The sequence below is a fragment of the Pyricularia oryzae genome, chromosome 5 (assembly GCF_000002495.2).
Source record: "Pyricularia oryzae 70-15 chromosome 5, whole genome shotgun sequence".
Classification (NCBI taxonomy): Eukaryota; Fungi; Ascomycota; class Sordariomycetes; order Magnaporthales; family Pyriculariaceae; genus Pyricularia; species Pyricularia oryzae.
The window spans coordinates 2534388-2661065 of NC_017852.1; the positions used below are offsets into that span (position 1 = coordinate 2534388).

Here is a 126678-nt window from a genome sequence, read left to right on the forward strand (position 1 = left end):
AAAATGCTACACGAGGCCGTTGCGGTCAGAAATAAGGACGGTGGTCAGTGAGCAATAACTACCATTGTCATGATGGTTGAAAGGCGCATATTTGCTCTGGGACTTACGAGCTTTTTCTTGTCCAAAGTAATCCTTTCGCTGTTCTCTCACCGGCCACTCCGGGTACGTGAAAGAAACAAAACAGGTTTCCCATGTTTTGCTCCTTTAGCTGGTGCTCTGGCCGCACTCTCCTTTTCCACATCTCGTGCAATACTTGACGTTTCCTTCCACCATCTCCGTGCAGCCACAAGCCGTAGCATTGTGGTCGCAGATCTTTTTCGACATGACGTCCTTTTTTTGTCTTTGTTCTTTTTTTTTCCACGTGAAGTGGGTAAGGGTATGGGGCGCGGTTCAAAAGAAGAACAATCTAAAGACGAAAGAAGAAAAAGCTCTTATGATCTGTTCGTGCTAAATCTGTCACAGCTTCGTTTCTTTCGAGGCGACTTTTTGGCAGGTTGACGAATAAATACGAAACAAACAGGCCAAGCCGGCCTTTTTAATATGGGCTCAGGAAGAAAGAAAAAAAAAAAAAAAAAAAAAACAAAGCTGGGAATGAATACTTTGTGCCCCATCTGCATCTATTTTCCCTGCCCTGCCGGGAGCCGCCCGTGGTGGCGGCGGCACCCTGCTTGATATATAATAGTGAAGCCGGATGACCCCTATCTGCATGAGTGAAACCGAGTACACAAAGCGCCCAGGAGTGATGCTGAAGATTTTGGTTTTTTCTTTTTTTCCTTTCTCTTTTTTCTTCTCATTCCTATTGCACAACGAACGTTCATTGCCCCGGATTCTCCGCAGGGGTGGCGATTTACAAGAGGGGAAAAAAGGGAAAAAAGTGACAGCCTTGGAAACCGTATGTGTAGGATGTTTCTGTAGAGAAAAGAAATGACACTCTAGGCGTGCGATGCACATGCACGGTTGGAGACCTTGGCTGTTACAGGATTCCTGTGATCTCCTCCGCTTCATGTCGGGTCGTCCTTCCTGTTGGTTCAAGTCCCGTTGTCAAGGTCTTCTGTGTTTTTCTTCGCTGCTTTATTCTGTGCTGACACCCGTTGCCTGGACCGTTCCAAAAACCTGATCTCGTGGGTAAAACTCGGAACAAAAAGTCTGCAAAATACATGGAACGACTTTGTGAGACCGAGAATTCCATGCGGTTCTCGTGTGCCTCGTGCGACATGCAACGGCGCGCTCTTGTTGGATGCCGTCATTTGTAGATTGTCACTCAGCTTCAGCTAATAATTTACCGCCTGCGTACAGCTTAATTCCGTTCGGCCTGGTATGCATAGCTGTCGTCGACAACGTCCAGGCCATGGGGATGATCTTACTCTTGGCATCAAACCATCAGAATCACTGAGCGTGAATGAGACCCCTCACCGAGCATGGCGTCCCGTTCCCCGGTCAATCCTTTGAGAATCCGGATATCGCCATCCCGGGCTTCATGGGTCGGCTGCCCACATAAATTGCCGCCTTGTCCTGCCCCAGCAATCCAGGTTTGGCGGGACAATTGAGTGGATTATAGTGGTTGTCAGACGTAATATTCTCATAACAGGTGGTACATTAGCTGGGAACTTCAAATGAGAGGCCAAAAATGGTGAGCTTCTAGACTGTCACACTTTATTTTATCCGAACAAAGTCTTACAACAATCACTCCTCGGGGCCTGGACTGGGCCGTAATGCTTGCTGCCAAAACGCCACCATTCCAAGACCGCTGGTGTCGTGATCAATATGTATACAGTAATCCAAGAAAACCCCGCAACAGCCAAAGCCTGCCTAAGGCGGCGCCCCATCCATCACCGACCCGTAAGGACCCGGGTCGTACGAGCCAAAGCATGCATAATCAAACCTAGCACGAGCAGGCATCTTGTCCTGTGCAGACAGAAAGGCCCCAAGCTCGCACCAGCCATCTACCCGCGACACGTCGCACTCCGGAAGGCTCCAGCCCAACGGCAGGGTGCGCTGGTTGAGCACAAAGTGCACATATTTGGTCTCGCCGCCGTTGACCATATAGCCCGAACGGTCCGGCTTCACTGGCTTGGGTGTCTTGATAATCTCAATGTCAAGTCTTGCACCAAAGGGGGTGAGATTGGCCACGGTCAGGTTGTGCTCCCCAGGGTGTGTTGTTGGCTGCATAAGATGAGCAAACTGCCTCAGCCCAAAAGCAGTCAGGATCGCCATGATGTTTGTGTCGTGGGAGAAGTCAAAGTATAGGGTCTGGTTGAGAGGAAAGGTCTCGGTGTTGTTGTCCAGTGTAACGTTGATCTGGGAGCCTGAATATCCCAAGGTGTGGTTCTTCAGACGAGCGACCACCTCCTGCTGGTATCCAATGCCCAGGGCTCTCTTGAGGCATGTCAGCTGCAGCACAACACACTTCGAGTCGGAACAAGTATCGAGTATTGACTTACTCCTATGGGTGATTGGAAGCCACTGATGCCGGCGAACCACAGATCGATCGAGTAGCCAAACCCAATCCATTCTTCGTAGTTGAACAGGTCACAAAAGCGACTGAATCCATATGCCACCTTTGACACGAGTTTGAACCATGTCAGCAGCGGTAGCCAGGGGGGCATCGGTAGAGTTGATGCTTACCGTCTCGTACGGGCACATATTTTGTGCGGCGTAAGTGTCTTCTATAGTCCAATGATAACCCTCGATCATGGTTTGAATCCGCGCAGTAGCTGGACAGTTGAATAACGCAGTTAGTCTGCAGCACTCACAGAATCCTGGGGGGTTTAATGTTCTTACCATTCTGCAGATAGTTGCTGACCCAGATCTTGCGCGCGTCATCTCCGACGTGCTGCCCTGCACCGGACGGGCAGTTGAGATAACCGGCGAGAGAATTGTTGAAGCCCGCTTCCTCAATGATTACCTCGATTGTGGCGTTCCGAGGCCTGCGAAGGTCAATATCCAAGCGAAACCATATTCTTAGAACTTTTGGGGAGACCGAGTCTGACCGGTAGATGCATACCATTCTAGCCCAAAGAAACCGGCCATGAAGTACTCGGCAGACTTGAGCATTCGGTCCTGGGTTGTTGTGCGCACTATGATCTTGCTATTCGGATTGTAGAGCCTGCCATAGTTGTACGCATGTAGAATTCCTTGAGGGCGGGTTAGCAAAGCGGAACACACCCACAGTGAATGAGGACGGGTATGCGCCTACCAGAATCAAAGAGTTCCTGTCGGCCTCTTGGCACGAGAATCTCGTGTCCCAACTGATATTCCCAGTCGTTCAAAAAAGACAATGGCCCAGAAGCCTTGAAGGACTTGTCCTTCTTGGCATTACTGATATGTTTGCCCAATGCAGCTACGTCTGAGTTTGAAGTAGGGTAGCGGGACCCATGTCGAGAGAGCATCTTGTTAGGACAACGTTAGTTGAGTTTCAATTTTTATCCAGCATGCTAGGTGCGAGGATATTTTGCATTTAATTGAACCTCCCTTTCGAGAGAGGCAGGGATTCGAAGAAAGAGAAAAAAAAGTAGAAGAAACAACAGACCTGCACTTGGACAATCTCTGCACCGGCAGGGAGGGGATACTCTCGAACGCCGAATCCCGGCGAAGGTGAATATGGAGATAAATGGCCCATCATCTGAAATATGCTCTTGTTCCCCGACCCCATGCCCTGGATGGGTATGGCAGTCTGCAAGGGAGCATTGGGGACATAGGTAGCAGTGGGGTCAAAAGTGACGGTCTGCTGCAGAAAAGGTGCCTTGCCCGTAGCTGTCGGTCCAGCCCACAGCTCCGGCGACGTACGGAAGTACTGAGGCACATCGGGGTCGGGTTCGCAGGGGCAGCGGGACCCCGTGGAGGTTGTTGCAAACAAGAGCCGTTTGCTGGTGGCAAACCAAGCTAAGAAGCACACGGCTATGAATCCAACAACAGCGGCCGTGAGGGTTTTCCTGGATGTCCGGGGCGGAGCGGGGCCGACGGGGAGCATCTTCGGGCCAGGTGGGCCATCATAATCGTCCTCGGCATCGCCAGAATCGCCGAGCCGCTGGTACTCAGCGGCCGAGGCTGGCCTCGGGTTGTTGCCAGAGAACACAGCCATTGCAGCTGTCGGAAAACTGCCTGTCCAAACTACAGCCCAGTACAATACGCAATTGTGCCTAAACCTTCAAGACATTTATTCGCGTCGTTGAAAGGGATGCGGCGTCAAAAAACTTTGGTTGCCACGCCAAACAAAAACACGTTGAATTGAGCCGAAGCGCCAAGCCACCCATGTGCCTTGCTTAATCGTGGCGGTCATCCAAGCTTCGGTGCACGTGACTCGGGCGCTATGTTTAATGGGCAAGACGGCCTGTGAAACCGTACCTAACCAAAACCAAAAGACTGCATGGCGGCAAAGTATTGTGCCGTTTGCGCAGAACTAATTTAGCATGGAGGTTAGAGTAAGCAAAGTAGCTACACAGGTAAACCTAGTTCGTGCAAGCCTGGTATAGAGGGTATACACTTGCTGTTTTATTGTAAGGGCACTTTTTTATGTCCGCGGCGATTCATTGACATTGCCCTGCTTGCATCGAAGCACATGCTTCCATGTGGACTTCTTTTCTTTTTCGATGGCTCCAGCGATCGTGACAAGATCTTGGCAAACACTGACATGGAGGCTTGTTGCGCCTACAGTAGTGGGCCAGCCCGGTCCAACAGAAAAACCAACGCCATAAATAGAATAACTAGCAGGCAGCGATCTGCTAGAACGAGCTCCTATTTTAACTGGCAAAGAAGGTAAGCGATTGCAAGCCCAGGAATTCTACGGTTTACCTAGGTGTGTATAGCCAACAGGCACCAAGCGGCCAGTTTCAAAACCACAAAAATTCCATACAAAGCAGATGCACATTTCTGATGGTAATTATTGCACCAAAGTACGAAGGAGCGCTGCAGGCCCCAGGTTTGCGCAAGGTCTTGGCTCGCCTGGTGGTAGCATCCCGGGTGGACGCAAGCCACCAAGATAGGGAGAGAGCACGAAAACAGAACGCAGCAATCAGTTGGGCTAGACATGACTTGTGTTTTTTTTGTTACATTGGTTGTGATTGGCTGGACTCGCTCGAAAGATAAGAAGACAGTCGTTATCTCTTGGCGTAGAGATAGCAGAACCCCGGACTAGCCTTTCCGTCATCGGCTTGATCCACTTTAGATCAATGATGCTTGGAATTCCTGTTGGAGGCTGAAAGAAGTAAACAATCCGTGGGAGTCTTGACGAAACGAGTGAGGCTTTGCTTTGGCTTGCGCCCCAAAGAGATTCCCAATTGAGAAATAATGTGACAGTTATGAGGAGTGCCTTTAGATGCTTAATATGATGGATTACTCCGTATACGAAGCAATTAACTTTGTTGATGCATCGAGCTGTGTCTGTCGCGTGAGCAAAATAAAATGTCCGGCGATGGTTGTCGGTGCTAAGTAATGTACCTACCTCACCTCTACGAGTAGGTCCTGTTTTGCGTGCTGAGAGTTAATCATAATATTGATGGCACTCGGAAAGTAGAGTGATCGGCTGTCAACAGCAGCAGGCAGACATGACTGCTTTTAATGCTGCGCAATGAGTGAATGATTCTTGCACAAATAAAATTTCAACAGAGTTTTGCTAACAAAATTTGAATGGAAAGCGCGAACAAAGATGCCGAAAGGAAGTGTGGGCCCCGCTCCCCGCGTTTTCCCGGTAGTTTGCAGCTCGCAAGCCCTATCTCTACTATGACAAACTTTTGCTCGTTCCATCTGTCAGCTCTGCGTGTAACACTTTTTTACGTCTCAACAAATCCCACGACTCCAACACCGGCCGATAAGTCGACTAATCACCTAGGTTACAGGTAGCTCTGAGCGATCCATACCTTGCAGGGATCGACCCAGGTATGGATCGACGAGTGTTTATGCTTTTGATTGTGCCTACCTATCCGCGCACATAGCCTGCCCAGCCTTTGCCGAAAGCCTCAAAAATCCCAAGGCAGACTCATGACAGTCAGTCGTGTGGCAGCCCTCCATGTCTCAAGAGGCAGCTGAAAGGCTGAAGTACTTTTCTGTCCACATATACCGGTAAAGGGGAAAAAGGATCGAGCCAAGGCTCGGGATGCAGTGGGGGCAGTGGCATCTGAACGCCTCTATCGCCCTGTCTTGCTCTCGCATGCATCCGACGTGCCTAGTCTTGCAAGTCTTGCTAGCCTGTTAAGTATGGGTCTAGCAATATGTACCTATCTACGACTCCACTTGGCAGGAACCATTTACCGACCCTAGGGACAAAGATAGCTACCCGCACCACCGGTACGTCACGGTGCCTCCGCTGCGCCAGCATCTCGCTTCTGGTTGGGCACGCACCCAACCCAGCCCAAACACCCGCCTGTACCATTACCGGTACAGCACAGCTTGACAGGTCTCTTGGTTGCTATCGCAGATGTGAAGTGTGCATGCCTATCGGGACTAAGCTTTTCCAGACATGAGCAGAAGCCGTGGCATATCTTGAGAATGTTCTCAATAGGGCAAAGAAGCCATCAGCCAAGAGAAAGAATGTCTACAAGCACCGATTTCCGTCCGATTCTCCGATGCTGCAACTGCATGCAACCTTGAGGCATTCAAACCTTTATTGGAAAACCCTGTTGAGTTGATGGAGGTGGTCCAATTATGCTGCAGCCCACATCGTATTTTACTATCAAACTTGGGCCATACCGTGTCCAACTATGAGATGGAGTTTTTTGTCATTTCCACAGGTAATTACCGCGGAAAGGCACCCCCGTCATTGGGCATGTGCCTAAAAGCCAGCCTGCACCCCGCGAACCCGACCGTCCCTGATAAGGTGACTTGACCTAACTAACTCAGCCCAGGGTTTAACAACCACACAACCCACCGACCCCGGTGGCGCCACCTTAGTTCTAGCGCGGGATGCCTAGGGAGGCTGGAACCAACATGACAAGGATTCGCATAGCCTGTACGTCGTTTGCTACTTGCAAACTCGATTCTGCTGATGCCGAACCCGGCGGCCGCGACGACTTTCAGCCGTCGAACCAAGAATGGCAAAGCAAGGACCCTAGCACTGGGGTTCCCCAGTTGGTGACACCCCCTTCGGGGAATTCATTTGTTGATTGGCACCATGGCCCTGCTTTCCCGTCGTGGACTGCTTCTGCTGGCTTGGTCCTTTTTTTTTTTCTCCTCTCCCACGCGCTAGGTCTGCCCGCTGCATACACTTCATGATTTGGGCCACTTATCTGCAATAAGTCATAGACTGAGACCAGCCAGAGAGACAGGGGTTTTGCTTGTCCTTCTATTTGTAACCCCCATGCCTCCCCGGTCTGTCGCGTGAGTTGCGTCGAGCCACATATAAGTATATCGCGCATGCATCCTCCCTTCCGTCACGTCTTTGCCCTATTTAGTCCTTGACCTGTCCGCTACTTGACGTGTCGAGTTCCAATCGGAGCCACATCCTAGCACTTCCACAAGCCGATACTAGGGGAGAAAAACGTCATCCGAACCTCAGCAATTGGCGTGCACAAGATAGGCTCCTCCGGTCCAGCAGTCACAGAGCATTCCGCTCGACCCTTCTGCTGAAGTACACCATGTCGTACTCGTGGATAGGGGCCCCGGCCGAATTTGTGAGCTCACATTAGCTTCAGTCTTTTGGTGAACTGGAATGAGTGTTCGAGTGACTAACTGAAATAATCTTGAGCAGAACGGCACCAATGCCGAGACAGGTGGTAACTCCGGTTAGTCTCGCGAACTTCCCCGTGGAAATCGATCCTCGTACACACGTGTTATAGCCTCGATCAGCCAACTGACCAGCTGCCTGGGTCTTTAGCCACCGAAAATCTGAACCAATGGTACCAATCCGGAGACCAGGCCTTCATCCTGGTCTCCTCGTGTTTGGTCCTCATCATGATACCCGGGATCGCCTTCCTCTACTCGGGTTTGGCCAGGAGGAAGTCTGCTCTGTCTTTGATATGGGTGGTCATGATGTCCTTTAGCGTGGTCATTTTCCAGTGGTACTTTTGGGGTTATTCCCTGGCCTTCAGCACCTCGACGACAAACGGTTTCATCGGCGACCTCAGCAAATTCGGCCTCATGAACACCCTCGGAAAGCCCTCGCAAGGGTCGCCGCTTATCCCCGAGCTACTCTACTCGTTCTACCAGATGCAGTTCTGCGGTGTCACCGCAGCCCTGGTGATCGGAGCCACGGCTGAGCGCGGTCGTGTCGTCCCCGCCATGGTCTTCACTTTCTTTTGGGCCACCATTGTCTACTGCCCTCTGGCCCATTGGGTTTGGAATGCCAATGGCTGGGCCTTCAAGTACGGCGTGCTCGACTACGCCGGTGGTGGCCCCGTCGAGATCGGTTCCGGAATGTCTGCGCTGGCCTACTCGTGGGTCCTCGGACGCCGCAATGAGAAGATGATGCTGAACTTCCGCCCGCACAACATCTCGCTCATCACTCTCGGAACTATCCTCCTTTGGTTCGGCTGGTTGGGATTCAACGGCGGCTCCGCATTTGGAGCTAACCTTCGCGCCGCTATGGCCTGCTGGAACACTTGTTTGACCGCCATGTTTGCAGCCATGACCTGGACCCTTCTCGACTTCCGTCTGGCCAAGAAATGGTCACTTGTCGGTTGGTGTTCGGGAACCATTTCGGGACTCGTTGCAGCGACACCAGCTTCCGGCTTCATTCCTCCGTGGGCTAGTATTGTGCTGGGTGTTGTGACTGGTGTCTGCTGCAACTTTGGCACAAAGGGTAAGCCGCCATCCCTCCCACTACACCGCCATCTAATCATTGCATGGCATTGCGTGCACGTGCTGGATTCCACACTAGAGCCTCAAGCTGACTTGCATTGCTTTTTTTTTCTTAGTCAAATTCCTCCTCCGCATCGACGACTCCCTCGACGTGTTCGCCGAGCATTACATCGGTGGCGTTGTCGGCCTCTTCTTCAACGGCTTCTTCGCGGCCGACTACATCATTGGTCTCGACGGTGTCAACACCGGCCTCGTCACGGGTGGTTTCCTGAACCAGAACTACAAGCAGCTCTACATCCAGATTGCATTCATCGTCGCCGCCTCGGCCTACTCGTTTGTCGTCTCTGCGATCCTGGCCAAGATCATCGACATGATTCCTGGTCTCAAGCTCCGTGCCGACGAGAAGGCCGAACTGCTCGGCATGGATGACGATCAGCACGGAGAGTTCGCCTACGACTACGTCGAGGTCCGCCGGGACTACCTTGCCTGGACTCCTGCGGAGAGGGACCCCAAGGAGGATGGACATGCCGTCGTGCCACAACTGGGGATCGAGGGGCACCAGACCATTCACGACAACATCATCAATGGTGTTGGGAGTGTGAGGCACACACCGGCAGTTCCCAACGATGCTCATGCACAGCACGACTCGGAAAAGCCCAAGTCAGTTGACCGTTCCTCTGAATAAATTGAGGCGCCAGTCATGTTTCTTACTTCTTGTCTTTATTCACAGATAAACCACTGTCGATGTTTTCTTATTTGTCGAAGGGATAGATATTTCTCTTTTTAAAAACTGGATCGTACTGATTCGGTCGTCGTCGTCATCGCCATGACTGAATGGCGCTGTATTCTTGATATTCCTTGGGGGACAGTGATCCAGACGAGCTTTGGCAATTAATGACTATTGCCGAGCCAACACAAACCCTCAAGTCCAAGCTGGTCTATGTGAGCATTATTCGGCGATTAGCGCTCAATTTTCCCTTCTTGTTAGTGTAATAATACCCAAATGAGCGATTCGCACCGCCCAACGGTTTAACTCTTGTAGGAATTGCACGCAGGCAGGTCCTTGAATTGGATGAACAAAAAGGAGTCCAGTTCAGTCGAGCTTCTTTGTGAGGTTCGAGATGAATCAATATACAAGGGCCATCCCCGTGCCTCGAACCCAGTCAGCCAACGGATAGTTCGGGGCAATGGATGGGTTGAGTTGGTTTCAGCCCCGTTTGCACCCGCGCTTGTTTGACCACAGGACGCCCGTTGGCAAGGATGAGCTTGGCTGGCTTGTTGCCGGCATCAGGGTTATATACGCAGCGATAGGCTGAAATAAATTTGATGGGACGAGGCTATCTGGCAGTCGATATACGTGGCAGTTGCTGCCTCTGCCAAGTCAGCCAACCCATCTTTGCATCAAGGCTCAAAGTCAAGGCATCATCCAAGGCAGCCCTTGGCCATAGTTACCAGACCGGGAAAAATGGCATATACAGCCTACGGTTACTTCTTAAACGACCCCAGTCGTCGATAGGAGAGAGTTTGGGTTCGCAATCGCTGCAGTGGGTGTGCTTGGAGACCGTGGTCCAACTCTTGAGCCATTTTTAAAAGGGAGGGGCGACATGGAGTTTTGGAGTGCATCGAACGTGCGGCGCAGAGGGCAAAGATTTGGATGCATCGGCCAAGCACTGAGTTCCTCCTCTTGTGCTACAATCTCGCGAGCAGCATCTCCATAAAGGCTTGAGCCAATCCATTGGTATTTGCGGCATCTTGGGAGTATTCGTCCGGGAAGCCAATCCGACTTGGGTATGATCTGGATATCCAAACTTTGTTACGAGTCCCCTACATTGCCATGTGGGGAGTTGATGCCGGCCCTCTTCCAAGTTGGTCGACCGGTCGACCACCTTTCAGGGGTCGATATACTGAGCAGACACATGCAGAACCGGATGACTTGGCACGGGCTGGGACGGGCCAGAGATGATGACATATGGCGGCCCTGAGTATGAACACTTGCGAAGAAGCTGGGAAGAGCCAGGAAGGGTTTGTCATCCAGATGCTCTCATGAGTATCGTTATCCCTTGGCACTCAAGACCTTCGGTATGCAACAACATCTTGAGACTTGATGGACATCAATACTAGTAGTCTACCTGAGTGTATACTGTAATGAACGTGTACTGTACTGATGTCGTGACATGGCCTGGTCCGTGACTTGACAAAGAGCCAGCAAACAAGTCGGCCGGCAAAGTCACGAAGCTTCTTATCCAGGACAGATATGACCGATCAGAAAAACAAGGCAAAAAGCACTGGTAGCCCGCTAGTGCACACTTTGGTAACATCCTGACTCGACTATACTGCTTCGCAACATTGATTCGGAAGTTTCAGGAGGCGCGATAATATCACATTGAGTAAAACGGATTGCTGATTCATATCACGATTTAACACCCATGCTTCAAGCCCCATCAAAGACAGACAGCAGGCAGAAGGATCCTCTTCATGGCTGACGCAGCCATGGATGCGGTTCGCTCTCCACACATGAGGACACATGGCCACCAAGCCTACAGGTCTACTATGCGGTTGGGAACGGGGGGGACGTGGCTGATGCCTTGGCTTTGTCGGTCGTCTGTAGGAACAAGTCTCCTCGTCACCAACAATCGACTTCCAGACAGGTCGGCCAAAGAAATTCCCGGACACACCTAAATGGGTGGGACTGACCTCGCTGCGTCTACGTACTAGAACTAGTTCTAGAATACAAAAGTCACAAATTATTGGCATTGGGATTAAAATGATCCATCAGCCATAATAGTAAGTAGTATCTTGCTAACTGATGCGATATCAACGGCATATATACCCAGCTGCATAGTAATCACAAAATAAGAAATATAAACTAGGCTGCAATAAGAATCTCGATCTACTTGCGACAATATGCAGATCATTCCCTCTGAACGAGCAAGTCTTCCAGTTACGCCGCTTGACCGATAAGGCTATATGTGAGCCTTCATTGATACTATCTATCCCTTTCAAGCAAACCTTGCACAACAGTGACGATACCGGATTGACCTTTTTCAGGTCTCGCGACCGTGGTTTGTATGGACATGCAGCCGGCCGGAGCCTCTCTTCAGCTCCCAAGGACCGTCCTGAAGGGTTACACAGCATCATCACAGTCTTTTTCTTTTTCCTGCTTTCCTATAGGCAGAACCGCAACGACACTGATTGGAACCTGGCTAAACGCCCGTTCGAGGAATGATCTGACCGGTTTCGAGATATCACATCAAGACATACAAACCCTCAGAGATGGCCTTTTTTTTATTGTCTGGATCAGTAAGCCACCCGCACACGACCAAATGGAATAAATAGACAACCTCCATATCTGCAAGATAGCAACCAACCCCAACAGCGGCAGCCCTCTTCAAGCGCCGCTCCCCCACCCTCTCTTACGCAACAGAGACGGACCTTTTGCTCCCTCCTCAAGCGCCAAGACTATAATATTCTCGATACAGCGGCTGGCTCCCATCCCTACTCGCGTCCCTTTACCGTCCCAAATTTCTCCTGCGGCCCGGCGTGCAAGCGGCCACTGTCTGGTATGGATGGGCGGGCCAGTCAGGGAGCATTTTCTTCTCGCGGGGCGTGAAAGCGGTTTGCTGAATTACCGTATTGCGTCGAAATGCCATGCAAGCACCCGGGAAAAGACTAACCGGTTCGCGGAGTCGGACTTTTTGGCCCCCTCTAATTCAGTATCCTAGTTTTGCAAAAAAAAAAAAAAAACGAACTATACCAAATGCTATCTCGTCTTGTTATTTTTTTAGTGCAGTGGAATACAGTTTCGAGAAAGATTATGTTGTGGGAAAAAGAAAAAAAAAAGACATATTATCGCCAGAAACTCAAATGAATCATCACGGTCGTCATACCAGATTCACCATGAACAAATAATGAGACCCACCAATTGCATAGAGGGCAATATCCTGCTGTACTCCGTATGAGACGTGTCGGAGAAGCAAGCTTTTGACAGCGGTAAGGCTCCCTCCCATGTGATAGTGACGATAGTCGAGACCAGTCTTTTTTTTTTTTTTTCTCTCTTTCTTTCGCATGTTCAAAAGACCTTTTTTTCCTTCTTTCTCCCGAGTGCAAGGCCACGGGCCAAGACCGGCACGGACATGTCAGCAGCTCGACCAAAAAAAAGTCGCAGGGCCAAGCCATCATCCGTATATCGCTTCGCTGTTTACCCCCCTGGAAACGGGTAAAAAAACGCAAAAATTCCCCGGAACCGAACTCGGGACCGCAGCCACAAGGAAGAAAAATCCCTAAAGTAGCTTCCTCTAATGGAGATTACAGGGGCCCCATCGAGGAATGTGATCACATTTACCAACAGTGGGCTTTTCTGGACAAATAGAAAAAAGGGGGCAGAACGGTGACTGTCAACTGCAGGCAGCCTCGCCAGCCGCGGTTTTTTTCACTCGTTGCTACGAAGCATGTTCGTATTCTTGGCATCGTTTTTGACATGGCCACAGCCAACCAGAGGATAGCCATCCGAGGTGCGCCAGACGCGCTGTAACGTCGCTAGTACTCGGTGTACGTATATATCGTTTAGTATAGTTCAATATGCTGGCGTTTTTCTTCGACCTAGGATGGTTTCGGGCCCTCGGATCTCTGGATACTTCTCTTTTTTTCGGCGCTTGTAGCAAATCAAGGGGAAGGTTCGATTGCATTTTGCCAATGCCAGCCACAATGACCAAGAAAAAAGGACAAGAACAACCATGTTATTCTCTCATTAGCCCACTGCGGCTTCCTTCCACGTTGGGGAACGCAGAAAAAAAAAGGAAAAAAAGAAAAGTCCTCTAGGGAGGTTGCCTATCGACGTCCAATGGGATTTATGGCCGCTTTGCGTATTTGCGCACAAGAGTGTGTTGACAAGAGTATTGAACCATGTCAAATCCTAGGTCTAGACCCCTTTTGACCCAAGGGAAACGAAATATGCATAAGGCAAGTGCCCGCATCCCTTCCTTTGCCGATCTCTTGTTTTGAGCTGATTGGGCCGAGGAAAAAAAAGGAGGAGGGGTGGCTAAAATAATTCTGATGGCAGAATGCTGTGATACGTGAGATTGAGCCTTCTTAGAAGCAAAGAATTGGCACTCGTGGAATTTGTTTTCAACGTCGTGGAGAGTAAATTATAGTTTTGTTGAGAAAGGGTAACCCGGACAGATTGTCAATCATCACTCGTCCTTATTCATATGCGCCTACTTGCGCCTGCATATCACTGCCTCCAAAGAAAACGCCATCAGTAAAGCACCTCAGTGTGCCATGTGGAGCACAATGCTGCAGCCTGCTGCGTTGGTTATCTCAAGACGAAATGTTGATGCTTCTGGGTCGCGCAAGTCTCTCCCAAGAAGATACCAAAAAAAAGGAGATGTCAGTTGTTATCATGTGCGACTTGAGCATCAGGAACATACATCGGGCCGCCAGATGTACACCCGTCACAAAGCCCAATGCTACACAATCCAGAAAAAAAAAGGGTTGCATGTCATGTCATGTCATGTACTCCGTATGGCCACATGGATACTGTCCACATGCGTAGCATCATCAAGCCAAACATGACGTTTTGCCCGTGGATCTACAGTCGGGGTAGGTGGGACGGGTGCTATTCGGGGAGGAGAAGCGGCCCACATTTGAGGGCGGCTATTTTGCTCCGGATACTTGGTAAACGTATGTTTCTTTGATCCCCCACGGCTGACTGCATTTCCTTGTAGAGCCGAAGGGGTGGAGGGAACCAAAAACGTAAGAGAAGGCCTGCAAAGCCGGCATGTGCTATAGAAAAGAAAAACCCCAATCGCAATGCGCGCCATGGCGGGAGATAGTGAATACCGGGAAGCACTGCATGTCTTGAGAGTACGTGGCTGTCGCATGTTGTTGAGCCTAGCTTGAAGGTGTGTTGAAAAAAAAAAAAAAAAGCTCTGGAAGCTGATGGTCTTTTTTTGTCCCCGACGGAAATATGTTTGAAGGTCGCTTGCCTTGAACTTGTTCAAAGTCCCATAGCCGCTGGCAAGGAGGAGAAAACAGAAAAAAGAAGAAATGGACACGGTCAGCTTCCGGCGGGACAATGCCGTACGGCATCCCGGCTGGGGCTTGGCAACGGGGAATCAATCTATAGTCTATGATTTATACCAGAGAGGAAAGCGGTGGGTAATACATGCGCAGTCCCTATACTAGACTAGACTAGACTAGTCTAGATTAGAACCAGATTCGTCGTTTCGAAGGCCAAGTGGACAAGGCATGCGTGAAGGTAGGGGCACTTTCCGGATCTACCAGTCCTGATCAAGTAAAGGACATTATAGCGTAAAGTACGGAGCAGTCCTCGAGGGGGGGGGGGAAAAGGGGGAAAAAGAAACAAAGAAAAAAAGGAGATAAAGTGAAAGACCCCTTGGCCAAGCCTGGACGGTCCCGCAAGTCGCATTTGGGCCATGTGGGTGAGAGCTAGCAATGCGCCAGACAAAGACAATGCCAACATTGGATGAAAGATTGGCGACAGGGCTGTGTTTCCGTCTGACGATGGCAGCACGCACAAGCGGCGCAGGTCAGCAGCTGCAGCAACAACGACAACAGCGCCCAGATGTGAAAATCTGGACGGCGGTATATTGCCCACCGTCGAACAGAGAGACTCTGCCCATGTCGACGGTCTGTCTCATGGAGAACTGTGTTTTTATCCTCTCCTCGTCTGTAGCCAAGAAGCGGCACAACCTTGAAATCCCCCATTTGGCCAAGATATGCAGCAACATAGCACTCCGTACCGGTACTCAGCACCGCAATGCGCGCATAGAAAAACCGCAGTGCGTGATTGGCAAAACACATACCCTCGCGGCATCGAGCAGGGGGAGAACAAGGACAAGAGACATACCCGTACCATATACTGTACTGAACATGCGGGCTGCCCTGTGGTGTGATGTGGCCCACAAGGATCACGACGGCTTCGTGATCCGGCATATGCGCAGTCATAGCCGGGGCGGGGGCCATTGCAACCCTTGACGGTTGACCTCTTTTTTTGATGTCGATTTTCTTTTTCTTCTATCTTTTTTTTTACCTGCTTATTTCCGCCGCCATTAGCTTCTTTCTTCACCTATGCTCAATCTAGCAGTGAGCGACACTTAAAGATCAGAAGTTTATCTTGAGTTTTAACCGGGATCGCCGATTCGGTCTCACCGACGTTGATTTCTTTTTTGTTCTTTTTGTTCCGGTTCCTGGTGCACTGCGTGGCAAACAGGCATGTGATCAGGAAAAAAAAAAGAAAAAAAAAAAGCTCTTGGCCAAGATGGATGTTGGCAAGATATAATCCAATCAATCCAGAATTAAACACCTCGAATCATCCATTCGAATATGATGTAAAGCTAGTTCAGTGGCTCGGCCCGCAGCATAGAAACAAGGGATGTCGCTTACTTCTTGGTATCGAGCCATCTTCTTCTTTTCTTCAAGTCTCTTCTTTTTTCTTTTTATAATTCCCCGCCCATTCTATTTCCAGCATCTGCCATCTGATATGCGCCGATTTTTGTTTCCATGTTTGTTTCTTTCCTTCCTCGAAAGCATTTCACTAAAGGAGGTGGCCACCAGTTACATCTGCTTGCGCCGCATATGTGTGCGTATGTGGCTGTGGTACGTCTTGCATCCGGATAGGTGATTGAAATTCTTCAAGAAGAAAAAGAAAAACAAAGAGCGTATAGATAGATATTTCGGGATGCGACTCTGCATACAGTAGTGGGAATCGAGTTCCCACAACGATGCTGATGCATGCTGACTTGTCGACTGTTTTTTTCTGTCTCGTGCCTCTAACTTGCCGTACACCGTAGACCCACCTTGTTTTCTCCATCCCACCCACATTCCACAAGTCCACCTGCAGCAACCCCTGTCGACCTCAACCGCTCCGGTGGAGCTTTGTTGGAAAGGTTAGGTAAAGCCGGGGCAAGTTCGCAAGAATCAAAGAGATGGGGAAAAAGCAAAGAAACAAGGCAAAGTAAAAGAAATTAAAGAATCCAAGAATAAATTCACGGAAGCCCAAGAGAAGCATGCGCTTATATCACTTCTTGGTCATGCCATTCGACGAATGATTAGTGATGGAGAGATTGTCGAAAGTTGGGTGTTCTGCGACCGACAATTTGTTTTTTTTTTTTTTAAAAAAAAAAAATAGAATAAAAAATCCCACCACATCAAGTTTTGGTTTTCAGCCGCACCTGCGGGCAGGGCCCATCGTATCAGTCGTTTGGTTGATCCAAGCAAAGCAGAGCACAACTGCGCAAATATTTCGCCATTTTGCATGCCTTGGTATCAAAGTAGTACTACAGTGACTGCACGTAGCATCTACCAGACTCTAGGTAACTCCCCCACCTACCTAACGACCTTACGTATCCGTCAAGGTCGTTAGGTATGATTTTCTGTAGGGTTGGTTGGTTGATAGCGGTGGTAGCAAGCAGCAGCAACATCACTGCTTCTTCGGCCAAGGTCGTTTCGTACAAGCTGAACCACGGTGAAGCCGGGTGTGGCTAGCCCTTTAGGGACATTCATAGCTCCTCAACCCGGTTATCGGAACATGCTCAGCGGCAGGTAAACTTACTCAATCTTGAACAAGTTGCTTTTGTTTTCACCTGGGTTCTTTATTTCTCCTTTCCCACGTTGTCCGTTTTTTTTTTTTTTTTTTTTTTTTTCTGTCTCCTTCGCCTACTCCGGCTGCGTGCATCTACCCTGGTCATAAACCGCCGCCGATTTACGGATACTAGATATTTCGGCCCAACCATAGCGGAGAAAACAAGTAGAACACACCCGTCCGAAGCAAAAGGAAAACAATTCTACGCAAAAGCAGAAAACCACCTTAGACTCCATTGGGCAACCAGGAAGCCCCGCTGCACACCCATTCGTGAATACCAGTGTGTGCTTGCTTGACTTGGCTGTGCACCATGTATGGTACTTGGCAACTTGGTCCCACAAAACTAAATAAATCGTACCAAAGCTTCGCAATCGGTGTAACGTAGCTGTGGAGCTTTCAAGACGGGTTAGGTGTGTTTGGTTTGTGCTTTGCGTGGTGCAGAGACTAACGAGGCATACTGACTAGTCACACACTCACACACATGCTCACCATAGTTCCCAACTTTGTCGTAATCGTTTACATTTGCCTTTTTTTCCTGCTGCTAAGCTAACGAGAGACATGCTAAAGTATACTAAGTTTAATGTCATCAGAAAACCGTGAACACAGGGTATAGGTACATGTACTACCAACAGACTCCTTACCATTCATTCCCCACCGTGCGTGACCAAAAAAAAAGGGAGAAAAAAGAAACATTGCTTTTGTGAGCGGTACAAAATCTTAAGAAACCGTTGCAGATAAACCATTGCCGCAAAAGGAAAACACTAGACTTTTACTCCTCTCCCCAATGCCCCGGCCGTAGCGTGCGTGTACTGTACTTCAGCCAGGGGCCAGCATGGAGAAGTACATAAACATGAAACACGGCAAGCTACCAAAAAAATCTCTTCCAATCATCGTAACAAGATGTCGTAGGGATGAGCACTGAAGAGTAAATCTCAAGCCCAGAGGTGTGTCGGTCGCCAAGGTTGCGCGTCGCAAATGGCTTCGGGTTTTAGTTGGGGTTCTTCCTCAGGGGGAAGTACAGCTCCGACTTGGGCTCGAGGTTCCAAGACTCTCCGCGGCGCACGTCGATCGAAAAGGCGTTGTCCCACGCAGCCTCGAGATCCTTGGGGATGGCCCAGCCACGACGAGAGTCACGGCAGCGGACCCGGACGAGGTGGCGACGTCCGAATTGCGCTTGAGTGCCATCGTTGGTGAAAGCATCACGGCGGTGCAGAACGGCCATGTTGTTGATGAAGTGAATATCGCCCGGCTGAGTCTTGATGCGCAACTCGACTCGGTGAGCGATCTCCTCGACAAGATCGAGGGCCCTGAGCTGCTCATCCGTCGGGAGTGGCAGTTTCTGGTCGCGAGGGTGAGCCTCGCTGCCAATCAGAGGGGTGCGGCCAAAGTTGACAATAAGCCTTCCCTCATGGTAGAAAATTGCAGGGCGGCGCTCAATCTTGGGAATCGAGAAGGTGAAGGGCGATGCCAAGGCGTTGATCAGTTCCGGATGCTCCGATGCCAGGAGATTGTAAATAGCGTATGCGGAAGCGATGACGCTGCTACCACCTTGGGCAGCCTGGCCACGGGTCAGCCATCCAATGACGTCTCCGTCCTCATCGGTGTGGAATGTCTAATGCAGGTTCATTGTTAGCCATGACAAGGTTTGGTGGGCCTGCTGATCTGATGGGGAAAGCTTTGTTGTTTCATACGATGGCTTTGTTCGAGTGGCGGTGGTGGTTTGCGGCCATCTGGTTTGTCTGGTCCTGAATAACGTGCACTGCATCAAGGTTGTTCAGCATGCTGCTCAAGTAGGAGTGATGGTCCAAAACAAGGAGGCTCACCCAGCATATTTCCCTTGGCATCTTGACGGCCGCGTTGATCGGCAACGTAAGACTGGACACCCAGGTAAATAAGAGTCAGGTCCTCGGTTGTGTATTTCTGGGCATCAAGACCGCGGACGAGGCCGAAGCCTCTGCCTTCGTAGATCTCGGCCGAGACTCCATCGAGGATAGCACCGAGGGCCTTGAGCGGGAATGTGTCTCGGGTAACTTGGTTTCCCTTGAGATCCAAAGCTGTATCGGCAAGCACGGGTTAGCAAAACCAAAATCGCCTCTCCCATGGGCCCCCATGCTGGCAGGAAATGCTGAGGTTCAACTGACACTTGAAGTGCTTGACAGCATCATCGATTTCGGCAATGTCAGCGTCTGTGAGTTGATATGTATAGCTCTCGGCGTTCTTGAAGTCGGCGCCGATCCAGGCAAGGTTGCTGTCCAAGACAGCAGGGAAGCCAGCCGGGAGTTGTCCCTGCTCAGCGGCTGCAGGTGACAGGGTATGGGGAAGGGTAGTCTGAACTGAAGCCATTTTATGTCTTGTGTGTATGTATCGTGACGATCAAGAAAATAGTCCGACAAGAACAGAAGCAGGTGGACAGAGAGAGTCGTCACGGGACTGTATTCGTGTTGAACGAGAAAAGAAAGGTACTTCCGGTTTGATCAGAAGAACAGGAGAAAAGTTGCTAGCAACGATTTGTTGAAGATGGTGGAAAAACTTGACGATGGGAATAGACTGAATTGAGTTTGTTATGTTCTTGTCTTGAAGAAAATCAGAGGGGCCTTCAAAAGCAGCGAGACGCATGAGCTTTTATGTCCCGGTCATGAATTTGATCAAGCCAGGCCATCTATTTGGCCGTCGAAAAAAAACAGCAAAAGGATGGTCCGTCCCTGTTCGTCAACGCTCCTGCTGTGCTTCCGCTGCATGTGGCGGCCGGGGTGTTGAAAAGGCAGAAGTAAAGATGTAATTGTCCGAGAACCAGGAAGGTACGGAGAGTCCTACCCGCGAATGTGGCACGACCACGACAAGGGCCAAGGCAACTGGCAGGAGAGGCCTCTGTGTGTGCCTCCAAAAAAAGAAAGTAGGTAGACGAAAATTAGGCAGGTAGGTATTATCAAAGGGGGTGCACCTAAGAACACAACTTGCAGCAGTAGACGACGCAGTTTGTGGCGGTCGTCAGTTGTCTTGCTTCGCGTCCGTTTATCCTCAGACCTTGTCTGAACGAGGAGGGTTAGCAAATATTGTCGCGTACAACAGGATAACAGATGGACGTATGGATTGATTGATTGTAGATAGTCATGATGAAAGACATTGCTGTAACACCTCTTCATAGAAAAAAAGCGCCGTAACCCGTATGAAGCTATGACTCGACAGGTTTTCTTTCTTTTTTATTTGTCGGGAACGTGACGGATATGCAACTGTAACCCAAAAATCCTCAACACACATACCCGAAGGGAAGGACCGGCCCTCTCCGACACGATAATAAGCGGCTTTGCTACAGGTTTGCAGGCAGGCAGCCCTTTACCGGTCTGAGGGACGGCGGCTACTGCCAGCCGACGATGAAGCCTTGTCCTGGAAAGAGTGGACGAGAAAGAATCTAAGAAGATCGCAGTCCGTGACGAGACAAAATCGCCCCGGTGTGCCCGGTCGACAATGGACACGAGGTGATACTGGCGGTGCACCTTGCCGGACCGATGAGCGGCTCTCCCTCGAGGTGATCTGTGCAGGTACAACAGGTATGTGCTTAACTGGTCAATCGAATTTGGAAAGGCAGCCAAATTAAGGCAGGTAGGTAGGCCTAGTTAGAAGGTAAATATCGGCCGGGCGCATACAGGTACTTGTTGAGCTGCGATGAAGGTCACCCGTCGATGGTGAACGTTATTTGGATTGGAAAGCGTAGGTGGGTTTTAAAATTGTCTAAGGACCGACCCATGGAAGGGGACCCTGATATCGTGAGTGTAACGCAACACATGGAAGGAAAGCCTTTAAGCATCGAGATATATTGCTTTTTCTTCTCATTCTTTTTCATGGAACGGGATCCAACGACCCTCACTCAGCTAGGATTGTGCAGAGTGGAGCGAAAGAGCCCTTGACGGCCGGCTCCCCGGATCTGTGAACCGATCTGATGAGGACTGGCCGTGTCCTCGCTTGGCGATGTAACTGATCCACATAATAGAATATTTTAATACCAGCGAAAGCATGAATGGTCGAGATAGCCAAGACCTTTTTTTTCACTAAGAGGGGCTCAATGCAGGAAATAAAATAAAACGGTGCATGCATGGTGGGTTTTGGCCAGATGATTGTGTGATATGGAGACGAATTAAGAAAGTAGCCTAAAAAAGTTACGGGCGTTATTTCCCGAATGCAGTATAGTGAAGCTCAAGCTAAGAAAGCTATCGAATTTGGAGGGGAAGCAATGGCCGATCAGATAATGCGTCAACACCCAGGTGTTGTTGTGCTACCAGGATTACCGTGGAAGAAAAAAAAACCATAGATAGAAAAAAAAAACCAAAACCAAAAGAGCGCTTGCGATCAGAGGGGTTTCCGGGGTTTGGGGTATTTTTTTTCCCTTTCCCTTCTGCGAGGAGCCTCAGGTGTTCCATCAGACCCCACTATTCCCTTCCGCAAAGGTAACGGGAGCATGGGTTGAATAAGACAACACGACATAAGATAAATGATAATAACAACAGAGAAAAAAAAAAAAAAAGAAAAAAAAAAAGAAGGCTGGCCGAAAACCGGTGCGGTACTCTGTATTGCTTTCATGAAGCGGCTTGCGGTTGACCTCATCCGCCCCATCTCCTACCCCATCCTCTGAATTCTACATGGCTTGGCACGGTAACTAAGGTAAATACAATACCAAATATAAGCCGACTTCCACGGGCTAGATTGCAAGCTGCCGAGGTGGCTATCTTCAAGTCGCGGGTTCCCAGAACCGAATTATTCCCAGGATGTTTGGGGCCAAGCCTGCACAATGCTGGAAAGAGGACAAGAGTGTGGCCGTAGCTATCTGCGCTACTATGGAAGCGTCGATGCGCTGGGTTGCGATTCAAAAACTCGAGGCTCTAAGCTCAAGCTCCATCGAAGCTGATCGGTCGCGTGGCCGTTCATCCTTGCCTACCTGGGCTTGCTGGGTTATTCAGCTAAGTTAGGCGGATGGATAAACGATGGCGCGCTCTCGGCCAGGTGATTCCATTGTTGCAGGGATCAATGTCGTTACGCTGGGTGGCGACAGGTGGAGCAGTTGGCAGCATCCGGATTGCAGCTCGTCGCGACTGTGCGAATGACTGAATCAATCCAACTGTCTATGCGCTTCCCGCGTAATGGAATCATCCCGTCTGCAGCTTTCTTGCAGAGCGGAAGGGGGGAGATGATGACGCGCCGGAGTAACGCTCTCATCGCTGGGCTTTGTTTCATCGCCTTCAGAAGGGCCACTCTCGAGGCATCCAGTTCTGTTCGTACAATTGAGAAATGAAAAAGTATTCATCCTCAATGTCGCTGTTGTGCAGCATGTTCTTCCAATCGCACTCTATGTGGTGCCGCGAGAAACATCATGTTAGCCATTTGGTGCCAAGTCATGCCAAGGCCTCAAAAGCCACCCATGGCAGGAGGTCGCTTATGCCAGACTTACCAGAGTCCTTTGCGTATCTTCGCGTGTACGCAATTAGTGAGGCTCCATCTTCACCCGAGTGTAGGCGAAGATCGTCATCTCTGACATCGCTTGCAAAAATCTTGCTCCCGCCCCTATAATGAGAGTACGCCAGCAATGTGGTTGCTCCTAATCCCATCCAAAAGGTTGTCCTACGTTAGCCTACTCCAAGCATGTTGTGGATGTTGTCATCGAGGGCCAAGCCAAGCCTGACCTAAGCCCCGCCCGCTATGCGTCTCACTTACCCATATAGTACTCCCTGACTTTATCCTCTCTGGCGAACCGCCTCTGCATGCCATGCTTGCGAGCGTAGCCAGCGTCATGCCTGATGACGAGAGCAATGTTGTGCAACAAGATAAAGGTCACCAGGTATGTCGTCAACCACGTCCTGGCCTTGTTTTCTTGCGTCATCTTCTGCAGGAGCTCGAGAGTATCGTGTCGGAATTTGGCTTGGATTTGGTGAATCAGGATCGAGTCGAGCTGTGCGCCCAAAACCGGTGGTAACGGGATTTTGCCACAGAGGGGGCTCGTCTCGTCCATGATGTCTTGCGGCATTCCCAAGGTCTCCTCGCCCACAATCTCGAACGAGTTTGTTGTCAGGCGAATAGACATCCAAAGCTCCAGTGTGCTCTTTAGTAGTTCCTGCTCCTTCTTGTCTACCGCCGGGCTGTTTGCTCTTTTCAAAGCCAGAGCGTAAGTGTTCCAGATGAGAGCCTTGCTAGGCCCAATCACCTTCTTGCACATTTCCCATATCCCATTTCTGATGTACTTATCCAACACGGCCTTGGTTGCGTCCATATCAACCACGGCAAAATGCGGAATGTGGACGGAACGCTTGGTACCGTCAGGGCCGACCCAAGATCTCTCCAACGAATCGCCCGCCTGAGGGACGAATTGCCGCACACGGAGTGCAACTGAGCTTCCTGTAAAACCCTCTGTCACATGGATGGTCCTTGTTTCTAGGGATGCCCAGCTCGAAATATCATCGGCCACCGTGCTATCTTTCCATCTAGATGTCCACTCAAAGCCTCGAACTTGGCCTATCTTTGAGAGAACTATGTTGTTGATCTTGAGCCGTAGACAAGGAAGACGCCAGACTTTGCTCGTATTGGCGACCTTCTTGCACGTTAGACAACAGCCCTTTCTGTCGTTTATGTCGATGTTACACTGCGCAGCGCATTGTTAGCTTCAGGCATGCCACTTAGATGGAAGATGAAGGCGTCATCTCTCTGGGACGGCCTTGCTAAGGAAGGGAGGGTTAATTTATTTACTCTTATTCTCTGCATTCGACATCTAATGCAGCTGCCGACCTTCCTTGTCTCTGCAGTCAAGTCCCGCTCCCCACGATCTTTAAAAGGACCGCGCTTCGCAGGAGGAGCTCTGTGCGTGGTATATACCAACTCAAAGTCCTGGGGCCTGTTGTGAAACTCTATGGGCGCACCGCTACTGTCGACCAGATGTGCCTGGGGGACGTAGGCGGGGAACACATCATATCCCAGAGGCACGTCATCCGCGGCGCCAGTATGGCTGCTTGATGGGGACTGCGTCTCGGGGCTGTTTTGGTAAGCCCTGTAACTAGAAACGTTTTCCATGACATGCGCCGTCGGGTGGAACGGGACAACGGCCGCCGTGTGCTGGTCGTTTGGGGCTGGCCTGGAGTACATCGGATTGATTGCATTTCCCTGGTAGTACATGACTGGCTTGTTTCCGGTTTGCTGGTCGAAGGGTATATGTCGCGGAGATGGCAATGCCGCAAAGGATGCCATGTAATTATTATCAACCATAATAGGCGTGTCAGAAACAACCGGTCCAGCCTGGTTCAAGTGCGTAACAGGTGTGCCACTGTCATAGCCTGTGAGAGGTGTGTTCGGAAGATTGGCAGACGTTGGGGGTGTTCCCATAGAAGTAACTCGCGTTGCCCCGTAGTAGTGAGGTGCACTCGTCACAGGGACATGATGGTCTTCTAATGCATTTAGTTAGCCAAAAGTGTGATTCCCGACACTGGTCTAATGCGAAGCAATGCCATGAAAGTGAATTTCCAACCCACCCTGGCTGTTCTGGTAAGATTCGTTCGAGTCATATGTATGGAAGCCTGCAAAGGCATTAGCTATTCGAGGACCGCTCAGTCCTAGATAACTTGGTGGCTGAGAGGAAGCAGCCATTGCCGCCCAGGAGTAGTGCTCTGAACTGTCGTCTGAGCCCTGCCGGCTCCCCTGCATTGCTTTTACACCACCTCCTAGTCCTGCCCCCTTCTCCGCATACGTTGACGGAGTAGTGGGTTGCGTCTCTACACGTAAACGCTTGTGTCTATGCTTCTCTTGAAGCTCGAATAAGCTTGAGACAGGTACGTCAAGGGTAAGTGCAGCCTGGTTGACAATGCTTGGTGTCTCGGGTGATTCTCGGGTTTGGCCCAATTGTAATAGCTGTGGGACGGGTACTTGCAGAATCCTCGCGGCTTGCTCGAGTATGAATTGGTTGTTATGGGGGTTCATGGCAGGTGCCTGTGTGTTGGGCATCACTGGTGAGGAAGCCGAGCCTTGATAGACTGGCTCTGCAGGCGAGAGGACATGACCATAACCTCGACGTCTTTTGGGCGCAGGGGGACCGTCGTCGTTCTGTCATAGCAAAAGACATGGTTAGTTTCTGGCGGTGGATTTTGCTGCAGTATACCATAGCGATGAGGCAAGGGGCCGATGTGCGCGGATGGTTATCGGTACCATCGGATCAGACCGGTTGGATCCTGGGTGGCAAGATAGATAGTTCACCCAGAAGAAAGAGCAGAAGTATAAGGGCAGCTCCATGACATTCCCCAATCCTCACTTGAATGCATCTGAAGTTTGAGAAGGGAGGGGTAGGCGTATTTGCAGTGTCTGTCGGGTGTAGAGAGCACATGTGATTCCATAGATAGGTAGGCTCGCAACTGACCATTCTGGCTGGGCGCCAAGTATTCCTCGAGTTGAAAGGCATGTTCGGGTTGCTTTGCAGATCATGAGTAAACCTCGCTTCTTCTTCCCAGGGCATGCGCGTACAAGCATGGATAGACGTCGTTGATTCCAGTGTAGACTCGGGCATAAAGTTGCCAAACTCTTGCACCATTGTAGCCATCGGTCTTGGCAGTGCAGACAAAAGCAGAGGATGTCGATGATGACGAGAACGAGTCCTGAAGACCGCGGGAACTAGAAATAAAAGGTTTCGTCGTCGCCGAGAATCTCAGAACCTTGAGGGGTCGATATCCGAGTGGGGGTGGAAAAGTAGTCTCACAAAGTCCAGTCCATGAAGCATGGGGGGCAAGACCCCTTGAACCTAGTGGAGCGCAAACAAAGACCAAACACAAGGTCTGCCAAAGATCTAGTGAAGTCAGTGGCTGGGGGCAAGGACAAAAACTCCGAAGAGGCAGTGGGTATCGACGTGGGTGTTGAAGAGAGTTGGGGATCCTAAATATCGGAGTCGATCAGAGCAAGGAAGGGCACAGCCCACGGTGGATCAAGGCCGTCTTCTCGAAGGCATCAACTCGGCCAGTCCGGCCGGTGTCAGAATGAGAGAAGTGGGTGCCAATGCTTCCCTAGTGTCGTCTGCGTCGCTTCAGAAGTTCAGATCTTTCTGGAGGATGCCCCCTGTAGGGCGGCTAGTGTTTTGTGCGTTTGTCAAAACCAGGCGAGCTCCACTATGTGCTCGAGCCGTCTGCCGGAATGGAGCTGGCCCTTTTTCTTGTTTTTGTTTGTGTTTCGACCTGTTGGTTGTTAGTTCCCGGCTTCTTGTTGGTGCATTGCGACGACGTTGCAATCCCGGACATATCTGCAAGTCCACTTTGTCGCACGGCCCGGCCAAAAGTCTACGTAGACGGGCGGGCGGGCGGGCGGGTGTAGGTATGGATGGATGTGGGTAACGATGGCGGTCAGAAAGAAGATCTAGCCTACCTGGGTACCGTGGGCCTGTATGTAAATATCTGTGGCACAGCTAGAGCATAACGTAGACCGAGGCAGTGAGACGTCCTATAGGTTGTCGGTCGAGTTTGTGCCTTTTATCCCCAGGTTTGGAGAGGATGATCATGCGAGGCGCGATCTCAATTATGAATGAAAATGCGGGCGGTCTGGAAACGGGGACACACACGGCAGATGAGCAAAGCTGGAGATTTGCGGTAGATAAAAGATCGATCCGGCGCGTTGGTCGCGCGCGCCTTCGGTTGACAGAAGAAATATTTCCCTCTTGCTAGTTCTGGAGACAGGCGGGGAAGAAGAAGTAAATAAACAATCCGAGATGGATATGGAGAATAATTAAAAATGATAAGAACCAAAAGAAAAAAAGTATCGACCAGGGTTGCCGTGGAGGGCTGGGATGGATTTAACCTAGACTCAGTGAAAATGCTTCAGAAAAGGTAGAAGGCACATGACGCGCAAACAGCCAGACTGGGGAGCCGGGGGATGAGGATCTTGTACGGGTTGACAGGTCGTCGGACTTTGGAGTTGGGTGCAGGTAGTTTTGGGGCTGTCCCTCTGGATGTAAGGGTTTGGTTTGACCAGTCAGAGTGAGGCGGGCTCGAGGAAGGTGATACGATCAACCAACCTTATGGAACCAAAATGAGAATTTGCACCATCCATTGCCAGGCTGGCAGCATGATCGATGCCATCCATGGCCATGCGATTAAAGAGCACCACCATTTGGCCGGGCCAATTTAACTAACTACCTGCGTACCTAGGTACCTACCTACGTACCTTACCCACTTGCTACCTGCCTCCCCTACCTTAGGCATTGGGCTGGAAAGTGCACACACCCACCACGCAACACAGTAAACAGGTTGGGCTTGGTGAATATAGGCAAATTAAAATATGACTGCGGGCTGATGGTCCTCCACCCTCCTTTGGCAAGCTCCTCACTCGATTTGTCGTAATGTGTGGAACATGAGATTTCGAAGCGAAAGCGAAAGGCTCCGACGCCACTTCTGCGACGCTGAGGGGGAAAAAAACAAGCCATCTCTATGGTAGACAAGACACCTTCGGGTTGCCTTGCCTTGCTGGGCTAGCAAGCCTACTAGGGTGACTTAAGTGGAGAGGCTCCTTACTAGTAGCCAGGCAATGTGGGCACCAATATGCTTGCTTGTTTGTAGTATGCAAGGGAGAAACCGGCATCGCAATGTTCCTAGGCAGCTAACGTACATAGGGTCGTTGTCAAGCTCAAAATAGAGCCTTTTAACGTTGGTTGTATTAGGAACTAGTCTAGTCGTTGGGACCGTAGCGGAGGATCGTGCGCATACCAAAACATAAAAGTGCCACAATTTCTATCAGACTATGGCATAAAATGGGGAAAGTGACCACTTGCCATACCCCCACTGGCTCCCGTTGCCAATCCAAACGCAGTAATCGCTTCGCAAACCAGCCCCGCTTAACCGGAGCCACCCTTGCTTTCAATCGAAGCGCTCCGACGGCCCGAGAGCGCCACGTCAATACAACAATAAGAAAAAGAGCACCGGCCTATTGGTTCCCTTTTGTTATTCGAAGCCTATTCCATTATCTGCGACCGAGCTGTCTTACTGCGTGGGGGCTCTTTTTCTATAGTCTTGGAGATTCAAGTCACACATGACCTAGTAAGCATACTTAGGTACCCAGATAGGTGTTATCAAAACCCTGGCCATCCTCCTTCTGGCCTTGTGAAGTTGTATGCGTACAAAAGGCGGAGCCTAAAGTAGCCCTGTCAGCTAGTGGGAATGGCATGTGCAGGCCAGTGCCGGCGTCAACTTGACAGCTTGGGATTCCCCTGCTAAAAGCCCCTAGAGTACCTGATTAGTGGAGCATGTTCTTCTTTCGAAAGCTTTCCCCCTTTATCCTCGTCTTTTTTTTTTTTTTTTTTTTTCCCCTCTCTCTCTCTTCATGTTCTTCGCTGTTTTAGCGTCTAGACTAGTCTAGATTGATCCTCAAAAGAATTGTATGGAGGCCGTCCTTTATATCATCCCACGGGTTCCCGTTGAACTCGAGGACCTGACCCGGAGTAGCTATGGTCGGCGGACAAAAAAAAAAAAAACTCAATTTGCCCCCAATGGTTTGGTCTTGGCGAGTCATTACAGTGCCATAGATATCGACAACGACCATTACAACAACGACAAAAACAACATAACCAATATTTTTCCTTCACAGAACAGGCCAAACCTGGTGGGGTTTCAAGTGGAAGCATCAAATTTCAGCCGCATCCATGCCGAGATACGTTCAAGCAGAGGAGGTGGCTGTACTGTATCACGTACTTTAGCGCTACTCTCTGTCCTACTCCGTACGGGTTCGCCCATCCCTGTCTCTATGAGATCCCAAATCCAAGGGTAGAATCGATGGTTTGGAATTCCAATCAAAGCTGTAAGCAAAAAAAAAAAAAAAAAAAAAAAAAAAAAAAAAAAAAAAAAAAAAAAAAAAAAAAAAAAACCAGCGGTCTGCAGCTCATGTTCTACCGTAGTTTTGTTTGGGCAAAACGCCGGACTGGCATTATGGACAGCCGCCGATTCTCACCAACCAGTCGAGTGAACAACTCTCGTCGAGTCGCAGTCTTGGTGGATAATTAGAGCTCTACCCGGCACGGGTCGGCGGAGAACCCGGATGGCAGTGAAGCTACCAATCTTTCCCCCAGCAAGCCGCCCACTCTGGTTCTGATTCAGTGGATAACAACATAACCTGGACTCTGACTCCATCTAATGTTGTCCTGAAAATCACTTCCGGATTATCTTGGCCTGAGACAAGGCATGTATAGAACGGTACTTGGCCTCTTTTGTGGCGTGGTCAGAATCTCACGTTTGCCCTTCTTGTCGTTCTCAGAAAGATTTCGAATCGTTCTACCCAGGGCCGATGCACCCTGTTGCTGACAGAATTGGGCAAGAGTATGTGTCAGCAGGCGCGAACTGGTTAACGAAAACCAGGAAATTGAACGGCTTCTTTCTACGCGATCTTCACCCTGGTTGCCACATCCGGCCTAGGTCATCTGGCAGGCTTGCCCAACTGTCTAGCCGAAGTTTGCATCCTTTCGGAGAAAACGCTCACATCTCCCACAGTCTCGGTGTCGAGGTTGGCAGACCATCCAACTTGTGGTGTGACATGTCAAACAAGAACCAGATCGCTGGCAGAGGACAACGAATACACATCTGACCTCCTCTGTGCGCTCTTTTCTTTCGCTGGACGGCAACCGATTGGAAGCCCTCTGCACGTGGGCTCTCGTGATGGCGCAGGCCAGGGTGTCAATGTTGATCACGCGTCAGCCCACGGCTGTCAGCCCGCATAGGTACACTTGGTACAATAGATATGATGCGATTTCTAACCTTGTCACGCAGTGAACCCTAGTCTTCTGGCACCGTTACAGTGCTGGGTGGACTGTGCTTCCGTTGGGTCCTTGGTGCCTGTTAGACGCGGCAATTGCAGCGCGGCATTGGTATGTTCTCTTGTTTTTTTGGTTGTTTCTGCCAGCTGCCAACGACTGTCATGCAGTTGGAAACTTGATTGTATTCATCTGCCATTTTCGAAAAGAAAAGATGGTCGGCACGTCAGTCGCAGGTGCCTGCAGACTGATAGCTATAAAACGTCCTAACCCGGTAAGAGTCTAAAGATAGAGAAGCAAAGCAGCTCCGATTTCGTTTACTTCGTTTGTTAATTAAGAAAAATAAGAGAAGGAAAAAATGTTTCAATTGTCATGTTAGCATCCAGGGACGGCCTTGACGGCTTTTAGGTTCCCAATTGATGGGTGCAGAACATGTGGGGGTGTGGAGTAGCCTGTCATCCATACTACTGTAGAAAAGTAAACCACCGCACGGGCAGGCTGTCTTTGGGCGGACGATCGGTTTGCCTAAACCTAAATCCAAAGTCCGACAATCGTTTTGACTTCAAGTCACATGTACTGTATGTAGTTTATGATAAAATTGAGCATACGCGTCATGTCCAAATTTCAGAACATTGAACTGGGCTCAGTCTTGACTCAGCTCAAATTGTGGCCTGTCAGGCCCGTTCATTTCTGACCTGGTAAGCTACCTTACCTACCTACCTAGGTAGGTGGGTAGGTAGGTACGTACCTGGAGAAGCCAATGTACTCCACCAGTATGTTATTAGGAAATATGTAATTCAGTCCTCTTTTGTTATTACTTGCTGATGGATTCTGTTGATTGCATCACTTGCCACCCTACCTAGAGTGGCAGGTCCCTCCGGCTTTGGTCAGGGATCCGTTGTCTGCACAAAGTCGGCCCTCGAGGAGTTTTGTTCATCACATCCTTATCAGATTGCGGCCTAACAAAATTGTCGTTATCCAGGATTTAATCCATTACAAGCCGGCTTAGCCGACTAGAAGCGCTGAGCCGCCTTCCAGTGGAACAAGCCGATGCTTACCGTACCTACCAACCTCCCTTACCTGCCTCACTAAGCTTACTTGCCTCCAGCTCCCATCCACCTTTTTTCCGTTTGCTGTGCCGCTTGTTGGCGGAAGGGCGGTAGTTGTCAGAAAGGCGGGGGATGTGAGCAATCGAAAAAGATGCAACACATTACCCCAAGCGCGAAATGCTGACCCATGCAGCTTCATCACCTTGCAAAGTGGATGTCAACCAAGACGTACCTGACCCGTACAGGGAATGGCCGGCTTTGTAAGGGCGTCTACGCGCGCGCCCCCGCTTACAGTAGTCTCCCGTGGTATGGGAGCCGACGGCTAATCCAATACATGCGGCGAGGCCGACCTCATATTTCCTCAGGCGCAGCAAGGATAAAACCTTGACTGAAGTTTCCTAAGCAGCCCTGCTGTTTTACCAGCTCACTGATATCATCCAATATGAGTACCTACGTAGGTATACAAACATCCTCTTGGGTATGTTAAGTAAACACTCTAATTAGGTACCATGTACGGTGTTAGGTTTTCATCTGTGCACGTTCACCTCTACTGCATGTGGTAAGCCGGGGCTGGTAGGCTGGGCTTAGGTGCCCACCAATCCACAACGCATGTCAGGTCCAGGTTGTAACCAGCACGCTTACCGTGCAAGGCAGTTGGTGATTTCATTCATTGTTAACCAAGGCACATCAGCGATACCCTAGGCTGATTAATTGACTGAAGTGGCGTGTCATGAATTGGGATGGCATGGAGTGTATCAAAAGGTAGGTAGGTACGTTAACATAGTGTTCATACGTACTTGCCAAATTTGAGTGCCTGCCATCTATTCTTCAGATGGTCTGATAAATTTTCTAAAGGAAGTTGCGCCTGAACGGGCGGCCGCGGGCGCGTGCTTTTATGACTTCAAGGCTGGACGATGCACAACTGGCCGAATCAGGATACCCAGGCAATGTGGTGGCATCCATCAATGTTCTTTCCCTCTCGTGTTCCTGCCCCACTATAGTCGGTAGGCGACATTATTTTGCGTTATTGAACTGGCGACTGGGCGCGGCGGGCACACCCCGACAACGGAATAGCGGTGGGCGGGTCGAAAATTGCTGTTAGGTGAGTTCGACATTTTATGCGCTGATTCGTTTCTTGATGCGGCTCCTCTTTTATTCCTTTATCCCCATTCTCATCATCTGGTTTTTGTTCAACTACCTTAGGTACCTACCTGCCTGCCGTACTTTGCTTCGCGGCTACCAACCTAGGTACCTACCTACCTAACTACTTCCGTCTCGCGATAATACCTCAAATTTTAAAGTAAGGGTATTGACTAGCCACCATCAAGGTACTTGACTTCGTACGAGACGTAGTCAGGTGCCTCGCCCATCAACTTCCTCAACCACCCCTGACATCCGCTCCACTACAACCAAACAAACAAAAAAAAAATAACGCTGAGAACAAGTTGGATCCCCGCCCCAGAAAATTCGCTCATCGATCAGTGTTCTGTTGCATCACAAGCAATCCGTTGTGCCGGTAGCGACAAACCAAGTCGAGACCAATCTACCGTAGTAGTTTGGCCTGGTTCCCACAATAGAACCAAACATCACCCGGGGATCCAAGGCTGCCCGGTTTAGAGCTTCTTGCGGCCCAAGCAAAGTCGGCCCAGTTCAACTAAACGTCGGGGCAGGTCGGGACAAGTCATCTGAGGCGCTGTCGCCCGCCGTGCCAGGCATTGTCCGACCTTCTCATCCCGAGCCCGGCGGCATCTAGCCTTTGTTCGGCCGGTGGCCGGATGTGTAAACTGGGATTTCCTGCAGTGGCCCATTTCATAATCCTAGTCTAGACTAGATCGTCATTTACGCTCTCGGGCAGCGGCAGGCAAGCGTCAATGGTCAGGTACATCACATTGGATCCCAACCCCGCGAATCCTCGAGGCCGTTTGTCGATTACGACATTTTCTTTGTCAAGCATAAGATAACACCAGAGCCGCCGCATGCACCAAGTGAGCGCCCACCCATTTTCCCACCGGTCCAAAGATCAACCTGTGTCCTCTGAGTGCTATACTTGAGCTTGACCACAACAAGGGCTGGCCGTACGCTCCAAAATTGACAACAAGAGCAGAGTCACTCCTTTCTGATTACGAATGGTCTTTGCATTGGATCTGCCGTGAATCTACTCATCATCGCGGAAAGATCGGAGCTGACCTCGCTTTGCACAAATAAAACCTCGTTGATTCACGCCTGCACCGTTATCTGTTTGCAAGTGGAAAGGATAGGTCAAGACCTCTGTTTAGAACAGCTTGCTCTGGCGCAAATCGCACGGTTTTCTCATCATGGATCTCGACTCGCTCGCCATTCACGACATAGTGCATCCCACAGCTGCATTCTCGCGGGATGAATATAACACGGAATGCGAGCATCGGGATATTGAGGAACCGGCCCACTCCAAATGCGCCTCTAATGACTGGGAAAACTCCCAGCTCAACCCCAAAAACCGCATCGACAGCCTTGATCTCCCTGAGCCGCCCTTGTGGCGCATCGACGGTTCGGCAGGCCTCGGAACTCAGTACTATGCAATCCCTCTGTTTCTAGGCAGACTTACTCCTTTGCGCATAGATGTTTTCGTTGCAGAACATCTGGGCAAGTCCTCGCCTCTGTTGCGGTCACTGCTCGACCTCGACCAGGCTTTTCACACCAAGGACGCGGCCCGGGTCAACCGCCTCGGGATCACCAGACACATAGTCCGGGCCTTGCACCTGTGGGCCAAGACGTTGATCGACGCGGGCGAGCTATATAAGCTCGAGGACATTTTTCTCAGACAGCCGTTTGGAACCAAGCTCATTTTCGAGAACCTGGATTTGAATGTAGCCAACATCAGAATAAGCGTCGACCCCAATCACGATCTCGAGCTGCGGCTTCTTTCAGTTGGGGACCTTGCCGCCATGTGGGATATGCCCGTGGAAAACTTTCCTCCGTCCATAGATATTACTGATCTGGAGTTTGTCACACAGCTCCATGATAGTGTGTGCGTTGTGCGTTCCGGTGGGGACGTCGGGACAGGCATTAAAGGTGAGGGTGAGGGAGATGGTGAACAGCTCATCCTCAAAGCCCTCTCAAGCTCGAATCGTTATCTGTACCACGAGCTCAAGATTTTATTGACCATGCCTCCACATCCAAATATCATGTCGAGACCCATACATATCATCACCAAACAGTGCAATTTCGGCAACAAGAAGGGCATCATTGGCTTCACACTCTTTTATCATCGCACAAGCTCGATCCGCGACCTGATACCCTGGATGCGCATCCACAACAAGCTCAAAGTACAAGATCAGACCAAGTGGGCGATACAACTCACGTCCGCCCTGATCCACATCCGTGAAATGGCAAAGACATACTATCCGGATTTGCGCCTCGACAATGTCGTCCTCTCGGAAGAAGGGGATGCCGTCATGGTCGACTTCGAGCAGCGTGGAGTGTGGTGCGAATTCGGATCCCCCGAGGTCAACAACATTGAATTCCTGCGAATTCTTGCGTGTGACGATCCGTCGGAATTCACAGGATCCGATGCCGAGCCCACAATTGGTGAAGAGCTGCGCGTTGGCTACTCGGAGCTTCTAAAGCGGCTGGTCCCTAACTGGGAGGAGTTGTACTTCAACAGCGACTACAACAATCCATCGCAGGGCTATAATATAGCCTGGAAAGCGTTGACGCCGGCTCAGCAGGAAGCCGCCGAGGTGTACATGCTCGGAAGAGTGTTGTGGTGTCTCTTCGAAGGGCAAGCGGCGCCGAAGCGCGGAGCGGTGTGGCAGTCTTACCGCCGTGAGACAGAGATCGAGTTCCCAAACTACAGCGAGCGCATGCCCGCGGCAATGCGCTCTCTCATCGACCAATGCACAGCGGGCAGGCGGCAAGCATGGAGTGACCAGGTTTCGCGGGTTCGTAGTCGCGTCGTGCTTAAGAGCGGCGAGGTCGTTTCCACCGCCGAATTACGCCGGTTGGCCAAAGACTGGTGGACGCGAGAGCTGCAAGAAAACGGGCTATACCTGGACACACAGGGCCGTGGCGCCGACCTAGACAAGCTGAAGAGGATTGACGCGTCGGCACAGCGACCGAGATTGAGGGAGGTCCTGGCAGAGCTCAAGCAGTTTGAGGCGTCTTTGGAGTGACATAATGTTGAGAGCATGGCTTACGTTCTAGGATTGTTTATCCTGCTTGCAATTTACCTTGGTGATCAGGGTTTCAGCATCTGCGCCAACCTAATGTTCCTGCTTTTGTTAGTTTCGTCTGTTTTTATGTGGAGTTTTGGTCCCTTTGAGTCTGTCTCATTTTTTATCTTACACCATGTGTACCGTGCAGACGGGCATTAGGAAAACCCACGAGCCCTGGCACACACAAAAGAAAATTGTAGCTAATCGGACATGTGATCTATTCGCAACTTGATATTAGCCTGCGTCGTCGCAGCTACATTTATAGATGTGGGGTGGTCAACCCAGGTAAAACTCGGCTTCATCATCGTCATCGCTTTGTGCCGTTATGGGATTTAGCTCCACCAATGATTGAGCAGCTGAGCAGATAAAGACATACCTGACTACATATAATTTTTCCGCAATGCCAACCTAGGCCAAACAGAACTGAAGGTTGTCTGAGAGCAGTGATTGGGTACTTGTTCTATAAATTTCTAGAACCTAGAAAATAAACTAAAGATGAAGCCCCCACTACCTTGCAGATGCATTTACGCAAGGAAGATTGGGTTCAATAAGGTATTCGTTGAGACTATGGGGCAGCACCGACGAATGAAATCGCAGTCTGGATGAAGGCAGAAACCCCGCCATCGTCACAAGTCGCACTGAGGTACGTCAGTTAGCAAAGGTACCGAATATCAAATTGTGAAGTTGCACGTGCTATTGATACTCGACCGGCAAAATCTCAACCAAGTGTAAAAAGTTTCGAACGACGACTTCTTGACAAATTTGTAACATCTGTTTAGGAAAGGAGAAACAAAGGACCGCCAAAATGGCTCCCCAGGCAATCATCGCGCCGTCCATCCTCTCTGCCGACTTTGGCAATCTGGGCGAGGAATGCTCCAAGACCATCGGACAAGGTGCCGACTGGCTTCATGTCGACATTATGTGAGCGAGCTACCTCGGATCAAATAGAAGAAAAGGGGGAGATCGCAACCCCACCATCGTCACTCCGCCGCTCGCTAACATGACAGCCCAAAACCCTTTGCCATGCCTCCAAACTCTCCAGGGATGGTCACTTCGTACCCAACATCACCTTTGGCCCGCCCGTGGTGGCCAAGATCCGGGGCCACGTCGACAGGCCCGAGGCCGCGCACGGCAAGGGCACGTTTGACTGCCACATGATGATCGCGGAGCCCAAGAAGTGGGTGAAGGAGTTCAAGGCGGCCGGGTGCGACCTGTACTGCTTCCACTACGAGGCGGCGTTCAGCAGCGCGGCCGAGGAGCCGTCGGCCACGTCGGACGCCAAGACGAGCCCCCGCGAGCTGATCCGTTACATCCACGACCAGGGCCTGCTGGCCGGCATCGCCATCAAGCCCGCCACGCCGGCCGACGTGCTGTACGAGCTGCTCGACTCGTCCGACGCCGCCGAGCGTCCCGACATGGTCCTCGTCATGACGGTCGAGCCGGGCTTCGGCGGCCAGAAGTTCATGGCTAGCGAGCTGCCCAAGGTCCAGGCCCTCCGTCAGAGGTACCCCGAGCTCAACATCGAGGTTGACGGTGGCCTGGGTCCCGGCACGATCGACCAGGCTGCTGATGCGGGCGCCAACGTCATCGTCGCTGGAAGTGCCGTCTTTGGGGCCAAGGACCCGGCAGAGGTCATCAAGGTCCTGCGGGAGTCGGTTCAGAAGCGTGCTGGAAAGATCTAACGTGGGAAGGGGGGCCTTGACAGTTTGGCACATGGGTAATGGGCGGGAGTGTGCACGGCTGGTGTGAGAATGGATGTTGGCCGAGACGGTTGCTCTCGACGTCGACGTTGCAGATGACAGCCGCGAGGTTTTGCAGGCGCGAGCTTTGCAGCAGTCAGTTTGAGTGTCTCTCTTGCTATATCCTTGACTTGGCATACACTCCACTGTTTTGAGCCAATACAGTTGCCCAGAGAATGGATGATACTTATTGTACTCGCCGTTACGCGCATAAAATCTCAGATGTGCATGATGCTCGTTGGTGGTGTATCCAGTCGCATGGCTAGGCGATAGCCTGGAGAAGCAGCTCGATCATTGGGTCTCGAGCAATGGGACAAGTCACAGCAGACATCACGGGATTGGTATCAAACACTGCTGACACTCGGTATCAAAGAAACGGAGAAGCAAGCGTCGAAAGTCAGTGATACGCAAAATGCCTTGTTCAAATCTAGACGGTTGTGGTTCATACTATGACTCCACGCGGAGAGTTGTCTACTAGGCCGTTGCCTGTATGCAACGAGCGGCTCTCTGTCGCCTTTCAGGCATTTACCACCAAGCATGTCCTGGATCTTCTTGTATGGATAGGGAACCACCCTTGATAATTTGCATAGTATGTCGGCCCGTGTCCCGGTGTGCACTTGATGTTAATATGATATATGCTGATAATGCTAAGATCTTGTCAAGTCTCATCGTTGGCGCGTACAAAGACCCCCACGGGGTATTCGAGCTGAACATCTCCGACATGCCAACACAAAATTTGGACGAAATCAGGGATATGACTTTGCGGTACTGATGTTCCCATGTGCCCATCGCACAGTTGTTCACACGCCACACCGATATCTTATTCAGAAACCGTTTATGCTATAGCATAGAAGACACCAAACAAGTCCCAGAATGCCCTACGATTTTGCCCCCTCATCTCCTGTACCAACTCAGAGAAGGTTCATCCCAAGTTGACAGGACGTTATCATCTGTAAAATGAGACGGTTTATTGGGAGGGCAGGGGTTGCGGAGGTGTCATTTTACACCGGGTTACCTATACTGGGAACAGAAGGTAGAGATACGCAATCCCCGCCCATGTCCCTTTTATCTTGAGGCGAAAGACTGACCGAGTCTTGGGAGGGCCTAAAAAAAAGGGCTGGATCCTGTTCAAAGAATCATCCCTGCCAAGGGCCCGGGGGAGAAATCAAGTTGGGTGAGTGCGAAGCATATCACGTGGAGCCCAAGTCTGCTTGCTGTGTAATGTAGGTCCTTGATACGAAGTAGTCCCGAATGTTGGCCGACTCCGTTTGGTTGACATGAAATCCCTTCCTGTTATGGCCTTCTTTTTTTTCAAGACGGCATTGGCGGCAAAGAAAAGGCTAGCGCAGTAGGGCCAGGAAATGGCGCATACTGCTAAGCGCGGGTTGTGCTTCATAATAGCTCAGTTGATATTATCGGACACATGATTCCAACAGGCAGAGAAAGAAAACAGGAAGAACAACTTTAATGGGATACCCGTTTTTTTTTCTCTGCTCGCTTCTATCTGCATGGAAATTCCCCCTTGGATTTGCATCCTAGATGCGACTGATACATCCTGGTGGAGGCGAGCCATTTTGACAAAGTGACGCCAAGACTAGGTACATAACTAACTACCTGTACCGAAGGAGTGGTTGGAGTAAAATGATACAACATCAAGCAGCCAGTGAATACTGACTGAATTTGGAGTAAACCTAAGCATTCAGTCATGGGAAAAGCTAAAACATCCAAGAGGCGCAAGGAGATCGTGAGGGGGGGAAAATCAAAAACAAAACAAAAAGTCCCTCAAGTCAAGAAACCCCTCCTGGTTTCGTGTGGCTGCAGTCGGGCAGAAAGTGGGCTGGGGAGTGTTTACCCCCTCTCGAGTCAAGGAACAAGGGCAAAAAAAAAAAAAAAAAAGCGGCGTCATCATTATCAGACTGTTAAATTCTTTGTTATTGTTTACTTTCCCTTTCAAGGCAGGCAGGCGGACAGAGCAGACAGGGCAGGGGCTAGAATAATTCTTTCCTTTACGAAGTTCACATAACGACTCCGCACCAAGAAAAAACAAGGAGGGCCGACACAACCTCTTTCTCCAAACCGGCACCGGTTCGGAGAGGCATAAATCTAATCGGCATATGGGGGAAGGGAAAGGAGACGCGACAGTCGCGCATATTCCGGAGGAGCTTGCCACAATGCGTTAGCCCTTGCCGAGTAGCGGCCGATAAAAAAAAGGGCAAGGTTCTTCCCCGACGTTGGCGCCAACAAACAGCACTAAATATGCAAGCCTCCCTGAATCACACACTACGGAGTATACAAAAATTTCCGACCTGAAGGACGTTTCTTCTTCATATATGGTGTATAATTTTTTTTCTCCGAAGTCCTGTACATATCTTTGCAATCGATTGGATCACGGCAGACTGTTGAGCGGCAAAAAATAAAAAGAAACAGGCTCCCCAACGGTACGGAGTAACGTCCCAAGGTCCGTACCGGAGTAAATGAGGCTTATTGGAGAAATATGGGCTGATCTTCCCTTCACACACCAAAAACCCGTCGGCGCTACTGCACAAAGGCGCGCTGGAAAGCAACTTGCACTTTTTGGAGGAGCACTTCTAGGCCTTGCGCCCTGCAGGACTGGGTGGAGAAGGTACTGTAGCAGTGCATGTTCTGAGATTTGAGAATATTTCCGACCGGACACAAAGAGAAAGGGAAAACGCTGACTAAATTTTTACAAACGAACTTTTTCGTGACATGATCTAGGGGGAAAACCTTGATGCAGTCAAGTTGTTTTTCCCCATGTCGCAGTGAATCAAAGGCCAAGGAAAATCCCCTTGGTCGGCGTATCTTAATCGTCTCTGTCAATGCTTACGAAAGTACATAGTAGGAAATTCGCCAGGGCCAAGCTGTCGCATTACGCGAGTAAGTTGTCCACAACCCTTACGGAGTACGCGTTAGGCGAGGTCGCTTTTCTGCTGGAGTCTGCTCACGACATGCTGAGGGTAACTGCCGAATAACTGGGGTGGCTGAGGTCCTTTTTTGTTTCTCTCTTCTCACAGTCTGCTCCTTGCTATACGTTGCATCGTGGCAGTGTGGCAGGTGTCTTGTAATATGGCAGGGAGATATACCATGCATGGACAAGCTGTGTACTTACTGTACAGTATGTGCATGCGTGGTTGGAAAAGACGATGTCATCACGCCAAGCCTTGTACGCGAGCAGAAGCCACCCCTGCAGTACAGGGACAGTCAAACAAACAGCACATTCGGGATGAGAAGTTCATGCCTGACGCGTTGCACAGACTTTTTGACATGTATGCAGCACGGTAAAGAAGCCGGATATTCTGAGAGAAGGCCAGGCAGTTGACTCAAGAAGTCTCCGACGTAACACGCATCCGTTCGTATTTGTCCCAGGGCGCTGGATACTAACGCAAGCGACCTGTGGCACGGTGGGTTGACGGTGCTTGTTCATGCCGCGAACAGGGACATGATATGTGAAGGTCTTGACCAGGTCGATAGTCGATGTTTCGTGTCGATTAGTATTTGCTTGGCTCAATTGGATGGCAGGAATCCGGTGACTAAACCGCATGGTGTAGGATAGGGGAGGTCGTCGACTAGCTAACCTAAACCACCTAGACTAGCTGTCGTTTACCTACAGGCTCCTTACTAGGTACTTATGGCAGGCCGCGTAGATCATGCGTGGCAGGAGGCTGTGCTATAGCTTTACTACCTAAATGTGTATGGAATATCCATGACAGTCGCTGATAGGTAATCCACCGAATTACCAGACTGGTACAAACTGCCCACAAGGCTCCAAGAGCAAGCCATCACGATGCTTTTTCTGCCAGGGGACAAGCTTGCATTGAATAAATTGACTCCTGTACACTGTAAATCACCGCATCCGTCCCCCGCCAACGAAAAAAGATGCGATTCTTTTGTTTGATTATGGTACGCGGTATTTTTTTTTTGGTTTTCATCCGTAGGTAATTTTCTGCTTCGTCTCCACTCCCAATCGTCTGTGTTAAAAAAGAGCGTTGGCACTATGTGGTATTTGGGCTCATGTGGAGTTCGGGACCTGCATTTCGTCGTCCGGACCAAATTCCTCCGTGGTGCCATTCAAACCACCGGGGAAAGCACCCGTTTGCTAGCTCCAACCCGCTCGTCGACTCGACCCTGCCCATCCCCACCAATCCACAAGTTGCTGCCCGCCTTTTCACTTTCTTCAGCTCTTTTGGAGGAGGCCTGGAGGGTTGACGGTGATGAAAACGTGCATGGCATAAGATCGGGCCCTAACTCCTTTGGGTCTGAAAAGGGCAAAAAGCCATTGGAATCACCTACCTCTCTTGGCTTTTCCAGAAATTCCAACAAGAAGGGCTGAGCAAGATGCAACCAGGCGGACAAATGGATACGGCCACACAGTTGAAAGTGGTATGGGGACCGAAGCGATGACGACAGTTTGATATGGGTCGGACCGAAAAGGGGAGGAGAAGACTGAATTCGAAAGATGGAAAAGATGAAAAGAGAGAGAGGAGTGCAAAAAAATAGGACCTCGGTCTCCATTCTGGGATTGGTCCAATTGCCCAACGGAGTCGGGTTGCGCAAGGCCGACAGGGGGTCTTTTTCTTTTTTTTTTTCCTTTTTTTTTTTTTTCCAAGTGGTCGGCCGATCATTCTAGAACAAGTCTTGGTTGCTACCCTACCTTGCCTCTTGCTGCCTACTATCCTTCATCAACCCCAGCAAGGATCTTTGATCTTTGAAGCACGCAAAAAGACTGCCTGAGAGAATCTCGGTTGAATTCCCCATGTTAATTATCAACTGTTATCACACACCGGAGGCGAGGCCAAGAAAAGAACCCCTGGCTTGGTATCGTGCCGTCTCTTGTGATGGTATGCGGGAAATGTGACTTAATGTTGCGCAATATTAGGCCACTTGGCCACCGGTGAAGGCGGGAAAAGAGGGTAAATTTTGGTTGAACCAAGCGGGCTGGCAACTGGGCGCCCGACTTTCGAACAGTTAGTTAATCACTCCTCCGTGGCGAAGATCGCCTGATCGTTACAAACGTCTTGAACCCGCCCTACCGTGCACAGACATTACCGCGGGGTTGTCGGAGATCAAAAGAGAAACGTTATCATGATCCTAGCACATCAAAAGAAAACTAGAGGATCATTTAGGATTGACGAAAGAGAGCACAAAAAACCCTCTTTCGGCACAAATGGGTGGGTGGGTGCATACACTGGTGCGACGGAAGACAGGAAAGGCTGCCTGGGCAAAACCGAAAAATAAAGACACATTGTGTAAGACATGAAAAGAAATCCGCTGCACTCAATTCGGAATGGCAGCGGCAGGATCCGACGTCTGTCGTGATTCTATCCAGTCGAGACTCATCCGTGTGCCACCTGCGCCGCGGAGCCGCTTTTTTCAAGACTTAGGTACGGCAAAAATGAGGGCGATATTAACTGCCTGGGCTATAGTCTATAAAGAAGGGGGGGAAGAAAAATAAAAGTGATGTTTGGCTGGGGAGGCGGGGGAAAGTGGTGTGGTGCGTGCGATTATGTGGTTCTACGGGATCGAAATGTCTCGGGAGCACGTTGCAGACGGCGCGCGGCAGTACGCGAAGGTCAGCTCACTAAGCTTACATGCCACCTTGGGTACCTAGCAAAAGGGTTTTGCGCGCGCCAGGCGAAGGGAGGTACTTTTTTGTGGTTGGGTGCGGCGGGGAACGCACCAAACTTTTTTTCCAAAAAGTCCTCCGCAAAAATGCCCAGTGGCCGCCAGCAGTTAGCAGACCATAAATGGTGTTGTAGGGGAAGCGGCCCGGGGAAAGGGACGCCACGTTGCAACCACCAGCTAAAGGAATTAATAAAGACAATTATTGGGGCGGGTGGTGGTGATGGCTAGCAAGACTAGGTAGATATTTGGTTGACATTGATTATAATTCGGTTCGCGTCGTCGGAGCATCGCTTGGCTTGTTGGCGCTGATGTTTTCTTCTCGCTACCAAGAGGTAGGGCGATAAGTTACTCTATGTGCTATCATACAAATCCTACCTTACTTTACAGCCGTAGAAATCAACAGACCAACAGCTTGCTGGGCACGCAGCGCTATTGCTGGTTCAATGCAACCTCGGGCTGGAATTTACATCGGTCACATTTTTCAAGCGGTGCAGTTATTACCGCGGGTTCGGCAAGGAAACTCGGAAAGAAGCGGTGGCGATGGAATAGTTATACTACGTGCATAGTATAGGTAAGGTACGAAGTACGTACAGGACGTGACTGTCGTATGTCGCGTGCGAAAGTCTTGGCATCCACTTGCACCAGATTTCTGTACATTTTCCTGATCGGAAACAGATCTTGTTGAGCAGGAAAAAGATCAGACACTCCAACATGTTTCTGCGGGATGCCGTCTGGTTGACTTGTCAATCAATGCCTATCCCATCAATGTTAATCCGCCCAAGCGATAATTAATTACCATAGTACTACTATCCTCCACGGCGATCTGGCAGGGGGGAAACAGGGGCAAAGCAGGGAAGTGCATGTTTACCAGCTACGCGAGACACGGGTAAGGTTTCCCCCGAGAGGACGCGAGTGAAGTAAATTCGGTAGACCATGCCGCCCTGTCAGGACGAAAAAGGCAAAGGCGGATGGATAAGGGAGAGAAAGAGTGCGAGAGAGCAGACGCGTAAGGAAACGCCAGACGGGATCCCGGCGGAGCGACAGCCCGTCCTGCCCCGGGCGGCAAATGAGGGGGAGGAGTATTGTAAAAGGTACGTAAAAAATGTGCCTCACTCAGCTCATGTACGGTTACCCCACCGGGACAGAACCCTGCATGCATCGTACCTACTGTGGTTTTTAGGCGGGCTTAGGCGAGGACTATGCATATTGATGCACACGCGATCATCATCTTGGGTTAAGTCGCTTTCAATAAGTAAACAGAAACGAATCAGTAAAGATTCTTACTGTTTGGGTGTTGGTGCATGCAGTATGGTAGGTACCTATGTATGCTTCGCTCCATGTGGATGTGATTGCCGTCCCAAAATAGTCAATCATGGACGAGGTGCCAATATGGGACGAAAGTGACAGGTGTTGTCCGGCCGAGGACACGCCAATCACTTTGGTCATGCAACCAAACTCAGAAATACGAATCAAACAAGGCACAGATCGTTACCAGTTACAGCGCCTTGTTATTTTAGAGTTAACTCTCCAGCTTCTCTATTACAGCACAGACCAGTAGCGTTCAATCCGAGGTGTCTTGATCGTCGGCCAAGGATGGGAAGCAAGGACTTTACTTGTCCCAAGTCGATGATAGGGCGTCGGATGACCTTGGCCCAATATGCCTTCACTAGCATCGACAGGAAGAGCTGAATTGTGAAGGCAAGAGGTCATTCCGACTCAACTTGGCACGTCAGATCGGTGCAGTAGGTACACACTCTGATGAGTCGCCAACGGAAAAGTAAATGCAATTTACACAACGGCAGACGCATAAGCAATGTGGAAGACGGGCTATGAGTACCAGGGTACACGCACATACAACGCAGGACAGTTTTGAATTTCATGGTAAACCAAAGCATCACTATCTCTGAGTGCTACGCAGCGCAGTAGATGCAACACTGAAAATACATCTGATACAAATTTGATCATCTCGTCTGCATGCATGGCAAACAGGTCAAGTATGGTAACCGTTTTAGCTGAAAAAAAAACCAATATCCCTTGTTCTTTGTACGTTCCCCTACTTTGTAAGATTTTGCCGCAATTTATACTGTAGTCTAACATCTGCAACACTCGGCCGGCCCCCAAGGCCATAATAAAGTGGACGAAATAAATTAGCACTATTGTTTGGTTTTTGGACCCGAAATTGCGCGTGCTGCCATTGGGAGGATCGGGTTCGTTGTTGGTGTGCTGGTTGGTGATATTTATTTCGCTCAAAAATACCAAGGCGGCTCAAAGGACGAATACCTACCTCCAAATCCAGAACTGCGTAAAACTCGAGCAAGTTGAGCTAGATACGAATTCAGCTCGGATCGATCCATGAGAATTCACCAAACCCAGGGAATAACAACCATGGTACCGCATATTTCCCAGAGCAACCAGAATAATAATTCCTGGCGGGGCCCCTTTTGTACCCAACCTCACACCATTTCAAAACAACGCCATACTGTAGGCACAATGGAACCAAGGTTATGCTGCCGGTCTGCGACCATCCCTGGTATTTACAGGGCATCCATTTTTCTTTTGCCATTTGTTTGTGTGGAAAAGAATACACGTAAAGAAGAGTGATTGTGAATGGGTAAAAAAGACATGAGATTAATACCACCTGCAAGTTTTGGATAAAATACAAGGAGTCAGTTGCATATTGGTGAACATCGGATGAAATTCTACAGTAAACCTATGAAGTCATTCTGGAACTTCATCACTTGACAGCGTCTCAGCAGAAAAGGCGCGAACTCGATGGTAACTGGCCCACTAGTTATACCATGAGCACTTAGTAACACAAAATCATCACCCAATCTTTTTTCACTTGCCTCCTCGAAAAAAAACCTTTTCGTTGGTTTGGGTGTCTTCCAGTGGTTGGGAACCCCTGAATCTCCCCCCAGCCCATCTTTCTGCAAACCCCTGTTGGATTTCACCAAGCAGCTGGGTGTGGTGGGCACCGGGCAAATGACCCCTGTGCGCCGTCGGACCAATGAACAACGTGCAGACGCACTCCCGTCTCCTTGCCACCACCCACTTTGGAAGGAGGGAGGGAGGGAGGGAGGGACTACTGCTCAGGGAAGGAAGAAATTTACAACAACCCCTCTGCAGAGAGTAGTCGAGCAACTGACAGCAACAACGGCAATGACAGCTGACAGCCCAGCCAGAGAAATAAATGCTTACCTTATGAGGGGAAGGGGAAAAAAATCTCAAGGCTGATTTAAACACCAGGCCAACTACCCCTACCAGCAAAACATAACAGAATATGATGCTGGAATGGGTATGGAGCGTATCAAAAACGACAAAACACAAATCTAATCCGTAATATATTTTGCTCCTCCATACATGTACGACAATGTTGATCAGCCCTGGCATGCTGAACAACGCAGTCCCTTGCTGTCAGGGTCCCGACCAATGGAGCTTACCGATCTTGGGCTCCACCACGCGTGCTGCACCTCTGCTTGGTTCTTGTTCCTCACAGTGGTTCGAGATGCTGACACCCCCTGCTGGCCTAGGCTTGGGATTACCCTCATCGCCTCCACCGAGCCGGATTCCTGGTCCTCCCCGGTGTGCGCACTGCTTGACTGACCCATATTCTCTTTGCCCATGATAATATACAGTACATATCTCGCCCATCTCCCTCGCATGGCCCACCAGCCTCGAGAAACCGGAACCTTCTTGAATCGTTTTCTATGTATGCTCCTCCCCGTCCGATGTCGTCTGTCCTTAACAAAAGGTCCCCGTCATAATCCCCACTGGCTTTGAGGCTGGGGCCCTGGAGAAAGTCACTTGGTCATACAGAACCATAACACTCTCTTTACATACGAAAATATCTCCCTAAAAAAGTACATACCCGCCGTTGGGGCTTGTTCCTGATCATTCCTCTTTTGGACCTGACGACCGGCCTGGTGATCGAATCAGCTTGGGCAGTGCCCGCTGCTCTAAGGCCTCCAGTGTTATACAGCAAACCGCGGTCCGACTCTGTGCCACCCGAGAACGACTCCAGTTTCTACAAAGTTGACTGGTCCGAGTTGCCACCTACGCTTGCGACCAACAGCCAGGGATCTTTACCTGTTTAGGCCCTTCGAGCAGTCCAGCCGGGCTACACCAGAGGAACCAGCGAGACATATTTATATATCAGTACAAACGATCTCGAAAGTGACGGGCGCATTATACAACTAAGGTCGCCCCGTGGAGGAAACGTTGGGGCCTTGCCATTTTATCCTTCACATCACGAAAGAAGACAGGAGATCAAACTTTAATCACAATGGCATTCAACGGCTGCCCGAGGCCGTTTTTGAACGCGGCTAATTTCATGAACACTACTGGCTGTGAGTAGCGAAATCGGCTCTCAAGTTGGTGGCTCTTGTCTTGCTGATTATCCCCTTCCAGTCATCAACGGCAGGTTATGCTCGGAAATCGGCACAACTACTTGCTGCCTTCCATGCCCAATGACGGATTGGGTGTACCCCGAGAGCTTCAACGTTCTGGGCAGGGTATCAGAGATAGTAGCTGTTGTTTCGACTGCCGCCTGCATATTCCTGCTTCTCTCGTGGGCCTTCTTGCCCGTTGAAAAGACACACAGGCACTACCTCAGTATCTGCCTGACATTAGGTGTGGTGTTGATGAACGTAAGTGCTTGTCAATTCTCCCAATTCAGATATGTCTGTTCGAACTATGGGATCCTGACACAATAAACGACAGCTTGGCTTTGTGATTCCTCTAGCAGCGGATCCAGATCAATGCGCCGATGCCATCACGCCCCATGACATGAAGTCAAGTTCGACGTGCGCGGCCTCAGGCGCTTTCCTCATTTTCGGCGGTTGGCTTGGTGTCATGTGGATCTTTCTACGAGCGCTGTCACTTCATCTACAAATCTGCTGGGGCACCGTCGCCGGCAAAACCTTTATGTGGTTTGCTCATGCCGCCGGCTGGGGAATTCCCCTCCTGGGCATCACCCTCACCCTAGTGTTTAGCGGTGTCTCTTTTCGATTCGGTTCAACGTGTCACGTCAACCACGAGAACAGTTTGGCCATCCTGTGGATTCCACTGCTTGTGTTTGGTAGGTCGCCTTCGATTCCCCTTTCCATCATCGGCCCGTGTCTTCCTGTCTCAAACTGCTAACAAAAGCGCGTGTCTTGATTTCCAGCTGGCTTCACCATCGCAATTCAGTTTGGAACGTTTGGTTACTGTGTCAAGGTCTACCTCGCCTCGCTGGCCGACAACAGCTCCTCGACGGGGGGATCTGGCCTACCAACAACGGCCAACAGTGTCAAGTCCCTGTCTCCTCGTCAGACATACCGCAGAGTTCGCCGCGTTGTCGAGCTACAGTGGAGAGGCATCTTGATTGTCTTGATCATTGTTGCCGATGTAGTCTACTTTTCCATCGTTTTCGTCTTCCAGGACAGGACCGTCGAGAACATCCGGGAGAAACCCGAAACGGCGAAGGAATTCCTTACTTGCCTGTTCCTGAACCCGAACAACAGGGAAGAGTGCTTCGACGAGGCTAGCAAGCTTGTCATGAGCCAAGCCACTGCCTTCAGTGTGCTTTTACTCTTGGGCGTAAGTCAGCTTTACCACATCCTCGTCGCTCTGCTTCCAGGACACTTCTAATTATGATCCTCAACAGATGAACGGCTTTTGGCTTCTACTCCTCCTGGGCCGCTGGACCATGATGACTGCATGGTCAGACCTTTTCATGAGCATTTTGGGGCGCAGGAAGCCCGAGTTCGTCTCGGCAGACGCCCGGTTCGATATGATCAAGAACAACAGACGCTCGTACGAGATGCTATCCCGTGACACGGGCAAGAAACAAATGGACGACTCGGTATCACCATCGCCGGGGACTTCGATATCAATGTCGCCGCCGCCACCAGCCAAACAGCCGTCGGTGGGCGCGACTTATGATCGAAACAACAATATTAACAACAACAATGACGGCAGCACGCCGAGCGGCCGTCGGACCCCCGATTATCTGGGCCAGGCTGCGAGGTATCACGCGCCGATGCGCTCATTCTCATCCCCAAGACCTCCACCTACGCCGCAGAATGTGAGGTGGGATTCGAGCGAAATGTATGGCGGAAGGGATAATAATATCCCCAGGGACATGGGAGACGTGAGCCCAATTTCTATGAACAGAATCTGAGTTACATATAGTTCGGCTTGTTGATAAGAGGGATAGAAGACGGTTCTTTTTGTCTCTGGAAGGGAAAAAAAAAATTCAAAAATAGATGAAACTTAATGATAAAAAACAAGATTTAAAATTAATCTCTGACGAGTATTACGCACAGGCCCTCGATTGTTACTCGTGCGCATACGCAAACCTACTATGTAAGTCTGTATGATACTATCCAAGTTCTCATACATGTTACCGCATAAAATCAGCATAGTTTTAGCAGCCAAAAAGGTCATTTCAATACCCAAAAGCTCGGTAAGACTGGATTAGTTTGTGTCGCTCCACCTCTTGGAGAAAGCCAGGCTGAGGAAGGCGCTGGACAGTGAACCATGCTTACTCCACGCTCTTTTGACAACTTGGGCTTTTGATCTACCAACCATCATCCCTCTTGTTTTTATATCATTTTATCTTCATGTCATTCTAGACTAGTCTAGTCTAGTTCTAGTACATGAATTCCAAGTAAAAGACGACTGCCATTTTTGAGCACCTGCAATGGCTGGAAGATCTGGTGGCCGCTTGTGTGGAGGGAGACAACAAATCGAGGAGAGAAAAGGACCGAAAAAAAAGGTTGAGTGGGAGCGTCCTCCGAATGAGACAACAAAAAAGGAACGTGCGGCGTGAGTCCAGGCACAGAATAAGGAAAGCAGACCAAGAACCAGGACACAAAGTCAGTATACTGACAGTGAGATTCTACCCCAATGTCTGCAACAGCTTTGTCCAAGCCTCCACGACGGCTTCGGGACTTTGAAAGTAACCAATATCATTTTCACACTTTGTCCCCGGCTGAGGGAGCTCCCCCTCGCCAAAGTAGTCCCGCACAGCCTTCAAGGCACAAGTGGAAGGCTGAGTCAGCGATGCGTGGCCGCCACCCTCAATCTCGAGCAGCACGGCGTCGAAACCGGCCGTGACGTTGCGGGCCGAGACGATGGGCGTCACGGGGTCCAAAGTCTTGGACATGACGAGGGGCGGGATGGCCGTCTTGGCGTTGAAGTCGCCGAGATAGCGCTCGGCGGCTTCAAAGGGCCAGCGCGCGCAGATCATGCTGGCGGCGTCCATGGCATCGCCGCCTACCCAGCTCGATTCGCGAATGGGCTTCATCTTGGCCAGCACGCCGTCCAGAGACTCTTCGCGCTGCACCTTGTCGCTGCATCGGATGGCAAAGGTGGCGAAGGGCGACAGGTCGCCAAAGGTGGACGTCCAGCCGGTGACGAGCTCGGTCAGCGCTGCGGTGTCGAGGGGCGTCGTGAGGAGGACGTCGAGCCCGCGGGCAAGACTGGGCCAGAGGTCCGGGGCGTACATGCTCACGAACATGGCGTTCTTGAGTTGGCTGTAGTCGAATAGCGCGGCCGAGTCGGGGATTACAATGGGGTTGTATTTCACGTGCTCGAGGAGATCTCTGATTGCAACTTCGAGGTCTTGAACAGTCTGGTTTCTGCGATTTTCAGCAAGAGGACACTGATCTGCATTGGCGACACACTGAGAGAGGAACTCGCCAAAGGTGTCGTCCATGTCTTCCAGTTGGTCTTCGCTGCTGCAAAATTGGGGGGAATGCTATAAGTTAGCACTGTGACGGCCCGCAAACCCGACGAGAAGAGACTCAGAATAAACAAGGACTTACTACGAGTGCCACCACAGGTACGGGTTTATTACGCCGTCCAGCACTATTTTGTCCATCCGGTCCGGAAACATGGCTATCAAAGTAGCCCCCAGCAAAGTGCCATAGGACATACCCCAGTATCGAAGGAGCCCGTCCTCATCCAGGGCGTCAACGATCTGGATGATGTCTCGTGCGACAAAGGCAGTACCCAGGAACCTGCCGTTCTCTGCGTTCTTTTTGGCACAGGCCTCAGAGATCTGAAGGGATGTGGCCCATAGTCTGCCCGGGGCCACGTCGGACGAGTTTCCTGTATGGGAGAGCCTTTCATCGATTGAGAGCTTCCTGAGAACATCCTGAGGGTCTTCCTCGTCAAAGCAGTTGACAGGCAGCGTCTTTCCGGTGCCCCGAGGGTTGAAGCCGATGAGGTCATGTTGTCCACCAGTGGCACTTTGTCGCCATTCTTGGTCAGCTTGAAAGCCAGGTACATAGACAAGATGTGACTCGGTTGAGCCCTTGACAGCAGATGACGAGGTTCACAGAGATGAAATACAGACTGAAATTGACAAGAAAAAAGAAAAAAAAAGTTCACTAACGCCAGTAACACCGCAGCCGAGCCGTCAAGCCATTCGTTTCCAGGGTAGCCTGGGCCTCCGGGGTTGAACAGGATACTGCCCCTGGACACCCCTTTGGTTGCAGGAATCTTGATCAAATCCAGTTGCAGCATCTCTCTGGACTCCTTGCCCGTATAGTCTAGAGGCACGTCCAGGTTACCGCACACGGCGCCAGGGTTGGTGGTGTTGAACTCGGAAGAGCATGACCGCCAGGTGATGGCGCCTGCTCGCCTATGGACCACAGGGGTTGGGCTGGCGAATGCTGAGGAGACCAATACGGACAGCCCAATAAGGCCGGTTAAGGGATTGAACGAGGACATGATGGCTCGGGTCTGGAAGGAGAACGAAGTTTTGGCAGTCAAGTCGGCCAAGATGGCTAGCTGGTGACTTGTTCTGTGGTGTGCTTTGCCGTGCTATGAGCCATTCTCTTTTGGCAAGAGGCATTCAAGAGGTGCCATAGTCGGCGTCTTATATAGAGCAGCATCACTGGCGCTGTACATGTATATTTTTATTGCCAAGTTTGTTGTTGAGGGAAGGCTGTGGGCTCCAAGTCTTGGTACTGGAGCTATTTCACTCATTGTTGGTGATTGCTGCTCGGTACGCTAGAAAACGGAATACGCGTATTTGCATGCTGACGCGAAGAGAAAACGAGCACAGCCCAGGATGCCGACTATCAACTAGGCAAGGCAGAATCGTTTTATCTGTACAGTATGACATACCTGCTATAATCAAATGAGAAGGCTTTGTGAAATACTTGCATCTGATAGGGATTGTTGTTGCGACTAAACAAAGCAGGGTGGTGGTTAATGCTGGGTAGTGATTAACTCGCTGTTCTGGCTACCGTAATGTTTTTTTTTTTTTTTTTTTTGCCAATGTTACTACGTGAAAATTTCAATCAATCAAGTATACCGACCGAAATGGAATTTAGACCTCATCGCGCGCATGTTGGTGACATGGCATTCAATCAAATCGGGATCAACATTCTCGACTGTTCAATCGCTTGCTTTCTCTTTCAGTCCCTTCTGGAGGATTTTCGGCATTTGCCCCACTTCCAGTCAGTCCCACCCGTGCTTCCGATCGGGTGCTACTCCGTTTCCCCACGCGCAACTGGTTCAACCTCGCAGCAATCGGCATGGATCTTACCTAATTCAAGATTGACGTGACGTACCACACCCTTTCTCTTTCCCGCCCGCCTTTCGTAGCTTCGTAAGCTAAGTTACCTTAGCTGTACCTTACCTTACCTACCTAGGTATCTACCTACTGACCTTAGGTACCTCGATCCCGAGTCATCCGTTGACCACGAGGTCTGCAAAAAGAAACAAATCCCCAACGACGTCCCCTCATTGACATCAAACAACCGCTGCGACGGCCTCAATTGCTCGACGGATCATCCCCGTCAACTATATGGAGACGGGTCGAGTTGCGTTGGTTGTTGGGTGAAGAGCCTCGTGCTGGCGCTGGCCGCTGGGGGACGAATTTAGTTCAGAAGCGGATGCCGCCGATCGATCCGTGCCACACTTGCTTGTCGACTTGACCGACTGCCGACTGATTTTGCCTCTATACCATCCAAACTTGCGACGCAGCTTCAACAAGGAAGGGAGGGCGAAGAAGAAACAAAAGCAAAGAAGATAAGAAAACGCTCGAACTGCCAAGAATAAGCCCACCAACCTATCGATACCCACCACCTCTACATACCTACCTACCTTACCTACCTGTCTCCCTAGCTGAGCACGACAACAGACGAGAATCAACAACACCCAATACAAAACAAAACGAAAGGAAACCATGCTCCAGTTCCTCTTCATCGGTTTCCTCTTCGCCGGCGGCTACTTCCATTACATGTGGAAGGCCGAGGCGGCCATTGGTGTGCCCTGGGAACCAGACCTCGGATCCCGCCAGTTCGCTCAACGGCCACTGCTCCCGCCCATTGCAAACACCTTCATAGACACTTATGAGCTGCCCTTGTCTGCCAAAGGGCGTGACGTAGTCGACTCCAAAGGCCGCCGGTTCAAGCTCTCGTCGGTCAACTGGTACGGCGCCAGCGACGAGCTCTTCGTCCCCAGCGGCCTCGACATGCAACACCGCGACGTCATCGCCCAGACCATCCGCCGCATGGGCTTCAACTCGGTCCGCCTGCCCTACGCCGACGAGATGGTCATCGCCAACCCGCCCATACTCCCCCACCTCGTCTCGCAGAACCCGGACCTGATCGGCCGCCGCGCCCTCGACGTCTTTGAGGCCGTCGTCACGGCGCTCACCGACGCCGGCATCGCCGTCATCATCAACAACCACATCACCCACGCCACCTGGTGCTGCGGCGCCGACCCCTGCGACGCCGGCTGGGCCAACGATCATCTCGGCCCGCTGTGCCGCGTCTCCCAGACCGAGGACGACTGGATCGCCCACTGGGAGACGGTCATGTCCCGCTTCACCGAGAACCCGCGCGTCATCGGCGCCGATCTCCGCAACGAGGTCCGCGGCGTCTGGGGCACCATGACCTGGGACCGTTGGGCCACCGCCGCGGAGCGCTGCGCGAACCGTCTGCTCAAGATGAATAGCGACTGGCTCATGATCGTTGGCGGCACCGAGTCCGGCAACGACCTGCGCGGCGCCCGCGACCGCCCAGTCCGCCTTGACGTTGACGACCGGGTCGTCTACTCGGCCCACGTCTACGCCTGGTCTGGTTGGGGCTCGCGCGAGGGCCGCTACAGCAAGCGGCCCTACCCTTCCTTTGTCGCCTCGATGCGCGAGAACTGGGCCTACCTGGTCGAGGGCGACGTCGCCCCCGTCTGGGTCGGCGAGTTTGGCGCACCCGCGCACCCCAGCGTCGGCGACGCAAACTACTGGCAGAATCTGATGCGCTACCTCAAGGCCATCGACGCGGACTTTGGATACTGGGCCATCAACCCGCGTAAGCCCAAGGACGACGCAAAGGAGACGTACTCTTTGGTCGAGGATGACTGGGTCACTCCGATACTAGATTATAGGATGAAGGACATGACGGAATTGATGCGGGCGTAACTTTCTTTTTTGAATTCTCTTTTTGATTTTCCATATATCGCGTTGTATCATAGAACACGATTTATCAAGTGTCTCTTTTCTTGAATACGGAAAAAATATAGGTCAACATGTAGACAGGCGTTGGGTTTACGCAGTATATCCCGGCTAGTACTGGTGGTCGATCTGGCTCCGCAGCAGAAAGAAGTACTGAATCATATACACATGAATGGTATCCGGATGAGATTTACCCGTCAGAGTCTACAATCATCTTTCATTTCTTCTATTCTCTCTAGGCTATTAAAATCCTGCTCAGATGCCACCATTCTCCCATACATATATTATCCCTCAATCGTACAAGCCCTCATCATCGCCCCCTGATCCGTATCCCGATGCCACTGCTTTGCCCTTTCCCTTGTTAGCCTTCCCGTTGACGCCGTCTTGCCTATCTTCCTCCTCGCCGCCGGATGATGAAGCAATCGCCTTCCCTTTCCCTTTGCCCTTGCCTTTCACCGACGAGGCGCCAGACACCGTTCTCGCACCCAAGTCTTTTCTCTGCTGTTGCTGCTGCTGCTGCTTGTCTCTTCCACCCTCAAAGGTCGCCCTGACCCGCTCGTAGTGCGCCAGCTCGCCGGCACTCACACTGGGAATCATCTCTTCGTGCGCAGCCAGCAAGTCCTCCTCGGTCACCATGACATCGATGTCCTCAGGGGTTGCGAAGTGGTCAAAGAAGTAAGCCGTGGTGATCTCCTGCTGCCTCTCGGCGCTCATGGCCTTGATCTTGGCGTCCACATGTGACGCTTGCCTCGTGACTGCTTTGAGCATGGCATCGCTGCACAGCGCATAAAAATCGGCACCTGTATATGTGAATGGCAGCTTCTCCGCCACGGCCCGCAAGGATACTGAAGGGTGGAGTGTGAATCTAGATTGCAAGGTAATGTCAGTCAGCCAATCTATGTATACCTTGTAAAAAAAAAAGGGCCCAATAGAGCCCACATTGGGGTCGACTTACTTCCTGGTCAGCGCTTCCATAATTGTCAGCTGCTTTTCGTGAGTATCCGACACGCCCAAGTACAGCAGCTTGTCGAATCGTCCAGGTCGAAGGAGTGCTTGGTCCAGCAAATCAGGTCTGTTGGTGGCACCAATCACAAATACACCACCCCCGCTGTCGTCGCCAGAAGACATGCCATCCAGCTCGGCAAGCAGCTGAGAGACGATGCGGTCCATGACACCGCCACTGTCGCCCTGGTTTCCACGCTTGGGCGCGACCGAGTCGAGCTCGTCAAAGAAGACCACACAAGGCCTCGCATCACGCGCCCGCTGGAAGACACGGCGCACGTTGGCCTCGGACTCTCCGATATACATATTAAGAAGCTCAGGTCCTTTGACACTGAAAAAGTTGAGACTGTACTCGGTGGCGATGGCCTTGGCCAGCAGTGTTTTGCCTGTTCCGGGCGGACCGTAAAAGAGTATTCCTGACCGCTTCTTCATGCCCTTGGCGAACAGCTCTGGCCGTTCGAGTGGGAGCTGGATCGTCTCCATCACTGCGTCCTTTACATTTCCTAAGCCACCTACGTCGTCCCAAGTCACGCTGGGAATCTTGGGTGCACCGATGGCATCGGCAAAGTTCTTGCGCGCTGCTTCGACGGCCGTGTCCAGGTCACCCTTGGTCAGACCTCTCACAGCCGTGCCGCCCGCAACCTGCACATCCCGGAGTGTCACAGCCGGCTGGTTTCCTTGTCTGCTCTGGCTCGCCTTCTCTGCCAGAGACTCAAGCCGGGAGCGCTGAGCGACAATGGCACGGTCGATTACATCAACCAGATCTCCGGCTACCAAAGCAGCGGTCTTGAGGGCTACACCGCCGAGGTCAACGCCCGGATCCAGGTTTATGCCGCGCTGGTCTACGATCGAACGAAGGATGCCCTCACGTTCGCCTTCGTCGGGAGCCGTCATCTCAAGCTCGTGCGTGAAGAGACCACGCACACCATCAGGTATCTTGTCAGGCTCTGTCGTAGTGGCAATTAGGACTCTGGCATCTGAGAGGATGCTCCTCAAGGAGGTTGCCATTCGGTCTGCAGTGAGAGCCTCGATGTGCCGTATCAGCAGCGCGCAGAATTCCGGCCCGCAGCTCAATGCCCGTTCGGCCCGAGCTTTCAGAGTACCGTCAGTCTTGACATCGCTGCCACCGCCTCCTCCCTCATTGAGAATGTCGTAAGCATTAATTGTAAATGTGTGCAGCCCGATATCGCGGCATGTGTCGGTAGCCAGCGTAGCTTTTCCGATATTACGCTGGGTCGAAACTAGTAAGATGGCAACAGCTGGTGCTTTGAGATGTATAGCCCTCTTGCTGGTTGCCGCAGCGAGCAGGCTGCGCATACGTCTGCGAAGTGCAGAGATGTGTTTCGGAGCCGGTTCACAAATTGCGACGGGCAAAGAGTCCGATCCAGGATTCGGCGGAGTGACCAGACCCAGATAGTAGGGCCAGTTGCTGTCCTTAACGCCAGGAACCCGCCCATTGACCATACCCGAGGACTCAAAGTGTGCCATCGTCGTTTCGACACAGGCTGCAGAGCCCCAAAGGTCTTCATCCTGGTCAGCGGCGTCCTGTTTTTGTGTCTGAACATGAGACACCTTGAACCAAGCCACTTCATCGTACTTTAGTCCCCGTCGGCTGGCCGCTGTTCCGCTGTTGGAGCTTTCAGCCAGGGACAAGATGTTGTCTATGGCAGAGCCTTCGCCGTTTGAAGTTTCCCTCATTGTACGACCAAGCTGAGTGTCTATAGGCACTGCTATCAAGTCACCAGCCTTTATGACACGGAGCTTTTTCTCAAAGTGCCACTTGAGCCCGGCGATCACAGCAACCTCGACATCTTTCGAAGACGTCAGCGGAGTGCGCACCTGTTGGACAACAACTCCCCGCGCGTACGGCGGTTGCACGATGGCTGTCGCTTGCGACTGTGGCCCGTTTCCGTGGTGTGGTATTGTTCGTTTGAGTGGCAACAAGCGTAAATGCGATGGAAGATCAAGATTCGCCAGTAGTATAGGAGATGCATACGCCAGAGGACCAGACGACTTCTGCACTTGCGACTCGAAGAAGGACAAACTGCGGCCGCGGTGCTTGGAGCTAGGTATCCGGCTGACTGGTCGGTTGGAATATCCTTCTGGCAGCCCGAAAACCCTTGCAGGTCTCCAGACTGGTTCCTGGGCGTCTGGTTCTCCAAAACTGCCCAGAGCAAAGGGACCAAACCCATTCGCAGGAGGGGCCGCCGAAGCCTCCACACGGACCCAGTCACCAGAGAAACAGCCAATTCTCGACAGGTGGCTAACGTCCACGTAGATATGAGCTTCATCATCGTCCTCGGCCGACGGCTTGGGGTGGAGTAGCTCGGGAGGTATAGGTTTCACGAGCCCTTGGGCCTTGAACAAGCGACCACGGGGCCGATCTGGGCGCGCAGTAGTGGCCGTGAAAGACGAAAAGACAGACCCAGGAGTGGCCATCCCGTTGGTCTTCCTCCCACGACCAATAGTCATCGGCGTACCAGCCTGCGCAGTGGAGATTCCACTAGCATTGCTGGGAAGCATTGGCGTTTGTAAAGATATCATATCGTCAAGAGAGTCGTCTGACAGGTCGTCAATGTCACCCGAGGACAGCTCTGTCTCGGATGCACTAGTGGCAGCGCTCTCGTCCGCAGTCTCACTGGCCTCTGTCTTGTAACGCTCCTCGGCTGCCGAAAAGAATGCGTCGTTTGCTGTATCCTCATCGGCCTCGGCCACACCGTCAAGCATCCGGCTAGACTGGCGGGAACCTCTGTCACGGTTCCCTTTTAGAGGAGAGCGGCCAGAAGAGACTATGATCTTGGTGTTGGGCGACAGGATGCCCTGCGCAACGGGCTCGCAGAGGGTGACCTTCCCTGGGTTCGGGGGAACATGGGTAATGGGGTGCGGTGGCAAAGGCAAGGGGAACAGATCCCCGGAATGTACAACCCTTAGCGTACCCAATGCAGCTCTGACGGCTGCAGCAAGCTTTTGCTCCGGCGAGGGTGGTGTAGCAGATCCCTTGCCGATGGGGTGCTCCCTATGAAAGACACCTTCTCCATGTTCCAAGCGCTTTGCCAGCTCGCCGTCGAGGCTGACGAATACGGTGTCGAGCGATAGAGCGAGTGCGTCGAGCACCAGTATATCGATGCCGCTTCTGCTGTGGCTTGACAGCTTCGAGGGTGCGACACGCTGTAGGCTGGTTGCGAATGTTTGCAGGGCAAGGGCTGAAGCTGAGGGTGAGAATTGGACGGTAGAGTGTGACAGGGCAGTCGACCTTGTTACAGCGACGATGGTCCAGTCGATGGATTCGGGGGTAGCGCCAGGAATCCAGGGGGATATGGCAACATAGTAGACATCGTCTGCACGTCGGTGTCAGTCGGTGAGAAGAGACACGGCGGGAGAGAGGTCGGACTGAATGGGACGGTCATAGTCTGAGTCGAATCTCACTCACCTTCGTGCACTTCATCCGGGGAAAGGTGGGGGAAGAGGTCGGCAAACAAGTCTTCGGACAAAATGCCTACATCTCTGCGGACATGGTCGTCAAGAGCAAGACGTGCCGAGATGGGCAGCTTGTCCTGGCGCCGCCTCCGCCTTCTCTTCCGGGTTTGCGCCGGGTCCATGGTGAGCGACGTGCTTTTGGGTGTCAGAGGTGTTGTGTTGCTGCAATCAGGGTTCGGTATGCGATAATTTGATGGCGCGGCGCAGTTCGGCAGCCGGCGGGCGATTGTTGGACTGGCTTGACTATTCTAGCACCCCGAAACCTTCACGGGGAGCATCGTCATTCGATGCGAAATGTCGGTATCGTCACCAAACCAAAGCACACGCCGGGTTGGGTTGTATTGTTGGAAGTTTGTGTGAATTGAAGTGTGTCCGGACCTGACCCCCCGGCTTCTTGTTAATTTGGAGCTTCTCTTCGAGTGCAATTCCCCAATTTGGCGCGGCACAACGCATCGTCAGGGATGAGCTCCGATGACTTGGGCCTCGGCACAAGGCGCGACTCTAAGCCGAGTGGGGGAGCCGTGCCCCGTGCGATACGCACCGATATTTAACTGCCTACTGTACCCAACTACAAAAGCTCTTCTGCCTCTAGCGCGCGCTCCGCACCCGACTGCAACTTGGCGTTCATTCGTTTTTCAACGCACTGAAGCGCCGAACTTCAAGAACCCCCCTCACGTGAACTGATATGGGATTTGTTTTATTATTCTGCACTATCCAATTCTAAAGGGGCATCGACCAGAAAGTTGGTATAATTGGTTGTTAAAGAGATTGGTGATTGGAATAAGCTATCCGTAATTTAACTTGAAGCGTGCATGCAATCAACCTCTTTAACTTGCCGGTTGCCTAAACTCAATGCTTGGACTCTTTGTTGTGTATTCAAAGCCAACCAGATATTTTCCAATCGAAGGTAGCTTACCTACCTACCTACCTAGGTAGGTACCTAACCTACCTACTTAGAGGTTGCTTGGTAGGTGGGTATGTACCTGCCCGATTGGAGGCTGTCAGTTCAGACGACACCCACGTTACTGCACGACACGGCGTTGGAGATGGGATCGTATTACTCCTAGCACCCAAGCTAAGGTAGTCTGCCGGCGGACGGTGATTTAACATCAGGCCGCGGTCTTACCAGTCGAGGCTTGAGACTGACTGACTGACTGTCTCTGACCTCATCCAAGTTTGAATAGTATTGCTTGTCTTTGGTCCCTTTCTTTTTCTTCCCACTTTTTATGTTGTTTTATAATAATTATCCTGCGTTTTTTTTTGTCCACTTCTCTATTTCCACTAGGCATTCACACAACGGATTGACAGATAGATGCATGGTCTCGATCCTGCCAGGTCAATCGTTGCTCGCGGCTCACCACCTACAAAAACGGTCTCAGCTTTCCCCAAGATCCGCATGCATGCAGCATGACGCAGACGTGACCCCCCGAGGGGCGCCCTCTACTCGTCGCCGACTCGAAAGTCTCAGCGTGGCGGGCTGCGATGGGTCCGCATGACAGTGGAGTTATTGCAAACTGCCGGCTACTTTTATTGTATAGTAGAGATGAAGAAGTGCATCGTGGGTGGTCATGCATTTCCGGCACCGTCAAGAAAAAGGGAACTGCACCCGCCGGTCCAATTGGATTGGATCGGGTTATACGAAAGCTTGATGGATACGCGATTCAATCCATCAATCAAAGAATCGCCTAACAGCCAGGCGTTATACCCGCAATGAGGCTGATGAACTGTTCCAGTTTCTAAATAAAAGAACGACGACGGTTGTCTCTGGTGGCTAGATCCTGTCTTTTGTTCCTTGCTAATGTTCATTGCTTTTGTTTCACTTTTCCTCATGACGTCTGCGCCATCGAAAAGAAAACTTGATTAGCGCCGATTACCGCAGGACCCCTTCCCGCTAGTGTAATTTCCAGGCATCATACAATACCCGCCCTTGCTGGGGTGCACCGCCCCTTTCTACTCGAAATTGTCGAATTAAGGCGAACCTCTCTGCCTTTGAACAAAAACATCAATACCCAAGTCATCTTTAATTCCATGAGCCAGTCCAGCGTGTCTCCTTCCTTCTCTCTCTTCAGCTTTACGGCGGTATTTTTCTTAAAATTCTTTATTCTATATTTTGTTTTTCTTCTTTTGTCCGCAAACAAAAAGGAAGGAATCCACGAATCGGCGACTTCAAATGTCCAAGGCCTAGAATTAGTCTAGGTCTAGTCTGTCAAAGCGCTCAGTCTTTATTTGAACAAACACAGGAGGCATCGACAGCAAGCATTACACCACACGGTCTTGTTCAGAAGTTCAGAAAGAAACCGCGGGTTGTGTGGGCGGAGTTGCCGCTTTCAGGGGCCCGTGACGTGACGGCAGCATGGTCGCCAACACCGACGTCATCGCGCCCGAGGGTAGCACAAATCAGCAACACAATCACGGTGGAGAGTCTGAAAAACCACCATCTGCGCGTGCAATCTCGGACGGCAGGCTCCCAGATGGCGCCAGCGAATTTGCAAAACAGTCAGAGAAGCTCTCGCTTCAAAAGTCTGGCGGCAGTGTAAAAGACGACAATCCTGCCGTAGAGGCCCGCTTCGTTTCTCCACAGGATACCGTCCTTGTCACCTCCAACGGCGATAGGTTACCCGGTGTGCCACTGGAGGAGGCTCACAGATTGAACGAACTCAACCAAGGATTGAATGGGGGGAAGAAGGCCGATGCCAGCGGTTCGGTCGCCGACAATTCTGCTGGAGAGAAGGCGGCATCAGGAGCAGGGCCAGATGCGTCCCCTAACGAGAAGGGAGAGGTGGCTGTACCCCTTGATGAGCGGAGCGCCAACACGAAAAACGCCAAGTCGATACAGGAGTCGACTCAAGGCAACCTGACCAAGTCAATGCCGCCATCGCACACGAACCCGCTGTTCCCGCCGTTGCCGCTCTATGGTCCTCCGAGTCTGATGCGTAACTTGCAATGCACGACATTCCGCGTTTCGTCCTTTTTCCTCTCGCTTGGCTTCCTAGGCGTCATTGTTCTGGGCTCCCTGTTCACCAGCATACCGCCGTTTTGCAGCCGCGCCTTCAAGTACATGTTACTCAAGAACCCGGACGCAGAACGCCCATTCTACGAGGAAGAGAAGCGCCGTGCGTCCGTACGGAAGGAGCTCGAGCGTAGGTGGAGGCGGCGCGGGTCCCCTGACAGGACGCCTCAGGACGCCGAGAATCGGGACGGTGATGGCTACATCCCCACAGAGGGTGGTCCGGATCCCATCAAGTGCGATGTTGGCTACTACGCCCGTCGTGTCGGGCTCGATGTAGAAGAGTTTGAGGTTCAGACCGAGGACGGCTTCATCATTGACCTTTGGCATGTCTACGATCCGCGGGAGTATGAAGAACTCGAACCCAAGCAACGGAAAGAACGAGGCCCCGAAGTTTTCACCGGCGCCAAGAGAAAGCTGAGGAACCCCGACGGACCGAAGAGGTTCCCGGTGCTTTTGATGCACGGCCTACTACAAAGCGCCGGTGCTTATTGTGTGAATGATGATGATTCTTTGGCCTTTGTAAGTACTATATGAGCCCTATCCACGCCTTATCGTCCTACTCACCCTTGGCGTAGATGAAGGGCTCCTCGGCTGACCAGCATCTCCTATACAGTACCTGTGCAAATCCGGCTACGACGTCTGGCTTGGGAACAACCGCTGCGGCTTCAAACCAAAACACACCCTCCTCAAATACTCCGACCCTCGGATGTGGTGCTGGAATATCCGACAGATGGGCGTATTTGACCTCACTGCACTCACGTCTAGGGTACAGTTCGAGACTGGTTTCGAAAAGATCGGTCTGGTATGCCACTCCCAAGGCACCACGCAGACTTTTGTCGCCCTGGCCAAAGAGCAACGACCCGACCTCGGTGAGAAACTGAGCGTCTTCTGTGCCCTGGCGCCGGCGGCTTATGCTGGCCCGTTGATCGGCAAGATGTACTTCAAGTTCATGCGCATCATCACCCCGTCCATGTTCCGCCTGATGTTTGGCATCCACGCCTTCATCCCCTTCATGATGACCATGCACAGCGTCATCAACCCGCGAATCTACGGCAAGCTGGGCTACAAGGTCTTTTCGTTCCTGTTCAACTGGACCGACACGCGTTGGGATCGCGGCCTCCGAGACCGCTTCTTCCAGTTCGCCCCCGTCTACGTCTCAGCCGAATCGATGCGGTGGTGGCTCGGACGCGAGTGTTTCGCAAACCATAAGTGCATCCTGGCGACCAAGGAGGAGTGGAAAGCCGAGGAGGAGGAGGACAAACACAACGAAGAGACGGATGCCCAACAGCAACAGGCATCCACGGGTCCGGGCGAAGATCCTCCGCAGCGCTGGCCCAGCAACCTCCTTCTCGACCCGGAGAATGTCGATCCGAAAAACATCCACAGCCCGAGCCCGAGCCCTAGCCCCGACCCGGAGGCCGGCACCGACGAGCACCACCAGACCATGCAGCAGCGCCGACGCCCGCTTGGCGCCACGGCGTGGTACAACAAGCAGGCCCCACCATTCGCGTTCTGGGTCTGCGGCCGGGACGACCTCGTCGACGGGCGCAAGCTCCTCCGCCGCTTCGAGCGTGGCCGTGAGCCGCACGTGAACGTTGTCCACAGCAGGGTCCTCGACGAGTACGAGCACCTGGACGTCATCTGGGCCATGGACGCCCCCGATAGGGTCTTCAGCGAGGTCAGGGAGGTGCTCTGGAAGACTTGCAACGTGCGTGACCGGTGCAGGGTCCCCAAGGGGTGTGAGGAAGTCGCGCCGTGGTCGCCCGCTGGCGAGGCCAGGGGCGTGGACCAGCCCAGCTATGGAGGTGGTCAGGGTGAGGATAACGAGTTTTCCGGCAGTAGCAGCGAAGATCTGTCCGCGTGAGACGGTCGTTCATGAAAGGTGTATCAATTAGCGCTATTCTTTCTCACACTTACGGCGTCCTGGCTTGCTCTTTTTCCATGTTGCTTTTTGTTTCCATCTTGTCCTTATCATTTATTTTCATTATAATTTTAGGCTCAGGTCCGGGGGTGCTTTGCAGGCGTCTGGTCAGTTTAGGACTCGGGGCAGCACGCTTATGCGTTTTTGGTTAAGGCAAGTATAAAATAGTAAAAAAGAAATGTGTACGGATAGTACTAATACACCGAGTGATATTACAACTGTATCGCGCCGGTGATAAATCTCGGAACCTCAGTTTATCCCTTTTTTTCCTAGCAGAAATATCGAAAAGAAGCTCCGAATAAGCGGAACTTGAGAAGCAATGGTAGTTCGTGAGAAGAAATCAGACTGACAAGAAGAAGCAAGTAGTCAAATTCATGGGTAAGGTTGATCTTCCGTGGGCTAGGCCCAGACCCAGGTTGTCCCCTCGCGGGTGTTTGTGGGCCCAAATGTCTCGCGTGCTAGAGGCATTCAAATATGTACTGTACATTCGGCGCAGCTGCTTCGACTGAGGCGAGAACAAAGCGTTACGACTAGGACTAGATAGTTCTAGACCCTAGACTAGTTCTAGATAAAGCCAGCCAGCACATTGCGAACTGCCAGTGTACAATGCAATCGTGCAGCTGCCCGAAAGCGTGGAACGAACCGTCGGTTACATGCGTCTCTAGTCAGACCCACTAAAACGTAGGTAGTACAGATTCTTGCACGCACAGCCGCGATTGCGCGTTCCACTATCTCACCCAAGGTTCATGGACACATTTTGCTGTAGAAAAGTTGATCATCGTATTGTCATAAGCGAACGCAAGCTCCTGACGGGTGTCGCCGTCGGGCAGTTAATTATCGGGAGAGACTATGTGACTCTGATCCCGTATCAAAGATGTTACAATACAAGACTGTAAAGACCATAATGTGCCACCTGAGCTCACTGGGGAGAACCCCCGCGACTCATGTTTTGTACTGAATTATGCCATGCCCGCAACACCCTGCGCCGAAAGCACCCCACATACGCCACAAGCCAATAATTCGAATCTTTGCTTCAGTTCAGGAAAACGTAAGCAGCAGCGCCGAGGAAGACCAGAGCCAGCGATGACTGGAGCTGAGAGCCAGCACCAGTGTTGGGGGGCGAGCTAGCGGTGGTAGAGGCGGGGGTAGAGGTAGCGCCTATTTAGGGATAACATGGTTAGAGGTTGTGCTTTGTTTCATGAATGGACTCCAAGAGAAAACTTACTGGTCCTAGCAGCGGTAGACGAAGAGTTGGCGGTGGAAGACGCGGTGGAAGATACATTGGCAGCAGTGGGACGAGCAGTGGTGGAGAGAGTGGACATGCTGGCGGTCGACGAGGCGGCAGTGGTGGAAGCGGCGGTGGTGGTGCCAGAAGCAGTGGTTGAGGCCAAACCGGTACCAACGATGTTGAACTGCTGCGAGTAGTTCTCGGGCTCGCCAGAAGTGTCCTTGATGCCGAAGGCATAGGTGCCAGACTTGAGCTGAGAAGCGTCCAGGGTGACAGTGGCCTTGCCGCCAGAGGCGTTGCCTAGTGAAGCACAATCATGTAAGCATCGGGCGTAGAAATTTGAAGTAGTTGGTATAATACTTACTGACGAGGGTTTCAACGGTCCTCAGGTTGGTGGAGGGACCATCCTTGAGGGAGATGGTGACGGGACCAGTGGCGCCGGACCAGGTGAGCTCGAAGGGCTTGCCGGCCTCAACAACGAAGTTGCTGTTGGTGAATTGGACACGAGCCTCGGCGATGGCAGCCAGGACGGCAACGCAAGCAGAAAGAGTGAACTTCATTTTGATGGTTGGTGGGTTGAATCGAGACTGAGCAATACTCGTAAAAGTTGAAGAAGCGACTTGAGGTGGAATGTTAGTAAGTTGTTGGACTGCGGAAAGATATCTCGCGGGGTTTGGGGCGTTGGGGCTGGAATGTGTGTAGACGAGTGGGATGTGTGAAACAAGGCAGCCTGATGGCTATTCTGGGGAGGATCTGAGCAGCATCTGACTTGCTGGAAGCTGGAAGCCCAGGCAAAGCTGTTGTCTGATACGGGCACGAGCTATGGGGGAGGGAAGCCTGCGAAGATGCCAACGATGGAAAAGAAACCAAATGCTTACCAGAAAGAAGTAATTACAAAATTATGTTGCTAAAAGAAGCTCGTAAAGTCTTGATGGAACGATCGTAATGAGTTGGGGGTGAAGAGTAAAGGAAAACAAACCGCGTACCGGGCAGATGGGGGAGGACAAGAGGTTTTATTTTCCCAGCTTGCCAATTTGCCTTTGCGCACCTGCCATACTCAGGGGAGAAGGAGCAGGGCCGGCCCTGACAACCACAACTTGACATGAAATGCGGTACTGTACGGTACGGGTACTCGCCCGGCGCATCTTTCCTTACCAGTGTCTACCAAGCGACAAGGTAGGTTGCTCCGTGACTTCCTTCTTGGTCCCGTAGGCGCCAAGCCACTTCCCAGAAACCCCTGTGGGCCTTGGTTTTTGCTTCCTTCCCGTGGGGTGGGCATCGATAATTTCCCAAATGACGAAAAGCGGGTCTCAATGTTCCCTGGGATTCGTCAGAATTGCCACTGCTTACAAGGGGGTGGCAGTCTTGACAAAAAGCCAAAAGGAGCAACACACCACCATCAAGAAGCATTTTGGCATTCAGGTTCTGGCCGACACGAGAAAATGCGCATTGCAGTGGCGGATCTGGACAACCTCTCCTCGGCATTTTCAAGTAATCTTGCAAGAACAAGCTCTCAACGGGCAGGGAGGCTTTAGCAGCATAAAAAAAGGCATAGTAGGTACGAACAGTCATCAGGTTATTGCATGGTCCGGCCCAAGCATCTTTCTGCTTGTCCTCGGTGCATCTGTGATCCATGGTGTGGACCCCATAATATTAACGATTGTGGATGCCGGTCAGGCTTGGAGAAGCGATGAGAGGGGCTGCAAGATTGGATTTCAGGGATGGGGACTGTTTGGATTTCATCTCCACGTCCGACGGACGGCTGGACCAACTAAATCTGGTCACTGAATCGCTGTTGACAGTAATATACCATAGTACCTAATAGCCGGCCCACAGGGCCACAGCTGCCAGCCCGAAATATGAGGTCCAGAAGCAACGATTCAGCACACTTTCGCACGCCAACGGCTCATCCGACCGTGCTGTACCTGCAGCCCGTTGACTTGTCATCCCAGCTAGTCTGGAACCTTAAATGAGATGCCAATCCATTGCATCTGCTAAAGGAGATTTTCTGCTGCTGCCGCACGGCGCACAGGCTCATAAACCCACCCACACCCCGAGGCATGCACGCCCCCGAGGGCACCGCATCTTTGGCTGTGAGTACACATGAGATGCCTGACAACCCCAAATTTTTCAAATCTGCCGCCCCCCTTTTTCTTTGCGCGGAGGTCGCCCGATAGCGTCCCCGGCGGTTTAAAGAAGGAATGTTACCAAATGAGTTAGTTTTGTGGGAGGAAATGCCGAGCGCAAGACTGTTTTATGCGCGCTTCATGCTGTCTTGAAGCGAAATAAATGAAGCGATTCATCGAATTGAATATGTGGCTCGGAGCAACCTCCCTAGGCAAGAACTGATCGACATTCACCCGACATGTCCTATGAGCCTGTCCCGGTCTATCGCTGTAGGGGCGCATGGGGCGTCGTTTCTTCTGCAGTGGCCATTGATCTGTCCTACCGAGGCGCCGTCCTCCAGATGAACTCCCAGGGGTCTAGAACCCAGAAATAAATCTGACATCATCTCGCCGGTCACAAATATTGTACTTGGTATCAAACAGCTACCGAATGTCTCTCGACGAATGAGATTCGATAAGGTAAGCTCTAGCCGAAAATGGTATTGAACTGGTCACAAAGCTCGTGATTTTGATTTCATGCAACCTTTTGTGTCGTACTGGTTCGAATTCTTGGCGTAATGGGTGCAAGTGAGCCAAGAAAGCACAGTCGTTTACCCCATGATGTAGTAGCAACCAGACGAGCACCCGAGCCGGGAGGAAAGCTACCAAGACTGTTCCAAGCTTGCGCACCACAATTATTTTGCCACCGTTAGCCGCGAGCTCCGATTCGGCTCTTACGGTAGCGAACACTGCACAACCCCCCGGCGTACGCCTTCCGTCTCTTCGGCCACCCAGCTGACCGTCGTGCCCGATGCCGTCATCCTGTCCACGAAGTCGTCCAACGAACCTCCAACACCAAAGTACAATCTTTTTGCCGCCACTATACTCGTCGCCTTCCCGCTCACCTGTTCCCTCTTTAGCACTTCCAGGAGAGTCTCGGCGAATGCGCCAAGCGCGAATGGGGAATATATGGTCTCGGCGCCAATGACTAGCGTGCTGGGGTTTGAATGCTCGGCGGCCGCTGGTGGAATAAGCCTATCGCTGTAGAGGAGTTCGACAAGCTCCGGCGACCACCCTCCCGATACAAAGGACAAATTGATATTTGAGGTCTCCAAGAAGGACCGGAAGGCGGCCTTCACCTCTTCGCTGAGCTCAAGCTCGCCCTCTTGTCCCTCGGAGGAGAGCGCATCCTGCACAAGTGTGCTATGTGCTTGTTGACTAAGTGCCCATGTGAGCACAAAATTTGGCAGTGTGACGAGGTATAGCACGGATGGGTTGTAGTCCGCCATGGTCAGCGACAGCGGAAACCTTTCTGGTGCAGCTCCAGTCTCGGCTGCCCATTGAAAGACGGCAAGAGACGGCAATGCAGTCCCGCACCCAAGCTGCCTCGAGAAGTCAGTCGGCATACTTAATGCGGTGACGGTCTGGTCCATGAACTCACCTCAATGATCTTCAGCGGCCCGTTGTTTAGTGCTAGGATGGGTGAGTGCGCATCTTGAGAAAGAACCTTGACCAGGTCGACGCTACTCTCCCAGCTCTTGAAGCCGCCCTCGTATATGCCGCTGCGGACATCATGCTTTCCCAATCCCGTGTCGTCATCACCACCAGTCCCAAGCTCGTCATCCTCCGCCGCCAGCTGGACGCGAACGTCGAATAACTCCCGCCTCGGCAGTTGGATCCTCTTCCCCTGTCCGAGATCGATGTCTAGAAGACTGTATACAATCTTTGACGGCAGACGCGAGAGCATATGGGCAACATCGTGGTGCTCTGCCCGCAGCTGTGGCTTACCCTCAACTGGGAACGCCCCCTTGTCTGCCGTGGCCTTCTCTGCTGGCGACGGGGATACAGCCTGAGTAGGCACCGCTTCCTCGCTGCCGGTGTTCTCTATATCGTCACCAGAAAAGGAAAAAGAGAAACCGCCTGCCATTGTCAGAGGGTGGAAAAAAGCGGGGTGCCGCTACACACAGTTCCCTTGTCAAAAAGATCCTATTTCCGCGGGGAAGTTTCGGTTCAGTTCATATCACTTCCAGGGAAGCCCTTTTGCCGAAAGATCTGTGGTTATCGACGCTGTGACGTGGTCGCACAATCAAGGTTTACGAAACGTTGTGTATCCTCCACTGCCGGCAGATGGGATGCAGCTATGCGCATGATGGTGGGGTTTGAAGTCTGGGTTTGTTTGTGCAAGTGCACTCCACTGCCAGTCAATTCGGGCTAAAATTTCAACGTTGCTTGACATGGATACCAAAAGCCGACTGTTGGCCAGGAATGTGGATGGAAAAACGAGCCCGAAAAATATGCATGTTGTATACATGGAGTTGCTTGTCTATCCTATAAGATTTGGAAACCCATGCCTTGATCTTGAGAGTACATATGTTACAACGCTCTTGGTGAGATTGGTTACCAAATACTACGCAATGGACAAGATACATCCATTCCACCACGTGACTCGATTGCATCTATGACTTGGTACTGTACCAGTCAACAAGCGACCCCCGAGGGATGGGGACAAACAACATTTCGTCCACAGTCTCGCTGCATCGCGTCCAGGCTGTCGGTAGTATATCGGGGTGGTAACATGATTACGGCGATTCCTGGCCCTCGCCTTCGCCGCCCTCCCGCCTTGATTTGATAGCCATCATCAGCTCGTATAGCTGGCCAACTTGCTGTTCTGTAATGGTTGTCAGTGTCAGGTTATCCACAAAGAGACTCAGAAAATACCCGAAAGTACGTCTAGAAGTCTTACCACTCAGTTTCTCAACCTTGGCCTGGTCTATCTTTTCTCCCAACCATGACTCTCCCTCCACCTGTTGGGCGTATAGTTGCCACTCGGTTAAAAAGCCGATCTTGTGCCACAAAGAGAACTCGTCAGCGGACACAGCCACCCCATCAAAAGTTTACCAGGCATTTAGAACATCCCGTCCGTCCATGTGACGACAGAGATCCCACTTACAAGATGTGCCGGGTTGTCAATGTTACGGTGGGCCCTGAACTCAGACTTGAGGTACTCGTCACCCAGTAGCCGCATCTCGGCAGGCAGATGCTTGCGGTGCGCCCTGAGCAGCCTTCGATACAGCGGAATCGGCGGCAGCAAGGCCAAGGGTGCCGGCCTCAGAGAGGACGATGCGGAAGAGCTGGCTGCCGCTGCCATGCGTCTCACCATGGAGGCCCTCATTTTTTTCCCCTTATTTTTTTCTTCTGCTTCTCAATGATTCACGGCTAACGTCGATCAACCAGAAGAGAGAACGATGGAAATGGGTTCTAGAATAATTCCGGGAGGGTAGAAGGAAAAATATACAGCAATGAAAAAAAAAATCCACTAAGATGGCAAATGATACAAGGACTGATGGAAACACGGAAGCGTATATTGGTTCGAGGTGAGACTGTCGCACACGGAGTGAGCCGATAAAAGACGAGAATGGTCGGCTATTTTTTACGGCTTGCGCCTACGGCCATGAGCACCACCCACCACAGGGGTCTCATTTCGAGGTCATACAGTGCGCTTTAGAATAGCTATACGGTACCAGCGAACACGTCCTGCTTTCTTCCACAGCCGCCCCCGATTGCAAAAACTATCCCCAGGGAAAAGAAAGACGTGTACAACACATCAGTCGGCATTTGTTGGCTATTTTTAGGTATCATCAAATCATTCTATAGAAAAAGTCTAGGTGTCATTTTATGCCATAAACCACACGACACCTAAGGTCACCCACTCCCATGTCACCATTTTCCTTCGAGGACCTCGGGAATCCACACAGATTGAATCACAGCCACCTTCTTTGCGTAGCTCTTTTGCGTGAAAACGTGCTCCAAAAACATGATGGCCTCTTTCTTCTGCCCATGCAGGCTGCTGGAAGGATGTATGGCCACGACGTGTTTGCCCTGCGACGTCACGTAGCTGAGGTCCGGTGCGAGCATGGCCGTGCTCGTGCAGAATCCCTTCATGAAGCACTTGGTGATTGTCTCTGCGGCCTCGGGCGACAGCGGCACGAACGGCTGTGGATCGGGCGGCGGCTTCTCGGTGAGCATGCCCTCGGACACGCACAGGGACCGCAGCTGCCGCCTGATGTTGAGAGCCTGGCGCATCGTGCGCAGGTTGATCTTGCGCTTCTTGCACCACTCGGTCCGGTCGCTGTTTTCTGCCGTGTACATCTGCATCGTCGTGAGATACACCATGAGGTCACCTTCACGGCGTCGGAGCTCCCGTCTGTACTCCTCTACCTCCTCGCGCGCCTCCTCGGATTGTAGCTGGTGGAATATATCGTCTCCACCGCTGATGCATGATATGATATCAATGACCTCCAAGAGACAGTCGTACGCTGGACTGGCAGCGGCCAAAAGCACGCGCCCAAGAGGCGCCGCAACGGGCAGCCGTGCCATCTTCTTGCCCAGTTCAGTAATAGCCCCCTCGTCGTCAATGGCGCCAAGGATGTTGAGTTGCACCATGGCTTTCTCCATGCGGGAGATCTTGGGGGTGTCCATCAATGGGAATGTAAGGAGATCATCCACACCACGTGCCATCATGATGAGCGCGGCCTCACGCACATTGTTTCTTAGGATCTCTGGCAGATCTGCGTCCCGCATTTCCTTGTACACATCCTCCGTGTAAAGTCTGTAACACTTTCCTGGCGCCTCACGACCTGCACGACCAGCTCTCTGGATCGCAGACGATTTGGAAATGGCATCCACGAGGAGCGACTCGAGCCCGAGGCTTGCTCTGTACTGTTTCATCTTTGATTTGCCAGTATCTATGACATAGCGCACGCCGGGGACGGTAACTGATGTCTCGGCAATGTTTGTGGCCAGCACAACTTTTCTTACACGCCCCTTGAGGGGCCTGAATGCGGTGTGCTGTGCCTCCATCGACAGCTGACCGAACAGCGGGAGGGCCTTGATTTTGGGCACATCCGACGCCAGCGTCGCGGCATACTCTTCAATGAGTCTCTGGATTTCTTCTATAGGCTCTTGGCCGTAAAGGAAGACGAGAATGTCTCCAGGTAGGGGCTCGCCACAGTGTATTTTGAAAACAGTCTTCACAACTTCATCTGCCAGTACTGGCACTGGTTTTGGCGAATGTATGATCTCGACAGGGAACTGTCGGCCTTCGATCTTGAGGGTTTGTTCCGCTTTTCCGTCCGACTCGGCCTTGGCCTTGCGGTCATCCTGGGGGATCGAGAAGAAATTCTCCAGGGTCTCAATATTGGCCGTAGCACTCATTGCCACAACCTTGAGAGGCAAACCGCCGCGCCCAGGCTTGTCCGGAGATAGTAACATCTGCTTCAAGAAACCGCACAATAAGTCGACGTCGATGCCTCGCTCGTGGACCTCATCAACGACGACGGCGCTATATTGCCGAAGACTCGGGTCGTGCAGTAGCTCTTGCAGCAGCATACCCTCGGTCAGAAACTTGATCTTGGTCCCCTTGGGAACATTGTGGTCGAAACGAACCGAGTATCCGACGAGTCCTTCTGCCGCACCAGGCTTCGCACCAGATGTGCCGCTGGGCTGCAAAGGGGTCCCGGCCTCCCTCGCCACGCGGTGTGCCAGCGTCGTTGCGGCGACCCGACGCGGCTGCGTGACGGCGATCATGCCGCCGACCTTGCGCTGCTCCTTTCTGCCGTTGGGGAGCGTCATGATGACCTGCCTCGGCCGGCACCATTCCTCATCTGCCAGGAACTGCGGGACCTGCGTACTTTTTCCGGAACCGGTCTCACCCACTAGAATGAGAACGTCATTCTTCCGCAGATGCTCACGGATGGCGCCCTGGTGTTGCCATATCGGCAGTGCCTTTCGTAAGGGCAAAAGCGAGGGGTCACCTTTCGCCTGGATGGGCTTTGAGGAGGCACCGCGTCCGGTCGCAGACTTTTTGCGACTCGGTACACTTAGTAATGAATCTTTGCTATCATCCTTCTGGGCGTTTTTTCCTGGAACAGCGTCCTTCTTTTTGCTTGCTGGTTCCTCGTCGTCATGCTTCACTTCCTTCTCTGTTCCTGGCGCCTCTTTAGTCTCTGCCTGCTTCGGCTTGGGCACACCATTGAGGAATCCATCCAACGAGATGGTTTTGTTGCCCGGGAGCCTGATTGCTGGCCCGGATTTGTCCTTTTTGCGCTTTTTTGAAATATGCGAGTCCATTTTTTCACTTATTTTTTGTTCTTGGTCATGATCGATCACAGATCTAGGTAGTCTTGGAGGCGGACAAGTTCAGTGGGTCCTTCAAGAATTTGTTTGGAACGCACAGACTCCACTCCTGTGTGGTACCATACCTCCACTGTATGCCAACCGCCTTTGCGACTACGGTAATTAGTATGCATGCAGGGCGACTGAGTTGTTTGCTCTCATGCACAGGTTAAATACGGTTGTGGACAGCATTAATAACTACCTAGGTAGGGAGGTAGACAGACGAACATATGATCCACTCATATAATAGAAGGATGGCAGTCGTTTGCAGCTGTCATCAATTTATTTCTAATTCTGATTAGGTATCTAACCATCAACACATCGCACCCCAGGAGAATTCATCGGTGGAGCTCCCTGGTCAGTGTAAGAAAGGATTCGGTAGGGAATCTGTCTGATTATGCACAAAATTTGAATACCCAATATGTCCTTAACCGCACAGCCAAAGACGATAAAAGACAAAAGCACCTCATGGCCATCCACGCGCATGCACCATCTACTAGTGTGCCCCTCCTCGGCCAGCAGCTTAACCCTTCTTGTAGATGCGGTCCAGCTGCTGCTTGTTCCTTTCGACACCGTCACTGACACCGTCGCTCTGTATGTTAGGTTAGCAGCAATTCTCTCACAGAAACTCGGAATATCTGTCGCCATAACTTGAGGCTTACCTTCGTCTGGAGCCTGCCAATGAGCTGGTTGGATTCCTCAATGCGCGGCGCAAAGTTTCTTGCAATTCTATTGAGCGTGGCCACACCCGCTTCCATCTGAGGCATGATACTGTTGTTGATCTCGTCCTCCTTCGCCCGGCGATCGGCACGCAGGGCCATGTTCTCAGGGTTGTCGTCCTCCTCGTCCGACTCGTCGAACACAAACTTGTTGTTGCTCGCCGCCTTCTCCGATGAAGACAGGCCGAGGGCCCGGCGGTTGGCCATGTTCGTCTCGATGTCCTTCAGGTCGCGCTCGTACTGAGCCTGCGACTCGTATGCATCCGCACGCGTGGCCTCACGAAGCTCTCGATCCTTCTGGGTATTCTCAAGATGCTTCCGCTCGCGTTGTTCCTGCTTGGACTTGGACATGAACGGATTCCCTGGGTTCCACAAACTGCGGTTGTAGTGCTTGAGCTCCTTGGTTCGCTCCTCTGCAGTCCGGTTGTGAATCCTGGCCAAGTCAAGGTTGCGTTCCGTGTTGCGGAGCCGCTCGTCCTGCTGTGCCATGTTTTGCATTGTGCCGTTGGCCGTCTCAATGGTGCTGTTGATGATGCCCAAGATTCTGTGTCCCGTATCAACAGTGGCATCTCTCTCCTGGTCAATTTGCCTTGCGAGGTCACGCTCTTCGAGCTTGATGCGTTCCTCTTCGGTAAGCTCCCGGTCCTCGCCGTAACCTCCGTATTTGTTTCCGGTCGACCCCTGGTTGCCTGCCCCGTAGCCGCCTGCCGAAGCACCATAGCCACCAGCGTTACCATTAGGACCGCGGGGCGCATTCTGCACTCGCTCCTTGCCTCCGCCAAACAGGGCCTCCTTGCCTGCCTGGTCGTCCATAGTGTCGGTCCGGCCAAGACCACCATAGCCACCGGGGCCGCGGCGACCGGCCGAAGAATCGTATCCACCACCGCCGCCGCCGCTGTTATCGTTGCCGTACCGGTTGGATGAGCCGTAGCCTCCCGAAGCCCCGTAGCGCTCGTTGCCGTAGCCCGACGACTGTTGCGGGGGCTGTTGCTGCTGCGATTGGTATGGAGGGGGAGCTGTGCTGGTCGAGCTCATCGAGTTCACCGAGTTCATCGAGTTCCCGCGTGCAGGGCCGCTAGGCAAACCCCCACGTGGTCCGCTCGGTAACCCACCGCCCGGCCCAGCAGGCAGTCCACCAGGCGCTCTGACCTGGGACTTGGGGGCGGCATTCGGATAGGCAGCATAGGGATCGTTCGCCGGTTCTTGGGCATACGGGTTGTCGGTTGGAGGTTTGGGACTCTTGTCCTTACGCCCTAAGAATTTCTTCATGGTGACAGACCTTGTCGACGAGCGTGCCCTCGAGGCGTGAGATAGAAACGAACCAGCGTCAGCGTCGTCAAGCGAGTAAAGTGTTGTCAATTAAACCTCAAAGGACAAATAGACAGTATCACTAGAAGTGAGGTGGAAATGTTCAAGAAAAAAGTTCGAGGCTTGGTCGAGATGTTGAAGGAAAAAGAAAAGGCAAAATGGCCCTTGGCATCCCTTTGTTGCAAGTTGAATCGTCGCTTGTTTGAGGATTGAGGGGACAAACGCTGTGTGGAGCGACCGCTTTAAGTGCGAGGGGCCATCCTAGGTGCCTTGCCTGTCAGCTGCACTACTGCCGGCTTGGGTATTTGCGGAGGCAGCCTGAACCAGGAGTGCTTCGCCTCAATACTGACGCCACACCGTTGCAACATTGTAAGTCTCGTTGATTTCTTTTTTTTTATCAATCCTTTGTTCATTCTGAATTTCCCCAGCTTGTTCTAAGGTGGTTGTAACATTTCCTTGTAGATTTCCTACCTACATTAGGTTGGGAGCATTGGCGAAACTTGACATGGCCTCAAGATATTCGATTCCCTGTTGCTGCAGTGGCTGGATGTGCATTGTGCCACAGGACGGGCAACGTCACCCCGAACTTACTGGCTCTTACTACATGTACATGGTATGTCCACGATGGGAAAGACCCTGAACAGCCAAGCTGAACTGGATCATCTGACTCCATCGACCCAAGGTCGAGGTCGCAAGTATTGCAGATCAACAACAATCCGTCTGTCACTTCTAATAAGGTAGCTGGGGAGGATATTAGCTCAAAAAATGGCTGGGCGCAGTACTGTAGGCCTGGAGAAATGGAATGCTGAACATGGTAGGTAGCCTAAGGTACCGAAGACATGGTGACAGATTTTAATTTCGAATAGTGTTTCCACTGTAGAACTCGAGCGCGAGGTTTGCCTGACACCATCCATAAAGGTGCCTGACGTAGCATTGGTCAAAGGGTGGAGAGAAGGACCCGCCGTGACTCCACCTCGACACGAGAGACAGCAAGCAGCAAAAGGTGGTGTAGTGTAATAACAGTCACTCCGCTACTTGCGACTCTACTCGACTTTAATTAGTCACACCACACGTAGCGTCGAGAGGCAAGAAGCAGCTTCGTCTTCCACCGACATAAAGCAAAAAAAAAAAAAAAAATACATCCCTTGACAAACTGGCCAAGCATTTTCTCTCATTGACTCTGAAGAGAATGCTCAACATTATCAAGGTCACCTTGTAAAGCTGTTATCTTTGTGACAGTTGCTTTCCCATCATCAAAGAGACCAATTTTTTGCACCCAACTCGACTTAAAAACTCAAGCAGGCCTTACTTTATCATCTGCCTTTGAGCAGGGTATATTCTTCGCCCCTGGGAATCACAATGATCCCGAGATTACGTATATCTCAGCACCTCTTTATGTCTTTGGGCGATGCAATAACATTATCGCGGCATCAACACTGAGCGACCTCGAATCATCTATTATCTACAGTACCTACAGTAGCTAGCACTTCCCAGCCAGTTTGCTGCCTCCCTTGAGAGAGCAAGGAGCTGTCAACAAGCCGTCAACGCCGGGTTTATTGCGAGTCTTGAACTCAAGACACCGCATCATTGTCCAGCCTCAACCATGTCAGTCTTCACGTACGACCCTGACCCGCCGCGGGTTTCGTCTCCCTGGCTCCAGTCCGCAGATCCGGGGAAATCGCGCGAGTCTTCGCCGGTCCCCGCCGGCCCCACTGCATCGGGACTCCTCTCGGATTATGGGGTTACTAAGCTGGAAGCTGAACCTCAGGAAGGACCGACGGAGTATAAATTGCATCTACTCCTTCGGCAGAGGCGCAAGTTCCGGTACATGAGTACTACGAACCGTGTTGCCGGTTCCCAGCTGCCTCGGCCAACTCCCGCTGAACCAAAGGCGCTCAGGCATCGTGCTACTAGTGTTTCTACTTCTACCCAGACACGCCAGGCACGTCTACTGCAACTGACAACCCAGCTCTTCTGGAGGTTGCGTCAGTCTTCGCCTTATCATGCCTCAACCAGCCAGGAGGTGGTGATCCCACAGCTTGCAGACGACTTTACTTCTTCAACTGTCTCGATCAAGCCTGGGAAACCCCTTCCGGGCCTTGAGGAATCCAGGGGTGCCTTGTACGAGATTGGCGTGGCTGACGACGGTACCCTCGTCGGACTGACCAAGGATGAGTTGGACGAAAGTTTCACCAACCTACGAATTATGGCTGCTAGCTTAGGATGCGTGGTTGAGATTCTGAGGCGTGTTGTTGTGGGTGAGTGTGAATGGGTGGATGATACACCATCTAAAGTCGCTCACCGAGAGGACCTATGGGTCGCCGAAGCTCTCGTGACTCCAAACAAAGGTTCTACCGAGCGCATCGAGGGCAATGGCAACTCCAACAGTTCTACTCATCAGGGTGCGGCCAAGTTGGATCCCACACCAAGCGATGGCCCATCAGCTACCGAACAGCTGAGAGTGACGCTAACAGGGCCAACAACCTCTGGTAAGTCGACCTTGCTTGGCACATTATCCACCGGTACACTGGACAATGGCCATGGCAAAAGTAGACTCAGCTTGTTGCGGCACCGGCACGAGCTTGCATCAGGCGTCACCAGCTCAGTGGCCCAAGAGCTTATTGGCTACAGAGACAATGAAGTCATCAACTATGATAATGGGAATATCGAGTCCTGGATTGGGATTCACGATTTCACCGGAGACGGGCGCCTAGTATTCGTGTCCGATTCCGCCGGCCACCCACGGTACCGGCGAACAATCCTTCGCGGGGTCGTGGGGTGGGCACCTCACTGGACTCTACTCTGCTTGGCCGCGGACGATGATGAGGGTGTTTCCACCATCTCTGGTCTGAATATGCCGACCCAAGATGGAACTGATTGCCCGACGAGTGGAATCGATTTGGCACGAGCGCACCTTGAGCTCTGCCTTAAGCTTGAGCTACCCCTAGCCATCGTCATCACCAAAGTTGATAAAGGCACCAAACCCGGTCTACAAAAGATACTGAGCAAAGTTCTCACTAGCATCAAGCAAGCAAACAGGTCTCCTCGACTCCTTCACCCAGGGCGGTCCAGCAACCTCGACACTGCTCAAATATCCGACGAGGACTTGGATAGCGTGAAGAAAGCCATGGGGCCAATGTTTGCTAGTGGTGACTTGCTCGGTACCGTCCCTATCGTGTTGACTAGCGCGGTGAACGGCACCGGCATTGGGCTGGTTCATGCACTATTGAAAACTCTGCCATTGCCTGCTGCACCTACCTCCCAGGATTTGACTGGGCCAGCCTTGAATCCGGAACAACCCGCGAGTCTATTTCACATTGAGGTCGAGTTCAGCCTACCGGCGTCCCACGCATCTCTAGGTGGAAGCGCGAACGACCAAGCGGACCTGGGAACCGTTGTTGCAGGTTATCTTCGGTTTGGAACCATATCGGTTGGAGATCAGGTCGTCCTTGGCCCCTTCCCATCGGATGAGGATGACAGCAAAGGCTGTGCTCCGCCGGAAGGCCGACATTCGCCTGCCAGCTATGGAATATCTTTGACCCATCCTTCGGCTACGGAATTGAGCCGCTTCGCGACGCGCACTCCCGTTTCGGCGTCCACAATCAAGGGAGAGTGGCATACCGCCCACGTCGTGAGTCTGCGCAACTTACGCCTTCCTGTCCTCAAGCTCGAAGGAGGGCAAGCTGGCACTGTTGGGCTTGTCATCGACCCGCCGAAGGAACCCCGGATGGATGACAGCCTGTTTGAAACAGTGCCTCCAGCTCCTCCTAAGATCAGGAAAGGGATGGTATTGGCCATCCCGAGCAAGCACATGCTCGACGGAAACATCTCGTTGCAGGCCGCCAGTGGCCTGACTGCGGTCTTTCCTGGTCCAGAAGCAGCCTCTCTTTCTGCCGGTAACCTAGTAAACATTTACGTTGCTAGTGTCCGGGCCACAGCAAGGGTTTTGCGGGTTTATGGAACGTCTGGAAGCGTAGGCCCCTACGGCAGTGCATCGCCTCACGAAGACGAGGATGATGTCTTTGGTTTCAATAATGGGCATGATGAGATGGAGACGCAAGGTGACCAGCCTTCAGCCCACAAAAACGTAGAGGTTCGCCTCGAGTTGCTGAACAATAGAGAGTGGATCGAGCTTGGCTCACGCATTGTGATTCTGGAGGGAAGTCGGCCTGAAAGCTCTGGCCTGGAGGGGTTTGTAGGTACCGTGGTGGAAGTGGTGGATTAGCATATGTCAAGATCGGGCTTTTCTGTTTGCTGGCTCTGTAGCAGCTATAATCGTGTTGAGAACCAGCGAGGAAGAGACGAGCGGGTAGAGGCGGCACACGTGGCATTGGGCAGTCGGACGACGTACGTAGCCAGCAGTTGAGGGATTCCATAGACTTTTTTTTTTCCTTTTCGTCAAAACACGTGTTTGCTTTTGCTCCAAGGTTACCCTCCACGTCTGCAAAAACACAGATTGTGTAACAGGACTGATTCAAGAAATACCCCCGGATTTAGATTCTATATTCCGTTCCGCCCAAAACGCCTTGACTCCCAAGCAATGCAAATACTGAAGCAAGCGGCTTTTTCCTGAACCCTCTCAAGCCCTAACAAGGCCATAAAATAGCGTCCACGTCAAAATGAAACCCGCTAGCCCGCCAAACAAACCGCCTGTCCAAAGCTCAAAGGGGCCTTTAAAGTATCGACTGGAATCGAGGAAGCCCTTGCCGGCGGATAATGAAGTGGGGGCGACGCGGAAGACGTAGAATATTGCAGTCGTGAGGAAGCTGAAGATCACGTAGAATAGGAACCCGGAATACGATTCGAGCCCGAGGATTCCAGCGGCGACTCCGAACAAGGATGCGGTCAGGGTTTGGACGTTGGAGACGATCTATTTACAGTTGTTGTTTTTGTTTTTGCGTCCGGTTCATGTTAGTTTTTATTGCAAAATGTCGGCATTATTACGAGGAGGGTGAGGCAAGGTCAGCCGTTTGATTTGGGCTAGCGGCCGGGCGCAAACTGAGAAAAAGGTCACCCAAACGAACCTTGGTGTTGTGCATCACCGACTCCTGCACAATTGGTGCGATCTGATAGTCGCGCTCCGAAGGCATCTTGAAAAGCGCTGATGTTTCGACTACTCTGTCTGTGTATTCGGTGCTCGGCGAGAGCTTCGGGAGCGTCGGGAGCGTCGGGAGCGTCGTTCGTTGGGAAAGAGGCGCAATTTCGCGAAGTCAATGCACTCCAAGTTGCGCAGTCGTCACTTTGTCCAGGGGCCACTTTGTACTGTAGGTAGGTACTGTATGATATTGTGTTTGGTTTCTATCGGGCCCCACAAAAGTGAGGAGCACCCCAGATTGCTGCGATACCACAGAATGCTTACTTAATACGGATAATATGGAAGGTACATTGAGGTGGGTTTTGTTGGAGGGGGGGAAAGGAGAGTCAATCATCAATCAAGGGGTGGGACAGAGCAATTTACTCTCGAGTCGGTCACACGTGAAAGATGCATAGCACGATGGAAAGGGTCACAAACTCGTCTTCGGATCCCCACAAGCATTTGAGATTTGAGGCGTTCCTCTAAAAATAGAGTCCTTACTAAGTACCTACTCTACAGTACAAAGTTATTACCAAACCCCTTCCCAGACAAGGGTCGTTTGGGGGGACATGGGCGGAAACCACGGGAGACCTAGATTAGATCCCTTGCCGACATTTTAATTTAAACCGTCATAGCAACAATCCCGGCCTTCGCCAGGAAGAGGACACGCCTTTTGGGGGAGCGCTGAGGCCGTTTTTCTCACTGCCTTTACGACGTAATCTTGCTTGCTTGCGCGAGATCGAAGAGACCCAGCAGACCGGACGGAAAAGCATATACTTTTGGGTTTGAGGCGACTAATCCACCGATATTAGTGTTTTACCCTCTTTTCCTTCCCCTTTTCCCTCCCGCCCGCCCCCAGACGCCACCGACGTCTCTAATACTAGAAACTGTCGCAAAAAAGAGTGCCACGAGGCCAGTACCTGACAGAGGCCAACGTGCAACCTTTTGTCTGTTGCCGTGGCGTTCAGCCGTCTTTGCGCCGAAATATCAAAAAGCACCTGCCAACCGAACATCGCCTGCGCTGCCTTGGCCATACATACCGCCAACCTCACTCTACCTCACCATCCCTACCAGTCAAGTTTCCACGCCCCCAGATGGAGACGTTGGTAACAAGGTAACCTCCTCGCAAGCTTCAACCCAACCGTCTCAGAATCGTCCTATAACATCTCTTTACATGGAGACTGTTATTTTTGACGAGAGCCCGCTGGCTGCATATTTGAATGGTCAGTTGCTTCCCTTCATGGCAGCCACAAGAAATCCCGCTATTCCAGCCTCAGGAAATGCATATGCGGGAGATCGACATCTCTGAACTACACCAGCAAGCAAAAAATGGCATCGGTCGTCTCACGTTGGTTCACAATACTGACAGTTATACCCGAAGACGATGCAGAGGAACCACCCCGATCCGGTAGATGGACACCACCCGCCGAGCCCGAATACAATGCCGATACGCCGCCTCCCAGCCCTCCTTTGCCATCGTTTGCGCCTGGCGGATTGCCCGTAGTCAAGAAGCGCTTCCGCCAGAAGCCGGACCCCTTGCACGTCCAGATCCCACAGAGCTACACGTCACCAACGTCCCTTCGTAACCGTTACTCGGTGAGACGCTCCAGGCCAAACAACATGTATGGGGAGACGATACCTGCTAACGCTTCGGGATAGAGTGCTGTCACATCACGGATCGATCGGGCGGATAACGCCAAGTTCATCGAGCAGTTCCGCTACACCGTAGTCGCTTCTCAATTACTCAGTGGCCACTCTATACTGGGCGCACAACATACCTTATCTGGACAGGGGCAGGAGCAGGTGTCAGGGACAGGTGCCGGTACTCCTGTGGTTGGAGAAGGACTTGTCTTGACTGTTGCTGGCGCCTTTGCCCTTGCCTGGATCATTAGCTGGGTCAGGGCTGGTGGATTCTCGCACTTGACTAAGCAGAAACTCGTAGTCGGCCTGATCGTGCTGCTAGTGTTTGCCTTGGTTGGTCATTTCTTGATACGACACAGATGGCAGAAGTATCTGCGGGAAAAGACATTGACCGAGCTCAATACGTTCGTTTCCACGTCTCAGCACTTTGACAGTGCCATCAGCGCCGCGGTTTCCTTGATCCAAGAGGTAGAGCTGGTGTCCCGGGGCTACAGGATGTGAGTGCTACCGGTCCAATGACTATGGGACGATCGCATGCTAACAAGATCCACAGAAGCGCTCCTCTGCCTCCCGTCAGCCGCATGGATGAGAAGAGCCAGACTAGACGGTGCATGAGGCTTCGAAAGGCACTGAAGGCCTGCTTTGGGCACTGTGTTCCCGAATACAAGCAGACCATGGAAGTTGTGAAGAAGTTCGCCGCCGAATCCGATCTGGAAAAGTATCATGATGTCTACGACCTCAGCGACCTCGACATTGCCGATGCATTACAGGGTTTCTCCACCGAGTCTATGGAGGACATGGAATCGTTGCACAGTTTCAAAATCGCAGCGGCTCGTCTCTATACGTTGCGGAAGATGTTGCTGTGTGCTTTGCTTGCTCTCGAAGTGACCGGGGACAATTCAGACTTTCTACGATGGACGACAGTTGTTGAGGGCTTGAGGAACCTGAATGAGACTACCAGCGTATCCTACATGCGCGTAGCGGATATCCTGAAGGATGAGGAGTGTAAGCCTTACCCGCTCATGGAAGGCCAAGCTGCTGGGAGAATACCGCTAATAATCTTCACAGCGTTCCCGGTCATCCCGACACCCAAACTGCCGCTCTCGCCCGGGCGGGAGAGATGGCGCTCGCAGATGAGAAAGCTCGATTCTCTCTCGTCTGGCATTCGTGGCTTGCAAGCCAAGATGACATTGTTGCGGGAGGAGTCAGATCGTGCTTTGAACGAGGCCGAGGATGTTTCAGAGATTGGCCCAAGTCTCATGTCTCAGTACGACTCGATCGGGCAAGACCTCAAGATACTTACTCAGGCCTGGGAAGAGGGAAGAGCCGCCCTGGCTTCCGGTATCGATCGGAACGAGAAGCGGTTGTCATCCATCAGCAACCTGCTCCTGTCGCCGACAATTTCACTCAGCGGCCTTACTACAGTCGACGAAGGAGGCGTCGCCGAGGCCCTCGAAGCTCTCAACGGCGGCAGCGGCTCGCCCTGTCCTAACCGTAAGATGAGCTCTCCCGAAGCTGAAGTATTCGAGGCCATCGCCATGCCGCGACCGCGCAGTCTCCTCACGAGAGAGGAGAGGCTGGCTAAGATGAAGGCAGACCGAGAGAAGAAGGCCGAGTCGAGAAAAAGCTTGGAGAACGGTCGGTTCATGCTTCGCGAGCTCGAGACGGTTCTCAACGTCAAAAACGAGCAGAAGAGCGGGGTTCAGCATCGCAAATCGGCCTCCCTGGGTCGAACCTCACTTTGAGGACTCTCCACGGCATCATTTCAGGATTCCCACTCGACAACCGAGACCTCGCCTACACATATAACTTTTGGACGACTTTAACGACCGTGCAACGACATTGGGGCATTACAAGGAGTTTTTTGTGCTTTCTTTCGCTGTTTGGTTTCTTGGATATTTTTTGAGGGTGATCAATTTGCTTGAACATGATCTCTTCATACGTAATATTTGTCATCGCTTCACTCAAGGGACAGTCACTCTTTTATTTGCCTTTCTTTTCTTTTTGTCTACATACGCCTCATCGGATTATAATAAGGGGTCTATGACACTCATGGCTCGCAGAAGCACACAGGAGCTGATCGAAAGGATAGACACATACCACACACATAACGGATACATAATAGATAACCCCAGCGCTAGAACAGTATATACTTATTAGTCTTAATTCTCGGCATCACGAGGGTCCCTAGCTGACTTCTTAGTCTATATTTTGATTAGTGTTACTGCCTGCTAATTATGGAATTATAGCATCGTTTTTGACGGTTGCCTAGGTAGGGATGTTGTAGTAATTTAGAGTCCAGGTCCCACAGATAACAGCCTATGATTCTTTGAATGTATAAATGGGTACACGTGACTGACTGTACAAATCCCCGTATGCTCACTTGAGATATGCCAATCATATCTCAGACTGACCTGAGATTCATGGGTACCCCACGTCCGGTGGGGACTTCAATTAAAATCTCGACGCGTCTCGAACGCGCATCGTGTCGCCAACCTTCGATTTTCGCCCAGCTTATGTCGCGATCTGGTTCCCCTCAGCAACCATCTCTAAACATCTTGCGAGAAACACTTTTTTTTGTGCGAACAACCCAAGATTATACCCATACCGAACAACTCTTTCATTCACAATACATTCAATCACACTCAGACAGATAAAACCGTTTATTTATTTTCATAATACCTATTTCAGTATGTACTGTCCCCGCATCCCGTTTCACCCCTCAATTTTGAGTTGAGGCGGGCTGCTGAAGCAACAACGTTGTTCTGACCTTTCGTAAAAAAAAAAGCACATTAAACCGCCACCATGTTAGAGGCACGCTTAGAGCAGGCTAGCATTCTCAAGAAGGTCAGCATTATTCCAGTCACCTCGCCTGCCACCCGGCCGAAAACATGTTTGAATATGACGAATAATCTGACTTGTGTGTTTGTAACAAAAATATAGGTTGTCGATGCGATCAAAGACCTAGTCCAAGATTGCAACTTCGACTGCAATGACTCGGGAATTGCCCTGCAGGCCATGGATAACTCGCACGTCGCCCTGGTTTCCATGATGCTCAAGGCCGAGACCTTCTCGCCGTACCGCTGCGATCGCAACATCGCGTTGGGCGTCAACCTGACGTCGTTGACAAAGGTGCTGCGCGCGGCGCAGAACGAGGACATCCTGACCGTCAAGGCCGAGGATGCACCCGACACCCTGAACTTGAGCTTCGAGAGCTCCGAGAACGACCGCATCAGCGAGTACGACCTGAAGCTCATGGACATTGACCAGGAGCACCTGGGTATTCCCGACACCGACTACGCTGCCACAGTGACCATGCCCAGCGCCGAGTTCCGCCGCATCTGCACCGATCTGCTGGCCATGTCGGACTCTGGTATGTGACTTGATGGGATGTGTTCGAAACACTCGGTTGCTAACAAGTACGCGCGTCGTTGGGCAATAGTTACTATCGATGCTACCAAGGACGGGATCAAGTTCTCTTGCAACGGTGACATTGGCAGTGGTGCCGTAACGCTCCGCAGCCACACCAACGTAGAGAAGCCGGCCGAGAACATTGAGATTGAGTTGACTGAGCCCGTGAGCTTGACTTTCTCGCTCAAGTACCTGGTCAACTTCTGTAAAGCCTCGGCATTGTCCGGTCAGGTAAAGATCTGCCTGTCGGCAGAGGTTCCCCTCCTGGTCGAATACAACCTTTCCGGCAGCAGCTATTTGCGATTCTACCTGGCGCCAAAGGTAAGCCTGGTCCACTTTTTAATGCTGCTATCTGGCTGCACGCACCTCTTTTTTTTGCTTTTATCCATTTTCTTTTTTCTTTTTGTGCTCTTTCGGTACTAATACGGAAATTTCCACAACAGATTGGCGACGAGGAGTAAAGTTTATTCCCGCTTTCCTTCCAACATGTCATTTGCACTAGGCGTGGCGCTGGCTTTTGGAATGTGTGTTTTTTTCTTCGTAGAGGGCGAGATACTATGTGCGCAGAGGAAATATCTGGACGATATTATCTCCCCGTTGTATGGCTATGATGTGATATGCCAGTACGGATTTGGAGTAACCGCCACTGAAAATGAAGGGGTATGTGGCAGAGCAAAAAGGATAACGCTTGGGGTCCGGATGACCCATATTCATGTCTTATTTGATGGTAATGATAGAAATGCAAAAGTGAAAGAAGCCTCTATCCAGGTCGCCAGGACAGTTTACTCAAGCCATGAGAACTATCGAGTTGCTAGGCATCTTGTAGGCTTGATATTATAAGCCGGCTTTGACCCTAACCCTGTTTACCACTTGTTTGTTGTGTGTGATACCTGACTCGGCGGGGCAGGAGCATGTACCTACCCCCCCCCCCCCCCCCCCAGCTTGCCCAGGTGACTGACGACATTTGTGTGTGGGCACTGGGCAGAAGCTTGCCGTCTTCGGATGTTTCCAACTGCAGCCGGCATAGGTGACTGGCTCCGTTTTGTTTGTACGTTCGAAAGAGTCATCCCCCCAATTTCCCTGGTTCTTATAAACTCAAAAAAGACCAATGAGCAAGACGACCAACTTTTGAACACACTTGAAGGCTTGTTTATCTTTTGAGAAATTCGTTTTTGTTTCTTCCAGGCTTCTCTGCGATTGGTGACTGCTTGCAATCGCTTTTCTTGATTCCCCAAATCTGGGTTTGGTTTTTTTTTTTTTCTTTCTTTCTTTTGCCAACATTGACCCGGATTGGTTCGGCTCCTGGTCGGCTCGAACCTATCGAATCGCCCATCATGTACTCAGAGCTGTCCGTTCCAGAAACCAGGGTGTTGTCGGTGGCCAGCCATGTAAGAGCAACGTTAAATACAAGACACCTGCGTAGTCAAACATAACAGCTCAGGGCCTTGGTAATGAAGTTTCATTTACTAATGATGCAACTTTGCAGGTCGTGTCTGGGTGAGCATTTGCTTCGTCCCATGTTATAGTCAGCCTCGAGAGAAAAACAAGAACCCCCCTTTGCTGATTTGACTGATTCCCTGGCATTACAGAAATGTGGGCAACAAAATCGCCGTATTTACCATGCAGTCGCTGGGCTGTGAGGTAGCGGCTTTGAATACGGTGCAGTTCAGTCCGTTACTTGCTCTCCCACCTCTCTTCGTTCCTCTTCTCTTTATCATGTCCCAAACAAATTCAACACAAGCCCCTTGCCAAGATCTTCTATCTTGACATGCTCGCTCACCTTAAATACGGTTCGGTAGAGGATATGAGTTTCACAAACAGGTGAGCTAACCCAAAGTAGGCAATCACACTGGCTATAGGCAATTCAAGGGGACAAGAGTCTCCGCGGGGGAGATATCGGACCTTTGGGAGGGGCTGAAGCAGTCGCACCTGGACGATTTTGACATGATGCTCTCGGGCTACATACCCGGCGCAGAAGCCGTAGAGGCTGTTGGAAAGATCGCCCGGGAACTCAAGTCCAAGGGGACCAAAGACTTCTTCTGGGTCTTGGATCCCGTCATGGGCGACAATGGGAATCTCTATGTGGCGCAGGATGTCGTGCCGGCATACAAGGGCCTTGTCGAGTACGCTGATCTTATTCTCCCGAATCAGTTTGAGGCCGAGTAAGAAGCAGCCCCATCCTCCCATGAAACCTGCTAATCCATTTTCTTTCCTTGTTTGTATATATCAACTAACATCTTGGAAGAGTCCTTTCTGAGGTCAAGATAGTCGACCTACCGTCCCTCACCCAGGCCGTCGAGGTCCTTCACACCCGGTTTGGCGTCCCCCACATCATCATCACCTCGGTCACGCTGCCGCACCCAGACCATCCCACCGAGACCATGTGGGTGGTGGGATCAACCAGGACGTCTTCAGGGAAACCGCGGCTCTTCAAGATCGTCTTCCCGGCCATTGACTGCTACTTTAGCGGGACGGGCGACATGTTTGCGGCGCTGATGGTTGCACGCATGCGTCAGGCCGTCTTCAGCAGTCCAGATCATGAGACTCTCAAGGCGCAAAAGTCATGGGTCAGCGGCGACGCGGTAGATGCGCCTGAGTTGCCGCTGGCCAAGGCGGCCGAGAAGGTCCTTGCTACGATGCACGAGATCCTGACCAAGACGTCGGCAAGTATGGACGCCGACATGGCCAAGGTCAAGGCTGCATTGGGTCCCGAACCAGCAGCAGATGCTGAGGCGGCCGAGTACAAGAGAAATATGCACTTACACAAGTCCAAGGCTGCCGAGCTGAGACTGGCACGAAATCTGGACTCTTTGCGGTTCCCCAAGGTGGAGCTCCGGGCGGTGCCGATGTAGGAGGTCATCCTTCTAATCTCTTCTTATCTTTGGGTTTCTCTTGGTAGAATAGGTTCTTTGGTTGGGTTAGACGAGTAGACTACACTGGCGGATCCGATTGGATTCTAGATAGCGTGTGACGTCGGAGCGTTTCTTCTTCGAGGTTCGTTCCTCTTGTGCCTAGACGGAAACCAATATGCATGATACCGCGAACAACTGGATGCCCGCATGCGATCCAAATTCTCCCATTCTCATTTCTAATACATTCATGGTCGCATTACAAAGGTCTTGAGCATCCTTCAGCTACGGCCAGTGCTTCCGAAGCCACCGGCACCACGCACGCTCTCCTCGAGCTCTTGCACCTCGACAACCTCGGGCGTGTAGATGCGCTCAATGACGAGCTGGGCGACGCGGTCACCCTCCTCGACCTTGAAGTCGGCGTCGGCGTGGTTGAACAACAGGACCTTGACCTGACCGCGGTAGTCGGCATCAATGACGCCGGCGCCGGTGTCGATGAAGTGTTTGGCCGCGAGACCGGAGCGGGGTGCGATACGACCGTCTATAACGAATGATGGTTTTGTATGAGCTGGCGAGACCTTGTAGAGGAAATTCGTCTGCAGCCACTACAAACACACACAGACACAAAAAAAAAAAGAATCACTCACAGGTACCAGCGGGAACGGCCATGCTAATGTCAGTATCCACGAGAGCCTTGCCCCGGGCCGGGATAGTGGTCTCTTTGGCAGCGTAGAGGTCGTAACCAGCCGCAAAGGCGCTGCCGCGGGTTGGGAGGCGCGCCTTGTCAGAGAGCTTTTTGATCAAAAGCGGGGGTGCCTGGTCGATGGTGGTAGTGGCCGGCTGGGAAGCTGCGGTGTTCTGGTCGGCCATGATGGGCACAGTATCGACTTTGACTCGCTTGGCAGGAGGTGAGGTTGGCGGGGATACTGCGGAGAGCGCCTCTGGCTGTTCGGTGTTCATGCTTTGGCTGGACCTGAGAAATTTGGCCAAGGAGCGACTACTGGGAGGCCGTGGAGAAAAACTACGAGTACGGAGGTGGGCAGATGAGAGCCGACGTATGTAGCCAAGTTGTGTCGAACGCAGAGAAACCGATCTAATCACCTGTTGATGGCCCTTGAGTGGCTCAAGGTCCCGCGGGCTGCTACCCCCACTATTTGGCGGTGAGATTTGGCAACGCGACAGAGAAAACGCGTTCAGTACGGAGTCGCACATGGTTGTATTTCATTGGCCAATGGCCCAGTACAAACATCAGGGTAATCCCCGTCAGGCCTGCTCACTCTGGCTTCAACTGTCTTGCGCAGCTTTGCTGCAGCTCAAGGGCGGAACAAGCGAGCCAAGGTCCCTTGGATACCTTGCTGCATATTAACTGCATGCAAGGATGGTTTCCTTTCCCAGATCTACAGGGACTTGCGGAAAAATAGCAGGCACCTATTTACACTACAACCCCCTGAATGAATACGAACGAGACCAGATAGGACTGGTTTTTGGCCAATTATATCCGTGTATTCGGGAAACAAACGGGTCAAAAGACAAGGCAGGTACCTCCGTGGGGCTTTATAAATCAAGTCTAAATACAGGGTAAGTTAAACTTTAAAGTACCACCCATGTGTTGTTGCCCCGTTCATACCTATTCATTCAGGGGTTGTAGTGTAGTAATTACTGTTTCCAGTAGACGGAGTCGTCTGTAGTCCATCCTTATTACACCGCGCGGGGTCATGTCTGTTCGAAGTCAAAATACCTGAAGACTTTTGGTCTGCACTTTTCATTCGAGCTCGGTGGCCGTCAGTCACCTCAGTCATCTAAATCTTTTCCAAAGTCGATGAGCCGCAGGCGGGTCGCATCTTTGGGGTGAAACTGTGCGACCCTAGAGCGGATAAGGAATCTGGCGGCCGCGGACTCCTTTGGTATATGGACATAAGACGCCCAGTGGTCACCCTCGGACTCGACCAGTTTTTGCAGGAGCTGCTCCGTCAGTTCGCGCATGTCAGAAGCTGCCGCTGCCGTCTCGTCCCAGTTCTGTCCGGTTTTGGACCCTGGACGGGCTGAAGGACTTCCCCAGATCTCATCGATACGCTGCTGCCGCTTCTCTGGATCTGCTGCGCCTGATACCTTTTTGGGCTTGCCGTGTGAGCTGAAGCCTGCCACTAGGCCATCCGAATCAATATCCATCATCTCGCCCACAACGGGACCTCCTAGCTCTTCGGCAGCTAGCAGTGGGGCGAGGTGTTCATCGATGAATTTGTTGAAGGTTCTGAGTAATGCAGAGGTTTCCCTGTCATAAGTTCGTTTCTTGAGTCTAAGCTCCTGGATACGAGCGTGTGATATTTCTTGCGGCGTGGGTTCAGTCCTTGACTCAAGCTCCCCATGCAACGACTGAATGCGTTCTTCCAGGCATTTCCGAAGAATCCGCTGGTCCTCAAGACCAGACTCCTCGGCCTCCAGCTTTCTCCTAGCCCTTTCGACCGCGGCCTCTTGTGCCTCTAGGAACGCACGAGATTCAGCCGCAGTTCTGTGGGTCCTACGCGTCGCCAGCAAAGCAGGCAATAACGAGTCCCTACTGGGTAAAATGGGTGACGATGCAGTCACGTCTTGATAGGCCGTGATCATTATCTCAAAAGATCCCACGGCTGATGGCACCACAGCCGCGGCAGTGCCGCTCGACTGCAGAATCTACGTGTGTACCCCAGAGTGAGCCTGTTAGCCTTAAGCATAACAATGGTAGGTGGCAGTGTGGCGTGGCGCGGCTAAATACTCCGCAAGGGGCTCGTTTTGAAACATACTCTGTGCAAACTTTCCTCGTGTCCCTTGATCATCCTCTCAAGCTCGACAGCAGAGCGATTCATGCTGGCTGCATGCCTTTCGCTCTCCCCCGTGCCGTGACTGAACATGCCTGCCATGACGTCCGAATTTTGGTTTTTTTGCTTTCTCGGCGAACGGACTGGGACTACTCCGTACCTTCGTAGAAAAATGGCGCCGGTGTGCTTGCAAGCTCCTAGCTCCAAGCCGGTGGCTTTTTTCCCCAGGTGCCTAGTGCAGTCGCTGTTGACGCGTGGCAGGGTCACGGTCACACAATGCAGGCTGGGAACACGCACGACAAAGCAAACAACAAAATTGACTGACTGCCCTGGTTGACTGGCTGGCTTTGCTGGCGGGACTTGAAACCGGCAGGATTTTACTTTGAAGAAGCAGAACTGCCTTGGCGTTGTAAGGGTCGAAAACAGTTCGCCCCTGATCCTGACGTCGATGCACACAATTGAAAAAAATACAGTAGTAGGGTGGGCGTGGCGTGCTTCGTATCTCGTTGCGCCGTAGGTATGTCTTTTTTTTTTTCTGTCTTTAAAAATTGCCGATGGGTCCGTAAAAGAGTGCTATGGGCATTTATTTCAGCCCGACGGTCGGATGGTAAACGAACTGCACGTAAACGGACCGTCCGAGCGTAGACGAGAAGGCCAATTACCCAATATTTGAAGGATAGTGGTAGGTAGTCAGTCGGTAAGTACTGTACAGAATGGCAGCCGTCACGTCGCGGGAACAGACACGGATTATCAGAGCTAATGATTCGCTGGCCCGAGTGCCAACAACAAAGTCTTTTTCTTTCTTTCTTTCTTTTTCCCCTTTTGGGATGGGTGACTCAAAACAGCGTGGTTTGCACAGTACATTCCCTTCGAGTCAATAGATATGAAAGAAAACAAAGAGATAGATTGCGCAAGTTCTGGCTCTATCTAGTTGGATAGATGTTAATAAAATGAAAATGCAATCGAGGATTGACGACACGTGCAAAGAAAGCATGGAAGCTTGGTTTAGATTGCGACCAAGAAACCAGGCGCGTCTATGCTTCGCTGTGCGACCTAGCTCCAAGGACGGTGGGTCTCACGACGGCCCACCGTGTTGCAGATCCCAAGAAGTAAAGTGCCGTGAGTGAATGATTGATCTGGGCTTTCTACCTCTTTCCCGCCTGGCACGAGTTTCAAGGGCGCTCGCTTTTTTTCATCTCCCTTCCCCTTCAATCCATCATAGGTAACTCCTCTACCTATTTTTTTTTTTTTTTTTTTTACATCAGAGGTCCGCACTGAACTGCGCAGATCTGTTGTTGAAAAAAATTTCCGGGCTTGCCTGCCACCGAGTTAATTGTTCCCACAGTTAATGTGGGTTGTTTCTAGCTTGTGATAGCTGTCGCGATCGCCCACCAAGTCCTGGCTTACGCCACATTTGTCCCCAACTCTTTTCAATACGAAAACCTCGCACAGCCCAAATCTCTGTTCTCTGCACAAGCCTGAAGCTCGACCCTCAACAAAGAGAGACAAAAGCGTGAAAGCCCGCCGATCGGTTATTTTCTTGCTCGCCCCCCACGATTGACCGGGCCTTCAATTCAAAGCCTACCCTTTGAACCAAGGTAGCCTCGCAAATACCCTAGGTACTTCAATTCGTTTTCTGGTGGAGCGCTAAGCTGTGGCCGGGCCTCAGCCTGCCGACAACGGAACGAAAACTTCGCGAGGCTGTAGTTGTATCAAGACAACGGAGCAAACAAGAGGTTTGAGATTTGGTTCTCTACTCGCCGCCTGCCCTGCACCAGACCCAATCTCTCATCTCTCTTCTTGCCTTCACTTTACATTTTCATCCATCAAAGTCTCGTTGGAACGGACAAGAAACAAGAAAAATCTTCTTTCCCGTGACGACCTAACACATCACCGGCCATTCCACATCAAATACTCTTCACTGCGTACCGGCACCTTCTCCTGAACCAGCCCGGTCCCAAAAGACAAGAAGCCCGCTCGTCCGCCCGAAGCTACCTACGCATCACGGAGCACGCGGGAACGAGAAGTCCACAAGCGTTTGGTCTCCTGTTCTCTCTACTGAGCTCTCGCATCCCGGTCACGATCCTCACCTTCCTCGGCCCTACCGCGAACCTGATTCTTCCCAGCGCTTGCTCGACCTTTGAGTCTAGCCAGTCCGAGCTACCCTCCAGCCTCAAATCCGACCCGACCTGCACCACACCCACCCGCCATTACACCCGTTCGTTTTCGAAGAAAACCCCAGGTGTAAATAAGTCGCATTTAATCGAGTAGTTATTTTTAAAAAGAAATCACGATTTTCGACCGACGCGTCGTGACAAGAAGGACACACAAAAAGAGTTGCAGAGACCTGATATCTAGTTGAAAAAAATGTCGACCTCACCAACGCCCAAGACCAAACGTCCCCTCGAGGACACCTCTTCGCCCTCAAGAGGTGATCAACCGGACGCGAAACGGCCTGCCCTTGATAAGTTTGTTCGGAGCGATGAAGAAGTCAAAGAAGATGTCTCCAAGGAAGGCGCCAATGGTCTCCCCCCGATCCCTGCTTCGGCCGGCGTACCACCAATGCCCGACACCAATGGGTCTTCTGGAAAGACCAACGGCGACAAGGCGGATAGCACGAAGGACGACGCAGGAGATGCCGCCAGTGCCGACACAGAGTCGAAGCCCGCCGCTAGCACCACAAGCGCAAACACTACCCAAGCAGCTGCTCCTCCTGCTGACTCTCACGATGAGAGCGCTTGGATTCACATTCGAGCTGTTATCTCCAGCCCCGAAGCCGCTACGATAATCGGCAAGGGTGGTGAAAATGTTTCCAAGATTCGCCAAATGTCAAGCGCCAAGTGCACCGTGAGCGACTATCAAAAGGGAGCGGTGGAGCGCATTCTCACAGTTAGCGGGATCGTTGATGCTGTAGCAAAGGTGAAGACTTGCACTCGAGGTAACTCTGTACTACATGTTCATATCCATCGGTACTAACGCTTTATTTTTTCCCATAGGCTTTTGGTCTGATCATCCGGACACTCAACAACGAGCCGCTCTCCGAGCCTTCCAGTGCTCACTCTAAGACATACCCATTGCGTTTGCTCATCCCCCACATTTTGATAGGATCAATTATTGGAAAGGGTGGCGCACGCATCAAGGAGATTCAAGAAGCTTCCGGGGCACGTCTGAACGCCTCGGACTCGTGTTTGCCTCTCTCCTCGGAACGTTCCCTGGTCGTTATGGGTGTCGCAGATGCTGTGCACATTGCTACTTACTATGTGGGCAGCACTCTCTTGGAGCAGCTCAATGACAGGTTCGGCGGGCCTGCTGCTTCTGCGTATGCGACTCGTGCTGGTGGTCCCGTTGGAGCCGTCCCCGGTGGCATGCAAGTTGTGCCATACCTCCCTCAGCCAGCCGGCGGCAACTACGGTAACCGCGACAACTATGGGCGTCGGCCCGATCCGCGCGCCGGCCAAATGCCTCCGCCTGCCGCACACCCCTACGCGCCCCAGAACCCATACGCCCCTCACCAACCGAATCCGGCGGTACCTCCTCACTATGGAGCTCAGGCAGGTGCTTACGGAGCCCATGTCCCAGCGCCACACGTTGGACATGCCGGCCCGCAGGTACATGGCGCTCCTCATCAACCGATGCATGGTCAGATGCCAGGCCCCGGTGGTGCCAGCCTGACGCAGCAAATTTACATACCCAATGACATGGTCGGTGCCATCATTGGTAAGGGTGGTCAGAAAATCAACGAAATTCGTCAAGTCAGCGGCAGTGTCATCAAGATCAACGAACCTCAAGACAACAGCAACGAGCGTTTGGTTACAATTACGGGCACGGAGGAGTGCAACCGTATGGCGTTGTACATGCTCTACTCCCGGCTTGGTGAGTGTCAAAACCCAGGGTCGAAGCAACAAAAGCAGTAGACAAGGAATCATCAATAGGGCGGTCACTGATTTTGTGATCAACTCATCAGAGAGCGAAAAACATCGTATCTAGGCCCGAACGATGGCCTCCCCGGAACGGCTGTCTGTTACTGTTAACCCTGGAGTCATCTCCGGAAATCGTATTTAGTTTCCGCTATACGCCGTGGGTCTCTGCCGGGGACTTGTTTGGGTTCGAATTTGCCATGCTCGCGTCGCTGGTGTTCGGGAGGGCTATAGACGTTTTATCAATACTCGTTTTTACGTGGTTTCCCTATTTTCTTCTTCATTCTTCCGGGGAAAGTTTGGCATATGTCTGTTCATGGGAATACCTGAACTCACATACCATACTATACATCTCTCACCGTGGTGCCGGCCCGCTTCAAAAAGTTCAAGAAATGTCCTTTAATAAGCGGAAACGTCACATACCATTTGTGCTTGCTGCATGGATTTGATTACACAGCTAGGAGGTAGTTTGCTTATTTTGACGGCAGTGAGATTTCGAGAACAGCATCGCATTGTCATGATTATTCATCGTTGTGTCCTTGGTCAGTCTTCCTCGACTTGTGTGTTGTGTGCGATTGTCAAGGGGAGCTGGGTGTGAAGTGAGTGTACAAAGTGAATTGCGCAAAAATACTTGGCAACTATAGTTAATATGGCTGAAAGAAAACCGCACTTTAAAAAGTAAACAGTGTTGGGTGTATCGCAATCTGACCCGGCGTAATATATCCTCTCCTTCGCTTTGGTATCAACCTGTTTCTCCTCAGCTCCAAACGAAGAAATAGTCTCCAGTGGCCGGAAAAAAGCCAACGCAGCTTGTATGTAGTAAGGGCTCCTATTCCCTATTCCATATACATCCATCCGTCTATGATGGTGGAACGCCGCGTACCCAGCTGTCAAAGCCAAGCTTATGTTAGCACTCTCCGGAATCACATCATTCAACATATGGGGGCCTGTGAACGTACGTATTCCACATCTTGCCAAACAGGCCTGGCGTCGGACGTTGCTCGTGGAGGCTCTGGCGTCTGGCGATGGAGGCGGGATCGGTGGGACGTTTGGTCTGTTCGAGTGATGCGAAGAGTCCAGCCGAGTTCTATGTAGGAAGAAAGGGTTGCAGGTCAGCAACTCGGTATCTATCCGAACCTCACTTCTGTGTATCTCCTGGATGAAGATGTGCTTTCTGTAGTCAGGAGGTGGAAATCAGGCTACTTACACGGCGAGGCTTGGGCGAGATGGGCGAGTTTCCTGCCGAAGAAGAGGAAGAGGTCGAGTTGCTGCGCTCCCGCGTTGCGTTTGCTGCGGATGAATCCATGTTGCGTGTATGTGTGATTTGGGTATAGGTGGGCGCGGGTGATCGGACTGGATGCTTCACGGGATATAATTGTGTTGACAGTATGTTCAGGGGCAATTCAGATGTGATGTTTCACGCAAAAGATCAGTTAGTCCTGGAGAGGGGTTACAAGACTTTATATATCCGCCACAGGTGTACGAGACGTATGGTATGCAAGGAACGCAAGTGCCAGCTTATTATTAGGCTTTTTTTTTGTGATCGTCAGATACGCACTAAGGAACGATGATTATCAAGGGGGTTCTGTGATCGAACGGTCATCCAAGTGTGGAGAGATGAGTAAAGCAGCTTGCTAATCTAACACTAGGGGGACCAGAGCTAGCCACAAAGCTTCGCCTACCTTGCAAGCTTGCTATGGGGTAACGAGAGTTGGTTTTCCCCTTTACTGGAGAGGAAGTTCGAGGTCCCAAGCGGACGGACGCCACTGGCTTCATGGATCGTCCGGTCAGGGTTGGGTGGGATAGATGTTTCTTCTCATTTTGCGGTTACAAACGGGCACGAAATGCAATGCAGACATGGATTATGACTAGAAAAGTCCGTATAATCTCAACTTTTTGAGGGGTCGAGGGAGTGCGGCAGTCGCCAGGCCTGGAAGCATGTGTATACTGTTTGTAGTATTAACCATGCATCAGTGATGGTGGCCAGATCAAGATCAGTGTTTCCACTCAGGTACTACGGAGGTACCTACCTATTACGGGGTAAGAAGCATATACCCCACGCCATTTGACAAGATTTCCATGTCAATCCCCTAAGATCGGGGGATGTGCACTGCGTACCGGTACAACAGCCGACCTTTCTACCCCGCAAAGGACCTTGATGGGTTGACAAGGTGCAAGATCCCACTCATTAGGATCGGGAGCAAATAAGAAGCCATCGATCTGATTGCATAGACAAATTTTTTTTTTTTTCGGCTGCAGGGTCTGACACAAGCAAAGCAACTTACCACGTAGAGCCGGCCAAAGCAAGGTGACAAGCGACATACGTACCGAGTTCGGGGAAATTCTTTTTTCTCTCTGTGTCGATAGTGCTAGTATGAACAACCAGTAAAATCGAGCACATAACTTACTGTACATAAAGTACCCAGGTAGGTAGCTGCCGCTATCGAGGGGGAGCCGGGTAGCCCTGTCGAACTACTGCGGGCGGCGCTTTCCTTGCACTTAGCATCGTCGATGAGCGCGGGTCGTTCCTTGACGTAGGTGGGCGAATGGGCTGTAGGCAATACGGAGTATGTTTTCAGGATGCTTGTCTACGAAGTAGGTATTCAGGATAACTTGCTTTTGGGCATGATAATTTATGAATTTGGTACCTAATACTGTTTCCTATTTTTCATCTGCTCTTCAATAAGATCAGAACTGGAACGAAATACGGTGAGAAGAGTAACAAACAAAACAGATGATTGTTACAATACTGTTTGCAAGGGAGGAGGGATCGAATGACGCACGTCGTGGCTTCCAGAAATGCCTAAAACGGCACTTGCAACATCGCGCCATTATGATTGGCGGATAAAGCAAACCGCTGTCTTGGGTCAATGTATCGGAGCAAATCAGGGCCCCACAGCAGTAAAAGTATTCTTGCCCACATTGAATGCCTTTCTGGGGTGTCCAAAGTAGGTAGATATGATCCGATGGCTGTTGGTTGATTTTGGGGCTGAAGATCGACTGACGGGAATCAAAAGGTTTCATCACCCATTGGGATCGACCCGCTCGATTGCTGAAGTCTACGCCAGGACCTAGGTACCTACCTACCTACCTACCTTGGTTCGCTTTTCAGTTGACATTCCAACTTTCTCGAGGCTCTTCCCTGTGTTGCTACCTTGCAAAGAACAACACAACAACTTAGTTCTTTACCTTTCATGTGCTCAACCCAATCGTTGTGTATTGAATCGAACCTCCGGTGGATCGTAGCTATTCAATGTCTCGCTGCTCATTCGCTTGAGTAAGCCGCCCTGAGTTCGCTTGCAATGACTTGTCATTTGGCAGACGTTTTGCTGAAGATCCTCTGAGAGCAGTTGAGTCTATCGATTCCACATTCTGTACCTCCATTCAAACCCAAGTCGATCAACGCACCCAATGGGGATAGGACATCTACTGCACCGAGCATTGAGGCAGCGGGACTCTGTGTGCTTTGTTGACGTACGAAAAGACCATTATCCTCGTCAACTGGCCACGGAAACATGTCAAAGTGTCATTGTGTTCCTAATGTGTGTGGTATTTCCAAAGAGAGAAAAAAAAAAAAAAACTTGCTAGGAGAGAGCGGTCTAAACTCATTCCACAGTATTCAAACTATCAATAGCAATGCTGATTTTGAGACGTTGGGCGTGGCCGTTCAAGAAAAGTTAAGTTACTATAAGCCATAGTGACGCGCCCCTTCTGTCTCTTTGGTCACCAAGCCCTGCGTATAGAATTCCATGATTGAAAAAAGGCTTTTGATGATGACAATCCCATAATGAGCGCTTGGCGACCTGCAAAGTTGCACAGGTATGAACCGGGTCTCGGCAGTTCTCATGGAGGGAACAATGCAAAAAGACAAAACAACCCCGAGAAACACGCCGAGGCATGGAGGAGATTTATCACCGCTTGATTTGCAGCTTCACTGTACTCTCTGATAGAAAATATTTTCACATCGATTTTCAGGTCAAAACATGTCGAATATATGCGCCCCGATTATACATAAAAACCTCGGATCTTCCTGCCATTCGTCGATGAAATCTTCACTTGTTTGCTATCAGTCCTCACAAACACACACTCTTTCCGTCCAACACAGACCAGAGCCAAAACATTTCACTCATTCAACGTCACTTTGGACTTTTCCTTCGCTTCAAATACTGTACGGTTTTGTCAGACATACACCAGAGCATAATGAAGACCTCAACCCTCTTTACCCTCTTCGCTACCATCAGCGTAGCTTTCACAGCCCCCTTCCCGGGGAAGCAGGGGGCTCGCGAGGGGAACTCTGTCAGCTTTGGCAGCCTGAACACCCTCATCGCTGGCGTCAAAGCCTCCACTGAGACTCTGAGTGAGTGGTGAAGCATAGCCAATAGACTTTTGTTGGTTTGTTTGAGACCTGCTCTGACAAAGGGATTATCTGCAGCCACGAGCATCGGCGACCTGCGCACCGCCAAGGGTGACGCCCCCAAGATCCAGTATCTTGTGCCCAGGATCAACGACTGTCTTGACGACATAACCAACGCCCTCGCTGTCTTTGGTGGGTTCCCAAAGGGCCAGGGCTCTCACCCTGGCAAGGGATCCAACAGCACCCACAAATTTGATCATCGTGGCCCCGGGCAGCACAATGGCAACCAGGGACGTTGGGGATCTGTTGCAATTGGCGATCTTACCACGGGCTTGGAGCTGTCTTCCCAGCTGATGGTGTCCATAAGCGAAGCGTTGAACTCTGTCAGGAGTCTTGGGCGTAAGTTCTATTTGTTATACCAGTGTACATACACGTATACGTTTACAACATGTTTATCACTAACAAACATTCTTGCGGCAGCCGATATCATTGGCTCCAAGAGCTGGGACGAGATGTGCGACCGCGCTGACGGCGTCTTTGAAAGCCTCGGCCTTGACCTTGGGACACTCGCCGGTGATTTCCTGGATGCCGATGGAGACAAACGTGGCAAGAGCAAAGGTGGTATTCTCGGCAACCTTCTTGGGGGTGAAAAGGGCCTTCTCGGCGGGACCCTTCACTAAAGGCTGAGCTTTGTTCTTCTTATGAACGAGCATATTCTTAGCTGGCCCACAAACTAGTGGCCTGGTGCCATTTGTTGCTAAGAGGCTTTCCCTCGCATCATTTCCCTTTCTTTGGTGCTGTATTGTACTAGCACCATTCTCTCACTGTTTCCAAATAATGATAGTCATGATACTTGACGACACTGGATTTATGGACAAACAGTCACCGGCTACACGGGGGGAGTTATTATGAATAGAAACGAAAATCTTTTTTTTTTTTGAGTCATCCAATCACTATTTTTTTCCTACTTCAGGAATTTATTTCGTCCCATCCACTCGAGTAAATCTAGAAATATTACCGTCCAGCCTTCAAGCACTTGGCCTGCACTTGGTTGGCCTCGCGCATCTGGAGCCGCAATAGGCGCTGCGCAGCATGCCTCTTATCCTCCACTGTGTCAGCCATGTAGGCGTCAGCAAGCGTCATATAGTCTTCGTCGTCACACTCGCAGGATTGACCCTGCTGCTGAGGCGAGTCGAGTTGGAGGGTTGTGACCTCCACACCGTCCTTATCCTCCTTGCTGAAGAATCTCGCGACGAAGCTCATGGCTAATTGCTGGTTACCTTTGGTATGACTTTATGGTGTTGATTTTACTCTGAGGTCTACCAAGACGAAACTGTACAGTCCCTCACCATGGATGGTCATCTCCTTTCTTATGTACTCTGTAGGCTTCGGCGAGTAAAGACAAAGAATACAGGGGGACTCAATGGAACTGCCGACTTTTGGTCGGAACAAAGAGGCATAACTTTTTGTTTTCTTTGTATTCGAGAGCGGGACACGCAACAATTCTATTATCTCTTTCTTTTGAACAATACCAAAGAACGAGCGGCATATTAATTTGATCTGGTTGTGAGCAGGCTTGCTGGTATAAAAGACAAAGCTTCCAGCTGTTTCTGCTACCACAATATCTCCCCACACAGAGACAGAAAGCTTTACCGAAACAAAAACTGACCCTGGGAGAGCCGAGCATCGCCCGGCTGTGACGAGAATCCCAACTTGCAATCCGAACAAACCGAGCTTCGTGGGTGGCAGCAAAACAGAAGCTCTACCCATTCTTGCCTCGTAAACACCATCGCAGCCCCTAGAATTCTCCAAGTCACACACAGCCTCTAGGCCTTCTTCCATCAACACCCGGGAATCAACTGGTTTGAACCCCCCTGTTAACATACACAACTCTCAAGGTAAAGTCTTTCAAAACCCTTCCTCACCCCCTTGACTCCCCCCTCTCCCTCCTCTCCCCCCGAACCAACAACAACAACAACAGCAACAATAGCAAACACACAAACAACAAGGCGGCCAGTCATGTGCATAAAACGCTACGATCAATGCACCAAGTGCAACCTCTCCTTCAACCAAAAGACCAAGCCGTGCGACCGGTACACGGCGCAGAACCAAGGCTGGCTGGCCCAGTGCCTGGGCATCCGCCGGGCGTGCAACCGCGTCATCTGCACCAAGCCACTCAACATCGAGTGGTACTGCCCCCGATGCCGGGGCCCCATCACCGCCCCGATGCAGCCTCACCAGATGATGAGCTACCGCGGCCCGACGTGGCAGGACCCCCCTCCGCTGACGTTGCAGCAGATGCAGCTTCTGCAGCAGCAGGCGCAACAGAACAAAGGTAAGAAATCATCCCACCCCGGCCAGCAGCGGGCCGCCACCGACCCCATCCTCCCCCTGGCCGCTGTCAAGCAGCCCGACAGCGAACGGAACCTGATGCGCAGCAACGCCATCCGCAGACACCGCACCACGTCCGAGGCCTCGGCCCTGCAGCGGCCCGACCAGGCCTGGGTGGCCAGCGAGGAGCGCACCAGGCGCCTCCGACGTGAGGACCGCAGCGTGGCCCCGCGCAGCCGAGGACCCGAGGGCCGCAGCAGCAGCAAGAAGAAGCGCAAGGGCGAGCCGGAGGTGAAGGTGCCGCTGTACATTCCCCCGGCGGGCGACCCGACCAACCCAAACCTCGCCTGGGCCAAGTACGTCGTCGAGAGTAAGAGCAAGTCAACAAAGGTCGCCTCAGGCTCGTCTTCGTCCTCAAAGGCGTCCCGGTGCGATGGCGAGCGTCCCAACAGCTCCCACCCCGGCCCGCCTGCGGGCTTCACCTACGAAAAGTGGCAGACCGAAGACCCTCCCCGGAGAAAACCTAGCACCAAGGCTGCCGCCCCCTCGGCGTCCTACACCTCCCTGCCTCGTGCAAAGAAGTCTCACCCTCCTGTGACGCAGCTTAAAAGCCGTCCACGCGCGGCGTCGGCTGGAGCCACGATGCGTGGGCTTATCTCGCCCATGTTCAGGAGGGCTGCGAGCCCAGATTGGGTTTGTGCCGATGCCAAGCTTATCGAGAAAGGTAACAAGAAGTGAGACGATTGCATTTTTGCTTGTCTTGATTCTTTACTACCTAGGTAAGGTATAATTCGTAGGCCTCTGTATATTGTTAACTGCTATAAAGAATTTGAGGGGCCTGTTTGTTAGTATCCACCCTATTTGGGGTTCTTTTTCCTCATGAAACATGTGATTTAGTAGGTGTTTGTTTCTCATTACAAGTATCATTGTTCAGAAAAAGAAAAAAAAAAGAAAAAAAAAAACAGATTCCAATATTGAGATTCAAGAATACTGGATTGAATTCAAGTAAGTGATGCCTGCAAAGTGGCTTCAGTATAGGGCGGCCCTAAACTCGGGAAGTGACTGTTGTGTATCATTTCTCTTCTTTCTGTTCCATTCTTGGCAGGAATGTACTATCAAAGTGCTGCAGCGAGACGCCCTACGTTACACCACACCTTCATTCATATCATGACTGTTCCCGCTCGATATGACTTCTTTCTCGGAGAAAACCATCTATCGCCAAGATCTGCCGAGAGCCGTGTCACAGGGCACCTTGCCATGTCTCGAAGCTTATATCCAAATCAATGGTTGCCGGGGGTGGGCGAACCGCATGCGTATGCAGAGTCGCTGCACAGCACCTGCATGTCGCATGCAGCTGCTCATTCCCCGAATACAAAGCCAGTGATTCTGGAAAGGTAATCCACTGCCTCTAACCAGTCAAGTCCAAAACGCAAGATCAAGAGACCAGTCGAGAGTCTGTGTCATGGAGGTCGAGCCCGACAAGTCTGTAGCCAAGTCAATCCTCGAAAGAAGCCATCTTCTAAGTAATGCGTGCCTCTGCCAGGGCCGTGGTTGGCCCCAGTTGAGTCGGCCGGTATCCTATTCCTTCTACCGTCTGCGACAAGGTAAGCTGCCCAGATACAGAGGCAATATCAGTTCGCCTTGCCGTTCTTGGCATCTTTGCTCGACTTGAACTTGGCGATCTCCTTCTGAACGGCCTTTTCAACCCGAGCCTGGAGCTCAGGGCGGTATCCCAGGGAGAATAAAAGCTCGAGCCAGACGAAGAGGGGCGCGAGGAAAACGGCCTGCACGAGGTTGTCGAGCAGTGCCGGGGCACGACCCTCGAAGGTGCCGTGGCCGATGAACTGAAGAATCCAGGAGACAACGTGGACGGCAATGGCGGCCTTGGTCGTGGTCTCAGCGTCGACCTCGACGAGGTGGTTGCCAGTCGCGGCGGCTCCCAGGCATATTATGGCCAAGAGCGTACCGGCAACTGGCTCGAGGAGCAGGTACAGGCCTCCCCATGTGAGGGCGGCCAGTGTGCCGAGCGTTGGCTCAAGGTGCGGGATAACTAGCCAGCTGGGCAGATGGAACAGAGGACCCGTGTTTGATGCCTATGTAAAGTGTGGTTGGAGGTGTCAGTCGACGGCTGGCTACGTTACTCGCTTGGCCTGCAATCGAATACGAGGCACTCGTCCGAGTTGCGAAGGGGGATAGTGCAAGGGTGTGGGCGTACAATTGTGAAGCCCGAGAAGAGGATCAAGGGCACGCAGATCATGTGGATGCCAATGTTGACCTTGTTGTGGTGGTATGCACCATACTACCCATAGCAGAAGAAGTATCCAAAGTCAGTATCACGTATGCCAGGGGACGGACACGTCCTATATGTAGCTTGGTTGTGAGGAGCAAGAAGTGGGTAAGCTAGGTAGGGATGCAGCCGAGGTGGTTACAGGGCGGGGTGGAAAGGATGTCATCTTCATACAAAGGTGAGGTGTTTTTCCAAGTCAAGAGACATCTTTGGCCAATGTGTCGAGATCTTGTCTGGCTGGCTCTATCTGCTCCGTTGCTGCTGCCGCTGCAGATGCTTCCACTCCCTTTCCAGGTTAGACTGGGTTGTCGGGTAATTGTACGTGGTAGGTGTTGTTGCGTGGTAGGTAGGTAGTCCGTCGTCGTCTGGTCGGCGGGAAGTTCGGCGAACAAATTGTCGGAAATTAGAGAAAGCCAGAACCCTGCCAAGACATAATTTCACTTGGTACCTTAGGTGGTATTATGTCGCCAGCGCGCAGGTCTCTGTAGAGATAGAATGCGAACAGAGGTAAGCGGTGACCGTTCTGCTTGCTACGGCAGGTGAGCGTCGAGTAAGTGTGCTGGTCCGGTTGATCTGTTGTCCATCGAAAAGGCCGTCCTGTCTTTAGCACGGATGGTACCGTTGTTTAGTTGGGCACTTTTGACCAAGGGACTGGACTGACTGAATGACTGGGGCGGACCCGACTTTCTCTCCTTGTGCCTTGGGACTCCATTGTCATGTGGGACGGCTGCTGAACTGTAATTGCTTGCTTGCTAGCTAATTACTTTGTCGGCAGGTGGGCTGAGCTCCGGACCTGCACATCCGCCATTCAACCCTTTGTGCACAGGCCAACTGTCCGACCATGTGGATTCGACTCACTGGAATGTACTATAGGTACTACTGTACCCGTGCAAGCATCCATCACAATCCATTTGATTCCGAAGTGGGTAATCTTCTTATATCGATGGTGGGTGCGACTGACGTTTACGGTTTAAAAATAAAAATAACAACAAAAGAAAAAAGGAAACGACGACATGGTGCGATTATTTGGTCCTTGTTAGGTAGGTACTGTTGTTCCCTGGTGTCCTGGTTTACATTGGTAGCCATACTCATACAGCTTCAATCAAATCCCCCAAAATAAATACATACGCTTACACCCGATTATACACCACCTAATCGTCCCAATCATATTCCTCATAGTCTAGCAGCTTATCATCACCGTTCCTGTCCTCAACGTTGACCTTCTTCTTCATCACCAGCCTGGCGATACCATCGTCGATCGTGGCCAATGTGAACTGTCCCTGCTCATGCTGTAGCGATGATGACTGGCAACCGGGCTCCGCCGAAGTCCTGGCCGGTCTCCATTCGAAGTGAAGGAGTCGCGCGTCGGGCGGCGACGTCTGCAGCCTGACCATGCGGACATGAGTATCCCAGCTGCCGTAGGAGACGAGGCCGTCCGGAGAGGTGACGGTGATCTTGGGCACGATGGAGCAATCATTGCCCTTGCGTCTCTTGCGGCTATTCTCCGTGGTTGAGGATGCTGTGGTCGGCGAAAGGCCGGAGCTTGTGCCCTTCAAGGTGGTTCCATCCCGCAAAGTCTCGGCCGTCAGAAGCAGCTGGTCATGGTGGTTGCCCTTGTAATCTCCACTCGAGTCGGATTCCTCCTCTGAGTCGAATGCGTACTCCAAGTCCCAGCGGCAGTTGGTGTTGGGAGGCTGTCCGTTGCTGGCAGTCTTGGGCGGATAAAAGGGGTTGTTCCTGGCCTTCTCGTTGATCCAAAAGCCGTTGTGGTAAATCATGTTGGGCAGGCTTGATTGCCCTGACGGTCGAGAAACAAATCCTGAAACGTATATATGCTCTCGAAGAGTTGCCTAGGCCCCGAAACCCACGTATTTCTTCGTAACAATGACTTTTCGTAATGAATAACAACCTGCTTATAGTAGTCCCTCGGGTGATTCCTTGCCCTGGCGTCGAGAAAACAGAAAACTAAATACCCGAGGTGCTGGGTTTTTCTCCAAAGCGCAGAATGTTGCGGTGCCTTGTCATTCGATATATAAAGTTGCGGAGACCTGTCGTGGAAATCACAAATGTTGTTTGTATGATAGCAAATTATCCCAGACCATACAGTGAAAAAGGGATAAAGGACTCTATTTATACAATTACAAATCACTCCCGCTTGAACATACTTTAGACAGCAAGCAAGCAGCACATCATGCATCTCGGTCTGTAAGTTTAGGTTTACTTCAGGAGCAGCCAACTTGGCCACAGCGTCCCAGATACATGATGTTTCTAGACGAACTATTTCTCCAGGAAAAAGTATAAACTTGAGTTTCGTTGTTGAAGAAATCTTTACAAGCGAACAAATAACTCTGTTGCTACCTTTCGAAAAAAGGTGAGTCTATTTGCTTAGGCCATCGAGCGATTTTTGTGTGTGCATGATCCTGCTACCGGTGTGGTAGTCATCTCACAAATTGTGAGGTTGGATTTTTGTTTGGGTATCCCGATAGCATTGACGTAAACCCTGAGTGAGCCTGAACTGTGCATCGAGGTTGTATGAACAGAAGAGAAGACAAGGAAAACTTCGGAACAAATCTTGGCAGAAATGACCAAATGTTTCTGTATACTTGCCCAGACGCGTGGTCAGTTTTCCTACGCACCGAGCTATCTCAAGCAGCCAATATAATTTGGGGGGCACGCTGGTTTCCATGCCGACGAGGCTCCCTAATTCAGGTGGCGGGGATGCATTATGACCTCTTGCATCGTGTAGGCAAAACTCCGAACCATGACCAATTCGAAATGATGCCCTATTTACCTAGTCCAAACTCAAGTAGACTCAAGAGGGCTAGAATGAAGATGTTAGTACTGGCCAAGTAAAAAGTAGAGGTGGCGGAGATGGGAAATGTGAATTACCCAAGGAAGTCCTCATTGACCGTGCCAATAGCCCACATCGTGTCTACCTCACTCCTGAGACCAATGATGCGCGCCCTGCACAAAGTGCCCACATCAACAAGCCAAGTGTCTTTATCTGTAAACACTGGCGGGCTTGCGTTCGCATCGTAAATGACGTCTGGTGGGCACATCTATGATTTTAACCCGTGTTAAAAGGTCCATGCGGCTACGTTGGAACCGCTTTGCTTATACGCACCTGCTTCGTTATGAATACCCTGAGGGGCCCGACTGCGATGAAGAAGCCATGTTGGTTCACTGAGTCGACAATGCCGTCAACCTAGCGCGCAAGATAAACAAGTCAGCGCCGCCGCACAAACACCCCAAAACCCTTTGCATCTGCGTGCGGGGGAGATTCTGCTCGACGCACAGTCTGTCCCTTGAAGGGCCGCCAAACCACGGCGCGGTAGTTCACCGTGAACTCGGCCATCGCGTTGCCGGGCACAATCTTTCCGGGCGAGATATCGACGGCGTCCATGACTGAAATGATGTAAAAATCGCCTTGGCACGTTCCTTCTGTGTCTGCAAGCAGTCTCTGCACCACGATTTCGTGCATGTTTTTGCCGAAAAAGGACGGGTGCAGCGAGACCACCCGCTCGAGGTTGTGGAGGAAAAACATGTTGGGAGGTAGGTATAAAATGTTTGCAGGAATCCAAGCACCAAATGTAGGCGGCGCAAGAGCGGAAAGCAACTTGACAGAGGAGAGTTGCCTGGATGGTTCGATCAAGTCGGGAGCTAGCCTTTGGACGTGACGCAGTCGCGCACTCGGTTCAGTTGATGCCCCGGGCCGCCTGCCCGCCCAATATCCGCGTTTGAGCGACTAAAAGCGCCGATATTTCAAGCACTGTTACTGTGTAGCAGAGAGTCGACTGGTGGTCCTCGGTGCGATCGCGGGAATGCTAGGCCGGTACAGCTCGTTCGGGTCGCATAAGGGTTTGAGGACCACAGTGCTGTCTTGGGAAGCTCCAAAGCAAAGATCCCTGTCGACCTTGAGCAGCAAGATGCTTGGTTCGTAGGATGGTCGTGGGCGGATGAAGGGCCTCGACGCTACTAGGCGGGCGCTGGAATGGGAATAAAGTGAAGTGCGTGAAGGCGACAAGGCTGAGCAATTGGAATTGTGGGTTGGAGAAGGCCGTCGCGTCGCGTGTTAGGTAAGCACACAGACCAATCAACTATATCAATTCAACTGCAGCTGTGGGGAGGAGACACTGCACCAAGTCAGCCTAAAACAGGTCCAAGTAAGCTTCCGACGGACGGCTACCTACATATTCCGGTTATTTCAAGATGGAACCTTACCTGATGTATATGGGTAGGTAGGTTTGCAGGCTGCGTTCCCCTATCGTCAACCGAACACTATCTGGGTCTAGGTACCTGTTGTTCTTTCTGTTTGTTGGCTCAATGTTATCAATCTTTCCGCTTTTGAGGAACTAATCACCACGCCTTGGGACACGATAAATGGCGTTCTCTGATGAAATATTAGCTTCAGAGCTACTATGGTTTGAAATCAGTTTTGAACATGTTTGTAGTCCTAGCATATTTCACAGATGTGGAAAACCCTTATGTTGGGTACCGGCTACCTCGCCTGAATCAGCTGACTGGCTGGCTGAAATGTTGAGACTGGTGATGTTTGATACAAGAACAACTCTGGCGCCAGCCTTCTGCACTACACAATAAAGAGCTGGCCTCTCTATGCTATGGACCAGGTCTAGATTCAGCCGCCCTGTATTATCTCATTACTTTGTACTTAGGTAGGTAATCTAACGCGTGTCATGATTCCACCAACAACCCGATTAACCGTGTCGCGTGCCGGCGGCTCCGTGTGGCACTGGCAACCATACTTGTGGCGAGATTAACCGGTATTGTCATCCCTAGCGTACTGCCACCTGATTTTTTTCTGCCATCTCATGAGGGATTTTTACGGCCTGACATCCCTACCGTACTCTCCGTTGGAATGACCGCTCGGATTCTACATGTCAAAGCTGCGACATTCTCCCATCAACTGCACCGCCTCCTTCCCTGAGGTTCGACTCGCTCGCATTGTTTCAGAGGGTCTCCGTCGCGGCGCCCTTACAGAGGCTCTGCGAAGGTGTGATGTTTTTGGCGAGCGTCGATTGCAACACAAGGCCGTGACTAGGAGAGGGCATCTCCGGATATGCCTCGCGGCAGATTCGGAATCTTGTGACGAACCAACAGATATTAATTACATGCTTGACAAATTGCTGGGAAGAGACTTGTTTTTTGTGGATACAAACAGATCGATTCATGATTAATTACAATCTGCACCCAAATTACACGTCACGCATGTTGTTGTGTCGTATCCCAGGTACATAGATATGGTAAGCAGAGAGCTGGCATAAACCACGACAACTAGGGTAGACGAAGTGTCTAGAAGTGTTTGAGGGAGAGTGGCTTGTAGGGATCCCTCCTGGATGGTTGACGATGTAACTGTGCAACTTCAAATAGAGGATACAAACTGTGTCCACAAGATTTTCCCTCCCCGTCGTCTCCGGTTGACGTACTACTACGGAAGATGCAAACCTTTGTGTTGTTATCTTGGCAAGCAAATATACCCTTGCAGAAAGAGTTGGGAGCCCCAATGTGTTGCTATTTCCATCCCTTTAGCCAATTCTAGGCTCTCCAGGTGGATCGTCCGCGCAGACTGCTGCGGCAGACCGGACCAATGCTCTTCTTTTTTTGCTCTTACTACTAAGAACCCCAGTTGGCGCGCATCTCGTTTCTTGTCAGAGAAATACGATGGTTCGTTAAGATAGAAAAGTAGGATTAAGGTACAAACATATTTTCATCTGTTATCGTTCCATTATCGGCCAACCATGGACCTGTTTGAAGACGGTCTGAACTCGAGCTGTCTCGATGCAAGCGATCACAAGGTTGTACTGTTGTTTGTTCACAATTCCAGGGGCGGCATTTTCCGAAGTTCTTTTGACATTTTGTGATCAGGACATAAAAAAAGAGATAGACCTAGTTCTTGTTTGGGTAAGGTACCGTACCCAGTCAAGTCTCAGCGGTGCAGTCAAAACATCAGACAAATAGGTACCAGGTAGGAATGTGGGGTTGAAGACCCAATCGTTCGCCCGGCTGATCGGTTAGCTAACTCAGCCCAGCTGTCACTTACCTAGACTATCCGTATCCCGTTACTGTGACGCTTTTCATAGTTCATACATCGATGTTTTTTTTTATTCAACGAAAAGGAGTCAAGGCGTCAGATCGATCTGCACGACCAGTGCCAGATCCAGATCGCCAACAGCATTTTTTTTTTAATCTATGGTGGATCAAAGCTGGACTAGACTAGAACTAGAACTAGACGTGGGTTGGGATATCAATCTGTCCAAGTGGCCAATTAGCAAGGTACCCAGCCAAGCCAGCTTACCCAGCAAGCGAGGTGTAGCCTGTAGGTCTGAAAGCTTGGAGCTGTTGGTCAATAGCCAACTTCAAGTGCCCGCATTAGACCGCCTAAGGTTAATAGTGATGCGGCCCTCGGTTCTGTGAGTTGGAATGTAGGATTTTGCCACTTCGGAGCAAAAGCGGTGTTTAGACCAGACCCTTTCCAAAACGGGTATTCCTAGCGACATAGAACATATATTTGATCCTCTTCTGTTTTTTGTCTTGCATTCTTCTTATGCTGTCGCGCAGCTCCAGCCGGTACAGCGTAATTGCTGATTACCTTTTTCTCGTTTTTCCAAATTCGAGTGGACCGCATAGAGAAGACACGACCTCGCGCCTGGAATGAGAAAAAGGGTGACAATTTAGAGATGGAGTCAAAAAAATCTTTACGAAGTGTAAAGTACCTAGTGACCTGATGTCACAAGACGCACGTGCCCGCAGGGGGCATTGAAATTAACTTGATGCACGCGGGTACGTCGGCTAATGTGCAGATCTCTCCTTTATTCAGGCTTGTCAGGCTCTCAGGGGCACAAACGCCAGCATATGTACTGTACAGCATGTAAATTGTGTTATCAACAAGCATAAACACCCGCTTGCCCGTGGGGTAGTAATCTCGAGAGTTACTTTTTATCGAAGCTTTGCTTTGCTTTGCTTTTTCTTCGTTGTCGTACCACCGATGCCCGTAGCTTCCTCCCCAAGCACCCTTACCGTTCGGACGACCAGGCCCCGAGCTTCCATTGCTTCTATAAATTTTCCAATCGTTGACCGCCCTCCAGTTAAAACACTACCCTGCCTAGGTTTGCTTGCGTTAGGGTACGGTAGGTACTTCATAAGGCGCTGACAGCTGGAGAAAGTCTCCATCCTAGGTGCCGGCCCACTGCTGATGCTGCCACGTCAAATTTTTTGTGAATTGTGACAACCGCCGGAGCTGAAAGCTCCCGTCGACCAAAGGACTATCGTTATGGATTGCATTGATGTGATGCCACCAATCAGTCACATTGAGCACTTCGTCCCATCCACTCGCTGTCTGTTGCGCCACACAAACACTGGATTGCTCACTGCCGAAAGCACCTGGTACTGGACGTTATTGGCTGTCAATTGTATTGGCTCCGTAGCAGGAACATTTCAGTGGGTCAGAGCGAATCGCCTATTATCCACCCTAAATCCATCCCAATGACACCCCATCTGGGGGCTAGCTTGCTTGTCAACCCCCGCCCTCCTCCAGCTCCCAACCCTACCAAGCCTACCTACCACGACTTGCACGGTTTGGACAGGTGGGCAAGTAAAAAGCTACTAAGCATTAATTCCACCTAGGTGCGGTACAAAGCCAAGTCCCAAGTTTGTGAATTGCTCCCGCTCGCTGCTAGCCTGTCAGCTAGTCCATAAAGGGCCTCTTTTGCGAAAGGAACAGGAGGAAAATAAAGGAATATGCACTTTGGTGTTTTAAGACCGAAACCAAAGACAATAATCGTGTGCCCTTAAAGCTAGCTAGCGACTCGCATGTTGCTAGGCCTTTTGCAATCGGCCCAAGATAAGCATTACAAAGGGAGCGAGCTACGACGGACATTCTTATTAGCATAAGCACCAGAGTCAGTCACACTGGGGTCATCATCCCTCTCCCAATCAACCCTCCATGACAGAGCCCCCCGGTGGGGTCGTGCCGGGGTGGGTCCTGGGCCACGAAAATCTGGCGTACCATACGGGGAGGTTGCAACGAGCCCTTGCCTTGTTTGTGACTATGACAATGTCCGTTGGGAGGACCCTTTTCATGTGTGTTTTGTGCTGCTCCTGAAGTGCATGAGACGACTCTTGCCTGACAGCCCGCCTAGAGTAAAAAGGGAATGCGCTTCGTATTGCCAATGCTACCGACAGTCTCGATGCACTTCACTCATGGGAATGAATATCATGCAGTCTGCAAGCGCCGCATCTACTGCGTATCTTCGTATCTCATTGTCCATATCTCATGTAAGGTACAAATATAGCGACAAGACATTGAACAAGAAGACAGCTGAGCCGTGACTAACCTTGATAGTACTAGCCCAGGTACCAATCTGGGTACTGTAGTTGCATTTGCATAAGGCAAGGTACGGGTATCGCGAGAGGGTACAGAGTAAGCAGGCTAATGTACAGGATAGCACAGCACACTTACCCCCTGGCATTGGGGCCGTTGGTAGCGAGATGGCAGGAGTGAGGAACATCGTTGGGCGGCTGACTGCCATATCCCTGCAAGCTCGTGGCAGAACCTGGCCCACGCTCGCCACGCCTCACATCGGCCCGCCAAAACTACCATTCTTGCCTGTACGGAGTGCTCTAGCGACTGATGTCAGTGCGAAGGGGTAAAAAAATAATAATAATAAGAATAATGATAATAATAAAAAACAAGCCAAATCACATTTTTGTTTTATTTTGGCATAACCAAATGAATTAATTGATCGACCGCCATCTCATCCCGCCCCGGTATGCCCGACCCTGCCAGAGTCAAGGTCAAGGTAACAGAGACAACCGACTGGGAAGGGTCAACCACTGACCAGGGGAGCTTGTTTGAATTCCGTCGTCAGGTTGATTTGATCCCAGACGTGGCGGCCTTTTTTTCCCTCCCGTTTTCCCTTTCATCCCATGTTTTGTCGTCGCCCAATGTTTGTTTCTACCGCTAGACGTTATTGGTACTATTGAAACGTGCTGGTCGGCAATTGGCACTAGGTCTTCTGCCATTCCTCCCGGAGCTGATAATTCTCTTTTAATCCCCCTAGCCTTTCCTCTTGTTGTTTAATACTTGCTTTTTTATTTTATCCCGCCATACCTATCTACTCACCTTACGTTTCCTAGGCACCTTACCTTCACCTAGGTAGTAGTATCTGTTAATCGTTCAATGATCCAACGACCCCAGCCCAGCGAACGCCCATAGAATCCTTCGTTCGCTTCTCTGATCCCGAGGACACTAATTCTAAACGCCTCAGCAACCGGCCTGCCGCAACCGGTCTCCGTCAAGAAGCACACCCCGTTCGAATACGCCACCTCTGAATCTATCCTATCACACAAGCCACCTCTTCAACAACAAAAGAAACCACCATAGAAAACGAGCCGTCGACGCCACAATGCCGTCTTTGGCGCGAGCCTCTCCAGAGAGCAGTTGCCGCTCGAGCCCAAGTGACGGAGCTTCATACTCGACAGCAACGACTAACAACTCGCTCACCCATCTATGCTCGAAATCGAAGGCCTCCGGGTTCCTCAACCGCAAGGTCCGTTGCGAGGGCAAAGAAGGCCAAACACAACTATCTGCAGAATATATGGGCAGGAAGAGCACAAGTAGCAGTGTGATGAGCACATCCACCGGCAGTACCTTGCCCCCTCCGCCGACTACGGACAGCAGCAAGAAGAGAGATTCGTTATCAGGTTTACCTCCGCCATTGACTAAGGAAGAGTTCGAGGCATTGCCGTTGGCAGTTCAAAGAAAGGTAAGATGACGCCTATTTCCAGCATTTCACACACTATATGTCTTTGGTTTTCATGCCGCCTCGATGCAGCAAGCCGGAATTAGACCCAGCTGGTATATGGCTCTCAATGCACTCATGCAGGAGCGGCATGGATATATTCAGCAATGGAAGGTAGCCTTGTGTCGCTTATTCCGATGATGATAGCTACGCAGAGCGCGTTTTGGGCGATGATCATCACGAAAGTCCAGACGCGAGGTTGTGGTTCTGCAGCAGTGGATCTATCACATAGCACATTAAGGGAGGCTGCATCAAAGCGGAGCAAGTGCAAGTAGGAAATGCCAAAGTTTTGGTTGTTTCTACAACTTTTTTCTTTCTTTTTTCTTTGCCAAAGCATTGTTCACCTCGCGGTGCATCCGTGCGCTAGCAGTCATGCACTGCAACCGTGGCGGCGACGCACTATCTGGTGGACATATTGATGGCGCTTGGTTTTTTTAAAGTACGCCAAAAGAGTCAAGCGCAGCCAGCCAGCCCCAGCGAGCACGGGCTATATTGTCTTTTTGGGTGTGTCGTGCACGTCAAGGCCGTCAATCAGTCGGCACGAACCAACCCGGAAGATCGATTGTCACACGCAAGTCAGTCAGGTACCAGACGGTTCAACAGTCGAGCAAGCATGTCTGAATCTACCAACGATGATAGACACATGGCTGGGGCTGAGAAGAAAATCGCTGGCGTGAGGGCGGGCTGACTAGGTTGTTGGACTTTTACTCTTGCCCTTGTCAACGATTCCTTCGCCTTTGGCTATCACTTCTCACTTTTGCCATGCAGTCAACTCCAGTACATCTGCAGCTGTGACACCGCACACCAAGCCCAAAACGACCTAGCCTTTATTTCACTAATCCCACTCTCGTATCTCTATTTTTCTTTGCTGTCACAAACAACACCATATGCAGTACGTACCCAGCATGTCACGCTCCAAAATATCGCAGCTGGAGTATTGAACCCTAACCACCTCACCTTTCCTTTTTCATTGCAATTTCACCTGAGCATACAACACCCCGCGCAACGCATTGGTCTAAGCTTCTGTTAGTGGCAGTCTACCGCTTCTAGCATGCCGCGATTCTTTCATTTCCAGAGAGATCGACCGTGCGATCCATGGCTTGCTCGAAAATCATTGCTGCATTTTCTTACATGTTTTTTCCCTAGTTTTGCTTTTGCTACGTTTTCCTTATTGTTTTTATTAGAGGGGTGGCTTGGGAGGGGTGATGCGCCCTAAGTCAACTGCATCCAGTCTCCTAAGCGACATGCCCCGTCCGACCTGGATGGGCCGTAACCTGACCGGTCTTGCGGTGGCATTCGTTGACACACGGCGGGTCCCCCATGCCCATACTGTCTTCGTTCTGCACGCCAGCGGGGTCGGCGGCGTTCCTTCAGGGCATGCATCGTCTGAAATAATGGAGCGTGATGGCAGCCCCGGCCGACTTCTCTGCTGCTTCTCGTTTAGCGTTTAAACCCGTGTTCCTGCATCATTCAACCGTTGATTGCTTCCCCTGCATTTATTGGCATGGCTCTCCTGCATTAGTTGAGTTCTGACATGGCTGCCGAGACTTTGTTCCTTGCTCGACTGAGGCCTAGGCTCTTTGCTACTTGAAGTTTCCTATTGTTGTTTTTTCAATACCTTTCTTTTTTGTTCTCGTGCAATTGGAATGACCGAAATGACCAACACGCTTCCAACGCTCTTCCTTTTAAGTGGAACAACTCGCTAAACATATCACCCTACCATTTTTAGTACTTCTCTACGCTTGAACGTCTTCGCTTCGCACAATCGTCTGGCTCAGTTGAAGGCATTTTCGATCACTACGTTGAAAACGTGAAGCGGCGTCGGCCTCGCCAGGAACGGAGTGCTTCGGACCATTTCGTCGGCAAGGTTCGGCGACGCCCGCTTCGGCAGCCACAACCCCAAACATTCGATGCCGACTCGCTTTCCTTTGTCAACAACCTACCGGAGAAGATCAAGAAGCGCCAATTTACCCGCGAGGAACAAGTGGTTCTTGCCAAACACTTGCGCGCCAGTGTTATACTAGACGCCGCTGACGAGGCTGTCTATAAGGCTGCGCGGCGAGCTAGCAAGACCTTCGCCTCGGACATCGATACTCTCGACTCTTCCTTGTTGGACTCGCCATTGGCGTCACCCACCAGTTCAACTACCATAACACCTTCGATAATTGACACCATGGACCGTCGCATTGCTCACCCGACTGGCGTATCCACGCCGTCGTCCGAGGCATCGCCCAGTATACCAGACTCGTTTTACGATAGCTTCCGCTGGATGGAAGATGAGGACGATCTCGATTTGCGACTCTCGATGGATTACTACCATGCCAATCTGCGGGACTCGTTACCCTCGCCTAAACACGATCGCCGCCCTTCCTTCCGTCGGCACCTTTCTATTACGAAACTCCCCTTTGGACGATCCTCGACATCATTATCACGGCCAATGACAAAGGATGCGGCGAGCACGCCGACCAGCCCTCTTCACAGTCCCAGAGGATTCGCGAATTCTTCATCACTACCCTCAGCCAGGAGATCTAGGACCATGTCCCTAATATCTTCGAGGCCAGCCACTCAACAGGATCTGTCTTCACCGATCGACCAAGCCGCCGCACACTACCAGGACCCCGAAGCTCGATTGAAACTTAGGGTCTACCTTGCATCGCCTCAAAAGTTTGACGAGGCGATCGAGTTTGGTTTTCCCTCTGTTGACGCCCGCCCGGCAGCCAATGAAGGTCTGCAGGATGCGTCTCAGCAGCTGAAAAACCGACAGTCCAAGCAGGCTGTGCCCGAACCCACCAAGGGGATGGAAACCTTTTTCGCAGAAGAAGACGACGACGACGACGATGAGAAGCTCTCTGACAGCGAGCAAGGTTCGGTCGGTGAGCCGGATTCGCCCAAGACGCCGCTTGCGACTGAAAAGCCGCAGATACGACCTACAAGGCTTCCGCCTGACTCCTACCCCCAAATTCCGGTCTCGTCTAGGGAGATGACTCTGCGAATGACTCTGACTCGGCCAGACTTGAGAGCTTCTGAGGACCAGATGTATGGCTGGAAGCAAGGGCAACCACAGCAAGCAAACCACCGCGCGCAAACGTCCCAACCCACCATATACCGGGATGATTTTACAACCTCGGTTTTGCTCGATGCAGGACCGCAGGATGGCATGGACAGGAGTCTAGGTGGCTTAGACCATTGGGCACCGCCCGCAGACAACAATGTCATGAAACGGATTTGGAACCGTGTCCGGCGGTCCTGATATACTTGAAAGTAATGTTATTTCATATTCTTTGCATGCCAGGCAAGGACATGACCTGGCCTTTTGTCCTTATTGTTATGCGTGTATATGTAGCCTCTTCATTTGTTTGTGGCATTTCTGGTTTTAGCTACTTTGTTTCCAAATACCCAATGTTTCACGTGTTTTCTATATCCTTTCTCTGACCAGCATTATCTTTTCGTTCCTGTTAAATCATTCTCAACGCATGTCCTTTGCGGCGCGTTTGATGAGAGATAGTCAATAAAAATTAGCTTCATGATCTTCAAGCTTCAAAATAGACAGACATGGGATGGCACCCAAGCCAAGATCCAAAAAGCCTCAACGTTTAAGTGTAGGGGTTTCTCTGGAAGCGGGGCAAAAGGCCAAGCAGTTCCACCGAAAGGTCAGAGCGAGCGGTGCGTCCGTTCGCTCTGCAATTCAGGAAGCTGAAATGTGGACATGGCTGTTTTGTACCGCTTGCCTTCACTTTCGTGCGCAGGATATTTCTCCTAACCTGTATTCTCCGACCAGTTGAGCATCATGCTATGCATACATAGTGTTTGTTTGTATTTTAAGAGTCTTGAAATGTTCGGTAACAAAAAAAAAAAAAAACTGTTTCCAAAATCGACCCCTAAAGCTGGCTACGTTTACGAAGTAATTACTTGCTATCTGCAGACCATGCTACGTTCCTTCTAAACCCCCCACTCCCCCAAAACATCACACAAAAAGATCATCACAACCCCAAGAGCCCCCCACACCCCACCCGCAACACAAATGAGTTTGTGCAATTCGCCAAGCCGCGGCCTGAGCGTTTGTGAAAGGGGTGGAGAAAAATACCTATGTAGCATGTACATTTTGTAGACCGTGCGCAAGCTGCACGCAAGGTCGAATGTTTCCGAATCCATGAGAGACCTCAAGAAACAACAAAACTTCTTACCCCCCGCACCAGCTAGCCCCTTGATGAATAAGAGGGGAACGGATCCTAAAAAAAAAAAAAAAAAAAAAAAAAGCCGAACTTCCGGCTGAGTATGTGTAGGCGGAGTTGAAAAGCAAAAAAAGAAAGAAGGAAATAGTTGTGGGTTCTCTGTCCGCTCCACTTGCGTCTGTCGGCGAGCAGACGCTTTGAATTCGGGTTCAGTTCGGGGCAGGCCTATATGTGATACGGATTAAGTCTTGAACAGAAGGAGAAAACTTGGCCAAAAACTCTGGTCACCATGGTAGGTCAAAGTGTGGAGGGATGAGGGGAATGAGGAGGTTGATATGCAACAGTTCGCCTCGAGTGACGCCCTCTGTACCTGGCCAACCTCTGGTCCAAGTATGCGTTGGATACTATCACTATCGCTGGTATAGTCATGATCTATTTTGAAACCTGATTTGGGAAGGACGGACTGTGTGCGCATGCGTGTATATGTGAAACATAGTCCATCTCATTTTGCTCTGCCTGTCTATACCCTATATGACAACACTTCCTTTTTCTTTTTACATACCGTCCTTCCCGCAGACCGCTTTATTCCCAGCTCAACAAGAGTGATTCAGGCTAAGACATACCACGTGAAACTCAAACCTCCTCATCGCTATCATCACCAAGCAGCTCTCCCTCATCCTCGTCAATGCCAGCGTAGTCGCTTCTCCCCCTCGCGAAGCTGTCCCTAGTCGTAAATCGCCTGGCGCCGCTACCGCCGCCCAATCCAAGGGATCCATACGTGCCCCGGCCGACACCACCAAAGATGCCCCAGCGCTCAACCGTCGTCTTGGTGGTCCGCCACAGAGCACCCACCAGCAGCGGCAAAGCCCCAACAAGGGCGACCGTCGCCGAGACTGCGACGACTGGATATCGCACCCAAGGGCTGTCTGGGTCCAGAAAGGAAATGCCTGATGATGACTGCTCGCCGAGCCGGATCTGCCCGAAGCCGCCACTCTCCCACCGTCGGTGCACCCATACGCCTACGGCGCCAGCAGCACCCACACAGAGAATGACGATTAGGAATATCGTAAAGCCTCCCGGCCCGCCATGTTGCCGCTCGTACTCTTCTTCATGGCCAGGGCAAGGCCATGACGTCGTGTAGTTGTCAAACACCCTGCCTTCCTTGCATGTGCTGATGGGAATCCTCCTGAAGCCCGAAGGCTCGTACCAAGTCGACTCCTTGGGGTGTGCTGAACACCAATCCTCGCGCGACATGGGTTGGGCACCTTTGGCGAGCACGCAGTTGCGCCCAACACCCTCGAGTTCGTAGTTGTAGTCACTAAAAGTTTGCAGTCTGCGTTAGTGGCTTACTCTTATAAATTCTGCTAGCATCGCACTGCAACTCTGAAGGAATCAAAGGAAACCCACCATTCAAAGTCCTCCCGTGTACATTCGCAGACATCCATCTTGAAAACTGGAGTGATCTTGTGTTTGTTATAGCATTTCCGATCCGTCTTCTTGCGCAGATAATACGACTTATGGCCGAACAAGCAGTCGTCTGGCCGCAGCGGGTGGGATGGTGACCATGCGTAGTAATCGCTTTCACTATCATTATCATCCACTTGCTTACATGCCGTGTTGGCCAAGCCGGTGAGGTCGAGATTCACCGCGAACACAGTTTTGTCAGACCTGCGGCACCAAAGAAGAAAGTTTCTCGAGCCTCCTGAGCTGACCGTGGTCATGTCGAGGACATCCACTGGCTCGTCAGTGAAGTTGTGGTCATTCCATGTCTCACCCTCGTCGGTTGTGTATGATACCATCTTGGTCTTGGTGCTAGGAACCAGCATTAGGATGGATCCTTGGTCGCCATAAGCCCATCGCCAAGCACCTTTCTTGACGCTCTTCCACGAGATACCCGCATCTGTGGTGAGGAAGGTGTCGGCATCCTTGATGTCGCCCAGGGTGCTGCCAACATTGCCGACGCCGAACATCAGGCCGACAGCACCTGCAGACGAGTAAGTCTTGCCGTGGTCCTTTCGCTCCGTGTACCCATGGATGTGCAGTGCGCAGTTCTCATCTCCATTGTCAGAACTCGTGCAAGGATAATTTTTACCCTCAGCATCCACACGTGGCGGTGGCAGGTAGCTCCAGGTGGCACCGTCACTATGACTGATCAACGAGCGCCTCTTCTTGGGTTCGTTGGTGTTTTCCCGGTTGGCCACAATATTGACGAGAATGACACCCTCGAGCGTGAGCATCTTCTCAAAGTCTACAAAGTAATTCTCATCGCAGTTGACGCCGGTGATGCTGACAACATAGTCTGTTCCGTTCGAATTGCTCTTGGCTATAGAACCAACGCAACGATCCTTTTGGGCTGGAGAAGGCACAAAGAGTTTGACGGCATGCGTCGAACTGTCCAAGATGGTGAAAGCTCGCTCTTCCTTGACGTCTAGGTTGGACGGGAACCGCGTGGCCGCATAGCTGTCGCCATCCAGGCTGGCGAATGCTTTCAGGCTCTTCCGCTCCGGATCCTCAGCGGCAACGACGATGAATTCTGCCATTGTTGCGAAGTCTTTGATGTTCTTTTGACGCACCTCGGACGTCTTGAAAAGGTCGTTGCTCGAGACGAGGTCGAAAGGTATGTTCTTTTCATTGCCTTCACGAGACTGTATCGAGCAGATGATTTGATCCTGCGAGCGAAATTTGTAAGAGCTTGAACCGGTAAACTCACACTTGTACACGTAGCGAGCGATCGATTTCCAGTTGTCACCGCGATCTTGCGAAAACGAAGCTTCACGGTAACACGTGTTTTCTTCACACTTCTTGCCAATCCATATCATCCAATCCTTGTGGTCCGGGTGGAACACCAGTGGCTTGGTGTCGGGGTCTATACCGTTTCCAGGTGCCTTGAAGTCGTGGAAGTGCTCGCCGTGATCAACAGTGTATATAACACTGCCCGTATCTTGGACAAAGAAGGCCATCTCTTTGAAGTACTGGTGAGTCACGATACCCCAGATATTCTTGTCCTTCAATGCTTCGGGCATGTGCCATGTCTTGCCATGGTCTTTTGTCAAGAAAATCTGTCCGGCATTCTGTGCATTGATTGGGCGTGCAATGACGACCTCGTTTTCGTCCATGCTTTCGGCACCCTTTTCCAGGTAGTGTTTCTCAAAGTCAAGCCAGTCGCCAGAGAAATTATGTGGAGTTGTGCTGATATTACCACTCGGTTCTGACGGCGTCGGCTCTGAGGTTTCCTTGCACTTCCGGTCAACCAGATCATCCTTCTGTGCGCCACTTGCCCTCTTGCATGTGTTGCCGGGTATGAGTCTCCATCCAGAAGAGCCCTTAAAGGTGTCATCGGGCCCTGCGTTTTTGCAAGCACCATCAGGGGCAACCACAGTCCCAACCAGAACACACTCTTTCCCATCGCGCTTGAAATTGTAATCGCACTCGAAGTCCTGGTCCGAACATTCACAGTCTTTTGTCTCTGGCACAGGATCTTTGAACTCCTGCTTGACGAAACAGTCTGCATCCTTCTTCCGTCGGCGGTATTTCTGGGTGTGGCCCATCAGACATGTTGCCTTGCCCTTGTCGTCCACTCGAGCATACCAATCTTCCATGTCGCTATCCTTGCAGGTTGCCTCGTGCATACTACTGAAGTCGATGGCAACGATATGAAACTCATCTCTGCCCTTGCCCTCGCCGATGAGGATGAACTTGAGACTGGTCGAATCCTGTGTGGTGGTCAGGATAATGGGCTTGACCTTGAGGTCGTCAGGCAGCTTAGCCGTCTTCCAATCCTTTCCGTGATTCAGCGAATACTTCACCTCGTCCACCTCCTCTGCCTGCATTACGGCCAATAGGACGGATCCCTGATCACCGAATTCGTACTTGTGCGGGCCATTGGGACCTTTGATCCAAGTCAGACCGGCGTCGTCTGAGATGTAGAGGCTGGCATCTTTCCACGACTCAAGATGCTTGCCGGTATTTCCGTTGCCCATGACCAAGCCCGGTGCCGGGCTGGAAAAGACCCTGCCCGCGTTGATGAGCTCCGTTACCGAGTGTAGATGTAGCCGCTCCTTATCCGCATGGATAGGCTCGAAGGTCCTGCCATCGTCGAATGTGATCTCGCTGACAATCTTCTTCTTGCCACGGCGGTCCTTCTCAACCTCTTCCGCGTTATCAACCTTGTTCACCATGAAGATCCCCTGCACACCTGTGATCTTTTCAAAGTCGACATGGCCGCGGTGGTTCCGATTCGTGTGCTCGATGTTGCGCGTAAAGAACGTTCCGTTCGAATTGCTCGTATACATGACGCCCATTGGGTTTGATGGGTGTGTGGTCATAACATCGACCTGGATGCTGTATTCGGTGCTTTCCAGCACGGTATAAGACTCCTGGTTGATCTTGTGGTCGGTTGGGAACATGGCGCGGTGCCACTTAAGCGTGTCGTCCGAAACAAATAGCGACATCTCGTCCGTATTCATGGAGCTGGCGGCAACGAGGAGGTACTTTTTGACCACTGCGACGTTGACAACACCCTGGATTGGCCTCGTCATGTCAAGGTTGGGCTCAAACTCCTGTATCACTCCGCCCGCATCCTTGGCAGAGAAGAAGTTGTCGGATATCATGAGGCGTTGATCCTGCTTCAGTGGCGAGAAATGGTCCCGCACGACGCAAAGAATGCGATTCTTATCAAGATCATCTTGTCCAGTGGTAAAGAGCTTAGAGGACTTTGCCCACGAGCAGCCGGACGTCGAGCCGCGGAGGAACTTGGCATCACTTGTGAAGCCATCGGTTGTGTACATGGCGACCTCCTCGCAGAAGAATTTGCCTTCTTTGCAGTCCATGCCGTTGAAGATAATGCGGTCGGGGTCGGTCGCGTGGAAGCTGAGAATATCGAGTCGGAACATGGTCATCTCGGTGTCTGCGAGGAAGTCCTGCCATGTCCTGCCCTGGTCGTGCGTACGAAAGTGGTGTATACCGGGAGATGTCAGGACGTACGCGCGCTTGCGATCGAAGGGGTGCATTACGAGTTGAAATGCCTTCCCTTCTTCTATGTCTTTCACCAGCGTCCACGTAGCGCCGGCATCCTCGCTGCGAGAGATGGTCCCCCTGGCCTCATCTTGGTAGAGGACAATGTCCGAATCTTCGAAATAGTTCAGGTTGAACGGGTAGTGGTCGAGCTTGGTCGTCTTGAATGCCGGATCATCGCTAGCTGCCAGCAGAGGATGTGACCAAAGTGACGCTGTTAGCAATGCAGCAGCCTGCAAAGCTGCCCCTAACCTCATGGCTGCGGCTGATTGGGGATGAAGCAGTTCATCAAGAATGCAAAGACAACCAAAGGGAGTCAGATCAGGCGCGAATACCGAGGTGCGCGCAGCAAACGCAAATACGCAAATGGAACTGCTGCTAGGTTGGCTGGTAGGCAATCGAAAAGTATAGAAAACAACAAAAAAAAAAACTAAAAACTACAAAAAAAAAGATAACGATAAGTACAGAATGAGGATGTATCAATACAGGTCAAGAAAAAGGAAGGTTTTCTCAAACGAAAGTCTGTCCAGATCGATAGCGCTGAGTAGCAGTTCAAGGTACAGAAACAAACTAACTCCTTCCTTCGCACTCTAACCGGAATCCGTGGCCGACGTCAACGTGTGAAGAAGCTCCAATAGGTAGATCGTCTCAGGCCTGGAACGGGGTACCTAGCTAGGTACCTAGGTAGGTACCAGGTAGGCTAGCTGGACCAGTGGGCACGCAGAGTCGCAGACAGCTGTTGGATGGGTCCGCGCGAGAGGACGCGTACGTGGTTCGCAGTAACTCAAGTTCCTGTACCAGCTAGTATGAGACACACCCGGCCAGTGCGTCAAACTGTGCATGGTCTGAATCAGTCACCACCAAACGGACGGTTAGTTGTCAATGCATTCAATTCAATGCCGTCTATACAATGAATACATTGGATGCTCCCAAAGTACAACTTGAAGGCAGCTTTCCTGTTGCATTTACCTGTTGAATTCCCCAGTGCTCAGTGTTCGGTTTATGTGCAAAAACTGAACAAACACACAGTATTCTGCCGTACTTCTGCTAACGCAGGCCCGTTATCTATCTACGGTAAGCTGCCTACCTATCTAGAACTAGACTAGGTGCACTCAAAATACCTAGGAGGGACCAAAGGTGATTGATTTATCCTGAAGGCGTGCAGGTTTAGAGTCTGCTTACGACCAGCATGACATTTTGCGGGCCGGAAAATGAAACAAATTCTAATGTGATTATCAATAGGTAACACAACTCAGTTGTTCATGCGATAAAAGACCGTCAGGTCCAGATCAAACGAAACAAAACCATATCTGTTCGGTTATCTTGCGCCTCCAGCAACAGAGACTGTCTTGACTAAATCACTACCCCACCGCAACTCTCCAGTGACCAAAACTAATCACATCACCAATGCAAGGTATCGAACATGCTCAGGTAAATAATAATGAAACATTAAATAACAGGCTAAAGCCTCCCCGCCCGCGCGCTTAATGCGAGACCACAGTCATTTTACGCGCTTTTGCGAGAACGAAAGATCGATCAAAGCAGATGATGCCACCCAAGATACATTGACTTTTAAAGGAGCACCTACGAATCCAACGACAAAAGAAACACCTCAATTGAACATTCAGCTGCCCTTGCTGAAAACAATGGTCGCCTGACCACCGGGCTTGCTGATTGCGGTCTGTTGTAGGTCATTGGTGTTAGTGCATGCGTTCTCATTTAGTACCAAAACCCCGCGATATAAAGTACTTACAGTGCAGCCGTTGCCACCGCCAGTGTATGAGCCGCCCTTGAGGGCGCAAGGAGCAGTAATGTCGCCAGTGATTTCGATATCGAAATCGAGTTGCGCATGGCTAGTAGGCAGGTTGGGGAAGATGGAAAGGTAGGTAATGCCGTGAACATCCTTGCCAACTCCCATGTTAACGGGGGCCCAGTTGCCGGCGGAGTCTGGGTTCGTGGGGCTGGTCCAGACACAAGCGTCCTCAACCGGGACATTGAGGGGGTTGACGTAGAACTGGCCGCTGGTGGGAGAGCCCTTCCAGAAGTACGACTTCTTGGCGTCGGGGTTTGTGAGCGTGTACTTCTGGCCGGGCAAGGTCTCGAGGGGAATCGACATCTGTTCGTTGCCCGGGTAGTCTGTTTGGCAGACTGCGACTGTGCCGGGAAGGTTGTTCTGGACGAAGACGCCGCCGGCACCCGCTGTGCACAAGGTCTTGACCTCGGGCCTGGTGAGCTCAAGGAAGCCTTCGGCGTTGCACCAAAGACCACCAATAGACTGTCCAGTTGCACCCTGCGAAGTCTCTGGCCACTGGGTCTTCTGGTAACCGTTGGGGCATGCATACGAGCAAAAGCAGTTCGGTGTGCAGCCTCCCGAAACGGTCTGGTGAAGGGTGGCGATCATGGTGCCGGGGGTCCACTTCTTCTCATCAGGCTGCATGATGCTGGCCCAGCCGCCGATTCCAAGCCAGTCAAGAGGCCTTGCGCCGTACTCAGTAGGCAGCGACGAACAAGGGATCGTGCCGTTGGGGAAGGGGGCATCCAGGCCCGTGGGAGTGGAGGTGTTCGAGCTCGGAGGAGCGGTCGAGGTAGGCTTGGGTGCCTCGGAGGACGATGAAGAGGAGGTCGGCTTCTGCTCAACGAAGATGGCAGCTTGAGTGGTTGACTTCGGCGCGGGGGGCGGCGGCGGCGAGAAGACTGGCTCGGACTCGCCGACCACAAGGTAACGGCCATCAGCGAGACCGGCCTTGGCCTCATCGGCGCTGATGGTCTTGCCATCTATAACATAGGTGGTCTCGGTCGGGCCCTGCTCGTACTTGACGACCACCTCGGGGGAGCGCTTCGCGACGTCCCTCTTGGCGTGCAGGTGACGGTGATGGTTGGCATGCTGAGCCTCAGCGACTCCCGCGATGAGCGTGGCCGCGAGGGTGAGATGGGCGAGTCCCTTCATCGTGAAATGAGTTCAAGGAAAGAACTGGTTGCACAATCAAGGGGATCAGGGGGGGCGCGTTTTGCCGGGAAATGTATGCTCTTCGTAGCTGTTGGGTGCTAACAGGTAGTAAGAGCAACAAGGTACCTAGGTAGCTAGGTAGAATTTTTTCTTGTTTCTTGCTACTTCACAAAAAGAGTGTTTGTTTCTGTCCGTATGCTTTCAATCGTCGCGATCCCAAAAAGAGTGTGGTAGGAAGATGAATCTCCCTGTTGGAGGTAGGAATCAACGCGTAGGAGCGGTTAGCGGAAGAAGATCAAAACGAAGGTAGCGTAGACATTTTGGGGGGTTTATGTTTGTTAAGGGTGAAGTGGGCAGGAAAATGAGGGCAGCGATTCGGGGGGGGTAGCATTGGCCAAACATGAGAGAGGGTCGAAACGAGATTAGACCAAGTCTTAGCGTATGGACTTGGCAGGAACGGGGCGGGCGGTTACTGCTGCACACTGCAGGAACCAAGAGGCCTGCCGGAATTGAAAATCGGGCCCGCCCTGAATTTGGCCAGAACGACCAGGGAATTTGTGTGCCTTCCTCACCCAAAAACCTACATCCCGGCACATGGCAAAGTGGCTGTGATATCCACGGCATCCACTTTAACCTCTTGAATTTGCTGGGTGCAAAATCTGGTTGAGTCCCAGACCCTGATTTGTTCCTTGGCCATGTCATAAACTCTACTATGCTGATGCAATTGAACTGAAAACTGCGTCAAAGTGCGCTGTTTGGTGCATCTAGAAGCCAGCAAAAAGTGGACGCGGCCACACTACTGTAGCAATGTGGGCTCGGAGGCGTTCATTGTCCAAGTCAGGGGCAAAAAAATGTCGAAGAAAAAAGAAGACGAAGAAGAAATACAAAGTAGATAGGCAAGGATAGAAAACCCGAGTTGAGATCTTACTGCACTGTACTTTACTGTGCTTCTCCTGATCCCACCTTGTCGGTTTGAAT

The 126678-nt window shown here is 51.4% G+C and overlaps 41 protein-coding genes across 42 annotated transcripts; 16 read left to right on the forward strand and 25 right to left on the reverse strand.

Annotated features, from left to right (window-relative positions):
- Nucleotides 1–1617: 1617 nt before the first annotated feature.
- MGG_00538 (acid phosphatase) lies at nt 1618–4256 on the reverse strand. Its single transcript, XM_003718465.1, has 7 exons — nt 3530–4256; nt 3197–3389; nt 3005–3134; nt 2782–2927; nt 2626–2714; nt 2442–2558; nt 1618–2376 (listed from the first exon to the last, which is right to left on the reverse strand). Exons 1-7 carry the CDS (start codon nt 4079–4081, stop codon nt 1810–1812), a joined length of 1794 nt encoding a protein of 597 aa, XP_003718513.1. The 5' UTR covers nt 4082–4256; the 3' UTR covers nt 1618–1809.
- A 2655-nt stretch (nt 4257–6911) lies between these two features.
- Nucleotides 6912–9834, forward strand: MGG_00537. 2 transcript variants are annotated; one of them, XM_003718466.1, is made up of 5 exons: nt 6912–7604; nt 7682–7715; nt 7808–8731; nt 8847–9390; nt 9461–9834. In XM_003718466.1, exons 1-5 carry the CDS (start codon nt 7569–7571, stop codon nt 9462–9464), a joined length of 1542 nt encoding a protein of 513 aa, XP_003718514.1. In that variant the 5' UTR covers nt 6912–7568; the 3' UTR covers nt 9465–9834. The 2 variants fall into 2 exon arrangements, with proteins under 2 accessions (XP_003718514.1, XP_003718515.1); XM_003718467.1 differs by having other exon boundaries at nt 8847–9834.
- An 8007-nt stretch (nt 9835–17841) lies between these two features.
- MGG_11560 (taurine catabolism dioxygenase TauD) lies at nt 17842–21229 on the reverse strand. Its single transcript, XM_003718468.1, has 5 exons — nt 20593–21229; nt 19474–20361; nt 19156–19386; nt 19024–19091; nt 17842–18944 (listed from the first exon to the last, which is right to left on the reverse strand). The coding sequence occupies exons 2-5, from the start codon at nt 19673–19675 to the stop codon at nt 18321–18323; spliced, it is 1125 nt and encodes a 374-aa protein (XP_003718516.1). The 5' UTR covers nt 19676–20361; nt 20593–21229; the 3' UTR covers nt 17842–18320.
- Nucleotides 21230–21412: 183 nt separating this feature from the next.
- MGG_11561 (uncharacterized protein) lies at nt 21413–27403 on the reverse strand. The gene is made up of 7 exons (XM_003718469.1): nt 26708–27403; nt 25716–26520; nt 24838–25405; nt 24062–24753; nt 23036–23957; nt 22773–22919; nt 21413–22670 (listed from the first exon to the last, which is right to left on the reverse strand). Exons 2-7 carry the CDS (start codon nt 25893–25895, stop codon nt 22564–22566), a joined length of 2616 nt encoding a protein of 871 aa, XP_003718517.1. The 5' UTR covers nt 25896–26520; nt 26708–27403; the 3' UTR covers nt 21413–22563.
- A 3676-nt stretch (nt 27404–31079) lies between these two features.
- MGG_17431 (uncharacterized protein) lies at nt 31080–31794 on the reverse strand (the record flags this gene model as incomplete). The annotated part of the gene is made up of 4 exons (XM_003718470.1): nt 31080–31303; nt 31356–31511; nt 31578–31594; nt 31766–31794. 4 exons carry the CDS (start codon nt 31792–31794, stop codon nt 31080–31082), a joined length of 426 nt encoding a protein of 141 aa, XP_003718518.1.
- A 417-nt stretch (nt 31795–32211) lies between these two features.
- MGG_00535 (uncharacterized protein) lies at nt 32212–35855 on the forward strand. The gene has a single exon (XM_003718471.1). The coding sequence runs from the start codon at nt 33439–33441 to the stop codon at nt 35272–35274; it is 1836 nt and encodes a 611-aa protein (XP_003718519.1). The 5' UTR covers nt 32212–33438; the 3' UTR covers nt 35275–35855.
- Nucleotides 35856–35873: 18 nt separating this feature from the next.
- On the forward strand, nt 35874–37696 carry MGG_00534 (ribulose-phosphate 3-epimerase). The gene is made up of 2 exons (XM_003718472.1): nt 35874–36237; nt 36359–37696. Exons 1-2 carry the CDS (start codon nt 36122–36124, stop codon nt 36996–36998), a joined length of 756 nt encoding a protein of 251 aa, XP_003718520.1. The 5' UTR covers nt 35874–36121; the 3' UTR covers nt 36999–37696.
- Nucleotides 37697–40014: 2318 nt separating this feature from the next.
- Nucleotides 40015–40614, reverse strand: MGG_17432 (uncharacterized protein; the record flags this gene model as incomplete). Its single annotated transcript, XM_003718473.1, has 3 exons — nt 40015–40098; nt 40183–40257; nt 40456–40614. 3 exons carry the CDS (start codon nt 40612–40614, stop codon nt 40015–40017), a joined length of 318 nt encoding a protein of 105 aa, XP_003718521.1.
- Nucleotides 40615–43628: 3014 nt separating this feature from the next.
- Nucleotides 43629–43885, forward strand: MGG_17433 (uncharacterized protein; the record flags this gene model as incomplete). The annotated part of the gene is made up of 2 exons (XM_003718474.1): nt 43629–43786; nt 43876–43885. 2 exons carry the CDS (start codon nt 43629–43631, stop codon nt 43883–43885), a joined length of 168 nt encoding a protein of 55 aa, XP_003718522.1.
- Nucleotides 43886–45930: 2045 nt separating this feature from the next.
- Nucleotides 45931–46318, reverse strand: MGG_17434 (uncharacterized protein; the record flags this gene model as incomplete). Its single annotated transcript, XM_003718475.1, has 2 exons — nt 45931–45981; nt 46136–46318. The coding sequence occupies 2 exons, from the start codon at nt 46316–46318 to the stop codon at nt 45931–45933; spliced, it is 234 nt and encodes a 77-aa protein (XP_003718523.1).
- Nucleotides 46319–46345: 27 nt separating this feature from the next.
- Nucleotides 46346–49065, forward strand: MGG_00532 (uncharacterized protein). The gene is made up of 5 exons (XM_003718476.1): nt 46346–47041; nt 47103–47341; nt 47415–47772; nt 47860–48272; nt 48340–49065. Exons 1-5 carry the CDS (start codon nt 46978–46980, stop codon nt 48853–48855), a joined length of 1590 nt encoding a protein of 529 aa, XP_003718524.1. The 5' UTR covers nt 46346–46977; the 3' UTR covers nt 48856–49065.
- A 21-nt stretch (nt 49066–49086) lies between these two features.
- Nucleotides 49087–52053, reverse strand: MGG_00531 (uncharacterized protein). The gene is made up of 3 exons (XM_003718477.1): nt 51076–52053; nt 50504–50929; nt 49087–50416 (listed from the first exon to the last, which is right to left on the reverse strand). Exons 1-3 carry the CDS (start codon nt 51411–51413, stop codon nt 49576–49578), a joined length of 1605 nt encoding a protein of 534 aa, XP_003718525.1. The 5' UTR covers nt 51414–52053; the 3' UTR covers nt 49087–49575.
- Nucleotides 52054–52255: 202 nt separating this feature from the next.
- Nucleotides 52256–54464, forward strand: MGG_00530 (endoglucanase E1). The gene has a single exon (XM_003718478.1). The coding sequence runs from the start codon at nt 52879–52881 to the stop codon at nt 54112–54114; it is 1236 nt and encodes a 411-aa protein (XP_003718526.1). The 5' UTR covers nt 52256–52878; the 3' UTR covers nt 54115–54464.
- MGG_00529 (peroxisomal biogenesis factor 6) lies at nt 54345–59105 on the reverse strand. Its single transcript, XM_003718479.1, has 3 exons — nt 58580–59105; nt 55103–58487; nt 54345–55012 (listed from the first exon to the last, which is right to left on the reverse strand). Exons 1-3 carry the CDS (start codon nt 58746–58748, stop codon nt 54439–54441), a joined length of 4128 nt encoding a protein of 1375 aa, XP_003718527.1. The 5' UTR covers nt 58749–59105; the 3' UTR covers nt 54345–54438.
- A 1437-nt stretch (nt 59106–60542) lies between these two features.
- MGG_00528 (sterol esterase 2) lies at nt 60543–63854 on the forward strand. Its single transcript, XM_003718480.1, has 2 exons — nt 60543–62155; nt 62250–63854. The coding sequence occupies exons 1-2, from the start codon at nt 60980–60982 to the stop codon at nt 63498–63500; spliced, it is 2427 nt and encodes an 808-aa protein (XP_003718528.1). The 5' UTR covers nt 60543–60979; the 3' UTR covers nt 63501–63854.
- Nucleotides 63855–64590: 736 nt separating this feature from the next.
- On the reverse strand, nt 64591–65345 carry MGG_00527 (uncharacterized protein; the record flags this gene model as incomplete). Its single annotated transcript, XM_003718481.1, has 3 exons — nt 64591–64715; nt 64783–65085; nt 65150–65345. The coding sequence occupies 3 exons, from the start codon at nt 65343–65345 to the stop codon at nt 64591–64593; spliced, it is 624 nt and encodes a 207-aa protein (XP_003718529.1).
- A 591-nt stretch (nt 65346–65936) lies between these two features.
- Nucleotides 65937–66421, reverse strand: MGG_17435 (uncharacterized protein; the record flags this gene model as incomplete). The annotated part of the gene is made up of 2 exons (XM_003718482.1): nt 65937–66094; nt 66180–66421. Coding segments are annotated over 2 exons (400 nt in total), but the record flags the coding sequence as incomplete, so codon positions are not given.
- Nucleotides 66422–66431: 10 nt separating this feature from the next.
- Nucleotides 66432–69253, reverse strand: MGG_17436 (uncharacterized protein). The gene is made up of 2 exons (XM_003718483.1): nt 68332–69253; nt 66432–68272 (listed from the first exon to the last, which is right to left on the reverse strand). The coding sequence occupies exons 1-2, from the start codon at nt 68815–68817 to the stop codon at nt 67625–67627; spliced, it is 1134 nt and encodes a 377-aa protein (XP_003718531.1). The 5' UTR covers nt 68818–69253; the 3' UTR covers nt 66432–67624.
- Nucleotides 69193–70329, reverse strand: MGG_17437 (uncharacterized protein). The gene is made up of 3 exons (XM_003718484.1): nt 69841–70329; nt 69634–69733; nt 69193–69558 (listed from the first exon to the last, which is right to left on the reverse strand). Exons 1-3 carry the CDS (start codon nt 70060–70062, stop codon nt 69470–69472), a joined length of 411 nt encoding a protein of 136 aa, XP_003718532.1. The 5' UTR covers nt 70063–70329; the 3' UTR covers nt 69193–69469.
- Nucleotides 70330–70470: 141 nt separating this feature from the next.
- On the reverse strand, nt 70471–73053 carry MGG_00523 (pre-mRNA-splicing factor ATP-dependent RNA helicase PRP2). Its single transcript, XM_003718485.1, has one exon. It carries the CDS (start codon nt 73017–73019, stop codon nt 70608–70610), a length of 2412 nt encoding a protein of 803 aa, XP_003718533.1. The 5' UTR covers nt 73020–73053; the 3' UTR covers nt 70471–70607.
- A 245-nt stretch (nt 73054–73298) lies between these two features.
- Nucleotides 73299–75363, reverse strand: MGG_00522 (uncharacterized protein). Its single transcript, XM_003718486.1, has 2 exons — nt 73727–75363; nt 73299–73656 (listed from the first exon to the last, which is right to left on the reverse strand). Exons 1-2 carry the CDS (start codon nt 75050–75052, stop codon nt 73588–73590), a joined length of 1395 nt encoding a protein of 464 aa, XP_003718534.1. The 5' UTR covers nt 75053–75363; the 3' UTR covers nt 73299–73587.
- A 493-nt stretch (nt 75364–75856) lies between these two features.
- MGG_17438 (uncharacterized protein) lies at nt 75857–76108 on the forward strand (the record flags this gene model as incomplete). The annotated part of the gene is made up of 2 exons (XM_003718487.1): nt 75857–75905; nt 75972–76108. 2 exons carry the CDS (start codon nt 75857–75859, stop codon nt 76106–76108), a joined length of 186 nt encoding a protein of 61 aa, XP_003718535.1.
- A 24-nt stretch (nt 76109–76132) lies between these two features.
- MGG_00521 (uncharacterized protein) lies at nt 76133–79617 on the forward strand. The gene has a single exon (XM_003718488.1). The coding sequence runs from the start codon at nt 76695–76697 to the stop codon at nt 79314–79316; it is 2622 nt and encodes an 873-aa protein (XP_003718536.1). The 5' UTR covers nt 76133–76694; the 3' UTR covers nt 79317–79617.
- MGG_00520 (uncharacterized protein) lies at nt 79406–80567 on the reverse strand. The gene is made up of 2 exons (XM_003718489.1): nt 80116–80567; nt 79406–79961 (listed from the first exon to the last, which is right to left on the reverse strand). The coding sequence occupies exons 1-2, from the start codon at nt 80179–80181 to the stop codon at nt 79671–79673; spliced, it is 357 nt and encodes a 118-aa protein (XP_003718537.1). The 5' UTR covers nt 80182–80567; the 3' UTR covers nt 79406–79670.
- Nucleotides 80568–81010: 443 nt separating this feature from the next.
- On the forward strand, nt 81011–84001 carry MGG_00519 (uncharacterized protein). Its single transcript, XM_003718490.1, has 5 exons — nt 81011–81388; nt 81547–81761; nt 81825–82303; nt 82360–82811; nt 82875–84001. The coding sequence occupies exons 1-5, from the start codon at nt 81340–81342 to the stop codon at nt 83549–83551; spliced, it is 1872 nt and encodes a 623-aa protein (XP_003718538.1). The 5' UTR covers nt 81011–81339; the 3' UTR covers nt 83552–84001.
- A 325-nt stretch (nt 84002–84326) lies between these two features.
- On the forward strand, nt 84327–86071 carry MGG_00518 (proliferating cell nuclear antigen). Its single transcript, XM_003718491.1, has 5 exons — nt 84327–84496; nt 84595–84653; nt 84750–85179; nt 85249–85538; nt 85661–86071. Exons 2-5 carry the CDS (start codon nt 84612–84614, stop codon nt 85676–85678), a joined length of 780 nt encoding a protein of 259 aa, XP_003718539.1. The 5' UTR covers nt 84327–84496; nt 84595–84611; the 3' UTR covers nt 85679–86071.
- A 163-nt stretch (nt 86072–86234) lies between these two features.
- MGG_00517 (pyridoxal kinase) lies at nt 86235–88350 on the forward strand. The gene is made up of 5 exons (XM_003718492.1): nt 86235–86605; nt 86704–86714; nt 86807–86886; nt 87058–87379; nt 87463–88350. Exons 1-5 carry the CDS (start codon nt 86552–86554, stop codon nt 88067–88069), a joined length of 1074 nt encoding a protein of 357 aa, XP_003718540.1. The 5' UTR covers nt 86235–86551; the 3' UTR covers nt 88070–88350.
- Nucleotides 88044–89247, reverse strand: MGG_17439 (deoxyuridine 5'-triphosphate nucleotidohydrolase). The gene is made up of 2 exons (XM_003718493.1): nt 88714–89247; nt 88044–88607 (listed from the first exon to the last, which is right to left on the reverse strand). The coding sequence occupies exons 1-2, from the start codon at nt 89024–89026 to the stop codon at nt 88348–88350; spliced, it is 573 nt and encodes a 190-aa protein (XP_003718541.1). The 5' UTR covers nt 89027–89247; the 3' UTR covers nt 88044–88347.
- Nucleotides 89198–91854, reverse strand: MGG_17440 (uncharacterized protein). The gene is made up of 2 exons (XM_003718494.1): nt 90847–91854; nt 89198–90736 (listed from the first exon to the last, which is right to left on the reverse strand). Exons 1-2 carry the CDS (start codon nt 90961–90963, stop codon nt 89858–89860), a joined length of 996 nt encoding a protein of 331 aa, XP_003718542.1. The 5' UTR covers nt 90964–91854; the 3' UTR covers nt 89198–89857.
- Nucleotides 91855–92336: 482 nt separating this feature from the next.
- On the forward strand, nt 92337–95507 carry MGG_00514 (Poly(rC)-binding protein 3). Its single transcript, XM_003718495.1, has 3 exons — nt 92337–93780; nt 93858–94734; nt 94826–95507. Exons 1-3 carry the CDS (start codon nt 93229–93231, stop codon nt 94846–94848), a joined length of 1452 nt encoding a protein of 483 aa, XP_003718543.1. The 5' UTR covers nt 92337–93228; the 3' UTR covers nt 94849–95507.
- Nucleotides 95508–95637: 130 nt separating this feature from the next.
- MGG_00513 (uncharacterized protein) lies at nt 95638–96187 on the reverse strand (the record flags this gene model as incomplete). Its single annotated transcript, XM_003718496.1, has 3 exons — nt 95986–96187; nt 95738–95865; nt 95638–95665 (listed from the first exon to the last, which is right to left on the reverse strand). The coding sequence occupies exons 1-3, from the start codon at nt 96082–96084 to the stop codon at nt 95638–95640; spliced, it is 255 nt and encodes an 84-aa protein (XP_003718544.1). The 5' UTR covers nt 96085–96187.
- A 479-nt stretch (nt 96188–96666) lies between these two features.
- On the reverse strand, nt 96667–97610 carry MGG_00512 (uncharacterized protein; the record flags this gene model as incomplete). Its single annotated transcript, XM_003718497.1, has 5 exons — nt 96667–96708; nt 96897–96998; nt 97107–97133; nt 97187–97329; nt 97562–97610. 5 exons carry the CDS (start codon nt 97608–97610, stop codon nt 96667–96669), a joined length of 363 nt encoding a protein of 120 aa, XP_003718545.1.
- Nucleotides 97611–98978: 1368 nt separating this feature from the next.
- Nucleotides 98979–99812, forward strand: MGG_00511 (uncharacterized protein; the record flags this gene model as incomplete). Its single annotated transcript, XM_003718498.1, has 3 exons — nt 98979–99135; nt 99211–99531; nt 99613–99812. 3 exons carry the CDS (start codon nt 98979–98981, stop codon nt 99810–99812), a joined length of 678 nt encoding a protein of 225 aa, XP_003718546.1.
- A 1339-nt stretch (nt 99813–101151) lies between these two features.
- On the forward strand, nt 101152–102201 carry MGG_00510 (uncharacterized protein; the record flags this gene model as incomplete). The annotated part of the gene is made up of 1 exon (XM_003718499.1): nt 101152–102201. The coding sequence occupies one exon, from the start codon at nt 101152–101154 to the stop codon at nt 102199–102201; it is 1050 nt and encodes a 349-aa protein (XP_003718547.1).
- Nucleotides 102202–102472: 271 nt separating this feature from the next.
- MGG_00509 (uncharacterized protein) lies at nt 102473–104498 on the reverse strand. Its single transcript, XM_003718500.1, has 3 exons — nt 103925–104498; nt 103679–103762; nt 102473–103556 (listed from the first exon to the last, which is right to left on the reverse strand). Exons 1-3 carry the CDS (start codon nt 103955–103957, stop codon nt 103095–103097), a joined length of 579 nt encoding a protein of 192 aa, XP_003718548.1. The 5' UTR covers nt 103958–104498; the 3' UTR covers nt 102473–103094.
- A 403-nt stretch (nt 104499–104901) lies between these two features.
- MGG_17441 (uncharacterized protein) lies at nt 104902–105977 on the reverse strand (the record flags this gene model as incomplete). Its single annotated transcript, XM_003718501.1, has 1 exon — nt 104902–105977. Exon 1 carries the CDS (start codon nt 105526–105528, stop codon nt 104902–104904), a length of 627 nt encoding a protein of 208 aa, XP_003718549.1. The 5' UTR covers nt 105529–105977.
- Nucleotides 105904–108320, reverse strand: MGG_17442 (uncharacterized protein). The gene is made up of 5 exons (XM_003718502.1): nt 107972–108320; nt 107046–107883; nt 106875–106955; nt 106640–106809; nt 105904–106571 (listed from the first exon to the last, which is right to left on the reverse strand). Exons 2-5 carry the CDS (start codon nt 107292–107294, stop codon nt 106553–106555), a joined length of 519 nt encoding a protein of 172 aa, XP_003718550.1. The 5' UTR covers nt 107295–107883; nt 107972–108320; the 3' UTR covers nt 105904–106552.
- Nucleotides 108321–111700: 3380 nt separating this feature from the next.
- MGG_17443 (uncharacterized protein) lies at nt 111701–112275 on the reverse strand (the record flags this gene model as incomplete). The annotated part of the gene is made up of 3 exons (XM_003718503.1): nt 111701–111902; nt 112102–112135; nt 112227–112275. The coding sequence occupies 3 exons, from the start codon at nt 112273–112275 to the stop codon at nt 111701–111703; spliced, it is 285 nt and encodes a 94-aa protein (XP_003718551.1).
- A 167-nt stretch (nt 112276–112442) lies between these two features.
- On the forward strand, nt 112443–117094 carry MGG_14676 (uncharacterized protein). Its single transcript, XM_003718504.1, has 2 exons — nt 112443–113532; nt 115298–117094. The coding sequence occupies exons 1-2, from the start codon at nt 113173–113175 to the stop codon at nt 116816–116818; spliced, it is 1881 nt and encodes a 626-aa protein (XP_003718552.1). The 5' UTR covers nt 112443–113172; the 3' UTR covers nt 116819–117094.
- Nucleotides 117095–118042: 948 nt separating this feature from the next.
- Nucleotides 118043–123332, reverse strand: MGG_00506 (uncharacterized protein). Its single transcript, XM_003718505.1, has 2 exons — nt 119148–123332; nt 118043–119058 (listed from the first exon to the last, which is right to left on the reverse strand). Exons 1-2 carry the CDS (start codon nt 123008–123010, stop codon nt 118374–118376), a joined length of 4548 nt encoding a protein of 1515 aa, XP_003718553.1. The 5' UTR covers nt 123011–123332; the 3' UTR covers nt 118043–118373.
- A 760-nt stretch (nt 123333–124092) lies between these two features.
- MGG_00505 (septation protein SUN4) lies at nt 124093–126080 on the reverse strand. Its single transcript, XM_003718506.1, has 2 exons — nt 124507–126080; nt 124093–124434 (listed from the first exon to the last, which is right to left on the reverse strand). Exons 1-2 carry the CDS (start codon nt 125698–125700, stop codon nt 124378–124380), a joined length of 1251 nt encoding a protein of 416 aa, XP_003718554.1. The 5' UTR covers nt 125701–126080; the 3' UTR covers nt 124093–124377.
- Nucleotides 126081–126678: the final 598 nt, after the last annotated feature.

Excerpts from the sequence above, each read along its gene's own strand:
- MGG_00520 (XM_003718489.1), bottom strand. The coding sequence starts at position 80,181 with ATGCCTTCGGAGCGCGACTATCAGATCGCACCAATTGTGCAGGAGTCG. Across the intron at positions 79,962-80,115 it reads CGGTGATGCACAACACCAAG|ATCGTCTCCAACGTCCAAAC; the intron begins GTTCGTTTGGGT and ends AACTGTAAATAG.
- MGG_17442 (XM_003718502.1), bottom strand. The coding sequence starts at position 107,294 with ATGTTTTTCCTCCACAACCTCGAGCGGGTGGTCTCGCTGCACCCGTCC. Across the intron at positions 106,956-107,045 it reads GGCCCTTCAAGGGACAGACT|GTTGACGGCATTGTCGACTC; the intron begins GTGCGTCGAGCA and ends CTTGCGCGCTAG. Across the intron at positions 106,810-106,874 it reads GGGTATTCATAACGAAGCAG|ATGTGCCCACCAGACGTCAT; the intron begins GTGCGTATAAGC and ends TTAAAATCATAG.
- MGG_17437 (XM_003718484.1), bottom strand. The coding sequence starts at position 70,062 with ATGAGGGCCTCCATGGTGAGACGCATGGCAGCGGCAGCCAGCTCTTCC. Across the intron at positions 69,734-69,840 it reads TTGACAACCCGGCACATCTT|ATCGGCTTTTTAACCGAGTG; the intron begins GTAAGTGGGATC and ends TTGTGGCACAAG. Across the intron at positions 69,559-69,633 it reads CAAGGTTGAGAAACTGAGTG|AACAGCAAGTTGGCCAGCTA; the intron begins GTAAGACTTCTA and ends CAACCATTACAG.
- MGG_00509 (XM_003718500.1), bottom strand. The coding sequence starts at position 103,957 with ATGTCTCTTGACTTGGAAAAACACCTCACCTTT. Across the intron at positions 103,763-103,924 it reads TGGAAAAACACCTCACCTTT|TATGGTGCATACCACCACAA; the intron begins GTATGAAGATGA and ends TGCTATGGGTAG. Across the intron at positions 103,557-103,678 it reads TCTTCTCGGGCTTCACAATT|GCATCAAACACGGGTCCTCT; the intron begins GTACGCCCACAC and ends CACTTTACATAG.
- MGG_00514 (XM_003718495.1), top strand. The coding sequence starts at position 93,229 with ATGTCGACCTCACCAACGCCCAAGACCAAACGTCCCCTCGAGGACACC. Across the intron at positions 93,781-93,857 it reads TCGTTGATGCTGTAGCAAAG|GCTTTTGGTCTGATCATCCG; the intron begins GTGAAGACTTGC and ends TTTTTCCCATAG. Across the intron at positions 94,735-94,825 it reads CATGCTCTACTCCCGGCTTG|AGAGCGAAAAACATCGTATC; the intron begins GTGAGTGTCAAA and ends TCAACTCATCAG.
- MGG_00518 (XM_003718491.1), top strand. The coding sequence starts at position 84,612 with ATGTTAGAGGCACGCTTAGAGCAGGCTAGCATTCTCAAGAAG. Across the intron at positions 84,654-84,749 it reads AGGCTAGCATTCTCAAGAAG|GTTGTCGATGCGATCAAAGA; the intron begins GTCAGCATTATT and ends ACAAAAATATAG. Across the intron at positions 85,180-85,248 it reads GCTGGCCATGTCGGACTCTG|TTACTATCGATGCTACCAAG; the intron begins GTATGTGACTTG and ends GTTGGGCAATAG.
- MGG_14676 (XM_003718504.1), top strand. The coding sequence starts at position 113,173 with ATGCCGTCTTTGGCGCGAGCCTCTCCAGAGAGCAGTTGCCGCTCGAGC. Across the intron at positions 113,533-115,297 it reads CGTTGGCAGTTCAAAGAAAG|TACTTCTCTACGCTTGAACG; the intron begins GTAAGATGACGC and ends TACCATTTTTAG.
- MGG_00505 (XM_003718506.1), bottom strand. The coding sequence starts at position 125,700 with ATGAAGGGACTCGCCCATCTCACCCTCGCGGCCACGCTCATCGCGGGA. Across the intron at positions 124,435-124,506 it reads GCGGTGGCAACGGCTGCACT|ACCGCAATCAGCAAGCCCGG; the intron begins GTAAGTACTTTA and ends GACCTACAACAG.
- MGG_00506 (XM_003718505.1), bottom strand. The coding sequence starts at position 123,010 with ATGAGGTTAGGGGCAGCTTTGCAGGCTGCTGCATTGCTAACAGCGTCA. Across the intron at positions 119,059-119,147 it reads ACACGGGAGGACTTTGAATG|TGACTACAACTACGAACTCG; the intron begins GTGGGTTTCCTT and ends GCAAACTTTTAG.
- MGG_17439 (XM_003718493.1), bottom strand. The coding sequence starts at position 89,026 with ATGAACACCGAACAGCCAGAGGCGCTCTCCGCAGTATCCCCGCCAACC. Across the intron at positions 88,608-88,713 it reads GGCCGTTCCCGCTGGTACCT|ACGGTCGTATCGCACCCCGC; the intron begins GTGAGTGATTCT and ends CATTCGTTATAG.
- MGG_00522 (XM_003718486.1), bottom strand. The coding sequence starts at position 75,052 with ATGAAGAAATTCTTAGGGCGTAAGGACAAGAGTCCCAAACCTCCAACC. Across the intron at positions 73,657-73,726 it reads TTGGCAGGCTCCAGACGAAG|AGCGACGGTGTCAGTGACGG; the intron begins GTAAGCCTCAAG and ends CCTAACATACAG.
- MGG_00521 (XM_003718488.1), top strand. The coding sequence starts at position 76,695 with ATGTCAGTCTTCACGTACGACCCTGACCCGCCGCGGGTTTCGTCTCCC.
- MGG_00528 (XM_003718480.1), top strand. The coding sequence starts at position 60,980 with ATGGTCGCCAACACCGACGTCATCGCGCCCGAGGGTAGCACAAATCAG. Across the intron at positions 62,156-62,249 it reads ATGATGATTCTTTGGCCTTT|TACCTGTGCAAATCCGGCTA; the intron begins GTAAGTACTATA and ends TCTCCTATACAG.
- MGG_00535 (XM_003718471.1), top strand. The coding sequence starts at position 33,439 with ATGGATCTCGACTCGCTCGCCATTCACGACATAGTGCATCCCACAGCT.
- MGG_11561 (XM_003718469.1), bottom strand. The coding sequence starts at position 25,895 with ATGGCTACAATGGTGCAAGAGTTTGGCAACTTTATGCCCGAGTCTACA. Across the intron at positions 22,920-23,035 it reads AGTCAGGGAGTACTATATGG|GAGCAACCACATTGCTGGCG; the intron begins GTAAGTGAGACG and ends GGATGGGATTAG. Across the intron at positions 22,671-22,772 it reads AAGATACGCAAAGGACTCTG|AGTGCGATTGGAAGAACATG; the intron begins GTAAGTCTGGCA and ends GGCACCACATAG.
- MGG_11560 (XM_003718468.1), bottom strand. The coding sequence starts at position 19,675 with ATGGCTTCAGTTCAGACTACCCTTCCCCATACCCTGTCACCTGCAGCC. Across the intron at positions 19,387-19,473 it reads TGCTGTCAAGCACTTCAAGT|CTTTGGATCTCAAGGGAAAC; the intron begins GTCAGTTGAACC and ends TTGCCGATACAG. Across the intron at positions 19,092-19,155 it reads TGCCAAGGGAAATATGCTGG|TGCACGTTATTCAGGACCAG; the intron begins GTGAGCCTCCTT and ends ACCTTGATGCAG.
- MGG_00529 (XM_003718479.1), bottom strand. The coding sequence starts at position 58,748 with ATGGACCCGGCGCAAACCCGGAAGAGAAGGCGGAGGCGGCGCCAGGAC. Across the intron at positions 58,488-58,579 it reads CCCGGATGAAGTGCACGAAG|ACGATGTCTACTATGTTGCC; the intron begins GTGAGTGAGATT and ends ACCGACGTGCAG. Across the intron at positions 55,013-55,102 it reads ATGGAAGCGCTGACCAGGAA|ATTCACACTCCACCCTTCAG; the intron begins GTAAGTCGACCC and ends CTTGCAATCTAG.
- MGG_17436 (XM_003718483.1), bottom strand. The coding sequence starts at position 68,817 with ATGGCAGGCGGTTTCTCTTTTTCCTTTTCTGGTGACGATATAGAGAAC. Across the intron at positions 68,273-68,331 it reads GGCCGCTGAAGATCATTGAG|CTTGGGTGCGGGACTGCATT; the intron begins GTGAGTTCATGG and ends TTCTCGAGGCAG.
- MGG_00519 (XM_003718490.1), top strand. The coding sequence starts at position 81,340 with ATGGAGACTGTTATTTTTGACGAGAGCCCGCTGGCTGCATATTTGAAT. Across the intron at positions 81,762-81,824 it reads CCCTTCGTAACCGTTACTCG|AGTGCTGTCACATCACGGAT; the intron begins GTGAGACGCTCC and ends GCTTCGGGATAG. Across the intron at positions 82,304-82,359 it reads GTGTCCCGGGGCTACAGGAT|AAGCGCTCCTCTGCCTCCCG; the intron begins GTGAGTGCTACC and ends CAAGATCCACAG.
- MGG_00523 (XM_003718485.1), bottom strand. The coding sequence starts at position 73,019 with ATGGACTCGCATATTTCAAAAAAGCGCAAAAAGGACAAATCCGGGCCA.
- MGG_00530 (XM_003718478.1), top strand. The coding sequence starts at position 52,879 with ATGCTCCAGTTCCTCTTCATCGGTTTCCTCTTCGCCGGCGGCTACTTC.
- MGG_00538 (XM_003718465.1), bottom strand. The coding sequence starts at position 4,081 with ATGGCTGTGTTCTCTGGCAACAACCCGAGGCCAGCCTCGGCCGCTGAG. Across the intron at positions 3,135-3,196 it reads ACAGGAACTCTTTGATTCTG|GAATTCTACATGCGTACAAC; the intron begins GTAGGCGCATAC and ends CCCGCCCTCAAG. Across the intron at positions 2,559-2,625 it reads ATATGTGCCCGTACGAGACG|GTGGCATATGGATTCAGTCG; the intron begins GTAAGCATCAAC and ends CTCGTGTCAAAG.
- MGG_00531 (XM_003718477.1), bottom strand. The coding sequence starts at position 51,413 with ATGTCCTCGTTCAATCCCTTAACCGGCCTTATTGGGCTGTCCGTATTG. Across the intron at positions 50,930-51,075 it reads TCGGCTGCGGTGTTACTGGC|TGCCACTGGTGGACAACATG; the intron begins GTTAGTGAACTT and ends ATGGCGACAAAG. Across the intron at positions 50,417-50,503 it reads TACCTGTGGTGGCACTCGTA|CAGCGAAGACCAACTGGAAG; the intron begins GTAAGTCCTTGT and ends CCAATTTTGCAG.
- MGG_00517 (XM_003718492.1), top strand. The coding sequence starts at position 86,552 with ATGTACTCAGAGCTGTCCGTTCCAGAAACCAGGGTGTTGTCGGTGGCC. Across the intron at positions 86,887-87,057 it reads TTTGAATACGGTGCAGTTCA|GCAATCACACTGGCTATAGG; the intron begins GTCCGTTACTTG and ends AACCCAAAGTAG. Across the intron at positions 87,380-87,462 it reads CCGAATCAGTTTGAGGCCGA|AGTCCTTTCTGAGGTCAAGA; the intron begins GTAAGAAGCAGC and ends ACATCTTGGAAG.
- MGG_00532 (XM_003718476.1), top strand. The coding sequence starts at position 46,978 with ATGGCATTCAACGGCTGCCCGAGGCCGTTTTTGAACGCGGCTAATTTC. Across the intron at positions 47,042-47,102 it reads TTTCATGAACACTACTGGCT|TCATCAACGGCAGGTTATGC; the intron begins GTGAGTAGCGAA and ends ATCCCCTTCCAG. Across the intron at positions 47,342-47,414 it reads TAGGTGTGGTGTTGATGAAC|CTTGGCTTTGTGATTCCTCT; the intron begins GTAAGTGCTTGT and ends AATAAACGACAG.
- MGG_17440 (XM_003718494.1), bottom strand. The coding sequence starts at position 90,963 with ATGGCAGGCATGTTCAGTCACGGCACGGGGGAGAGCGAAAGGCATGCA. Across the intron at positions 90,737-90,846 it reads ACGAGGAAAGTTTGCACAGA|ATTCTGCAGTCGAGCGGCAC; the intron begins GTATGTTTCAAA and ends GTACACACGTAG.
- MGG_00534 (XM_003718472.1), top strand. The coding sequence starts at position 36,122 with ATGGCTCCCCAGGCAATCATCGCGCCGTCCATCCTCTCTGCCGACTTT. Across the intron at positions 36,238-36,358 it reads TGGCTTCATGTCGACATTAT|GGATGGTCACTTCGTACCCA; the intron begins GTGAGCGAGCTA and ends CAAACTCTCCAG.
- MGG_00537 (XM_003718467.1), top strand. The coding sequence starts at position 7,569 with ATGTCGTACTCGTGGATAGGGGCCCCGGCCGAATTT. Across the intron at positions 7,605-7,681 it reads TAGGGGCCCCGGCCGAATTT|AACGGCACCAATGCCGAGAC; the intron begins GTGAGCTCACAT and ends AATCTTGAGCAG. Across the intron at positions 7,716-7,807 it reads CGAGACAGGTGGTAACTCCG|CCACCGAAAATCTGAACCAA; the intron begins GTTAGTCTCGCG and ends CTGGGTCTTTAG.